The 118,290-nt window shown below is 40.6% G+C and overlaps 5 protein-coding genes, 1 long non-coding RNA gene and 1 pseudogene across 15 annotated transcripts; 3 read left to right on the forward strand and 4 right to left on the reverse strand.

Annotated features, from left to right (window-relative positions):
* The first annotated feature begins 1,437 nt into the window (after positions 1 to 1,437).
* PNMA1 (PNMA family member 1) lies at positions 1,438 to 5,484 on the forward strand. Of its 2 annotated transcripts, none has more exons than XM_086319797.1 (2): positions 1,438 to 3,626; positions 5,396 to 5,484. In XM_086319797.1, the coding sequence occupies exon 1, from the start codon at positions 2,253 to 2,255 to the stop codon at positions 3,312 to 3,314; it is 1,062 nt and encodes a 353-aa protein (XP_086175923.1). In that variant the 5' UTR covers positions 1,438 to 2,252; the 3' UTR covers positions 3,315 to 3,626; positions 5,396 to 5,484. The 2 variants fall into 2 exon arrangements, with proteins under 2 accessions (XP_086175923.1, XP_086175924.1); XM_086319798.1 differs by having other exon boundaries at positions 1,438 to 3,385.
* A 520-nt stretch (positions 5,485 to 6,004) lies between these two features.
* DNAL1 (dynein axonemal light chain 1) lies at positions 6,005 to 46,969 on the reverse strand. 4 transcript variants are annotated; one of them, XM_086319799.1, is made up of 8 exons: positions 46,652 to 46,969; positions 39,261 to 39,299; positions 34,351 to 34,460; positions 31,374 to 31,429; positions 22,885 to 22,940; positions 15,461 to 15,587; positions 14,482 to 14,622; positions 6,005 to 11,427 (listed from the first exon to the last, which is right to left on the reverse strand). In XM_086319799.1, exons 1-8 carry the CDS (start codon positions 46,652 to 46,654, stop codon positions 11,387 to 11,389), a joined length of 573 nt encoding a protein of 190 aa, XP_086175925.1. In that variant the 5' UTR covers positions 46,655 to 46,969; the 3' UTR covers positions 6,005 to 11,386. The 4 variants fall into 4 exon arrangements, with proteins under 4 accessions (XP_086175925.1, XP_086175927.1, XP_086175926.1 ...); XM_086319801.1 differs by having other exon boundaries at positions 46,470 to 46,657; XM_086319800.1 differs by lacking the exon at positions 46,652 to 46,969 and adding an exon at positions 39,758 to 39,925.
* A 3,233-nt stretch (positions 46,970 to 50,202) lies between these two features.
* On the forward strand, positions 50,203 to 52,663 carry LOC147364038 (large ribosomal subunit protein eL20 pseudogene; annotated as a pseudogene). Its single transcript, XR_015134022.1, has one exon. The product of XR_015134022.1 is annotated as a large ribosomal subunit protein eL20 pseudogene (transcript).
* A 1,466-nt stretch (positions 52,664 to 54,129) lies between these two features.
* On the forward strand, positions 54,130 to 79,406 carry LOC147364039 (uncharacterized). 2 transcript variants are annotated; one of them, XR_015134024.1, is made up of 3 exons: positions 54,130 to 54,380; positions 77,549 to 77,810; positions 78,762 to 79,406. It is a non-coding gene; the product is annotated as an uncharacterized LOC147364039 (long non-coding RNA). The 2 variants fall into 2 exon arrangements; XR_015134023.1 differs by lacking the exon at positions 54,130 to 54,380 and adding an exon at positions 70,913 to 71,052.
* On the reverse strand, positions 65,334 to 71,134 carry LOC147364040 (acyl-coenzyme A thioesterase 6-like). 2 transcript variants are annotated; one of them, XM_086319794.1, is made up of 3 exons: positions 70,480 to 71,134; positions 68,343 to 68,545; positions 65,334 to 66,267 (listed from the first exon to the last, which is right to left on the reverse strand). In XM_086319794.1, exons 1-3 carry the CDS (start codon positions 70,934 to 70,936, stop codon positions 66,220 to 66,222), a joined length of 708 nt encoding a protein of 235 aa, XP_086175920.1. In that variant the 5' UTR covers positions 70,937 to 71,134; the 3' UTR covers positions 65,334 to 66,219. The 2 variants fall into 2 exon arrangements, with proteins under 2 accessions (XP_086175920.1, XP_086175919.1); XM_086319793.1 differs by having other exon boundaries at positions 65,334 to 66,719; positions 70,480 to 71,133.
* An 888-nt stretch (positions 79,407 to 80,294) lies between the features above and the next one.
* LOC147364041 (peroxisomal succinyl-coenzyme A thioesterase-like) lies at positions 80,295 to 84,144 on the reverse strand. 3 transcript variants are annotated; one of them, XR_015134020.1, is made up of 3 exons: positions 83,245 to 84,144; positions 81,325 to 82,141; positions 80,295 to 81,132 (listed from the first exon to the last, which is right to left on the reverse strand). XR_015134020.1 is itself a non-coding variant. In XM_086319795.1 (3 exons), the coding sequence occupies exons 1-3, from the start codon at positions 83,699 to 83,701 to the stop codon at positions 80,542 to 80,544; spliced, it is 1,251 nt and encodes a 416-aa protein (XP_086175921.1). In that variant the 5' UTR covers positions 83,702 to 84,144; the 3' UTR covers positions 80,295 to 80,541. The 3 variants fall into 3 exon arrangements, 2 of the variants coding, with proteins under 2 accessions (XP_086175921.1, XP_086175922.1); XM_086319795.1 differs by having other exon boundaries at positions 81,939 to 82,141; XM_086319796.1 differs by lacking the exon at positions 81,325 to 82,141.
* Positions 84,145 to 91,473: 7,329 nt separating this feature from the next.
* On the reverse strand, positions 91,474 to 106,627 carry LOC147364042 (acyl-coenzyme A thioesterase 1-like). The gene is made up of 3 exons (XM_086319792.1): positions 105,888 to 106,627; positions 95,958 to 96,160; positions 91,474 to 94,490 (listed from the first exon to the last, which is right to left on the reverse strand). The coding sequence occupies exons 1-3, from the start codon at positions 106,342 to 106,344 to the stop codon at positions 93,885 to 93,887; spliced, it is 1,266 nt and encodes a 421-aa protein (XP_086175918.1). The 5' UTR covers positions 106,345 to 106,627; the 3' UTR covers positions 91,474 to 93,884.
* Positions 106,628 to 118,290: the final 11,663 nt, after the last annotated feature.

A 118,290-nucleotide genomic window follows, 5' to 3' on the forward strand; every position in this document is an offset into this window, starting at 1 on the left:
ACTGCCTCAGTGACCTAACCTCTTCTCACATGCCAGATGTTAAGATGAAGGAGGAATACAACGCATATTCAAGCCTCAGCTATTTAAATGTTTTTATTGAGGCTCACTTTTCTTGGATGGTATTTATTACCATACTGGCAAACCTAACTTCTTAGGTTTACAGGAAGTATGCATATTTTTATAAAACAATTGTATGTCCTCCCCATATTTTTGCTGTGTTAATATTTGCCTCTAACAATTTGCAGCTGTTTAACCTTTTCCTCATTTGTCTCTCAGTCGAAGGCCTTGGAGGGGACAGAGCACAGGAACAGCCTTGACAGTCTGTAATTATTGTACAAATATTTTAATAGCATATAAATAAGTATATTCCTTTTATTTTGAAAAAAAAAAAATCAGACACTGCCTTCTGTGTGTTTGCTGCCTGTGGCACCCTTTTTTAAAAAGACTGTTACATATTAAAATAGTGTACATATATATAAATATTACCTCTTTTGCTGTACAGTTGTGATAGACCAGACTGAAGATTTTATTTTTTGTGTGCTTTTTATAAAAAAAAAAAATTAACACACTAAAGAAAATCTTGCTGATGTGATTGTAATGTACCTATGTAACTTATTTACTTTTGAATGTTCTTCTGTATCTTTAAACCTTTTATTAAATAAGGTTTTAAAAATTCATAGTTGAATGCTGTGTCCTTTAGGGGAGATTTTCAACCATCTGGGATTGACGTAAATCGGCCTTGGTTTGCTTGCAAGGGATTACGTGAAATTTTTGAACCATGAGCATTCTGTTTTATCAGTCCATTGTCAATGATGCCAGGACAGGGGAAATAACACACTAGCGTTTGCTTGGCTACAAAGGTTACTTAATAGATCTAGATCTTACAAAATTTTAGAAGAAAAAGGCTCAACTCAGTGTCTGACAGGAAAACACTGCACACTTCCAGCGTTTTAGTCTTATTGGGATGAAGTTCGCGGAGGGTGCACAGTGCGATCGATTGGCTGGTACCGCATCTGTTTTTGAACAGAAAACTCCGGGAGTTGGGAGTGGACAAGGAGACCTGGCGTGCTGCAGTCCATGGGGTCGCAAAGAGTCGGAAATGACTGAGCGACTGAACTGGACTGGTTGAAGGAGCGACGTGAGTTAAGTCTTCCTTGACAGACTCATATCATTTTCAATGCACTCCAGAATTAAACTTTTAAACACAGTGCTTTGTTTAAAAAGGAAAAAAAAAAATCTGGAAAGTGTGAAAAAGGAAATGCGCCATCAGAGAACGCTCCGCGAGTCCCTTGCTAGCACCATGGCAACCGCAGGCAGCCGGAGCGTCAGGGTCTGGAGTCTTCCAGGCCGCCGTTGCCTTGGCTACGCTCGCGCAGGCTTCGGATGCGGGGGCGGGGCGAAAGCCACTCGCCGGCCGGCCCCGCCCCTCGCTGCCGCAGTAACGCCTGGGCTGGCTGCGGGTCAGTCAGGCCGGCAGCCTCTCTACTCCGTTCCGGGTCAGCTCGCCGCAGCCCACGCGCAGCCCCTGCGGCCTGCCTTCGCCGGCGCCGCCTCTAGCCTCGCTTCCGCCTCCTTCCCGCGCCTCGGCTGCTGGTGCTCAGGGTATCCGACTGTCGTCGCCGCCCAGAGGGGTGTACCTGCGCCAGTGAAGAAGCCGCTCTTGGGCTGGCCTCGCGGCGACCTCTGGACAGTCTCCCCCTGCAGGGGCGGCACAGTTCGCAGTCTGCAGAAGAGCGGCTCCTCGCGCGCCTGAAGGCCGAGCTCTGACCGCGGAAGCCGGGTTGATGCCAGGAGGGGCAGCAGCGAGTGGCCGGCGCCTGAGCTGCGGAGAACGGGCGGCCACGCCCCGGGATCACACCCCGGCGGCCTCTTCAGAGCGCGGCGTCTCCTGCCATCTCCGCCTGTCTTCCCTCCGGGCCTCTGCGCGGAGACGCGACACCCTGCCTGCAGGTGCGGGACCGGGCCCGCGGATGCCGATCGGAGACACAAGATGGCGTTGGGCGCGTGACTGAGCATCCCCCAAGTTTCGCTCCGACGACGTAGAGGACGGACGTTGGTGGGGGCAGTGAAAGGACGAGAGCCGGATTCTGGTGTCGTTGGTTAATTGTGATTGCGTGAAGCTTGACTCCTCGGGCAAATTGCAGGGGAGTGTCCGCTGTCGTCCTAAGTCCTTTAGCACAGGGAGCCACAGTTTTGACTCGTATCTAACCCCCTGATAACCCAACTATCAGGGGCCCTTGATAGTTGGGGAAATGGCGATGACACTGTTGGAAGACTGGTGTAGAGGGATGGATGTGAATTCCCAGAGAGCCCTGCTGGTCTGGGGGATCCCGGTGAACTGCGATGAGGCTGAAATCGAAGAGACCCTCCAGGCTGCGATGCCCCAGGTGCACTATCGAGTGCTTGGGAGAATGTTCTGGAGGGAAGAGAATGCCAAAGCAGCCTTGTTAGAGCTCACTGGCACTGTGGATTACGCTGCCATCCCCAGGGAGATGCCGGGTAAAGGAGGGGTCTGGAAAGTAGTCTTTAAGCCTCCGACTTCCGACGCTGAATTTCTAGAAAGGTTGCATCTCTTCCTAGCCCGAGAGGGATGGACTGTGCAAGATGTTGCCCGTGTCCTTGGGTTTGAGAACTCCTCTCCAGCCCCAGGCCCAGATATGCCAGCAGAGATGCTAAACTATATTTTGGATAATGTTATTAAGCCTCTTATAGAGTCCATATGGTACAAGAAGCTGACGTTGTTCTCGGGGAGGGACATCCCGGGGCCTGGGGAGGAGACATTTGAGCCCTGGCTGGAACACGCTAATGAGGTCATTGAGGAGTGGCAGGTGTCTGATATAGAAAAGAGGCGGCGGTTGATGGAGAGTCTTCGAGGCCCTGCCGCTGATGTCATCCGCATCCTCAAGACCAACAACCCAGATATTACCACCGCCGAATGCCTGAAGGCACTTGAGCAGGTGTTTGGAAGCGTGGAGAGCTCCAGGGATGTGCAGGTCAGATTTCTGAACACTTACCAGAACCCGGGAGAAAAATTATCTGCTTATGTCATTCGTCTGGAGCCCCTGCTGCAGAAGGTGGTGGAGAAGGGAGCCATAGATAAAGAGAACGTGAACCAAGCCCGCCTGGAACAAGTCATTGCGGGGGCCAACCACAGCGGGGCCATCCGAAGGCAGCTATGGCTGACCGGGGCTGCGGAAGGGCCGGCCCCTAACCTCTTCCAGTTGCTTGTGCAGATCCGTGAGGAGGAGGCCAAGGAAGAGGAGGCGGCAGCTGAAGCCGCCCTCTTGCAGTTAGGCCTGGAGGGGCACTTCTGAGTCCCGAGAAAACGGACTTTAGTGCAGACCTAGATCACAGCTGCTTTTCGTGTTTCTGTGCTGTCCTGCAGGTATGTCACCTAGTGGTAAAGACTTAGTGTGATTTTCCTGGGGTAAGTCAGGCCTGCATATTCACGTTAACATTGGTAAAACCTTGCAAGCGAGCACCAGAGCTGCTGCAGTACAAGTGAGTCATGTCAGCCACAATGCCAGGGAAAGGCTTGGACAGTGCAAGTTGTCAGTGCTGCAAGCTGTCATCATGGCATCATCATCAGTTGTGAAAACCATGGGAACTCGTGACACTTCCCAGAGGTAACTGAATGTGAAATTGCGTGTTCAGAAGTTTAGTGCATGGCCTGGCTCACACAGGAAGTGTTGAGTAAAAATGTGAACTGTTGTTATTACTACTCTTGTGAGTAGTTTTTGTGTTTACTGTAAATTGTTCCTGATTTATATTAACGGAAAGAAGTGTGAATTAGATATTCAACTTTCCAGTGCAAATTTCTCATTTTTCATCTTTAAACATCTAGATCAGTTTAACTGAGACGTGTTCTGAGGCTGTAAAAGGAGGTGTTAGAAATACTGCACTTACAGAGTTGTGTATCAAGTCTTCACTGAACAAGATAGGAATAGAACAGGGAGGTTAATATGAACCAGCTCAGTATCTATTCCCCCATTTCAAATCTTTATCATTGAAGAGTAGTTTACCTTGTTCATGCTGGTTCTCAGTTTGAAGTTATCAAATACATGTTTATTAATAAAAATATTTTTTAAATTCTGTCTTGTTTTTCTGACATGTATGAAAAATTTCAGTGTAATTAAGCTCTATGATCTTCTTAGGAAGACTTCGCCATGTCACTGAAAAAAACCCCAAACCTCAGTTCTTTTAAGTTTTATATCATACTATGTAATTTGAAGTTGCAGTACCTTTCAATATATTCAATCTTTGCATGTTTTCTACCAGAGAAGTGTTTGAAGGCAAAATCAACTAAATATTTATTTAGTTGATAACTAAATATTAACTTACTATAAAATGTTAGAAAATCCTGAAATGGAGTTTAGGAGGTTATCTAGCAATGCTTCCCCCGCACCCCCCATGCCCCCCAACCCCCTGCCGCCCTTGTAAATCTTTTTTCAGCTAAAACTGTTTCACTGCAGGAATAATAACTCATCATACTTGTATAAAATTGATGGTTCAGTATCACAGCAGTCACTTATATCAAGAGGATATAAAAAGAGAAATACAACTTAAAACATGTTTATTTGGTTCCAGAGATTCAGTGACTGAAGTTGTCCATCTTTTGAAATTCTAGTAAATCCAGAAGTGATTAAATGAACATAAGAGTTCAGTGGAGTTTTCCCATAGTAACAAGGCTAGCTGGTCTGTGTAATGATCACAAGGTAAACTTATTTATAAAGGCTGATAATTGGTATATGGTATATTTTTGTATGGGTATATTTTTCTGTACACTCATTCATGTCCTCACTTACCATGTCTGTTCCTCCATCTTCCTTTCTTCTCTCAACACACACATCACATCTTTGACCCCCACAACACATTTGCAGACCTTAACTCACCTCCACAAGCATGTCTGCATTCCCCCTCTTCCCCACTCATAACTTCCTCCTCCACTCCCACAGGCTTGGCACTGGTACACACTCTCCTCACCTCTCACAATCCTGTCTTCACACACTCACTCCCACCTTCTCACCAACATGCCATCATAAACATACACCCTCTTCCCACCATACACATATACACATATTACACTCATAACAAAAAGAAGTAATAGGTTCTTCATGTTTTTTACCCAATATGGACATACTTTATCCATATATAGGGATACACCGTATCTTTTTATGGCTGCAGAATTGATTGCATTTTAGGAGGGAAAGTCATCACTTAGGATTCTCTCACTATAATTGCATATATCTACATATACATACACACATACTAATGCAATACATATATATGGCAGAAAACAATGTCAGAATTCTAGATGTTCACCCTTTATTCTAGAAAACAATGAACTGAAAATAACGTGCTATTTATGATCTGAATTAAGGTTTTCTCTTTATAGGCTCAAAATCTGCTTTATAAAGGAGGACAACAGCAAGAAACATATCCTCATAATCAAAGAACTGTGGAATAAAGAAGCAGAAACTGCAATACAGTCCCATTCTGTGACCAGAGTTACATTTGACAGCATAGAATATGTGCTGGGAAAATGTGTAGTATCATTGCTATTGCTGGGTTCTTCCTGTTTCTTGTGTATCAGAAAAGAGCTAGCCAACACCAGGCCATTTCAGGCAACAAATCAAGGGCCTATCTGCCAAGCTTAACCTTGTACACTTCTGGAGATGAGGAGAGGACTAGCAATGGCCAAGTGCGGTAGTAACTTGCTGTCTCTGGAAGTGCTTCTTCCAGGATCTTAAGTCATTTGAAATGGTGCCCAGAGAACTGGGTAAGACTTACAAACCTGAGAGAGGAGTAAACTACTGAAAAATAATTTTAGCACAAAGAAATGAGTCAATCCCCCCTTCTTTTTCTCCCTCTCACTCACACACAAGCTGTGTGGAATGTCATCCAAAGACTGAATTTCTTTGGAACTGAATATCATTGAGAGTTCACATAATTGCTCTATATTAGTTAAAACTAATGGACAGTAATCAAAAAAGATACAAATAGATTTTCTATAAAATAACACAATTTATTACTGTTTTAAAACAAGTCTCACAAAATAACATTCGGAAACAACATTTCTAAATAATTTAACACAATAAGTTTAGTCATAAAGTCATGCTACAAAATTCCTGCATATAAAAGATTATTACTAAAGTATTAATACATGTTAAAATGTTCTTCAGAATGGAGTTGGTTCTAGAAGCCAAAGATTCTGGAATGATGCTCATGACCATGACTGACACCCTGGGAGAAGGAGCTGCCTGTATGCATATTCTCTACAGCTACCAACTCACTGGTCTTTTGATATTGATCCCTCTAGGCAATAGCACCTCAGAGGCAGGTACCCTGCTGATCAAAAAAGCAAAGAACATCCCAACGTTGTAACATTAGCCACAACTTAATCTAGCCAACATCTAAATTAACTTTTTAAATCTAGATATAGGAAAGATAACTCACAAAGTTTCCATTCTGAGTAGCAGAATTCTACTTAATAAATCCCCCAGAGGGATGACTTCATGTAGCAGACATGGAAGATGACACCAACTAGGGAAATAAGGAAATCCTGACTCTGATTATGATGACACAGAACTACTGCTCCGGTGGGCTCAGAACAAGCAAGGATGAACTTTAATTCTCTAATATACACATGCAGGCTGGGTATTTACCCATCTGCCCTTTGAGAGTACTTTTCACCAACATCCAGTTCATTTTAAAGTGCAAATCGACTGTAAAATAGCTTCCTCTCCCTCACCTCCTTGTTAAATTTGCTAGATCATAATTTGGTTGGCTGGTTCCTTCTAACCAGCCCAATATGGGAAATTAACTAGAATCCAGTTATGACTCCTCCAAATGTCAAGTGAAAATTTATCTTAGGTTAGAAAAAGGTAAGACTCAGTCTACTTGTTCATTTTCTTTCTTTGTAGTCGCTGGTTGATAATAAGGCAGGAATGGAGATATAAATGAGGGATTTCTAAAAGTTCAGTGATTTTTTAAAAAAACATACCCTTAATTTTTTTTTTTTTATTGCACTTATAGTTAAAAACACTCATGCTAAAGTGAAGATAAAGGAATATGGTCAAGTTAGCTGTGTCAGAAGCACCAGCTCTGCTGCACTGAATTTGTTTTATATTCAGTTATTTACAGACATATTAAGCAGGCCAAATAAATAAAATGCATGCCAAAGGAACTGATTTCTGCTAAAGGATAACTTCCAATTTAACAGTTATTTTTCTCCCTTTGCCAATATTTACAACGTAAGGTCTCTGTGAACAGACAATCAGATTGCAGTTTAGACAATCAGACTACTCATAATCAATGCTTTGACACTTCCCCCCAGTTCTTTTTTTTTTAAGTTAGTCACTTAATCCAACCTTTCCAGGCCCTACGCATTTTCCATTTTGTCCTAAGAAAAATCCAGCTGGAAGATTCTGGGTCACATAGACAACTACCTTCAACTCAACTTACACATCACCAACTCTGAGGATAAGTTAACTGTTAAGATTCATTTCTTACTCCTCCTTATTCTACTTGAGGCCAACTGGTAAGAGGTATCAGAAGCGTCTATTCAAGTCAAATTTTCTCTTTACACAGGAACCACATTAACATGTCTTATACCACCTCTATTTGTGGAATAGATCCAGTAACCATACCAAGTTACTGGGCAATTATGACCAGACATTCTTCTGATCACATGCAAAGTTAGTGTCTATGCCAGCTACTTTCATATATAATTACCAAATTTTATACAATATTTTTCTGTATTTAATGACTGCTACAGTCTACAAAATTTGTGCATTATTGGACAATGAATAAAGAATGAACACCTAAAGAATGATGATCTGTTTTCTATACTCAAAATGTTAAACTTCAGAGACAAAGCAAAATCTATCATAAAATTGGATTCTGTTGATAGTAAGGAGAGGTAGGTTAACACTTATTGTCCTAAGTAAGAATGCTAAACAATAAAAGTAGAGACCCTGCTGAAAAACATAAGTTGAGCCTTCCAGCCCTGAGTTTCTAATGTTACATGAAAATTATTAAAAACAGCATTACAAGGAAAACACCAGTGACCATTTCCTTCTATCCATGATTATCAAATATATCACCTCTGAAACAACTCCGGTAGCATATGACTGCTGCTGCTGCTAAATCGCTTCAGTCATGTCCGACTCTGTGCGACCACATAAACAGCAGCCCACCAGGCTCCCCCGTCCCTGGGATTCTCCAGGCAAGAACACTGGAGTGGGTTGCCATTTCCTTCTCCAATGCATGAAAATGAAAAGTGAAAGTGAAGTCTCTCAGTTGTGTCAGACTCTTAACGACTCCATGGACTGCAGCCTCCCAGGCTCCTCCATCCATGGGATTTTCCAGGCGAGAGTACTGGAGTGGGGTGCCATTGCCTTCTCCGAGCATATGATTACAGAATGAAAATAAATGGACCTTGGAAAAAGGAATGTTTCTACAAAGCACTGGTTCTTAACCAGGGGCAAATCTGTTCCCACCCTTGTGCCCCACAGGGCAGATGGCGATGTCTACAGACACTTTTGGTTGTCACAACATGGGAGAGTGTTCTACTGGCATCTAGTGTGTAAAAGCCAGAGATGCTGCTAAACATCCCCTACTACAAGGAACAGCCAGCCATACCCTGCAACACTATCCAGCGTAAAATATTAATAGTGCCAGGTTGAGAAACTCTGGTTTAAAGGAACACACTCCTATTTACAAAGAACACAAAAATCTTTCAAAACCTGACTAGGTAATACAATATAAGCTTAGAGTTAGGGAGCATAGGAAAGCTGAATTCCTCAGTAGGCTATAATAAAATTTCCTGTGAAAAATTAAAATACTGTACTGATTCCCTGGTAGCTCAGCTGGTAAAGAATCTGCCTGCAATGCAGGAGACCCTGGTTCAATCCCTGGGTCAGGAAGATTCCCTGGAGAAGGGAACAGCTACCCACTCCAGTATTCTGGCCTGGAGAATTCCAGGGACAGAGGAGCCTGGCAGGCTACAGTCCACAGGATCACAAAGAGTCAGACACAACCGTGACCTTCACTTTTCACTTTCACTGATTCCATCACTACAGGAATAGAAGAAATTGAATGATCCACTAAAATGGCATTATGTCTTAAGCAAGGAACACAGAATCCATTTCAAGTAGGTCAAATATCTAATCCTAGAAGCATAAACCAAAGGCATTTACTATCAGCTAAATTTGCAGCAGTAAAGGATGACATAAAGAATTAGTTGAAAGAATATTCTGAACTTCTTCATATACCTTATCTTTCATTTTCTAATGACATGAATTCTCGCTCTAATTCTAAGAAAAGGATGCACAGAAGTCATTCAAATATTTGCTGAGTGAAACTGAACTATAAATTGTGTGTGAAATTAACACAGAAAAGCACCTTACACTTCTCTGAGAACTACCAGTGATTAAAAGACATTAAGAAACAAGGAGATAAAGCAATTATCCTCCAATTAAAACTTTTTTAAAAAAAAGGAGAAAAAGAAAATTAGTTTCTATACTACAGAATTCAAAAAAGTCAATCATCAACAGTGTAAGCCATTTTATAAATAAATTCAATATGAAGTCATTCATTCATTCCCTATTATATTCACTTCCAGCATAACTTTTGAAAATACATCCATGCATAGCAATATGGCTTCAAACTTACTTACTAGATGAAGTGCAAAGTACAAGAAAAGATCGTCTTCCCTCTTAGTTTATGGGCCTTAAATATCACCAAGGGTAATTCTCATTGCCTATGGTTCAGAAAAAAATACTCAAAGGCTCTGAATGTATAAGCCAGTCAGAGCAAAGATTTCTTCCTATCAAACTAAGGAAGAGCATAAAGAAGCTAAAAAAGCACTAGACTTATTTAGAATTGATTGTCAAAGCAGTGGGTCCCTTTTGATCAGAGTGATTCAGAGAAATCATGTAGTTCCTACTAAAATAGCTGCCAACTTCTGAAAGCCAGGACTACTTTTGTTTCTTTGACTGGTTTTACATAAGTAAATGGGGAAATATTAATAGCAACCATTAATAATCTCTGGTTGAGGGACTTTAGGCACAATTTGGCAGAGGGCCTCGACTTCTTTTTTGCAGTCTATCAGTGACCCAGTCACAGACTACTATGGACTTCATCTGGATTACTGACTACCATATCTTGCATTTTCCAAAAACAAATTTTTCTTATATGATAAATTCTAAACTCTGCATCCAGCTATTGCTTTGCAGTTTTGAGGTTAAATCACCTAGTATCCTTCACAGAAGAGGCAATCCTTAAAAATATTGCCATTTGCCTGGGATTCCATAATGAAACATCTTTTCCTTCCACAACCATTTACATAATTTATTTTTAGAGCTGTTTAACTTAAACATTTCTAAAAATATACTTTGAAATACTAAATTTGACTTATTGAAAGATACCAAATCCAGTCTTTTAAGTTCTTTACCTTCACAACAATTACTTCTTTCAACGTGACAGTCAACAGACCGAAGTTATTAGGGCAAATTTTAAAAAATATGAATGGCCAACATTTAAGCTAGGAATTCAAATATAACTACTGCTTATATACATTTCCTTATTTAACAAATAAGGAACTATAAACCAAAAAAGTGTGCCTAAGATTAGGTCCACATGTGTAATAAGGCCAAAGTACAAGTCAAAGGAGTGATCATGACAGTCATTTTAACCACTGACCTGGATCACAGAACAATTGGCTGATTGTGTACAGGACTTGAGTGGACATGCAGGTCAACACAACGTAAATTCCAGTTGACAATGCGCACACTTGTGGAACAAAAGATAAGTAAATACAACATGGGCTTATAAGGCCTCCAAGGTACTCATTTTTCCTTTTTTCACTCTAACTTTTCCAATTCGACTTTGGTGTCTTGATTCTAGGGCTGCTGCTGTAATTCTAAGAGGAACTCTTCCCGAACCAAAGGCATGGCATATTTGTGCTTCTGAGTCATAAAGAGATGGACCTTCAGGAAAGATGGCCTACAGATTCAATAGTTAAGTATATATATTTAAATGTCTGGCCTAAAACAAATCTAAACAAACTGAATAAAGCAACACATTTCTTTTGTTATTAAAAATGACTGGTCTATGAAGGTTTCAGTAGATGGGGCCACACAGTATGTAACTGGGACTGAAGACAAAACCTGAAAATGTGTAGTTTCTAAAAAGAGAACTAGAATATATAAGGTTGGTGTTGTTGTGGGGGAGAGATACTGAATAGGTTTAAGAGAATAAAAGATAGGAATGAGAGGTCTAAGAACCATTTGCCCCACACAGAATCTTTAAAATAAACAACTATACAAAACTTATCTATTCTTATGACATTTAAATAAGTTAACACAAAGTGGAAAATGTAGTGTTAGTTATCTTCTTCCTCATCTTCTTTAATTACTGGGGTACCTAAAAATGAAAAAGAAAATTATTTCTGGTCATTCTCAAGAGATTGTGAAATTCTACATGAAAATATTTTTTTGTAAACCTGAGGATGCTGTGAAGTGTGCTATAATAAAATGATACCACAAAATAATCTTTTATATTTCAAGTTATCTAAAAAACCTCTAAGAAGAATTTCCAAGCTGATTAGGTAATTATAAATATTCAGCTCCCCAAATGAAGAGCTGCAAATAAAAACACCTACAGGTACCAGGCAGAAAAATAAGGCCCTATAACACAAGAAAAAGTCTGTACATTAAACACAAAGAAATACTCATTTTTCACAATAAGATATGCAATCCCAGTATTGCCAGAATCTGAATTTCCATGTTACTCCCCCAGATATTAAACATTGAGGATAAATTGGAAAAAAATAAAAAGAACCAAGGGACAAAAAACAAAATACATCCTCAGCTCTCACTGGGCAAACCCATTTCTGAGCTCTGGCATTTGAAGCATGCCCATATGGCACCCCACTCCAGTACTCTTGCCTGGAAAATCCCATGGACGGAGGAGCCTGGTGGGCTGTAGTCCATGGGGTCGCTAGAGTTGGACATGACTGAGCGACTTCACCTTCACTTTTCACTTTCATGCATTGGAAAAGGAAATGGCAACCCACTCCAGTGTTCTTGCCTGGAGAATCCCAGGGATGGGGAAACCTGGTGGGCTGCCGTCTATGGGGTCGCAAAGAGTCGGACACGACTGAAGCGACGTAGCAGCAGCAGCATAATTTGACCTTAGTCAACTATTCTGTCTTACCTCTTCAATCAGTCACCCTCCACTCCGGATAAACTGATCAACTCAACTGCTTCCCAAACTTATCTTGCAAACCACTACACCTCTGGATTCTTGGTTAACAAAGTTCCTCCATTTTGGAATGGCCTTCCCAACACACCTCCCATCTAAGCCCTAGCTTTAATTAAGAACCAACTCCAGTGCCTCTTCCTGTGTGATTCTTCTTTATGGCATTGAGCAGAGTTTTACCTCTCTGTACTTCCCACAGCATCTGTTTATGGGGGCTAGTGAATGTCTTGTTGAAATACAAAGTACACAAACTGTAAGTATGCAGATTGATAACCGTACCCAAAATGGACATATCTGGTAACCAGCACCCAGATTAGGAAGAGAACATTATCAGAATCCCCTAAACTTCCTCAAGCCCCCTTCTTGTCATTGTCCCCCAACAAAAGGTATATTCTATCCTAATGTCTAACACCATAGATTATGTTGCCTGATTTTGAAATTGGTATGAATAGAACGATATTGCATATACTCTGTGTTTGGCTTCTTTTGCTCAACAATATGTTTGTATCATTCATGTACATTGTGTGAAATTATAGTTCATTCATTCTCATTGTTGTTTAATGTTCCATTGTACGAATATGTCGTAATTTATTTATTGTTGGTGGGCATTTGGGTTGTTTCCAATGTACAGTTATTAAAATAGTGGTGCTATAAGCATTGTCATACTGCCTTTTGGTAAACATCCATACTCTTTTCTTTTGGGTATGTAACTAGGAGAAAATCTGCTGGGTCATAAGGGGTGTGTATGTAGTGCTTTTGTAGATAATGCTAGTTTTCCAAAGTTATGCCAAGTTATGTTGCCGTCCAGCAGGTTATGAGAGTTCTAGTTGCTCCATTTTCTACTAACATTTGGTATAGTCTGTCTTTTTCATTTTAGCTCTTTAACATCTCTCACTTTTTCTTACAAGCAACTGAAGAGGAGCAAAAATAGGCTTGTTAGTAGCCATGGCCATGTATGTTCTATCTCACTGGTTTAAGGTAGACCAAGGTCATTCTTCCAGGGGCTCCTCATACCGGCCTGAAGGCAATACTTGGTCCAAAAGGCTAAATATGGCATGGTCTATTCAGGGTCTACATAAGAGATTCTTTTCTATTCTTAATGGAAGAGATTCACTTTTTGTGCACATTCAGAAAGGAAGACAAATGATTTCAAATAGTTTTGGAGTCTAACCAAAGTCGAACATAAAAAGGCTAAAGTCCAAGACTCTAATATACCCTCTCTTTTCTGCTATTTTATTTTAAATTATGAACATTCTTTCATATAGGTACAATATAAATAATTTAAAGAATAACAGAACCAATTTTTATATATCCATCATCCAATTTAAGAAATAGAACATCACCAGTATCTAAGAAACCTGTTTGCCTCTTCGTGTTTATTCCTATACCTCCCACAAGAGGCAGTCTACAGTTTTTGTTATTTTACCCTTTGATAAGTGACCAGAGGGAAAAAAGGGAACATACTGCATGAATGGCTTCCTGATAGCACCACTGGGAGGAGGAGTGACCCAGAGAGGTCTGTGACTTTTATCATTTCTAGTTTTTAGATGACAAAAGAAGAAAGTTTGGTAAGGTGAATTATTAATCAGTAAAATGACAAAAAAAGCTATTAAGTGGTAGAACTGGGACTTGAACCCATGACAAAAAAGCTAATAAGTGGTGGAACTGGGACTTGAATCCAATCAGTCAAGGATTTTTCTTGACATTGTCACCTATCTTAGGTATTGAGTGCATGTGCTCAGTCACTCAGTTGTGTCCAACTCTTTGTGACCCCATAGACTGTAGCCCGCCAGGCTCCTTTGTCCATGGAAATTTCCAGGCATGAATACTGGAGTGAGTTGCCATTTCCTTCTCCAGTTTTAGGTATTGGGAAACTAAAATTAGGGAGGAGAAGGAGAGAAAACATTACAATTTTGATCCAATTGTGAAAAAGCAACTGTTTACTATTTATGTCTAATTATTTTGCAATATAATATCTTTGGGACTTGAGAATAAACCCAGATTTCTCATAAGCTTTTGGTTTAGGGATGATCCTAGAAGTTTTTCATCTCATTCTGGCCCAAACTGGGACCATAAAATTTCCTATGGACAGAAATGGTCTTGGAGAAGAGAGATAACCTATCATTTGCTTTAGTTTTGCTGCTTTTCATGATTCCATGATACAAATTCAATTCTTATACCCAAAAAATATTTCTAAGCTGGCCCACAGTCACTCACCATCTAGCTTTTTCAGTTTGGGCACTCTCTTGGTTGCCTCTTCAACCCAGTTCCCCTCAGCAGAATGTTTCTCTTCCAAGGGATTGCCTACAAACACCAGGTCTTCTAGGCATGGCAGTTCTGCCAGCTTCACAAATTCAGCTACAAGTGCAAAGAATACATTACATATTAAAATGGCAAGTTTTACCGTTATGATTTTAGGGGCTGAATTCCAATACCACTAGCTCTTAGTTTGTGACTATTCAGAACAACTTGTTAGGTTTTGAAGGAAGTAGGGGAAATTATACCATAGGAAGCCATTCTCTGAAGACATTATAGAAAGGGTGACATACCTCTTCTACCTTTGTGTTAGCCTAAGGATGGGATACAAAGAAGAAATGAGGTTCAGAATCAACAAATCAACCTCCAGTGGTAGGTCTTCTCTATACTGTATGCATCAGTATCAGCTAAATTAAACTGCCTTTGTCTCTGCCCATCCCTTCATCTCTGAATACTTCAAGTCTCTACTGTAGAACGTATCACACAGTTTTCAAATTATTAACTCATAAACTAATCTTGCCCACTAAGCTGTGAACTCCTTGAGGGCAGGGATAGTGTTCTATTCAATTATGTATCTCAAGAGCTTGGCATGGTTCAAGGCACACAGCAGGGCTTTAAAAATGCTAAATGGATGGTGTACAACAAAAAAGAAAAGCAATTACATGTTAAATAAGTCTTCCATCTAAGAATTATTAAACTGATTCCTTTTAGCCTTTGGACAATAATTGAAATTTTTTTCCATGATTAATAGGACTAGGACCTTACAATCATTTCTAAGTAACCATTTAAATGTAAATGTCAAGTGTTTAGATGAAATATAGGAACTCATATAGCTATTTCCCTCTGTGCTGAGAAAGAAATGTCCTCAATTGTATCTTGTTCCCTACTGGGTTATTTTCTATAAACATGAGGTAGAAGATTAGCAAAGAGCCAGCCTCACCCCAGTCTTTCACCAGGTTATTAGACATGTAGAGAATCTTCAGTTTCTTCATTACATGGATCCCTTTCAACTTCTCAATAAAATTGTAGGAGATCCACAGTTCTTCTAGTGTGTCCCCTACTGCTTCCTGAAATAGAAAGCAATTTGATTTACATGCGTTTTTAAAATATAAAAATATAAAGACAATGGCCTTCAGAGAGAACTGAGACCCTCCTGTCCACTGGCAGGAGAGCTGAAGGCTGTATGGGAGTTTTTTCTCATTAAGAAAGCCATGTAGAACATTTTCTTCCTTTCTTCAAACTAATCTGAACTAAGAATAGCTACTGAAATCATCAAGAGGGGAAATAATAGTACTATTTAATTGAACAGTATACTTTTCAAATTACTTCCCTATACATGGTATTATTTGATCCTTATTTAAAATAGGAAAATCATGTTATTTAATTTCTAACATAGATTAAGGGCTTTTTCTCAGATCACAATGCTATTTTGTTTTTGACCACATCACGCAGCTTGTGGGATCTTGGTTCTCCAACCAGGGATGGAACTTGGGCCCACAGCAGTGAAAGCTCAGAGTCCTCACCACTGGGCCGCCAGGAAATTCCCAACAATGCTATTAGATAGTAGACCTAGGAGAGTTCCCTGGTGGTCCAGCGGTTACGACTCTGTGCTTTACGGCAGAGGGTGCAGCATATGAGACTAAGATCTCACATGTCACAGGGTGCAGCAGAAAAAGAAAAAAAGTAGACCCAGGTCTAAATTTCAGGGTGTTTTTTTCCCCCAATATTTGTTATGAAAACTTTCAAACATAAAAAAGTTGAAAGAATATTATCGTAAATATCCGTATATCCACTACAGGTTCTACTGTAACATTTTACTATCTTTTCCTATCGCGTATCTGTCCATCTATCCATCCTGCTACCTCTCCATCAATTCACCTCTTTCTTTTTCTTTTTTTTGATGTATAAAACTCAAAATCGATTGTTACAATATAAAGATTATATCATACTGACTCTTAAATGCTAGATATAACTGATGGTAGCACAAAACCTTTTCTTTCATATACAAAAGACAAAATGTAATGATTATTTGTTCCTTAAAAAACAAAAATTACTAAGCAGAATCAATTCAATGTTCAAGGTCCTCTTTTTTTTTTTTTTCCCTTTTGGCTGAGCATGCAAGATCTTAGTTTCCTAACCAGGGATTGAACCTGTGCACTCTGCAGTGACAGAGTGGAGTCTTAACCATTGGACTGCCAGGGTACTCCCTCAATCCCCTCTTAACCCAAAAGAATTTACCTACATCTGCATGCTAATGTCTAGAATGTAGGACGCAGGTCTATGTTCTGGTACTTGTCAATTCAAAGACTATAGGAGAATAAATGTACTCTGGATAAAGATCATTAATGCATTTTCCATACAGATGGAACCAAGGGGAAAAGCTGAGAATGGAGTGGCCTGAGTTAGTTCTGTGTGTTATCCCAAGGCCCACAGTTTATCTTAATTTCAACTTTCTAAGTAGAAGAAACAACAGTTTCAAAGTAAAACTTTTAAATCAGTCCATTCCAGCACTTTATTAGAACTCAATGGCACCCCACTCCAGTACTCTTGCCTGGAAAATCCCATGGACGGAGGAGCCTGGTAGGCTGTAGTCCATGGGGTCGCCAAGAGTCGGACACCACTGAGTGACTTCACTTTCACTTTTCACTTTCATGCATTGGAGAAGGAAATGGCAACCTACTCCAGTGTTCTTGCCTGGAGAATCCCAGGGACGGGGAAACCTGGTGGGCTGCTGTCTATGGGGTCACACAGAGTCGGACACGACTGAAGCGACTTAGCAGTTTATATTAAAACTTTGTGATTTAACCAGCCTCTCTCAGGTAAATTCTGATACCTTCTCTCAAAGGATCTAATTAGTATACCATATATAGCATCAGTCTTCAGATAATTTAAACTTTGTTACATACATTTTCATTGCACTGCGTCCCCATCCATCTCCTATCTCCAGTTTAGAACGTGTGAGGCAGCAGAAAAAAACAGTGATTAAATACTAATTAGAAAATTTAGGCTCAATTCTAGGGTTCTTCCACTTATTTAGTGTCATTTTACATGTGCAGGTGAGGACTCCTGGTCAGTTTTCACATCGCCAACTTGATCAATTCTCCAAATAGCCAATTTGCTGAATTTACTCTTTTACTGATATAGAATAGTTGGGACAAAGTAAATACACATTGAAGACCGCGATAACTATTTACAGACTACTTATCTCGGCAACAGGGTTTAATAGTGTCTGCTCACTATACTTGGACACTTTACATAACTATCTGAGCCTCAGTTTCTTATCTGAAAATGAAGATTGAGGATTCTTTATCTTAAAATGAGGATATTATCTACTTATGAGTTTCAAGTGAGATAATGCATGTAAAGAGTCTGCTATATAATTATCAATACTGGATAATTATTAGGAATATTGGGGAGTGCCTAGAATTTAAGAAGAAAAAGATAAAGCAGAAACTGGGTAAAAAATATGTTAGGTCAATTTCCAAAAGAAGAAACATAGCTAACAAATAAATATATAAAAAGATGTTCAAAATCATACAGATTAAAACAACATATTGTTTCTAACATATTGACAGATATTAAAAATATGGATAATACTCATGGATATTGAGGGTGGAGGGGGTAACCCTCATTTTTATGCCACTGATGCCAGTGGAGACTGGCATAAGCCCCATGGGAGCAATGTGAGGTACTTGTCGAAATTTAAATGCACAAAAATAACCTCAGCTTTTCTATTTTTAGGAATCTAGCCTACGTAAATATTCAAACAATTGCTAAAGGATATATGTAAAAAGGTGTTCACTACAGTATGATATGTAATAGCAAAAAAAAAAAGAAAGAGAGAGAGAGAAAGACCCCCTCCCTTAATAAAATATATGGAAATACTCTACATGCTCAGCTGCATTGGAATAGTTAAACACATTGCCGTATATACTGATAAAGTAGAAAACAACGGCTATGGAAAAGAATGTATTAAATCTGCCTGTTTTTACATGGAAGGATATTCCTGATTAAAAAAAAAACAGGAAAAATATGCACAATATATCAGTACAAATATAACATACATACACTCACACTTGCATGCACATACACATACGCAGATGTCTGTTTCTACACAGAAAAAAATTTAAAGTATACAAATATTATTTCTGTTATTCATGGAGCTAATGTAGAAAGAGGAAAGACTTTCACAGTGTATTTCATTTATTTATGAGTTGCTTGATTCGTTTTTTACAATTACATGTATTACTCTTAGAATTAAAAATTTAACCTAATAGTTTTTATAAGTAGCAATAAAATATTTGGAGTCACAATAAATATTTACAGAGTGCCTACTACATGTATCAAGCACCAGTGTAGATGCTGATGGACAAAACTGATACACTTATCAGGATTTGTGTGTGACACAGAGAGAAACAGTGGGAGAGATAGAGGGAAAGAGAATAAACAAATAAGAAAAATGGGAAAAATTAAGAGTGGTAAGAGTTATTGACTAGAGTTCTGTTTTAGGTTAGGATAGTTGGGTCTCTTCTGAGGAAGTGACATCTGAACTGAAGTGTGAAAGTTAAGGAGCCAGTAATGTGGAAATCCAGAGAAGGCAATGGCACCCCACTCCAGTACTCCTGCCTGGAAAACCCCATGGACAGAGGAGCCTGATAGGCTGCAGTCCATGGGGTCATGAAAAGTCGGACACAACTGAGCGACTTCACTTTCACTTTTCACTTTCATGCATTGGAGAAGGAAATGGCAACCCACTCCAGTGTTCTTGCCTGGAGAATCCCAGGGATGGGGGAGCCTGGTGGGCTGCCGTCTATGGGGTCGCACAGAGTCGGACAGGACTGAAGCGACTTAGCAGCAGCAGCAGCAATGTGGAAATCCAACAACAACAAATAGTTCTCCTAAGTAGTTTTATATAGACTCCCTTCCTTCAATTTAACATTCCATGTCTCATATATTAGTTATTTGTAAGTTACTGAGGCAGCTATTCAAATCATGCTATGAGGCTAATGTGTCTAGATGAATAAATCAGTTAGTATGTGAAACTGTCTGAAGTCCAGCATCTGTATCCATATGCAGACTTATTTTTCTTCAGTTTGTGCATAAGTATAAAGCTTTTAGATGGATTAAATGTTGTTTTTGGTATATGTACACACACATACACACACACACACAAACTGAGGTGGGGGAAAGCAACACAAAAAACTTAGCGGTTACTGATAGCAGTTTATAGAAAGTAAGAGATCTAAGTGATGGTTCAGCTAGATAATATCTCCATTCATGCCTTTAATCCTATATTTACCATTTCTTATTGGTTTCTAGGTATATATTACATTTCACGGGAGAACTTATACACCATATCAATATTTAAGAATCTAGTTAGTGTTCAGTAAATCCCTGGGGGGACATCCAGCATCTGTCATATTTGTCCTAAAAATTTGGGGGTATATTTATTTGCAAATTCTTCCTTTATAGAAAATTCAAAGTAATGTTTAGCCTGAAGTATAATAAATTCTGAAATTTTGTACTACAATTTAATACTTTGCCCATTATGAATAATGTCCCCCTATATATGATATTTTACCATCTAAAGCTCATAGAATGAAGAGAAGGCAAAATGTCTTTAAATTTACCAATCATTTAGAATATAAAAATAATTTATATATCATTAGGATTTTATTCAGAGAAAGCAATGGCACCCCACTCCGGTACTCTTTTGCCTGGAAAATCCCATGGATGGAGGAACCTGGCAGGCTTCAGTCCATCAGGTCTTGAAGAGTCAGACACGACTGAGCAATTTCACTTTCACTTTCATGCATTGGAGAAGGAAATGAAAACCCACTCCAGTGTTCTTGCCTGGAGAATCCCAGGGATGGCGGAGCCTGGAGGGCTGCCGTCTATGGGGTCGCAGAGTCGGACATGACTGAAGCAATTTAGCAGCAGCAGCAGCAGGATTTTATTAATTATATCTAGCTAGAAAGCAAACAATTCATCTACTGGCTATTGTGTTGGGGAAAAAACTTCCTTTTATTAACTTCAGAATGTAATCTCTAAGAATTTCTAACATTTTATGAATTTATGTGGGTAAGCAGACATGCAGATGTGGGGATATTACCAGATAATTCAAGATAATTCCAAAATTGCTCCTCTGAACACTGATTCCTATTCAGGTGTTTTGGCTGTTTCTGCAAAGGGGTGGAATGGTGGTGGCCATTGTAGCCTGTCTGGTCATGGGCAGTTACTATTCTGTAGTATACCAGTTTCAGAAGCAAAACAGTTTCAAATGACTTCAATGACTCTGATGAAGCACAAGCTAGACTTACTGAGGTGAGGTGGGGGAACAGGAGACCAGAGTTACAAAATATTTCAGAGTTTTTATGAAGTATTTAACAATACGCACTTTTTAAAAATTATTGTCTTTGGGGAACATACACAAGAAAAAGAAATTAACTTCATCTTTTCTGAATTTGCCTAGTTTTACAATATTCTTTCATTTCAACCTCTTTGCAAGGAAATTGAGATGGCCAATAAATATGCAAATAAAATACACTGTCAAAAATTTTAACAAATCCATGTTTGGTAAGGGGAAATAGGAACCCTCTTACATTACTGGTGGTGGTATAAATTCGTACAACCTTTCCAAAGTGTAACTTGATAATATGTCACAAAAACCTTAAAAGAAATTCATACCTTTTGACCCTGCAATTCCATTTCAAGGAGTTTATCCAAGGAATTATTCATAGATGTATGCAATAATATAACTAAAAGGAGACTCATAATAGCATTGATTATGAATAATGAGTAACTTATTTAAATAAATTATGGTATATCAATAAAATAGAATATTATGCTGTCATTAAAAAAGAATATGGTTGCAAATTATTTTAAAAACTTAATATCCTCTGATCAAAAACCTCCAATGGCTTTGCAAGCCACTTGGGAAAAAAATCTAAAATTGTTTCATGTCCTATGAGGGCAGGTTCTTGGCTGCATCAGCCTCAATGAGGGCAGTTCCTCATTCAACATTTTTGCTCTCACTCAAGTAATCAAGCAGCTTCAGTTTCAGGACATTTGCACTTGCTCTCCCTCTCCAGTCCGGAGTGCTGGTCCCTTGGTCAGCTCTATAAGCCTACAGAGAGGACTTCCCATCAATCCACGTTCTCTTATATGCCTTGTTTTTCTTCATTGAATTCACCACTTGATATATTATTATACAATTATTTTCTAGTCTGTCTCCCTCCACTACAATATAAGTTCAATGAGAACAAGGACTTTATTTTATATTCTGCTGTATCTCTAGTGCCTAGAACACTGCCTGGCTAAAAGGCATTCAGGAAATATACTGTATGGATTTGCTGAATGAATGGATGACATGGAAACATTATCTTTGTATACTAAGTAAAAAAAAAAAGAGATGGAAAACAAAATGTATAGTATGATTCCATTTTCTATATTCTCACCAAAGCAAAGGAAAAAAGGCAAGAAAGATGTCAATCAAAATGTTAACAGTGGTTTATGGGTACTTTTTTTTTTTAAACCAGCCCACAGGATTTCTGTTTTACTGTCAATAACCTCAGTGCTTGCAAATGGGAGCAGTTTCAAAGCCGGTCTTTGGAAGTTAGCTTGCTGGGTAATGCTTCCTTTTAAAGACTGAATAGATGAAGTTTGTTGTTTGCTGAAAGTGAACAGCACAGAACCCTTCGATTCACCTCTGAATACCCCTGTTTACAAAGAGTAATTTTTCTTTTTTTTTTTTAATTTTTACAATGTTCTGTTGGTTTCTGCCACAAAGCAATGCAAATCAGCCATAATTATACACATATCCCCTCCCTGTTGAGCCTCCCTCCCCTTCCCCCATCTCACCCCTTGAGGTCATCAAAGCGCCAGGCTGGGCTCCCTGTGTTATACAGCAACTTCTTACCAGCTATCCATTTTACACATGCCAGTGTAAATACGCTGATGCTACTTTCTCCACTCATCCCACTCTCTCTCTCAGTGTGTCTACAAGTCCATGCTCTACTTCTGCATCTCCATTCCTTCCCTGCAAATAGGTTCATTAATACCATTTTTCTAGATTCCATATATATATTAATATTCTAAATTTGGTTTTCTCTGACTTACTTCACTCTGTATAACAGGCTCTAGGCTCATCCATCTCACTAGAACTGACTCAAATTTGTTCTTTTTTAAAGCTGAATATTATTTCATTGCATATATGTGCCACATCTTCTTTATATAGGTATTTTTTTATATAGGTTCTTTTTATATTTGCTTTTCTATTTTAAAAAGTTTCTGGAACAGACAAGTAATACTTATATACTCAAGAAAAAGAGTGTATGCTTTTTTAAGTAGTAAATAACAACCTACCAGTCCATTTAAGTTCTTTATGTTGTTTCTTCCTAAAGACAATATTCTCAAATTTTCTGTAGAGGAAAGAAAGCAATTTTGTTTTATTAGAATCATATCACACAATTGTTATAAATCTAATATAATAAAGCTTTAATACATTTATATAATAAATATCCTTATATAATAAGAAAGGCTGTACTAATAAAAAGTGGTAATCACGTAGGAAATAACACTGACCTATCACTAAGGTAAACTCTACAACTGCACATCACATCAATATTAAATTTTAAATGTTTAGCTATTTGAAATGCATGGTTTTAAATTACTGGCTAGTAAGAAATATTACACAGATAAAATAAGAGTAAAGAAGATTTGAACTTTAAATTTGGAAGCATATACATTTCAAACCTCTTGTAGTATGAGGGCTTATACTAGAAAATAGAAACATTCTCATGTATAGTCCCCACCTAACTCCACAAAAGAAGCGAAATCAAGTAAATTAGCATTTTAAAAATCTTTTGTCGTATTTTTTAGGATAATTAGATTGTAATTTGGTTTCAAAAGAAGTCTATTTGTGTTTTTTAAAAGGATGTTTCTTTTGTCTATAAGGTTATTTCTGGAAGAAAAAAAGTAGAAACAGTGGTTGGTTTGGGGGAGGAACTGAGAGTCAGTATACAGGCAGAGGAAGATATTTTTAATTTAGCTTCTTCTGAACTTATTTGCATAACACCATGTACACATATTATTTTTCAAAATTAAAAGATTTCTAGTAAAACATGCAATCTCACTTCTGTCCTAAAAATCTACTGTGATTACTTATGCATAAGTTATATATTTACTTTTCACAACTTAAACTTTTATAACTCTGCTATCCAATATGGTAGTTACTAACCACATTGTTATTTAGTCGCTAAGTCGAGTCCGACTCTGCAACCCCATGAACTGCAGCACTCCAGGCTTCCCTGTCCTTCACATCCTCCCTGAGTTTGCTCAAACTCATGTCCACTGAGTCAGTGATGCCATCCAACCATCTCATCCTGTGTCGCTCTCTTCTGGGAAATTGATTGCCCTCAATCTTTCCCAGCATCAGGGTCTTTTCCAATGAGTCGGCTCTTTGCATCAGGTAGTCAAAGTATTGGAGCTTCAGCCTCAGCATTAGTCCTTCCAATGAATATTCAGGGTTGATTTCCTTTGGGATTGACTGGTTTGATCTCCTTGCTGTCCAAGGGACTGTCAAAATCTTCTCCAGCACCACAGTTCAAAAGCATCAATCCTTTGGTGCTCAGCCTTCTTTATGGTCCAACTCTCACATCCATACACGACTACTGTAAAAACCATAGCTTTGACTATATGGATCTTTGTCAGCGAAGTGATGTCTCTGCTTTTTGATACACTGTCTAGGTTTGTCATAACTTTTCTTCCCAGGAGCACGTGTCTTTTAATTTCATGACTGCATCCACCATCTGCATTGACTTTGGAGCCCAAGAAAATGAAACCTGACACTGTATCCACTTTTTACCCATCTATTTGCCATAAAGTGATAGGACCATATTAATTTAATTAAAATTATACATAAATTAAGTTTCTCAGTCACATTAACTACATTTCAAGAGCTTAATAGCTATAAATGGCTAGTGGCAACTATATTGGAACAATACAGATAATTCTATTGGATAACACTGTTCTATAACATCCATAATTCAATGGTTAAGAACAAAATCCAATCCAAGCTCTCCAAGGAAGTAACCAAACCTCTCAGAATCTCAGTTTTCTTTTATGTAAAATGAGGAAGTATAGGCTCTATCTTATAGGAATATAAGGACTAAATGAGATAATTGTCTAAAATATTCAGCATAATGCCTAATCCACAGTAAGTCCACAATAAATGATGTATGTGTGTATAGGTATCAGGCATTTATAGTTATGTAAGCTTTGGTTTCGGAGAAGGCAATGGCAACCCACTCCAGTACTCTTGCCTGGAAAATCCCATGGATGGAGGAGCCTGGTAGGCTGCAGTCCATGGGGTCGATAAGAGTCGGACACGACTGAGCAACTTCACTTTCACTTTTCACTTTCATCCACTGGGGAAGGAAATGGCAACCCACTCCAGTGTTCTTACCTGGAGAATCCCAGGGACGGCAGAGCCTGGTGGGCTGCCGTCTATGAGGTCGCACAGAGTTGGACACGACTGAAGCGACTTAGGAGCAGCAGCAGCAGCAAGCTTTGGTTTTATTTAATAAAATTTTCAAATTATCTTATGAGAAACATTTAGTTTTCAGAACAAGGTATTAATATTTTAAAAGCAATCTAATTCTTGCAAAATAGTTGAAATAAAACCCCATGTTATAGGCTGAATTGTCCCCCACAAATCCATATGTTGAGGTCCTAACCCCCAGTAACTCAGAATGTGACTCTATTTGTTGACAGAACCTTTAAAGAGGCAATTAAAGTAAGATGACATTTTAGGTAAAATCCAATATGACTGGTGCCCTTATAAGAGAGGAGATTAGGACACAGACAGAAACAAAGACAAAGAGAAAAGATGGCTATACACAAGCCAAGGAGAGAGGCTTCAGAAGAAACCAATTGTACCTACACCTTGATTTTGGACTTCTAACCTGTACAACTACGAGAAAGTAAATTTCTGTTTTGTAAGTCATCCAGTCTGTGGGATTTGTTATGGCAGCCCTAGCAAACTAATATACTTTATATATAACTATAAATATGTAGAAATTAAATATATAAGAAAATCACATAATCAATTATTCTTTAAAGCTTCTTAATATGGAAAAACACTACCTTTTTCTATTTAATGCAGAATAAAAACCTTATTCAAAAAGTTATTCATTCAATACATAATTTTTGAGCATCTATTATGTGCCAGGCATACCTATAAGCACTTGCAATATAACAGTGAATAACACAGATGTAAATTCTTGCTGTCATGGAGCTAATTTCTGGCAGACAGTAAGCAAAACAATTAAGGGTATTAGACAGTGACAAGTGTAAAGCATAAAGAAAAGCAGGCAAAAAGAATGAAACAGCAGGGGGTAGAAGCATCCAACATGTTAGATAGAAGGTGACTTCGAAGTACAGATTCAAAGGAAGTGAAGCAGCTAGACATGAGGCTATCTGGAGGAAAAACATGCGGAGGGAACTTCAGCAGCAAAGGCTTCAAAGCAGGGCCATAGCAGAAGTATTCACAAAACACAGCCTAGCTGAGAAAATGAGAAGAGAGCAACAGGAGATGAAATTAGAAAAAAAACAAACAAACAGGCCTTATAGGGGATATGACAGAGGAGTCAAGAAATTACCAAGGAATTTGGCCTGAGCAGCTAGAAGAAAGCAGTTGTCACTGCCTGATACAGACACACAAGAAGCTGGGTTAACAAAGGCTGGGGAAGGATAGCAGGACTCAGTTTTGAACTTGTTAAGTATGAAATGTCCAGTAGACATTCAATGGAAACGTCAGGCAACTGAATGTGTAAGTCGAGTTCAGAGGAGAAGTATGGACTTGAGCTATAAATGTGGGAACCATCAGCATACAGATGGTAAAGCCGTGAACTGGATGAGAATGTGGAGTAGGTAAAGACAGAAAAAAGATCCAAGAACTGAGGCCAGGGATACCCCAACAGTAAAAAATTTGAGGACATGAGGCTGGGAGGAAGCCGCCAGAAAGGCAGGAGGAAATCAAAGGGGTACAGTATCCTAGAAACCCAACAAAGAAACTGCTGCAAGAAAAAGAAATCATCATGTCAAAATGCACTTAGGTCAACTAAGATAAGAACTGAGAAATGACCTCAGATCAGAGATAACAGATATATGCAGATCTTTCAAAGATAATATCTACAACTCTTTTTTAAAAATGTACATGAAATGGCAATGAGAGGGCTACAAGGATATTATTTATTGCTGTTCAGGGAGGTAAGTTATGATATCAAAGTTAATAGATTAACTGTTCTTACATTACACAATTACATATTTTCCATATTTTAATATGCTGCATAAGTAGAACACCACTATATGGAAAACACTTTTTAGGTCTTGAGGAAAATCAAAACATTATCGTAAAGTTATATTTATTTATTTAGTAAACTGAAGGAGTATACTGTTTTAACAACAATATTTACTTTCTAATCTTTAAATGAGAGTATTATTTATATTGTACAGCTTTTTAGCCACAGTTTGAAGATACTCATGTCATACTGTTCTCTCGTCACAGCTGTTAGGGTTAATCTGCCTGAAAACCCCCGTTAAATAGCAATACTTGTTTATTTCAGATCTTCTCATATTAGCATAGTAGGTAAGACATAGTGCTCATGAAAGGAAAGGTGTAGGAGGCAAGCTAGAGTCATATATTCAGTATTTTATATGGATCAGTTGGCTTCATTTTGCTTCACAGTCACAGACAAAGTGTATTCTCTGTAGACTGCAGAAATACCATTTGTTACAAGCAGAACTAAAATGAGATGTGTCTAGTATAGCAAATACATGATACAAAGGCCTATCCTCTCTTTCCATGTCTATATTAGACACCAATAATTGATCAAGGTACTCTTTTCCACTGAATTTCTGGAACTTTTTTTAACGTGATTTTCCTGAGAGTCACTACCAAGTGATCAAAGAGAATACGAGTTACCAGCCCTTTATAGAAGTTTACCCAATTTCATGTCATCAGTTCAGTTCAGTCGCTCAGTCGTGTCTGACCCTTTGCGAGCCCATGAATCGCAGCACGCCAGGCCTCCCTGTCCATCACCAACTCCCGGAGTTCACTCAGACTCACGTCCATCGAGTCAGTGTAGTCATGTTTTTATGAAAGAAAAGCATGTTGTTCATACTGATAAATGTTATGAATTTAGCCTCATGTAAGCAAGTTATTTCAATTACAAAGAAACCAAAAGAGAAGAAAATGAAATATCTCAAATTGTTTAAAGAGTCAGTGAAAATTGGAATAGACTGAATCATTTTAAATACAAGTCTAATAGTAAACACTTCCTCTCCAGCACTATATAAACACTGAATGCAACTTTGAGTAAGGCACTAGACAAGGGCAGGGGGAAATGGAGATTAGGAATAGAAGATTAAAAGATTAATAAAACATGGTGCTTGCTCTAAGGGGCTCATTATCTAAAGAGACAGAACATATTCCTAACTATAGTAACAGCTACTATTTCTTGAGCATTTATATGCACCAGGCACTATTCTAAGCACTTTATACACACTGGCTCATTTAATATTCAAAATAAATATGTGAAGCTGTTGTTCAGTTGCTAAGTCGTGTCTGACTCTTTGAGACCCATGAACTGCAGCATGCAAGGCTTCCCTGTCCTTCACTATCTCCCTGAGTCTGCTCTCGTCCATTGAATTGTGATAGCATCCAACCATCTCGTCCTCTGTCGACCCCTTCTCCTCCTGTCCTCAATCTTTCCTAGCATCAGGGTCTTTTCCAATGAGTCCGTTCTATGCATTAGGTAGCCAAAGTACTGGAGCTTCAGCTTCAGCACCAGTCCTTCCAATGAATATTCAGGGTTGATTTCCTTTAGGACTGACTGGTTTGATCTCCTTGCAGTCCAAGGGACTGTCAAGAGTCTTCTCCAACACCACAGTTAAAAAGCATCAATTCTTTGGCGCTCAGTCTCCTTTATGGTCCAACTCTCATATCCATACATGACTCCTGCAAAACTATGGATCTTTGTCGGCAAAGTGATGTGTCTGCTTTTAATACACTGTCTAGGTTTGTCATAGCTTCTTTTCAAGGAGCAAGTGTCTTTTAATTTCATGGCTGCAGTCTCTGTCCACATTGATATTGGAGCCCAAGAAAATAAAATCTGACACTGTTTCCACATTTACCCCATCTGTTTGACATGAAGTGATGGGACCAGATGCCACGATCTTTGTTTTTTGAATGTTGAGTTTCAAGCCAGCTTTTTCACTCTCCTCTTTCACCTTCATCAAGAGACTCTTTTTTTTTTTTTGAGCTTTCTTTTTTTTTTTAATTTTAATTAATTAATTTTTTTTAAACTTTACAATATTGTATTGGTTTTGCCATACATCAACATGAATTGCCACGGGTGTACATGTGTTCCCAATCCTGAACCCCCCTCCCACCTCCCTCCCCATACCATCCCTCTGGGTCATTCCAGTGCACCAGCCCCAAGCTTCCTGTATCCTGCATCAAACCTGGACTGGCGATTCATTTCTTATATGATATCATACATGTTTTAATGCCATTCTCCCAAATCATTCCCCCACTACCTCTCCCACAGAGTCCAGTTTCTCTTCACTTTCTGGATTATAATCCAAGGTAGACTGTTATAAGGGTTTCCTTGGTGGCTCAGATAGTAGAGTCTGCCTACAGTGCGGGAGACCTGGGTTCAATCCCTGGGTCGGGAAATGTTTCCAAGAAAGAGTAATTATGATGACGGAAATCAGAGAAGTCTTTAGAGCTCTTCCTCTAAATAACATTTAAACTCTGCATTCTTAATGTTAATTTTTTTTCTTGTAGGGTTTTCCTGTTACAGGATGGGGCTGTTCTCAATGAAAAGCACTGCATTAACAAGTGTACAAAGTCATAAAAAAGAATGAAATGTTTGGATATAAAGAGGATGTTACAAGCTTTTAAATGACTCTGAATGCAACCTTAAGGCATTTGGTCTTTACTAGGCAAAGGGGAGTCATTGAAGGTCTCTGGCTTGGAGGAATGATAAATAGAACAATATTTTCATAAAGAAAACTCTGGTGTCAGTGCTGAAGGTCAACTGAAGAGCAGAAAGATAGGAGATAAGGAGATCAATTGGGTGGCTATCACGTAAGTTGTAAGGCAGTGTTTTTTCAAATTGTGGATCATGTGAAATCAACTTAATGGGTTGTCAGCAAGGACCTACTATATATTAATAACAGGAAAATCTACTCAATATCCTGTGATAAGCTACATGAGAAAAGAATCTAAAAAAGAATGAATATATGCACGTGTATAACTGAATCACTTTGCTGTACACCTGAAAGTAACCTAACACTGTGAATCAACTACACTCCAATAAAACAAACAGAAAAAACCTTAGTGGATTGTGACAAACATTTAAAAAACCAGGAAATCACACTAAAAACTTTTAAAAATGGAACCAATGCTATAAGGGTAAATACGGTTTTACAAATTTTAATCCGGTTCATATGAGTATGTGTATATTTGATATGTATATTCATGTGTGTGTGTGCACAGTCACTAAGTCGTGTCTGACTCTTTGCTGCTCCATGGACTGTAGCCTGCCAGGCTCCTCTGTCCATGGGATTTTCCAAGCAATACTGGAGGTGGTTGCCATTTTCTCCTTCAGTGGATCTTCTCAACCCAGGGATTAAAGTCACATCTCCTGCATTGGCAGATGGATTCTTTACCACTGAGCCACCTGGGAAGCCCTATGAACGTATGTACTGAGTTATTAATTCAACTGTATTTCTTACTGTGGGAAGTGGTAAAAAAACGTTTGAAAAAGATGACCTAAGGGGGAAATGATGAGGGTCTAAATTAAAGCTGTAGCTCCTGGAAATGGAAACGCAACAAATTATTTGAGCTCTTTCAAAGAATAAATTTAACAGGACTCAGAGATAAACCTGGATGTAGGGCTTGAGGGAAATAAAGGGGAAGTATTATAAGATAAATGATGGCTCACCAAAAGATACCTACATCCTAATCCCTGGATGTGAATATTATCATATATGGGAAAAAATATTTTGCAGATAAGAGTAAGTTAGGAATCTTAAGATGGGGAAAATATCCTTGATTATCCAAGTGTTTCCTAAATGCAATCATGTATGTCCTTATAAGAGGGTGACAGAAAAAGATATGGCAGAGACAAAACAGTAGAAGGAAATATGATCACAGAGGCAGATACTAGAGCGACACAGTCACAAGCCAAGGAATGTGGCAGTCATTCGAACCCAGAAAAGGCAAGGAAAAGATTCTCCCCTAAAGCCTCCGGAGAAACCATGGCCCTCTTAAAACACTGATATTGGCCCAGTGAAACTGATTGCAGACTTCTGGCCTCTAGAATTGTGAGGGAATACATTTCTGAAGCTTTAAGCCACCAAGTGTTTGCAGCCCAGAGGCAACTTGCATAAGGAACCTTGACAACTGGGAAGGGGTTAATGCCATTAAAAAAGATAAGGCGCATAGGAAAAACAAGGATGTGAGGAACAAAATTTTAAATACAACAAGTATGAAATACAAGAGAAATCTGGACAAAAACAGATTTAAAAAAACTTGATTTTCAGTTCATATATTTCAATTCTAACTCTACAAGCTTTAAAATGTCCTTAAACTATTCAGGTTTAATGTTATCTCTAATTTTCTTTGGATAGTCAAACAAGACACATAGTTTATATATTCTATCATCTGACAATTACTGTGGTTGAAACAGGTGCCAGCTTCTAGGATTATGCAGTGTCTCTGGAATGTTTCTTCCCAATAACTAAAAAAATTCTGGAACCATCTGTTACTGTGGATCACTTACTTAAGCCATTCAGGTTTGCAATTTTTTCAATGCAGTTTGTAGACAGTGAAAGCTTCCTAAAGGAGAAAAAAAAAGAATACTAGAATTAATAAGAAAAAAAGTTAATAGTATAATAGAAATTATTCCTCAAGTTCTCTCAGACGTTTCCTTTTCACACTGAATCCTTTTTTCCCCTCTCAGACATGGCACATGTTCTTTCATTTTGAAATCGTCATACTGTTTCCCATACTGTTATTAACAAAAGTTAATAAACATTCACTGTATAAAATTAAAAAAACCTTTTTGTGGACATTTTGGTGTTGTCTATTAAAATTTTTAAATGCATATTTTCTTTAACCCAGTAATTCATTTATAGGAACATATCCTATGGAAATAGTAATGCCAAATATATATGAATTAAACTATTACTGTATTATTATAATAGCAAAAAAATGGGGGAAAATTTATAAATACACATCAGCTGAGGAATACAGATAACAAAATACTATGCAGCCACTAAAACAAACAAGATCGGGCCATACATACCAACTTTGGAAAATGTCCATGATACATACATTATAAAAAGTCAACGTAGTCCTAATCACCCCAGACATTTCCCCAGAAATAAATACTTTCACCAGTTTATATATATATTTTCTATATTTTTTTCCCTATATATACTTTAATCGTATAAAAACAAAATTTTAAAGGGAGCATAGTTATATACTCCAGTACTTTGGCCACCTCATGCGAAGAGTTGACTCACTGGAAAAGACTCTGATGCTGGGAAGGATTGGGGGCAGGAGGAAAAGGGGACAACAGAGGATGAGATGGCTGGATGGCATCACCGACTCAATGAACGTGAGTTTGAGTGAACTCTGGGAGTTGGTGATGGACAGGGAGGCCTGGCGTGATGTGATTTATGGGGTCGCAAAGAGTCAGATGCGACTGAACTGAACTGAACGGAACTGAATTATACACTATTAATCTTCTCTTGACAAAAGTGTTTAATATCTTAGCAAACTTCATACAAAGAATATAATAAAAGCTAATTTTATTGAATGCTTCATATGTGCCTAGTATTCTTCTAAATACTTTACATGTATTAACTATTTTAACCATCAGAATGATCCTATGAGCTACATATTAGTAACCATATTTTATAAATGAGGAAACTGAGACACAAAGATGTTAAGCAATTTGCCTACTATTACACAGCCAGAAAGTAGCAAATCCAAATTTAAAACCCCCCAAAACTGACCCCAGAACATGTGATCTTATCCTTCAGATTTGATTTGAAGAGGAATTATTCTTTTTTTTTTTTTGCTTAAAACAGTAAAAGCAATTACTGTACACTGTAAATTATTGGTCATATGTGTGTATTTTCTAGTCATTCTCCACTCCCAAGAATTACCAATAAAGTGAAAAATGGAGTGGAAAAGCAGGACTACAGTTGGGGAATAATTCTGTAATTGTTGTATAGGCAACCTGCCCAAAGATTGTCAGCAAAAATATGAACAGGATGACTCTTAAGCAGTTTCTAGGGTACTTTGGTATGAGGTATAGAACCTTCTCAAGGTTTGATAAAAAGACATTTGACCACTTTAAAATAATGTTCTTTGAAATCATGATTTTGAAGCCAAAAACACATTTAAGGTAGATTTTTATGTACTACACTGTGTTCTCATCACAAAGGACAAGCTGCATACAATAACTAAATTATGTTTGTTTTTCCCTTTAATTCCAAAGATAGATATTAGTCTAATGCATGCATTCACAAATATGTGCTTAAGAGTCATTCAGATTGCTTATTGTAAACACAGATACCTAGTTTCATCAGTAGATTCTTTTTCTATAAATTTGAAGTTGGGCTTATCTGCTGCACAAGGAGGTTCTTATGTAGGTAGTCAGGGAACTACACTTAGGAAAATATAGGATTTTCCAATATTCTATAACAAGTGATTCTATAACATTCTATAGCCCTGACAAGACATTGCAGCTTAAGAACATGGTTACAAGGTGTCATGGTATAATTGCCTCAAATTCGTCACAGAACCCTGCTAAAAAGCATGCAGAATATTCAGGAAATCAGTTAATATAATAAACATATATCTGATACTTAAAGTCTTGGGAAAACAGGATTGCAAGTAAGTGTAACTTAGTGCTAATGAGAAAAAAATAAATAAAAAGGCTCTACGTGAGAATGCTAGGACTTCCCCAGTGGTCCAGTAGTTGACTTCATGCTCCCATTGCATGGGTTCAATCCCTGGTCAGGGAACTAAGATCTTACATGCTGTGTGGAGCAACCAACAATAATAATAAAAAAATGAAATTTAAAAAAATGCTAACCCTGGTACTCAAAAACTGGTGCAATTTTGGTTGATATTTCCTTTTCTTTGTGTTTTTAATATTTTCTAGATGTTTTACAATGTATTTTAATAATTTGAGAAATTTTTCAAAAGTGGTTACTTCTATGCTTCTGAGTAAGTATAGTATTGACTTTGATGGATAATTTCACAAGAGAAACTACTAGATTTTACGACAGAGAAATAGTTTTATTGTGTTATTTAGCTTCTCCTAAGAGAAAAGGAAGTTTGTGTAAAGAATCCACCTTCTAATGCAGGGACACAGGTGCGATCCCTGGTCGGGGAACTAAGAACCACGTGGCAACTAAGCCCGGGCACCAAAACTAGAGAAGCCTCTGCTGCAACCAAGGGCCCGTGCACGGCAACAAAGGCCCGGCACAATCAAAACAAAAAATCACACTGTAAAAAAATGTGATACAGGATAGTTTAGAATTACTCGATTAACGACCCTATAAACCAATAATCGTTTATGTTTGGCCTTGCCAAAGGGAGAATCACAGGAAGGAAGGAAGGGAGGGAGGAAGGGAAATGAAAACCAAGAAAATAAATACATTTTTTTAGTCTGTGTATTTAGAAAAGGAAGGGAAACTTAACAGCAATACTAGAAAGGATGAAAAAAGACAAGCACTTACTCGCAATTAGAAAGCGTGGACAAGGATGCATCCATCTTCTCTATAGGGGGAATCTGGGCATACAGCTTTATCTCTCTGGCTTCAGATGGCTTCTGGCTGGTTTTCTCTTCCTATAAGGAAAATTAATGTGGAAGAAAATAATCCCAGATTATAATGTGGAACTAAAAAGGTCAGATTTTCTCAAGGCTTTTCAATATTTATTTCAAAATAGCTATTAAAATTCATTAATTCTGTACATTCTTGACAGAACACTTATTGACAACACTTACTTACTGAACCTGATAACTAGCTTATACATCGCTGGTTCAGATAATTCCCTGTCAGGTCTCAGCCAAATGGAAAAGAGGAAAGAAAATAACTTTTATTTCTGTAGTTTTTAAAATCTTTTAAGAGTCTATCAATTAATAAACAAAAATAAAACACAACAACAAAAACATTTTTCTGGGAAGGATTCCTTGTCCCTAAACAAACTTAAGTATCAGATTTAGATCTATAAGACGAGCTGTTTTTGTCATCTCATCTTTCTGTTCCTATGTACAATTTAGTCTGAGCTACAACCACCAAATACTAAGAATTTGAGAAGGTATTCTCTTTATGACAAACATTACTTTGCCAACAAAGGTCCGTCTAGTCAAGGCTATGGTTTTTCCAGTGGTCATGTATGGATGTGAGAGTTGGACTGTAAAGAAAGCTGAGCTCCGAAGAATTGATGCTTTTGAACTGTGGTGTTGAAGAAGACTCTTGAGAGTCCCTTGGACTGCAAGGAGATCCAACCAGTCCATCCTAAAGGAGATCAGTCCTGGGTGTTCTTTGGAAGGACTGATGCTAAAGCTGAAACTCCAGTACTTTGGCCACCTCATGCGAAGAGCTGACTCACTGGAAAAGACTGATGCTAGGAGGGATTGGGGGCAGGAGGAGAAGGGGATGACAGAGGATGAGATGGCTGGATGGAATCACCAACACGATGGACATGAGTCTGTGTGAACTCCGGGAGATGGTGATGGACAGGGAGGCCTGGCGTGCTGCGATTCATGGGGTCGCAAAGAGTCGGACGTGATTGAGCAACTGAACTGAACTGAACTGAAGGTCAAATTTATTTGTTCTACAATAATTTACTACTACATTCTATGTTACAGTTTAATTTCAGTACCTAATACAATTTAAATTTTAATTACCAGGATATGCTGCCTAATAATGCTGCCTAATAATGCTGCCTAATAACTGAGGTACTTAGTTCCATCTCTCCAACAAAACAAGAAGATACTGCAGCTTGGGAACCTTTTTTTTTTGCTTTCCTGTTTTCTATTGTTGTTGTTTGGTCGCTAAGTTATATCTAACCCTTTGTGACCCCATGGACTGCAGCACTCCAGGCTTCCCTGTTCTTCACTATCTCCTGGGGCATGCTCAAACTCATGTTTTCTATAGCTAGTGTGATATAAGACACAAAAGAGGCTTGTTTTTTTTTTTTTTTAAATCAAATCATAACACATCAATAATAGAAAATATATAATCAGTTGAAAGACAACTAATACACATCCACTTGGTATTTTTTTGTGTGCCATAGGTTAGGAGATGGGAGACTGACATCTTTAATAAATGTGTTAATGAGAGTAAGAATGAGCATTATATCCTCAAATAATCTTAAAGTTAAAGACTTACAGCCATCATATAATCTAGAAATAAAATGTACAAACCAAATCAAATAGCCAACCACTTATTATTATAATAATAATAGTGGTTGGCTATTTATTATTATAAACTAAGTGTTATTAACCACTTGTTAATATAAATATTATTATATTATCCTAAAATCTGCTTCAAGGCAACTGTATTGAATACTAAGCCTACTCCATACTTTTTTTTATTAAAACAGATTTTTCAGTAGCTAAACAGAAAGGAATTTTTAAATTCCAATTAGGGTATACAGAAACTTACAAGCACTAAAAACAAGAATTCAAATATTTCATTATCCTAGCTACTCTGTCTATTTTCCATAGACACCAAGTTTCTTGAAAGACTTTTTATTTAAAGCCCAGCTACAAAAGCAAAGATACATTATTATACAAAAAACTGATAACACAGTCAAATAAGCTATCACTGGGGATAGAAATTGAGAAGCCATCTCTATTCTCTCTGGAAATTCTATCCATAGTGCTGAAATACAACCATTCAAACTTTATAGAATTTTATATTCAAAATATTTGTTTAAATTTAATGCACATTTTTTACAATGCCATTTCCTAACATTACTATGTGCTTTTAAAAAATGTATCTTGTGTATTTCCAGATATAATTGATATACAGCACTGAATAAGTTTAAGACATACAACATACTGATTTGACTTACATAATCATGAAATGATGACCACAGTAAGTTTAGTGAACATCCATCATCTCAAGCAGATACAAAATAAAAGAAATAAAATTTTTTTCCTTGTGATAAAAACTCTTGGGACTTACTCTCTTAACTTTCGTATATAACATACAGCAGTGTTGTTCTTCAGTTGCTAAGTTCTGTCCGACTCTTTGCCACCCCATGGACTACAGCTTGCCAGGCTTCCCTGTCCTTCAACATCTCCTGGAGTTTGCTCAAATTCATGTCCATTGAGTCAGTGATGCCATCCAATGATCTCATCCTGTGTTGCCCTCTTTTCCTCTTGCCCTCAATCTTTCCCAGCATCAGGGGCTTTTCCAGTGAGTCAGCTCTTCACATCAGGTGGCCAAAGTTTTGGAGCTTCAGCTTCTGCATCAGTCCTTCCAATGAACAGGAAGGTTGATTTCCTGTAGGACTGACTGATTTGATCTCTTTGCGGTCCAAGGGATTCTCAAGCATCTTTAGCACCACAATTCAAAAGCATCAATTCTCTGGTATTCAGCCTTCTTTATGGTCCAACTCTCACATCCATACATGACTACTGTAAAAACCATAGCTTTGACTATATGGACCTTTGTTGGCAAAGTGATGTCTCCACTTTTTACTACGCTGTCTGGGTTTGTCATAGCTTTTCTTCCAAGGAGCAAGCGTCTTTTAATTTCAAGGTTACAATCACCGTCTGAAGTGATTTTGGAGCCCAAGAAAATAAAATCTGTCACTGTTTCCACTTTCCCACATCTATTTGCCATGACGTGATGGGACTGACGTTAATTATATTAATCATTTTGTACAATGCATCCCTAGTACTTACTTATCTTGTAACTGGAAGCTTGTACCTATTGACTATCTTCATCCAATTTCCCCTACCCCTACCCCTTGCCTCTGGTTACCACAAATCTAGTGTCTTTTTCTACGAATTTGTCTGTTTGTTGAAACATAATTGACTTACAGTGCTATGTTAGTTTCTGGTGTACAACACAGTGATTCAATACTTTTATACAGCACAAAATTATCACTACTTTTTACAGATTTATTGAGATATAATTGACATATAACGTTATTTATGTTTAAGGTATGCAATGTGATACTTTGAAATATGTACATATTGCAAGATGATTACCAGCATAAAGTTAACACATCCAGCACCTCATACAATAAATTTTTTGTGTGTTGAGAACATTTAAGATTACTCTCTTAGCAACTTTCGAGTGTATAATACAGTATTATTAACTATGCTATACACAGATTCCCAGAACTTATTGATCTTATAACTGGAAGCTTCTACCCTTTGACCAACTTTTCCCCATTTCCTCCATTCCTCAACTTTGGTAACCACCATTATAATCTGTTTCTATGAGTTGGCTTTTTTAAACTTCACATATAAGTGAGATCACAAATGAAAAAACCTTGAATTGTCTTGTCCTATCTGACTACATCATTTAGCATAATGTTGTCACAAATGGCAGGACTTTCTTCTTTTTATGGCTGAGTAATATTCCATTGTATACAAATACACATTTTCTTTATCCATTCATCCACTGATAGCCATTTAGGTTGTTTTCATGTCTTGGCTATTCTGAATAATGCTGCAATGAACCTGGGGATAATCTCTTTGAGATGGCGATTTCATTTCCTTCAGATATACATCCAGAAGTGGAACTCCTGGATTATATGGTAGTTCTACTTTTAATTTTTGAGGAATCTCCACAGTGTTTATATTAACCACTCCACCATAACACTATACCAACTTACATTCCCACCAAAGTGCAAAAAGCGTTCCCTTTTTTCCATATCCTCACCAACACTTTTCTCTCATATTTTTAATGACAGCCATTTTAACAGGTGTAAGGTGATATCTCTTTGGGGTTTTGATTTGCATTTCCCTGACGATCAGTCATGTTGAATATCATTTTAGAATTTTTATTCGAGGTTTTTTCATTTGTCTATGCATGATTTTCATTTGTTCACATTGACTGTCTCTGTTCTAACCTCCAAGAGATTAAAACCATCATTTATCTAAAACCTAGATCACCCATAGCACATATCACTCTATCACCTAAAAATGATATGTGGTTTAATAATGATAAAGTTGAAAAGGAACATGGAGATTCCAGCTATCACAGTAACAGACAAATTAGCCTTTCCAGATTTAAATTTTCCAATGGTCAGACTTTTTAACTGAAATTTTTATTGAGATATTTGAAGAGTCATGTGCAGTTATAAGAAATAATACAGAGAGAGCCTTTATACACTTTGCCCTAATGGTAACATTTTTCAAAATTATAGTATCACAACCAAGATATTGATATTGATACAATCCACTAACTTTAATCAGATTTTCCCAATTTTACTTATACTTATTTGTACATGTGAGTGTGAATGTGTCTGCATGTGTGTATTAAGGTCTATATAATTTTATCACCTGTGTAGGCTCATGTATCCACTAACAGATTTCTTGTATCGAATGATCAGATTTAAATAACTGTCCAAAACTTATCCTAATATGGTTTCTAGAAGTAAGAACTCATAAACTCACCCATCTGGCTAGGGCTTCTTTGATTGTTGTTGCTTTCGCCTTAAAAAGAGAAGAAAAAACAAGTTTATCTTTATTGGTGTGATTTGTTGACTCAATTTTCATGCAACAATTATTAGCCCTGGCATCTACCATTAAAAAGATTTATTTTTTTGAGACTTCATATGAAAAGAGAATGTTTTAATTTCTTAAAATCAGAAATACTTAAATACCTCTCAGAGAAATTAAGGAAATCATGATGTATCATGTCATATGCTTTACTCTCACGTGGTTTACAAAAAACAGAGCTGTCAACACTGATATTAAAATATATCTTATTTCAAAAAAATAAAATAAAATATATCTTATTTCATTATTCTAAGATTTATATCTTCCTTTACATTTTAATATCTTTGAAGTCTGGATACATCTTACAACCAGGAAAATTTTATAATTGCTGCAGCCAGGTAGCACTGATGAAGGTTTAGAAAAATATTAACCATCTTATTTAATATACATACCATATATATTCATTTTTATGTTTATCAAAGGATGCTGCTGCTGCTGCTGCTAAGTTGCTTCAGTCATGTCCGACTCTGTGCGACCCCATGGAAGGCAGCCCACCAGGCTCCCCCGTCCCTGGGACTCTCCAGGCAAGAACACTGGAGTGGGTTGCCATTTCCTTCTCCAATGCATGAAAGTGAAAAGTGAAAGTGAAGTTGCTCAGGCGTGTCCGACTCTTAGCGACCCCATGAATTGCAGCCTACCAGGCTCCTCCGACCGTGGGATTTTCCAGGCAAGAGTACTGGAGTGGGGTGCCACTGCCTTCTCCATTATCAAAGGATAACACATGATAAAAATCTATATGCCTAAATACATTTAAAATAACTCTGTCAATAAATACAAAATAAAATTTCTAAGTGATAGGAAATTCTGTCACAGTTTAATTCCAACTTCTTATTTTTCTTATTTTTTAACTGGAAGATAATTGCTTTACAAGGTTGTGTTGGTTCCTGATGTACAACAACACGAATCATTACTTTTCTTTCTTAGAAGAAGATAAAATAATGTTGTACCTTATAATCAATAGTATCTTAGATTCAATTTAATATGATATTAAAAACTTTAAAGGTAAGAAAAAGAAGACATCCTTTGAATCTTTGCTGGAGCTTATTTTATAAAAGAGAGAACCCTAAAGAATAACAAAAGGAATTAAGTCTCTGAAGTAAAGATGCACTAATAAATAACACAAGTTAAAAATAAAACTATTAATTTAAGTAAAATAATAAAATTAAAGACAAAGAAAGTAAAAATTGGAGGAATATAACACTTAAAAGGAAACTTATGCTTAAAATACATTAATTTAAAAATAAGAGAACAGGGAACTATACTCAATATTCTGTGATAAACCATAATGGAAAATAATATGAAAAGGATTATATATATATGTATAACTGAATCACTTTGCTGTTTAGGAGGAGTAAACACAACATTGCAAATCAACTAATGAATAAAATAAATTTTAAAAAATAAGAGAAAGCAAGAGATAGAAAACAAATTAGGCATTCAAAATATTTGGAAAAGTACATCATGAATGCAGAAGGAAACAGGAAGGAAGAAATCAATGAAAAACAGACTGAGAGGAAAAAAGACAAACAAAACTAGAAGCTGGTTCTTAAGTTTCTGGCAAGCCTGACTGAGCAAAACAGAGAGATATACAAATTAAAAATATAGAATAAAGAGAGATGACACAGATACCACAGAGATTTTTAAAATAAAATATTATAATTTTGAAAACCTAAAGTATACATTTCTAGGGAAAAAAAAAAGCCAAAACTCACAAGAAGAATCAGAAAATATGAATAGACCAATAACTATTTGAAAATTAAAAAGATAATCCAAGAAATTTACTCACACCCTCCTCCCCTAAAGCCCCAAATCTAGATAAATTGCAAATAAGTTCTACTAACTTTTCAAGGAGCAGATATTCCTTGTTATGCAAGTTGTTTCAGAAACCAGAAAGAAAAGAGGGAAAGCTGCCAACTTATTTTATGAGACTAGAATAATCTTGATGCCATAACTAGATAAGGGGCCCTTTTTACTTCTCAAAACAGATTTGAAAAATCTTAGATGCACAATATTAGATTTCCAAAGCCAATGGTGTATAATGATCATGATCAAAAATGGCTTATGCCAGGGGCATAAAGATTGTTTAACAACAGAAAAATCTACTACAAATGTAAATCTTTTATTAATGGATTAAAAGGGGGAAATTACATTTATTTCAGTAAGTGCAGAAAGAGCATTTGATAAAGTTCTACCTCTGATATTAAAAGCTTTTAACTAAGGGTTAAAGCAAAATTCCTTATTTGATAAAAGCTATATATCAAAATGGAGAAGGAAATGGCAACCCACTCCAGTATTTTTGCCTGGAGAATCCCATGGACAGAGGAGCCTAGCAGGCTACAGTCCTAGATCGTAGAGAGTCGGACACGACTGAAGCAACTTAGCACGCACACATGCATATATCAAAAAGCTCTAACCAATACCAGCTTAATGAATAAATTCATTCATTTGAACAAATATTCACTGATTACTTCCTATATACCAAACATTCTTCCACTTGCTTCAGATATATCAATGAACAGAACAAAGATTCCTGCCTTACGGGAATCTACATCTATCGCTGGGAGACCGATGTAACTGATATAATAAATAAATAGATAAGTCATATAGTATATTAGAAGGTGATAATTACTAAGGAAAAAGAAAAAGCTGAGCTCAGTAAAGAGTATCAGGATGTGTGTATATGTCTATGGTGGATATTTACTTTAAATAAGGTGGTCAAGGGTGGGCCAAATTGGGAAGGTAACATTAAAGTATCCTCAAACTCCTAGAAGACAACATAGGCAAAACAGGTAATAGAAATAAAAACAAAAATAAACAAATGGGACCTAATGAAACTCAAAAGTTTTGCACAGCAAAATCACCATAAAAAAACAACCTGTGGGCTGGAAGAAAATATTTGTAAATGATGTGACTGATGAAGGGCTTAATTTCCAAAATATACAAACAGCTCATATAAGTCAGTAACAAAAAAAAAAAAATTCAGGGACTTCCCTGGTGGTCCAGCGGTTAGGACTCCTGCTTCCACTACAGGGGGCAGAGGTTCAATCCCTGGTTGGGAAACAGGATCCCACATGCTGCATGGTATGGTAAAAAAACAAACACACAACCCACTGAAAAAATGAGCAGAAAACCTAAACAGACATTTCTTCAAAGAAGACATACAGATGGACAATAGGCACATGAAAGATTTTCAGCATCACTAATTATTAGAGAAATGCAAATCAAAACTACAAAGAGGTATCACCTCACACGGGTCAGAACAGCCATCATTAAAAAGTCTAAAAAAATAAAAAATAAAAAAAAATAAAAATAAAAAGTCTATACTGATTCACTTTGCTGTCACCTGATGCTAACACAACACTGTAAATCAGCTATGTTGTTGCTGCTGTTGTCATTGTTACTCAGCTGCTAAGTTGTGTCTGACTCTTTGTGACCCCAGACTGCAGCATGCTTGGCTCCTCGGTCATCCACTATCTCTTGGAGTTTGTTTTGCCTTCAATCTTTCCCAGCATCAGGGTCTTTTCCAATGAGTTGGCTCTTCATATCAGGTGGCCAGAGTATTGGAGCTTCAGCAACAGTCCTTCCAGTGAATATTCAGGGTTGATTTCCTTTAGGATTGACTGGTTTGATGTCCTCGAAGTGCAAGGGACTCTTAAGAGTCTTCTCCAGCACCGTAATTTCAAAACCATCAACTACACTTCAACAAAAAATAACTTTTAATTTAACTCCACAAATAATAAATGTTGGCAAGGGTGTGCAGAAAAGAGAACACTCCTGCCCTTTTGGTGGGACTGTAAATTGGAACAGCCAGTACAGAAAATGGAATGGAAGTTCCTTAAAAAAACTAGAAAGTGAACTAGTATATGATCCAGCAGCCCTATTCCTGGGCATAGATCTGGAGAAAACCATAATTTGAAAAGATATATGCTTTCCAGTGTTCACTGAAGCACTATTTTACAATCGCCAAGACATGGCTAAATGTCCATTGACAGATGAATGGATAAAGAAGATGTGTTATATATATATATATATGTACAATAGAATACTACTCAGCCATAAAAGAATGAAATAATGCCATTTGCAGCAATATGGATGGACCTAGAGATTATCATACTAAGTGAAGTAAGCCAGAGAAAGACATATCATAAAGATATCATAAAGTGATATCATATGATATCACTTATATGTGGAATCTTAAAAAAAAAGTTACAAATTAACTTATTTACAAAACAGAGGTAGACTCATGACAGAAAACAAACTTATGGTTACCAAAGGGAAAAAATGGAGGAGAGACTAATTAGGAATTTAGGAGCAACATATACACACTATTATTTATAAAATAGATAAACAACAAAGTCTCTGTTTAGCACAGGGAACTATATTCAATGTCTTGAAATAAACTATAATGAAAAAGAATACACATATATATCAACATGTGTAACTGAATCACTTTGCTATATACCAGAAAACAACACAACATTGTAAATCAACTATACTTCAATAGAAAAGAAAAAAGTATTCTCTTTAAGATTCCAGACACATCAAGGATGCCTATCTCCTATCATTGCTACTGTTTAACATGGTACAAAAGATCTTTATCAATATTACAATAAAAAATAAAACTATGTGTAGATGATCATCTGTGTAGAAAATGCAATAGAATAAACTAATAAATACTAGAATACAGCAAATGCAGGACACTGTTGACAAGTTAGAAAAATTGAGAGATATTTTCAAAATAAAACCAACAAAGGACTAATATCTAGAATATACAAGGAACTCCTGAAATTAAAAAACAAATTAAAAAAAGGGAAAAGTTGGCAAAAAATATATACAGAAAATTTACAGAAACTGAAATACAGATGATGACTAACAATGAGATATTTGAACTCACTGAAAATCAGAGAAATGAAGTAAAACAATGGGATACTAAAATACATCCTCATATAGGCAAAAGTCAGAAAATTGATGAGAATGTAGAGAAATAGAAACTTTCATCCATCACTGAAGGAAGTAAGAAATAGTATAGCTGTTCTGGAATCCAATCTGACAGTGCCTAGGGAAATTAGGTATGCAGAAACCCTATGATCCCACAATCTCACTTCCGGGTATATTTTCCAGGGAAATCCTTGTTGTTGTTGCTTTAGTCATTAAGTCATGTCCGACTCTTTACAACCTCATGGACTCCAGGCTCCTCTGTCTCTGTGATTTTCCAGGCAAGAATACTGGACTGGATTGCCATTTCCTTCTCCAGGGGGATCTTCCCAACCCAGGGATTGAACCCAGGTCTCCCACATTGCAGACAGATGCTTTAACCTCTGAGCCACCAGGGAAGCCCATAGAGAAATCCATGGATGGATCCAAAAAAAAGACACTTATAGGAACACTTTCAAGTTGGAAGCAATCAAGTTATCCATAAACTGGTCTATAAAGTGACTAGTTCCCCTATAGGTAGCAGGAGTTAAAACCTGAAATGTCTAAATAACCAGTGGACATCATTAATGGGTAAAGCTGGCCATGTAAAGAGGATAACCACTATTTGGTTCTAGAAAACCACTGGCAGGTGGGACTTGGGACCAGAGTTACCCTAATATCACATTTCTTCAAATATGAAAACTCTTGTTAATTGAAAGTAACACCCTTACTTTATATACCATCAGCAAAGAAAATATGCTGCCAATTATATCACAGCATCATATTTCAGTAATACAAAAATATGAAAAAAGATGTGTCTTGATAGTAAAATATGGTATTTCGGATTCTTCAGAGAAGCCAGAAATCTGCATTTTGGTGTAAAGTATGATCATTTTAAGACATTAGAAGCTAATTTTCTTAAATAAAAAACTATGTGGGACAGTATTTCTAGAGTGCCCCAAAACTACAAGCTTGCAGCTTCAGTGAGCTTCACTTAACTACTAGTTCTGAGTCTCTATTTGAAGATTTTCAATAATTCTTACAGTTCCTACTTTCAGAATTATTTAGGGCCAATTATTTCTTCACCTAAATACAAATCTATGTTCCAGAATTTTTAAACTTTCCTTTTTTTTTTTTCAGCTAAATGCCTGTGGAATATAGTAAGAAATGTAGAAGGGAAACTACTTTTAAGAGTAGAATTTAACCTGGTGGCTGAGGGCAGGCATATTTTCCTCATCACTTGAATTTCCAGGGTTCAATTTCTGCTCACTTCTATAGCAGAAAACTAATTAAACTTATTCTTTATAAATATTTCACATTGGAAAAGACCCTGATGCTGGGAAAGACTAAAGACAAAAGGAGAAGGAGATGACAAAAGGAGAGGATAAGACAGCATCACGGACTCAATGGACATGAGTCTGAGCAAATTCTGGAGATAGTGAAGGACAGGGAAGTCTGGCCTGCTGCAATCCATAGGATTGCAAAAAGTAGGAGACGATTTAGCAACTGAACAACAATATATATTTCCATTAGGCAGGACAATCACATACTTTGCTAAACAGCTTTGGTTGGGTCTTTAGCCAAACAACAACTTAAACTACTAGTTGGATCTACCAAGTGTGTAAGCAAGACAGTGCTCACTTTAAGTAGGAAATGAGCATCACTAGATAAAATCATTACTTCATAAAGAGATTTGATTGGATAGATCACCGTCAGATTTCAAGCCTAAGAGAGCAATATTTCTCAAAGTGTCAGGGGGAGCTCTCTAGTTTTAGAGTCACTTGAAATGCACATTTCTGAAAACCCCTACTTATGTTAAAAATTCATAATCAGCACTCCAGTTTAGTCCAAAATCATACTTATGCATACTTAAATTTGAGAAACACTATCCTAGTATGTTCTATCAGAGAGGGTTTTACAGTGTTTACTAACAACTGAACTGAGAGTCGTTCAGAGTGGAACATGGGCACATCACAGGTTTATAAACATTGCAGCAACCAGTGGTACACACAATCTCTCCTAACCAACCCCACCCTCCATCTCGCTTGGGGGTGGGAGGGTAAATTACTTATATTAAAATGATATCCTTATTCACACTCTCCCTTCCATCACTTGTCCCACTCTAATCCGCTCTTTTTCGAGAAATTTCTGCTCTTTGCCCTGCCTTTTCTCTGCCCGGGCCGCCCTCACCTCCAGACAACCCAATGCCAGGGCTTCTCTTTCGCCCCAGGCCTCTGAATCCACCAAGCAAGCGTCCGCTACTCGCTCCCTTCCGGTGTTCGACGATGTCCCCCACCCTCAACCCTCCACAGTTACCCTTTTCACTTCCAATCTACTTGCAGCTTTGGCTGCGAGGCCTAGAAGGTACTTACCATTCCGGCGGTTGCTACTGTCACTGCTCTGGTTGCTAGGGTCCGCCGGGGTCAGTGCGCACGCGCACTTCTCGGAGCTCGTCTCGGATTCCCTACACGGGCAGTCGTCTTTTCTCTCCGCCCTCACGGTGGCGCGAGCGGGGCATTGTGGGACCGTGCGAGCGTTCTCCCGGGTCGTCTGGCTCTGCGGCGCTCGCTTCCCAGGGACTGCAGCGCAGCTGAGAGTGATTTAGGGAGCTTGGGAGCTTAACCTCGTAGAGAGGTGGGGGAGATATCTTTTTCTCTTGTGAAAGTAGTTTCAGGCTAATCTGGAGTGACGTAGGTGCTTAGAGTTTAAAGCTTTTAAACCTCCCTGTAACAGTTCCTCCCCCTCCCCAGCCCATCCCCACCCCACCCCACCCCTCTCAGGGTTGTCCCAGAGGAGAGGCTTTAGGTGCCCTGCTTTGTGCATTGAACTTTCACTGGCCGTCCCCTTTCCGTATTGTAATGTACATATTTCAATGCTGTTGTCTCAAATCATCCCACCCTTGCCTTCTCCCGCTGAATCCAAAAGCCTGTTCTTTACATCTGTGTCTCCTTTGCTGCCTTGCATGTAGGATTGCCAGTACCGTCTAAGTTCCATATATATATATATATTAATATACAGTATTTGTTTTTCTGACTTCACTTTATATAATAGGTTCTAGTTTCATCCACCTCATTAGAACTGACTCAAATGCATTCCTTTTTATAGCTGAGTAATACTTTGGAAGGAATGATGCTAAAGCTGAAACTCCAGTACTTTGGCCACCTCATGCAAAGAGTTGACTCATTGGAAAAGACTCTAATGCTGGGAGGGATTGGGGGCAGGAGGAGAAGGGGACGACAGAGGATGAGATGGCTGGATGGCATCACTGACTCGATGGACGTGAGTCTGAGTGAACTCTGGGAGTTGGTGATGGACAGGGAGGCCTGGCGTGCTGCGATACATGGGGTCGCAAAGAGTCGGACACGACTGAGCGACTGAGCTGAACTGAACTGAATATTCCATTGTGTACATGTAACACAGCTTCTTTATCCATTCATCTGCTGATGGACATCTAGGTTGCTTCCATATCGCTATTGTAAATAGTGGTGAAATGAACATTAAGGGCACATGTATTTCTCTTATTCTGGGGGATTGCTGGGTCATATGGAAATTCTATTCCCAGATTTTTAAGGAATCTCCACACTGTTCGCCACAGTGGCTGTACCAGTTTGCATTCCCAGCAACAGTATTGGAGAAGGAAATGGCAACCCACTCCAGTATTCTTGTCTGGAGAATCCCATGGACGGAGAAGACTGGTAGGCTACAGTCCACATGGTTGCAAAGAGTCGGACACGACTGAGCGACTTCACTTCACTCACTTCACGTACTGACTGGAGTGAGATGATACCTCATTGTGGTTTTGATTTGCATTTCTCTAATAATGAGTGATGTTGAGCATCTTTCCATATGTTTATTAGCCATCTGTATGTCTTTGGAGAAATGTCTGTTTAGGTCTTTTGCTATTTTTGATAGAGCTATTCATTTTTCTGGTATTTGAGCTGCTTATACATTTTGGAGCTTAATTCTTTGTCAGTTGTTTCATTTACTATTACTTTCTCCCATTCTGAGGGCTGTTTTCACCTTGCTTATAGTTTCCTTCATTGTGCAAAAGCTTTTAAGTTTAATTAGGTCCCATTTGTTTATTTTTGTTTTTATTTCCATTACTCTAGGAGGTGGGTCAACAAAGCAGAAATAGATGTTTTTCTGGAACTCTTGCTTTTTTGATGATCCAGCGGATGTCGGCAATTTGATCTCTGGTTCCTCTGCCTTTCCTAAAACCAGCTTGAACATCTGCAAGTTCATGTTTCACGTATTGCTGAAGCCTGGCTTGGAGAATTTTGAGCATTACTTTACTAGCATGTGAGATGAGTGCAGTTGTGCGGTAGTTTGAGCATTCTTTGGCATTGCCTTTCTTTGGGATTAGAATGAAAACTGACCTTTTCCAGTCTTGTGGCCACTGCTGAGTGTTCCAAATTTGCTGGCATATTGAGTGCAGCACTTTCACAGCATCATCTTTCAGGATTTGAAATAGCTCAACTGGAATTCCATCACCTCCACTAGCTTTGTTTATAGTGATGCTTTCTAAGGCCCACTTGACTTCACATTCCATGATGTCTGATCCTAGGTGAGTCATCATACCATCGTGATTATCTTGGTCGTGAAGATCTTTTTTGTACAGTTCTTCTATGTATTCTTGCCACCTCTTCTTAATATCTTCTGCTTCTGAAAAGTTATGACCAACCTAGATAGCATATTCAAAAGCAGAGATTTCTTTGCCAACAAAGGTCCATCTAGTCAAGGCTATGGTTTTTCCAGTGGTCATGTATGGAAGTGAGAGTTGGACTGTGAAAAAGCTGAGTGCCGAAGAATTGATGCTTTTGAACTGTGCTGTTGGAGAAGACTCTTGAGAGTCCCTTGGACTGCAAGGAGGTCCAACCAGTCCATTCTAAAGGAGATCAACCCTGGGTGTTCTTTGGAAGGAATGATGCTAAAGCTGAAACTCCAGTACTTTGGCCACCTCATGCGAAGAGTTGACTCATTGGAAAAGACTCTGATGCTGGGAGGGATTGGGGGCAGGAGGAGAAGGAGACGACAGAGGATGAGATGGCTGGATGGCATCACCGACTCGATGGACCTGAGTTTGAGTGAACTCCGGGAGATGGTGATGGACAGGGAGGCCTGGCGTGCTGCAATTCATGGGGTCGCAAAGAGTCAAACGCGACTGAGCCACTGAACTGAACTGAACTGAGGTTGGTCATAGAGGGGTTTGCTGTGATTTATGTCAGAGAGTTTTCTGCCAGACAACAGGCTACTTTAAAGCTGCATATATACAAATGGTTTTATATTCCAACCCCCTCCTCCATCCGTGAGGAAATCACTGCTGCTGCTGCTGCTAAGTCGCTTCAGTTGTGTCCAACTCTGTGCGACCCCATAGGTGGCAGCCCACCAGGCTGCCCTGTCCCTGGGATTCTCCAGGCAAGAACACTGGAGTGGGTTGCCATTTCCTTCTCCAATGCATGAAAGTGAAAAGTCAAAGTAAAGTCGCTCAGTCGTGTCCGACTCTTATCGACCTCATGGACTGCAGCCTACCAGGCTCCTACATCCATGGGATTTTCCAGGAAAGACTACTGGAGTGGGGTGCCATTGCCTTCTCCGGAGTAAATCACTAGGAAATGGGAAAAAATTATGAAAACTAGCACCAAAGAAATGGAAATGATTTGTGCCGGGGACCAGCCCCGGCTGATCCAGGGTATTCGAAGCCGGGACGGCGTCGGCGAGGATCAGGAAACAACTGCTTAATTAAACGTTAATTAAGGATATAAAGAGTAATAGAATGAGGATAGCTCAGTGAAGAAATTCAGTGGAGAAAAGAGGCTGAAATAAGGATAGCTCAGTGAGGAAATTCAGTGGAGAAAAGAGGCTGAATAATTCAGCCAGAAGGTAAGAGAAAGAACGACATGGTGAGACCAAGTTTCGGTGAACAAGGCCCGCACTTTATTTTCCAAAGTAGTTTTTATACCTTAAGTTATGCATAGAGGATAATGGGGGAAGGGGTAGAGTCATGCAGTAAGCCAGGCTTTCTTCCTGCAAACTTATCATATGCAAAAGTTTAGGTGATTTTCATCATCTTCTGGCCCAGAGGCCTTTTTCTCTAAAGGTGATTATTCTAAAGTCAGGCGCCAGCCTCCAAAAAGCATTAGATAAAGTTGCATTCCTACAGAGCAAAGGTGTGGTGGGCTATAACAAGAAAAAGAATTAACTCAAGGGTCCCAGGTTACAAACATTAAAGCTACTATTTACACCAACTATATTAATCAATACACTGCCAGGGACACAGCAGGTAAGGGATATGGAAACTTAGCAGCAAACATTGGCCCAACAAGTGAAAATCCCTTCACCAATACAATTTCTAATCAATCTTTTAACTGCTCAAAGGAATCTGTATTTAGACAGTTTAGAACATCTCCTGCCTCTCACAGTTGGGAGGCTCTGAACAATCACATGTGGCCGGAAAAACCTATTCAGGCAGGCTAGAGGATTTCCAAAGGAGTTTGTAGGTTAAACACTGTCACACCCAGGAATTATTAACTGGAGCTGTAAGCTAACTCTTTTTTCAGAGAGGTAGTGGGGGACAGCCCCCCATAAAGTCAGAGGTGTAGGTGAAAGCACAAAGCAGAAAGTAGGCAGACTCTGGTTTTGGGGGTAGATTGCTCGAGAATTTCCAGGGAGACTCCTGAGGCTTGATCCCGCCTTTGCGTATGTCAAGCCTCCTTCCTCATGACCTTTGCCATGGGCGGAGCTCACTCCCCACAGATTTGATTTGAAGTCTTAAGTCCTGGTAAATCTTAAAAACGTTTCTGCAGGTTTCGAGTTATAAAAGTATAATATTTCATTAAAAAAATAAGACATTAAGCTTTAAAAGGCCCTTTGACTTCTCAATAAACTTAAGATTCAGTCAAAATTACTGACCAAAATCCGTAATTAAACAAGGTTTAAATTACTTTAAAGGTCTAATGAAGGTGTAATATAAAGTGAACAATATGGGTGGAAAGGTAGTAAAATATCAAATTAATATCCTCCTAATGTTGGCCTGCTATTTCTCTTTCAACACCCCTACTGGAGATTATGTTATTCAATCACCACTTTTAAGAGAACTTCCCAGCCAATTGCCTCCTACTATTTTTCTGATATATACTTCTGTGTTATTCCAATTAAAAGTGCCAAATAAATCCATATAAGTACAGAAGAAGAAACAACATTAGGATACAAACCAAACTAAAAGGCCTAAAAATTCCAGTGCCAGAGACCATTGCTAAATTCTCAAATCTAGAAACAAGTTGTAGAGTATACATATTAAGGTAGTGCTTTTACAAGGAGGTTTTCTCAACATTCAGATATCTCAGCATATCTTGATCTGCTCTGTTTAAAATCAGATAAATCTCAAGCACTTCTAGATTCAAGATTAGGTCCAGAAAGACTAAAGCAAACCATGAAAAAGACATAACTACAGACCCTCAAATCATTCTGGCAATGGAATTTTCCAGCCACAGCCTTCAAAATTCTAATGTGATTATCACATTAAATAAAACTGAGAATTTTATTTCAATTCATTAATTCCCATTATGGAAATCTGTGAGAACTTTATAGTCTATTTCCAAAAAATCCTACCCTCTCCCTTTCCGAGGGTGGCGGCGGTCGTGGGTAGAGCGCCATGAAGGCCTCAGGGACGCTTCGAGAGTATAAGGTGGTGGGGCGCTGCCTGCCGACCCCCAAATGCCGCATGCTGCCCCTCTATTGCATGAGAATTTTTGCGCCTAATCATGTTGTTGCCAAGTCCCGCTTCTGGTACTTTGTGTCTCAGTTGAAGAAGATGAAGAAATCCTCGGGGGAAATTGTCTACTGTGGACAGGTGTTCGAGAAATACCCCCTGCGAGTGAAGAACTTTGGCATCTGGCTGCGCTATGACTCCCGCAGCAGCACCCACAACATGGACCAGGAGTACCGGGATCTGACCACCGCCGGCGCCGTCACCCAGTGCTACCGAGACATGGGCGCCTGGCACCGAGCCCGGGCCCACTCAATCCAGATCATGAAGGTGGAGGAGATCACAGCCAGCAAGTTCCATGACTCCAAGATCAAGTTCCCACTGCCCCACCGGGTCCTCCGTCGCCAGCACAAGCCACGCTTCACCACCAAGAGGCCCAATACCTTCTTTTAGGTTCAGGCCCTCTGTCCCCAGGGCTGCACAAATAAAACTTAGTGGGAAAACTGAAAAAAAAAAAAAAAAATCCTACCCTCTCTCATCCCCTAGCTGTGAAAATGTTAAATCTCTCATTTAAATGATTCTTAGTTGTTCCTAAGGATCCTGAGGGTGAGAGGAGGGGATATGCCATACTGGGCTCTTAAAAACCCAATTATTACACTCACTGATTCACTCACCCAGCCTGTGTTTATAAAGGTCAGAGTTAGAGCTCAAAGAATTTGACTGTACCCTGATTTTAACATCAGCTAACTGTCTGATTTGATTAATTTGATTTAATTAAAACACTTTAGGCCTTGCTTCCTCATTTATGCTGTTCTTTGACCTATGAAATGAATAACAAAACAGTTTTCTCATCCTGGTGAAGGTCTCCACGATATTAGAGTATGTCAGAAACAACAAAAAGGTCATCTTTACCTTAACGTGAAGGCAGTATGAAAGTGTGAACGATATACTGTGACCTCAGTCACTTTGGGTCTTGAACAGATACCACCGACAGACAATATTTGTATCCACTACTCTCACCATTTAACAAGAAATGATAAGGAAAAAAGTTAAATTTACACAAAGGTCCGCCTAGCAGAGATAGGCAGACAAGCATTTAATGCTAGAAACTAAAGCAATTTTAGATTTGGTAAGAACAAAGTGAAAGAGGAGAGTGAAAAAGTTGGCTTAAAGCTCAACATTCAGAAAACTAAGATCATGGCATCCAGTCCCATCACTTCATGGCAAATAGATGGGGAAACAGTGGAAACAGTGTCAGACTTTATTTTGGGGGGCTCCAAAATCACTGCAAATGGTGATTGCAGCCATGAAATTAAAAGACGCTTACTCCTTGGAAGGAAAGTTATGACCAACCTAGATAGCATATTCAAAAGCAGAGACATTACTTTGCCAACAAAGGTCCGTCTAGTCAAGGCTATGGTTTTTCCAGTGGTCATGTATGAATGTGAGAGTTGGACTGTGAAGAAATCTGAGTGCCAAACAATTGATGCTTTTGAACTGTGGTGTTGGAGAAGACTCTTGAGAGTCCCTTGGACTGCAAGGAGGTCCAACCAGTCCATCCTAAAGGAGATCAGTCCTGGGTGTTCATTGGAAAGACTGATGCTAAAACTGAAACTCCAATACTTTGGCCACCTTACGTGAAGAGTTGACTCACTGGAAAAGACCCTGATGCTGGGAGGGATTGGGGGCAGGAGAAGAAGGGGATGACAGACGATGAGATGGCTGGATGGCATCACCAACTTGATGGACGTGAGTTTGAGTGAACTCCGGGAGTTGATGGACAGGGAGGCCTGGCGTGCTGCAGTTCATGGGGTCGCAAAGAGTCGGACACGACTGAGCGACTGAACTGAACTGAAGAACAAACCTGCAAGATGTATGCTCACAAGGAATAACTTCTGCTTCACTAGAAATTAGGAAGATGGGCACCTGGCAGAAATATCCAAGCAGATTAAATTTAAATCCCGACCACGGTTTAGAGGAATGAACGTCCCACCTGATATCTAGGCGGCAAAACAAAGGAATTAAGGCACTCGGGTTATTTTCAGACGACAAATTAAGTAGCAAAGCAAGCTAGTTTCCAAGTCCAGTCCTTAAATCCACTCCAAGGCCCTGTGCGTAAAAAGCCGTACACACCAGGGGGCAGCAGGAAGCCGCATAGGTGGCGGGCACCCCATCCCCACCCCCGAGGGCCACGCGGCTGCGGCTGGAGAGCCGGTGCTGCTTGCTGGAAGAGGCGAGCGCCAGGGCCAGCTGCATTGCCAGCCACCACGGCGCGGGGTGGACTGTCGCCTCCACAGGGAGGAGAGTTTTCATTCACCGCTCTCGGCATCCTTGGGAAGGCAGGGATCCTTCAAGCCGGTTGGCGTGAGGCTCCACAGAAGCCCCCTGGCCTGCAGGTCTGTGAAGTCGCCGCCCAGAGCTTGCAGCTTGGTCCCTATCCGAGCCCAACACACACCCGCTCCCTCGGCCGTCTGCTTTATAGTGGGCAGGCGAGAGGACGAGGCCGCCTCGGTCACTGACTCCAGCCCCCGCCCCCGCCCCCACCCCCTACAAAGTGCCCCCTTCCTGGAGCCTAAGCCTTCCACTTTAATATCCAGAAACTCATTGTTTAGCCCAGTCTTAGGCGTCGCGGCCTTTGGAAAGGAAGGGGATGACGTGGACATAGACCTCCGAAGCTGGACGGGGTCTCGGGGGTTCGAAGTGCAGCCAGCCACGGGGTGCCCAGATCTTCCGGCCTTTGACCGCAGCGAAACATAAGTGGCTTGGTGCCAGGGGACCCGGGTCCAGTAGGCGGGACGGGGATGGGAGAGGGCGTGGCCAGCTGGCGTACAGCTGGTAGGGACGGGGCCCGGATAGGGGGCGGGGCCCGGAGGGGCAGGGGTTCCGCTCGGCGGGCAGGGCCCGGAGGGGCCGAAGCCGGCAGGTGGGTCAGAGGACCTGGCTTGGCTCCTGGGGCGCCGTTCAGCAAAGGGCCATAGGAAGGGGTGACTTAGGAGGGCCCGGGGTTAGTTGAGCTTTTGGAGATCCCAAAGTGGATCCCTACCCTTCGAAGTATCGAGAATGGGAAGTTAATGATTTCTGACAGAAAATGCCGCCTCTAAAAATCCCTCTCTGGCAATAGGGGACACTGTTTCCTAAACCTAGTTGAAGGAGGCTACGCGTACTAGTGGAGAAGGAAATGGCAATCCACTCCAGTATTCTTGCCTGGAGAATCCCATGGACAGAAGAGCCTTGGCAGGCTACAGTCCATGGGGTCCCAAGAGTCGGACACAATTTAGCGGCTAAACCACCACATGTACTAGGCTCCCGCCAAATTCCTTGTCTTGCTTGAAATTATTTTTCCAAGATTAAGCAAGACTTAAAAGAAGGAAAGAAAAAAAGACTCCTGAAATTAGATTTAAACGTTTCAGATGAGGTAGAGTACATAGGTATACACTGTGGAAATCATCTGTACTGTCCTGTGGCCTGGTGTAATTATTTAAACGTATATTTTTATATGCAGGGGGGAAAACTTACATTATATGACATTTATGGTGTTTTTTTTTTTTTTTAAGAAAAAGGCATTGAACCCATAAAATAAAACCATATTTTTTCATTCATACAAATATTTGTATATATATCTATATAACATGGTTCTGGAAGGCTACACTTCAAGTTAGTAACAGTAAGTACCTCTGGGAGAAGACTAAGACTGATTAATGAGTGGAGGTTTTTAAAATTTTATCTGTATTACTTGAATCTTAAACAGTAAGAATGTATTGACATATGTAATTTACAATTTGTTTTCCACCATAGAATTCTACCTTAAAATGCACCTATAAAATGAGGTTAATTAACCCAAGCTCAATTCAGTTCAGTTGCTCAGTCGTGTCGGACTCTTTGCAACTCCATGAACTGCAGCATGACAGGCCTCCCTGTCCATCACCAACTCTCGGAGTTTACCCAAATTCATATCCATTGATTCAGTGATGCTATCCAACCATCTCATCCTCTGTCGTCCCCTTCTCCTCCTGCCCTCAATCTTTCCCAGCTTTTCAAATGAGTCAGCTCTTCGCATCAGGTGGACAAAGTATTGGAGTTTCAGCTTCAACATTAGTCCTTTCAATGAACACCCAGGACTGATCTCCTTTAGGATGAACTGGTTGGATCTCTTTGCAGCCCAAGGGACTCTCAAGAGTCTTCTCCAACACCACAGTTCAAAAGCATCAATTCTTCGGCGCTCAGCTTTCCGTATAGTCCAACTCTCACATCCATACATGACTACTGGAAAAACCATAGCCTTGACTAGCCAGACCTTTGTTGACAAAGTAATGTCTCTGCTTTTTCCTATGCTGTCTAGGTTGGTCATAACCTTCCTTCCAAGGAGTGAGCGTCTTTTAATTTCATGACTGCAATCACGATTTGCAGTGATTTTGGAGCCCAGAAAAATAAAGTTTGCCACTGTTTCCACTATTTCCCCATCTATTTGCCATGAAGTGATGGGACCAGATGCCATGACCTTAGTTTTCTGAATGTTGAGCTTTAAGCCAACTTTTTCACTCTCCTCTTTCACTTTCATCAATAAGCTCTTTAGTTCTTCTTCACTTTCTGCCATAAGGGTGGTGTCATCTGCATATATGAGGTTATTGATATTTCTCCCGGCAATCTTGATTCCAGCTTGTACTTTTTCTAGCCTAGCATTTCTCATGACGTACTCTGCATATAAGTTAAATAAGCAGGGTGACAATATACAGCCTTGACATACTCCTTTTCCTATTTGGAACCAGTCTGTTGTTCCATGTCCAGTTCTAACTGTTGCTTCCTGACCTGCATACAGGTTTCTCAAGAGGCAGGTCAGGTGGTCTGGTATTCTCATCTCTTGAAGAATTTTCCACAGTTTGTGATCCACACAGTCAAAGGTTTTGGCATAGTCAATAAAGCAGAAATAGATGTTTTTCTGGAACTCTCTTGCTTTTTCCATGATCCAGCAGATGTTGGCAATTTGATCTCTAGTTTCTCTGCCTTTTCTAAAACCAGCTTGAACTGGTTCACATATTGCTGAAGCCTGGCTTGGAGAATTTTGAGTGTTACTTTACTAGTGTGTGAGATGAGTGCAGTTGTGCAGTAGTCTGAGCATTGTTTGGCATTGCCTTTCTTTGGGATTGGAATGAAAACTGACCTTTTCCTGTCCTGTGGCCACTGCTGAGTGTTCCAAATTGGCTGGCATATTGAGTGCAGCACTTTCACAGCATCATCTTTCAGGATTTGAAATAGCTCAACTGGAATTCCATCACCTCCACTAGCTTTGTTTATAGTGATGCTTCCTAAGGCCCACTTGACTTCACATTCCATGATGTCTGGCTCTAGGTGAGTGATCACACCATGGTGATTATCTTGGTCACGAAGATCTTTTTTATACAGTTCTTCTGTGTATTCTTGCCACCTCTTCTTAATATCTTCTGCTTCTGTTAGGTCCTTACCATTTCTGTCCTTTATCGAGCCAATCTTTGCATGAAATATTCCCTTGGTATCTCTAATTTTCTTGAAGAGATCTCTAGTCTTTCCCATTCTATTGTTTTCCTCTATTTCTTTGCATTGATCACTGAGGAAGGCTTTCTTATCTCTCCTTGCTATTCTTTGGAACTCTGCATTCAAATGGGTATATTTTTCCTTTTCTCCTTTGCTTTTCGCTTCTTTTCTTTTCACAGCTATTTGTAAGGCCTCCTCAGACAGCCATTTTGCTTTTTTGCATTTCTTTTTCTTGGGGATGGTCTTGATCCCTATCTCCTGTACAATGTCACGAACCTCTGTCCATAGTTCATCAGGCACTCTGTCTATCAGATCTAGTCCCTTAAATTAACCCAAGTAAAAACATTCTATTAAATTGCTGTGTCATGAAAGATGTGTGGATGTGTAATCTTGAATTCTTTTTGAAACAACCTCATTTTCAAATATGAATCTTATCCCACTTATTCCATAAATAAGATAGTAATTATCATGTATTCTGATTCATGGATGGAAAATATTTGCCACTGAAAGCACATAGTTACTGGACCAACAATCCTGTCTTTTTGAAAAGTACTTTGTTTAAAGTCTGTCTTTGGACAACATATAGCTGACTCCCAGTTTTAGAAAACAACTCAAGTAATTTTGACTTCTGCTCCCCACATTCATCATTAAAGTACATGAATGGTGGATTTTATACGCCTCAGCATGTACCACCTGAAAGAAGAGAATCCCTTTGACAAGCTTTTACCTTCCCAGTGTTCAAAGACCATTTAAAATGAATGTACACAATAGCTTAATCATGATACACCAAAGGAATTGAGATGTGTTTGTGGCTTTCACTTGGCTGATATTTGTAACAGGTTTATACAGTTTTTTTTTTTAAATGATCAGTGGTTGACAAAAACATATATTTGCTTTCAAAATGGTTCACTGGTCTGTCTCACCCTGATGGAAGTACATCCAAGGGCAATAGATATACAAAGGAAAGCAGAACAATGGGCTAAATTTGGCTATATTTTCTGATTTGTTTTTTGTTTTTATTACTTTTTGTGTGTGTTTCTAATTAAGCTTTTCTTTTTGACGTCAATTTTTTTGAGCCACTAAGCATAAGGGAAAATTATTGGCAGTCATTAAAAAATAAAAATCAGTATGTTATAAATGGTTCCTTATTTCTTATCATTTTAAATCTTAACTGTCCAGTTTGGTTTATAGAGCCTCCAATATGTGACCCTAATAGACCTTTAACTTCCCAGTAATCCTCATCAGTCAAATCTACACTATTTGAGCTTATCTCATCCAGCTGGAAAGCTGTGTGAAGGCTTGGGCTTTGGAGTTGGGCTGACCCTGTTCTCCTATCAACTGAATATATTTCTTAATCCTCCCAAGTCTCAAATTTCCTCATCTGAAATAATAAGAGCTAACATTTGAGAGTTTAAATATCACTCAGTCGTATCCGTCTCTTTGTGACCCCATGGACTGTAGCCCATCAGGCTCCTCTGTCCATGGAATTCTCCAGGCTAGAATACTGGAGTGGATTGCCATGCCCTCCTCCAAGGGATCTTCCCGACCCAGGGACTGAACCTGAGTCTCCTGCATTGCACATTACAGACAGATTCTTCACCGTCTGAGCCATCAGGGAAACCCTAATATTTGAGTTTAAATATGTTCCATGCTTTACTTAGACAATTTAATTTAATCATAATAGCCCAGTGAAGTAGTTTCCATTATTATCATTATAATTATCCCCACTTTATATATAAGGACATGGAGGCTTAGAGAAGTTAATAACTTACCCATGGTCACACAGAAAGTGGTAGAGCCTGGGATTTATATCTACTGTTAGAGGCAATCTTGAGGGTACTACCTTTTAATCATTTAATGTTTCTTAGTAAGAAAGCCTTTGGGAGGAATTGATTTCTAAGCTCTACTTTTATTTTATGAGTGCTGTAAATTTTGTGTAACTGGTTGTTTCCTTCTTTGCATAGACAATTAGCAAACAAACAGCTGAATGAGTGGCCCAATCAAAGCAGGTATGTAGAACTTCATAATAAGCATTATTGTATGGGCCTCATTTCTGGCTCCATTTTATGCATACCTTTTCCCTTTCTCCCTTTTAATTAACATTTGCCATATTTTAGGTAACTTTTTAACACCAAGAAAACTTTTTGAAATCTTGAAATCTTAGAGCTTGTTGTTCAGTCGCTCAGTTGTGTCCTATTCTTTGCGACCCAGTGGACTACAGCATGACAGGCTTCCCTTTCCTTCCTTATCTCCTGGAGTTGCTCAAACTCAAGTCCATTGAGTCAGTGATGCCATCCAACCATCTCATCCTCTGTCATCCCCTTCTCCTCCTGCCTTCAATCTTTTCCAGCATCAGGGTCTTTTCCAATGAGTCAGTTCTTCACATCAGGTGGCCAAAGTATTGGAGCTTCAGCTTCAGCATGAGTCTTTCCAATGAATATTCAGGGTTGATTTCCTTTAGGATTGACTGGTTTGATTTCCTTGCAGTCCAAGGGACTCTCAAGAGTCTTCTCCAGCACCATGGTTTGAAGACATCAATTCTTCAGCACTCAGTCTTTTTTATTGTCCAGCTCTGACATCCATACATGACTACTGGAAAAACCATAGCTTTGACTAGATAGACCTTTGTTGGCAAAGTAATGTCTCTGCTTTTTAATATGCTGTCTAGGTTTATCATTGCTTTTCTTCCAAGGAGCAGACATCTTTTAATTTCATGGCTGAAGTCACTGTCCGAAGTGATTTTGGAGCCCAAGAAAATAAAGTCTTTCACTGTTTCCATCGTGTTCCCACCCATTTGTCATGAAGTAATGCGACTGAATCCATGATCTTTGTTTTTTGAATGTTGAGTTTTGAGCCAGCTTTTTCACTCTCTAGGGCTTCCCTGGGGGCTCAGACGGTAAAGACTCTGTCTGCAATGCAGGAAACCTAGGTTCTATCCCTGGGTCAGAAAGATCCCCTGGAGAAAGAAATGGCAATGCACTCCAGTATTCTTGCCCGGAAAAATCCCACGGACAAAGGAGCTTGGCAGGCTACAGTCCACAGGGTCACAAAGAGTTGGACATGGCTGAGCGACTAACACTTTCACTTTTCCCCTTCATCAAGAGTATCTTTGATTCCTCTTTGCTTTCTATCATAAAGGTAGTGTCATCTGCATATTTGAGGTTATTGATATTTCTCCCAAAATCTTGATTCCAGCTTGTGCTCCATCCATCCTGGCATTTTGCATGATGTGCTCCGCATATAAGTTAAATAAGCAGGGTGACAATATACAGCCTTGATGTACTCCTTTCCCAGTTTGGAACCAGTCCATTGTTCCATGTCTGGTTCTAACTGTTGCTTCTTGACCTGCATACCAGTTTCACAGGAGGCAGGTAAGGTGGTCGAGTATTCTCATCTCTTCTAAGAATTTTCCACACTTTGTTGTGATCCACACAGTCAAAGGCTTTGGCGTAGTCATTGAAGCAGAAGTAGATATTCTTCTGGAATTCTCTTGCTTCTTCTATGATCCAGTGGATGTTGACAATTTGATCTCTGGTTCTTCTGCCTTTTCTAAATCCACCTTGTACATCTGGAATTTCTCGGTTCTCATACTGTTGATGCCTAACTTGAAGAATTTTGAGGATTACTTTGCTACCATGTGAATGAAATGAATGCAATTGTGCAGTAATTTGAACATTTTATTGCATTGCCCTTCTTTGGGATTGGAATGAAAACTGATCTCTTCCAGTCCTGTGGCCACTGCTGAGTTTTCCAAATTTGCTGGCATATCGAGTGCAGCACTTTCACAGCATCATCTTTTAGGATTTGAAATAGCTCAGCTGGAATTCCATCACCTCCATTAGCTTTGTTTGTAGTGATGCTTCCACTAGCTTTGTTTGTAGTGATGCTTCCTAAGGCCCACTTGACTTTGGACTCCAGGATGTCTGGCTCCAGGTGAGTGATCATACCATCATGATTATCTGGGCCATGAATATCCTTTTTGTATAGTTCTTCTGTGTATTCTTGCCACCTCTTCTTACTATCTTCTGCCTCTATTAGGTCCATACCATTTCTGTCCTTTATCGAGCCCATCTTTGCATGAAATGTTCCCTTGGTATCACTAATTTTCTTGAAGAGATCTCTAGTCTTTTCCATTCTATTGTTTTCCTCTATTTCTCTGCATTGATCACTGAGGAAGGCTTTCTTAGCTCTCCTTGCTATTCTCTGGAACTCTGCTTTCAGATGGGTATATTTTTCCTTTTCTCCTTTGCCTTTAGCTTCTCTTCTTTTCTCAGCTATTTGTAAGGCCTCCTCAAACAACCATTTTGCCCTCTTGCATTTCTTGGGGATGGTTTTGATCACCGCCTCATGTACAATGTTACGAACCTCTGTCCATAGTTCTTCAGGCACTCTATCAGATCTAATCCTTTGAATCTATTTGTCACTTCTGTCGGGACCAGCCCAATGAACTGACCTGAGAGAGCAGTGCTGCAGAAGAATAAGGAAAAATAAGACTCAGATCCTAATCCTTGCCTGCCTTTTATTGTTAATGTCTACTTCCTTAATTGTGCTCTAGAGATATCTGTTCTTTACAATCTCAGATTGGGGATAAAGATATATGATGCACAGTCCTCAGTGTCAAACCTTCAGACCTTTCATGACTTTGTTTAGCCCTTTCTCAGCAACTCCCTCAAGGCTCTGGTTACGGGAACAGTCACTAATGGTTTTCCATCAGTCACATCAGGACTTCAACATCTTGTTTTCAAGATATCTTTCCTCAAAAATAATGGAATTGAAAATCAATTTAATTTAAATTTGTCTTATTTTTAAGCTTTTTATCATAATATATTTACCATCAATAATAAAACTTCTACCTCATCTTCAAAAAAAAAAAAAAGATATCTTTCCAGGATGTACTTTTTACTACTCCCAGCCCTTTGCCTGGGGGTGATGAGAAAGTCATTTTTATTTTTCAAAGAGGCCCTGTTAATTATAGTACAGGCCTGTGCATAGCATATTCCCTACAACTTCCACTGTATAATCATAAGAGATTGATTTAGGTCATACCTGAATGGCCTAGTGGTTTTCCCTACTTTCTTCAATTTAAGTCTGAATTTTGCAATAAGGAGTTCATGATCTGAGCCACAGTCAGCTCCTAGTCTTATTTTTGCTGATGGTAGAGAGCTTCTCCATCTTTGGCTACAAGGAATATAATCAATCTGTTGACCATCTGGTGATGTCCATGTGTAGAGTCGTCTCTTGTGTTATTGGAAGAGGATGTTTGCTATGACTAATGCATTCTCTTGGCAAAACTCTCTTAACCTTTGCCTTGCTTCATTTTGTACTCCAAGGCCAAACTTGCCTGTTACTCCAGGTATCTCTTGACTTTCTAATTTGCATTCCAGTCCCTATGATGGAAAGGCAGAGAAGGCAATGGCAACCCACTCCAGTACTCTTGCCTGGCAAGTCCCATGAACAGAGGATCGACTTAGCAGCAGCAGCAGAATGATGGAAAGGATATCTTTTTTTTTTTTTTTTTTAGTGTTAGTTCTAGGTCTTGTAGGTCTTCATAGATCCATTCAACTTCAGCTTCTTTGGCATTAGTGGTTGGGGCATAGATTTGGATTACTGTGATAGTGAAAGTTTGCCTTGGAAGTGACCCAAGATCATTCTGTTGTTTTTGAGACTGCACCCAAGTACTGCACTTTAGACTTTTTTGTTGACTATGAGGGCTACAGCATTTCTTCTAAGGGGTTCTTGCCCACAGTAGTAAATATAATGGTCATCTGAATTAAATTTGCCCATTCCTGTCCATTTTAGTTCACTGATTTCTAAAATGCCAATGTTCACTCTTGCCATCTTCTGTTTGACCACTTCCAATTTACGTTGATTCATGGACCTAACATTCCAGGTTCCTATGCAGTATTGTTCTTTACAGCATTGGACTTTACTTTTCACTACCAGACACATCCACAACTGGGCATTGTTTCTGCTTTGGCTTAGCCTCTTCATGCCTTCCAGAGATATTTCTCCACTCTTCTCTAGTAGCATACTGGACACCTACCAACCTAGGGGGTTCGTCTTTCAACATCATATCTTTTTGCCTTTTCATATTCTTAAAGCTAACTGGTCACATATAATCAACTTTCAGGGGAAAGTCACCAAATATCTTTAGTCAGTGTAGGGCATTTCAAGGCTACTTTATCAGTAAGAAATAAACGGAGGTGGAGGGCTGTCCCTACACCTAATTCCTTTGGTATGCAGAGATGTTAAGTCATCATCCTCATATTTAGCTTCTGGTGTTACCTTGGCCCTTACCCTCCCCCCCACCTTCTTTATAACTTCTTTCTATGGTGTCCCATCCCAAAGGCATCTCTAGGGTAGTAGAACCACCCAGGAGTGAGTTAAAGCAGAGGCTTCAACAATTCAAATTACAGAAAATTATACTACACAATAAATAAATACACTCAACACATTTTTAAACAACTGGTCAAAAACTAGGTAACTTCTAAGAAACCCTTCTTTTCATTGTTGTTGTTTAGTTGCTAAGTCGTGTCTGACTCTTTGCGACTCCACGAACTGCAGCACGCTGGGCTTCTTTTCATTAGTTAAGGTCTAATGGGCATTTGCTTGAATAGACTCAAATTGGTGAAAGACTTAGTGTGCACTCAGCAAACCAAGTGATGTGTCTCAGAAAATTTTTCTTGCACTCACAGAAGACCCGTTGCTTTGGTCTCATAACTCTAGATAGTGCCCAATACAAGGCAATGGATTGAGAGAGACTGATCCCAGTCCTTCCCAGTAGGAAGTTAATAGGAACCGATGGTGCAGAGAGGAAATCTGATTTGTCAGGTATAATCTGACATCCAAAGATTAAGTCCCCAAAATCTGCTGGTGTCAAGGCATTCCTCTAGGTAGCCAAGTTCCAAGATTGAAAATTCAGACAATAAATAAAGAGTAAGTATTAATATATCAACAGCATATATCAGTAAACTGTTTCACTTACAACAAATGCTTTTTTGATAAAGGATTCAATTTTATTTTGTAAAGTATCCTTTGAATTTTAAATTCAAAATTTGTAAAGGATACTTTCTCAGTAAGGAAGAGATTGAAGTCTACGTTCTCTGTCATAAAAGCAAAGCTCTGCATTCATAAAATAAAAGCAAAGCTTAAGATATTAAGTATGTCGATGCTCCCAAACTTCAGAGTGGGGTTCAGAGACAAGAATGAAGCACAGTCCATTCCTTAAAAGACTTCAGTGGGCAGGTTCCCAAGCTTCAGATACGGTCAAAAAGTGTTAAGTCGCTCAGTCGTGTCCAACTCTTTGTGACCCCATGCACTGTAGCCCACTAGGCTCCTCTGTCCATGGACTGTCCAGGCAAGAATACTGGAGTGGGTTGCCCTTTCCTTCTCCAGGGGATATATCTGATCCAGGGATTGCACCTGGGTCTCTCACATTGCAGGCAGACTCTTTACTGTCTGAATCACCGGGGAGCCAGATATGGTCAGTTAGGGCCCAAAGAGTGTATGGGACTCTCAGTGGAACAAAAGCTCAGTCTTCAGAAGCAGAACTCAAGGCCAAATCTAGGCCAGCAGTTGAGACTTGGGCAGGCACTTCTTATATTTTTCCTGCTTAAGGTTAAGATTGGTCCTACAGATAAGATCAGGGTTTAGCCTAAATACACTGGGAAAAGTTCAGGGGAGAAAGGGACGGACCCACCAATGAACAAAGTAGGGTTGCTAGGGCTGATAGGACCTGACAAGGAGTCAGAGATGGTTGTTTTGTTACAAAATGTTTGCTGGGTGCTCTAGAAAACCCACCACATGTTGTATGGATAGGATTTAAAAAAAAATACAGTTGGTTTTATTTATTTTTTATTTATATTCTTATTTTTGGCTGTGCTGGGTCTTCATTGCTGCACACAGGCTTTCTCTAGTTGTGGCAAGTGGGGGCTACTGTCAGGTTGGGGTGCACAGGCTTCTCATTTATGGTACTTTCTCTTGTTGCAGAGCATGGGCTCTAGAGTGTTTGGGCTTCAGGAGTTGTGGCACGTGGGCTTAGCTGTACTGTATGTAGCATGTGGAATCTTCCTAGACCAGAGATTGAAACCATGTGCCCTGCAGAGTCTTAACCATGGACTACCAGAGAAGTCCAGGATTTTTATTAATATATGGTCTATGATTACAGTGGTTTTTCCTGTGGTCATGTATGGATGTGAGAGTTGGACTGTGAAGAAGGCTGAGTGCCGAAGAATTGATGCTTTTGAACTGTGGTGTTGGAGAAGAGTCTTGAGAGTCCCTTGGACTGCAAGGAGATCCAACCAGTCCATTCTGAAGGAGATCAGCCCTGGGATTTCCTTGGAAGGAATGATGCTAAAGCTGAAACTCCAGTACTTTGGCCACCTCATGCGAAGAGTTGACTCATTGGAAAAGACTCTGATGCTGGGAGGGATTAGGAGCAGGAGGAGAAGGGGATGACAGAGGATGAGATGGCTGGATGGCATCACTGACTCGATGGATGTGAGTCTGAGTGAACTCCGGGAGTTGGTGATGGACAGGGAGGCCTGGCGTGCTGCGATTCACGGGGTAGCAAAGAGTCGGACACGACTGAGCGACTGATCTGATCTGATCTGATTACAGTGTTACAATTTGCTGGGCCTGACAGATTTTTTACCATTGAGATGTTTATGGAAGAAAGTTTGAATTTGCTGCCAGGCATCTGCTTGTGCATTTGAGTGAGCCTTTGGCTCACCTCCATGGAATACTGGTTGGCCCAAAACTGCATGCACAGAGGCTCTACAAAGAGGAAAATAAGGTGGGTCAATACAATGGCCAGTTCCTGGATAGTAGATTATCTGGGGTCTGTCTTTCCCATGGGCTTGTAACCGCTCAGAGGCTATACGAGCATAGACTTCACTCTTCCAGTTATGATCATCCATGCTAACAATAAACAGGAAGGGCCCCTGCGCCTTTTCCAATGGAATAAGACTTTGGTGGTTGGTTTTCTCTAGTGGGTTGCCCCAAATATCCACAAAATTTAAAAAGCCTGACTCAGTGATTGTATATTTTTCTAGGTCATAGCTGAGCTCAGGAATAATCATATCTTTGTAACGCAGAGGAGCTAGTGTGTTGGCCACACAGGCATTAATAACTATAGTGGCTGTGATGCCCTTCAAGAAAGAGGCCATTGAGAGACACAGGTCACCTCCTTTGGAAAAGCCAAGAAGCCCTACACCAGGGCCTTTCACCTGATGAAAAGAGAGAGCGAGAACAAGTTTAGAATTCATAAGTGGAGAATTTAACTGTGATTTTACATTCTCTAGGCAGCTTTCTGAAATGTCATTTGCTTTTCATCCTTACGCAACAGTCCACAAAGTTCAAATATATTTTCTAATGGGCAAATCAATTAATTTCCTAGTACACAGGGCCTCCACTAACATTTATGGCAACTGGGTCAAGAGTACACACAGAGGCCCATATACTCTATACCTAAATACTTTAAAAAGTTACAAATATTTAAAAGTTAAATAAAATATATTTTTCCTGTAACCTTGATAAATACACCTCCATAACAACTTATAAGGTCAGGTTCAAATTTTATATCTTGGAACTCCTTGGAGTTCTGTACTGGAACATGGCATGGGGGGAGCACCAGCCCCTGCCCCAGTCTCTGGTTTTTAGCCAACTCTCCTTCTCTTCCCATCCCTGGCTCCACATTGTACCTTAAGAGCCCCCTTACACATGGACACCCCAGCCTATATGTGTAAGGCCTAGGTATATTCCCATGAATGGACCCAGAGAAGCAGAATAGGGCCTGGAAGCAAGATCAGAGCTGGTTGGCAGATAATTCTGGGGTTCCAGGTCTAAAGGGCATGGTGGGAGGGGCACATGGTTTCCAGGTAGACATATTCCCTTGGTCCCTCAAACTCCACACCCTGTGGGCAGGAATGCAGCCAAAGGAAGGCCAGAGAGTGGTCATCTAAAACAAAAGGCTCCCAGCCTGATAATATATATTAGTCTCTTCTTGTTCCTGGGGCCTTATAACCCATAAGTAAATCATCAGTTCAAGATCATCTAGGTTTAGCAGCTTTGTTGAGACTAGTCCCTGAATTCTAACAGAATTAGACTTTGCAGTACATCTTACTCCTTAACATTAGAATGTTTGGGTTTCTTTAAGTCTAGATAGTAGCAAAGAGTATGTATTCCATTCCATTTATAATAATTCCAAAATGTTTTAATTAACTTTTTCAGTCTCAGATAAGAACTTTATCTACAAAACCATAATGCAGTTAATACACTTAACAAAATGATTCCTTCACAGCATCAAATACAAATGCCTTATTCAAATGTCACCTGTTCCTTCAAAAATCTCTTTATAGGCAAACTTTTCTCCTCTACACATTTACATTAATTTGGGGCGGGGTGGGGGGGTTGGTGCACACACAGGATCTTAGTTCCCTGACCAGAGATCACGCCTCTGCCCCTGCGGTGTAGGTGCAAGTGGGCCACTACTGGACCACCAGGGAAGAACCTACATTAATCTTATAAATGAGAAAAACTGAATCCCAGAGAGGCACCTCCTTTATTCAGGACTATAAGGCCACTTGGTAGTAGACCCAGAACCAGAACTCAACGTTAGTGACTTTTAAGTCCAACTCTTTGAATTCTGATCAAGAACTAAATGGAATTGAGTCACAGGGGATTGAAGAGAGATAGGCAGAAATGAAAACAATAATCCTAACAACTTTTGAATAAGCCTTTGTATCTCATGCCATATTTCCAGCCCTGGGTGTCCTGGTAGAGCTTTTGGATCCAGCCCTGTGTTGGCTTCACCCGCTCTGCTCTGCATTCAGGCAAGCGCCAGAACCCACCTTTGGATGCTGTAGCATGAAGTTCACGGCTTCTTCAAAATACTCCAGGCACACATCATTCAGATGTTCAGGGAGGTCTTCAAATCTGAAATAAGCCAGGGCAAGCACAGCAAAACCATGTCCGGCCAGAAGGCTGGCCCTGTATTCACAAAGGCCACCACTACTTCCAAACAGGTCGAGGATTCCAGGGAAGGGTTTGCTGCCTGGAGAGCACCACAAATAATAAGGGTTTTAAGCGCTAAGAAGACATTCTTGAGATTCAGAATTTGGTCAGCAAAAAGGAGTTTTTAAAGCAAGGAAGATTGGGGATGAAGTGGGGGTGTTAAGGTGGAGGAGGACTCTTTTTACTTTTTTTTTAAAATAAACTTTGGGGAGAAGGGAGGGGGAACAAAATGCCTTATTTTCTCCAGAAATTTTCACATATTTGCAAAAAACAATAATGATAATATGAACCAAGTTAGAAATAACAGCATGAAATATACATTTCTACCAAATTTTCCTAAAAAAAAAAAACACCTGAGAATGCTTTGACAGCTGTAAAACACTCTACAAATACAGGGGATTATTAGAATATATTCCCTAACTCCTTACGCTCTCTGCTCCAGCCTTAAAGAATGCCATCCCTAAATGTGCCCTGTTCTCATTGGCCCCTGAAAATGGTGTACACTATTCTCCTCCCCTCGCCACCTTTTTTGACCTGGTTGATTCATCAGTCTTCAAATTTAAGTTTAGATCTCCATTCCTGGTAGCTTTCCCAACCTCCCCCACCAACCCCCTCAGGCTGAGTTGAATTAGGTAGTATTTCATTTGTTCCCACCAGCACCCTGGGCCTACAATTCCCATATCATATCACTTACCATTCATCGATCCAAGTATAGTTGCCTACATACTCTAATAGGCGGGAGGTACAATGAAGCCCACGTCTGACTTTGCTAGCTACTGTAAGTAGCATAATCCTTGATTTAATATGTATTTGTTAAATGATTGAACTTTTCTACATTGTTTACATAAAGTCTTTGAGTCAGAACACAATAAATTTTAAGTGGGCCACAGTAGTACTGAAATAGTTAACAGTTGACTTAATTGAAATACGGTTGGGCAGTGAAAAAAAATTTTTTTAAACTGAAAGTCTTTAGGAGATTCTTATTGAGTCAGCAAGATTTATTGAGCTCCTATTATATCCCTGTGTAAGTCTCTAGGAATATAGAGATATGGAGATATGTAAGTCACAATTCCAGCCCCAGGAGTTCATAGTTGAGTGGGCAGCGACCAGTTAAGGTTGTAAATTGCTAAAGAACTGTAAGAATAAAGTAGGGCTTCCTGTTTTGGAGAAAGTCACAGGATTCAGTTTAGGGATTCTGTGAACAGTGGCAGCTCCAGCATTTGTATATAGTAGGGGTTTCAGTCAGGAGTTTGGTTGGAAGGGGTGGGTCACCTGTCCGGTTTGCAGACCACTTTTACCTAGCAAGCATCTTGTTTTTACTTAGACTAGCGTTTCTAACCTTAGCACTATAGATAACTTTGAGCAAGATAATTCTTTTTGTGGGGTTGTCCTGTGCACTGTGGGTTTTTTGCACCGTCTCTGGCCTCTACCCACTACCCACTAGGTGCCAATAGCACTCCCTCCCCCAGTTGTGATAAGCAAAAATGTCTCCAGATATTGCCAAATACCCTTGGAGAAGGGAAAATCATCCAGGTTGAGAACCACTGACAGACGGTTTATGACAGGAGGAGGGGACCTGCAAGCAGTTTGTTTGTTTTTCAGTAAGTTTGATGTGAAAGAAGGCAAAAATCATTCTTGCACATCAGCAGAAGTCATTGCCTAATATTAGCATTAATATCTGAGATACAGCTGCGTGGCTGGCACATAAGCAGCATAAATGTCCTTTCTGAGTCGGCTGAAAGCACTTTTAGCATACAGCTAAGGGAGTGGCAGTACCTCCAGGCAGTACCTCCAGGCAGTGCACTGAAATTTAGAGGAGAAACTGCCACCCAAAATTCATGGTAGACTCTGGAGCTTGGGGGCTAGTTTGGAGAAGTTCCACAACCACAGGGTTCCGTAAGCAGACAAGGGGCCGCCCAGGGTCTCGGGACTATACCCAGCTTTCCACAACAGCCTGGGAAGGGAGCGGCTCACCTGGAGGCAGGAAGAGCGTGGCGCGCACCCGGCCCGCGCGCACCGACTCGCGCCGCACTCCGGGCGCCAGGAAGTCGCGCTTGTGCACCGCCCGGCCCAGGAGCCGCTGGGCCTCGGGCTCGTGACCGTCGAGCACCTCCAGCTCCACGACGAAGGGCGTCTGTACGTCCCGCTTCACCAGCCGCGTTAAGGGCTCCTCAGGCTCCAGCGCCCAGAACAGCCCCATGGGCTCGAGCCCTGCGAAGCTCCCGCCCAGCGCGGGCGCGCGCTCCAGGTCCAGCAGGCCGGCGGCGTCGGCGCAGTAGCGCGCGTGGGCCCTGAAGAGCGCGCCCTTCTCGTCGCGCAGGGACGCGCGCAGCGTGACCGGCTGCCCCGGCGCCAGGCCGCGGACAGCGATGCGCACGGGCTCGTCCCAGCGGCAGCGGCCCGCGGGCTCCAGCGTCACTGTCACTGCCATCCAGATCCCGACGGAAAAGGCGTGGCCCGTCAGAGTCAAGAGCAGGGCTTGGCGTCTCTCCACCTCCCTAAAAGGCCGTCGCAGTTGGAACCTTAGAGCTACTGCTGTGGGTTGTGGTAGGGACACTCGCTAAACTGCTTTGTGAGGTCTCCTGGAGTATGTGCAGTCCGCTATTGCTTGAGTGGAAGAAAGTGTCTGCTAAAGCAAAAGTTACCGTTAATTATTAATCCTGCAGTCCAGGGTTCAGTTCAGTTCAGTTGCTCAGTCGTGTCCGACTCTTTGTGACCCCATGAACCGCCCCAGGCCAGGCCTCCCTGTCCATCACCAACTCCTGGCATACACCCAAACCCATGTCCATTGAGTCGATGATACCATCCAACCATCTCATCCTCTGTAGTCCCCTTCTCTTCCTGCCCTCAATCTTTCCCAGCATCAGGGTCTTTTCCAATGAGTCAGTTCTTTGCATCAGGTGGACAAAGTATTAGAGTTTCAGCTTCAACATCAGTCCTTCCAATGAACACCCAGGACTGATCTCCTTTAGGATGGACTGGTTGAATCTCCTTGCAGTCCAAGGGACTCTCAAGAGTCTTCTCCAACACCACAGTTCAAAAGCATCAATTCTTCGGCGCTCAGCCTTCTTCACAGTCCAACTCTCACATCCATACATGACCACTGGAAAAACCATAGCCTTGACTAGACGGACCTTTGTTGGCAAAGTAATGTCTCTGCTTTTGAACATGCTATCTAGGTTGGTCATAACTTTCCTTCCAAGGAGTAAGCGTCTTTTAATTTCATGGCTGCAGTCACAATCTGCAGTGATTTTGGAGCCCAGAAAAACAAGGTCAGCCACTGTTTCCATGTTTCCCTATCCATTTGCCATGAAGTGATGGGACCAGATGCCATGATCTTAGTTTTCTGAATGTTGAGCTTTAAGCCAGTTTTTCACTCTCCTCTTTCACTTTCATCAAGAGGCTCTTTAGTTCACCTTCTGCCATAAGGGTGGTGTCATCTGCATATCTGAGGTTACTGATATTTCTCCCGGCAATCTTGATTCCAGCTGTGCTTCTTCCAGCCCAGCGTTTCTCATGATGTACTCTGCATAGAAGTTAAATAAGCAGGGTGACAATATACAGCCTTGACATACTCCTTTTCCTATTTGGAACCAGTCTGTTGTTCCATGTCCAGTTCCAACTGTTGCTTCCTGACCTGCATACAGGTTTCTCAAGAGGCAGGTCAGGTGGTCTGGTATTCCCATCTCTTTCAAAATTTTCCACAGTTTATTGTGATCCACACAGTCAAAGGTTTTGGCATAGTCAATAAACCAGAAATAGATGTTTTTCTGGAACTCTCTTGCTTTTTCATTGATCCAGCGGATGTTGGCAATTTGATCTCTGGTTCCTCTGCCTTTTCTAAATCCAGCTTGAACATCTGGAAGTTCACGGTTGACATATTGCTGAAGCCTGGCTTGGAGAATTTTGAGCGTTACTTTACTAGTGTGTGAGATGAGTGCAGTTGTGCAGTAGTTTGAGCATTTTTTGGCATTGCCTTTCTTTGGGATTGGAAAGAAAACTGAACTTTTCCAGTCCTGTGGCCACCACTGAGTTTTCCAGATTTGCTGACATATTAAGTGCAGTGCTTTCACAGCTATCTTTCAGCATTTGAAATAGCTCAACTGGAATTCCGTCACCTCCACTAGCTTTGTTCGTAGTGATGCTTCCTAAGGCCCACTTGACTTCACATTCCAGGATGTCTGGTTCTAGGTGAGTGATCACACCATCATGATTATCTGGGTCGTGAAGATCTTTTTTGTGTAGTTCTTTTGTGTATTCTTGCCACCTCTTAATATCTTCTGCTTCTGTTAGGTCCCTACCATTTCTGTCCTTTATTGAGCCCATCTTTGCATAAATGTTCCTTTGGTATCTCTACTTTTCTTGAAGCAGTCCAGGGTGGTGAGTGCCAAAACAGAAGAAGAAAGACTGCCAAGAGTTAAGGGACTGGGAAAGATACTGGCAGTTCCAAGAAGCATTTAAGGATTAAAAAGCGTCCCAGGTGATTGTAACTTAGGGGATCTGTTGGAAACATAGTCCTAATCCTACCTTTGTCCCTCAGTCCTGTTACCAAGAACCCACAGCGGCTTCCAGAGCAGGTAGGTGTTTATGGAGTGCAACCTTCCTGGATTCCAGTCTGATTGACTCCTTAATAGTGATCCTTATCGAAGTACATAATTAAGCCTCTGAATCCAGTTTCCTTATCTGTAAAGGATTTATTGTGATGGTTAAATAGGGGACGACTATTTAACCTATTTATTTAAATAGGATGAGATGGCTGGATGGCATCACCAACTCAATGGACATGAGTTTGAGTGAACTCCGGCAGTTGGTGATGGACAGGGAGGCCTGGCGTGCTGCGGTTCATGGAGTCACAAAGAGTCAGACACAACTGAGCGACTGAACTGAACTGAGATAGGCAAACACAGGCTTGACACTGCACTGATACTATAGTAGATCCTCAGTGCGAGTTTTGTTCTTTGATTTGGTGCCAAAATCTCGGCGCCTTGTGCACCCATACCAAACACATATAGAGACAGAGATTTGGAGGAAAGAGAAGTGAACGTGAAAGTTGCTCAGTTGTGTCTAACTCTTTGGGACCCCATGGACTATACACAGGCCAAGGAATTCTCCAGGCCAAATACTGGAGTCTGTAACCTTTCCCTTCTCCAGTGGCTCCTCCGAACTGCAGTGGGTAGCCTTTCCCTTCTCCAGGGGATCTTTCCAACCCACGGATTGAACCCAGGTCTCCTGCGTTGTGGACAGACTCTTTACCAGCTGAGCCACAAGGAAAGCTCAAGAATTCTGGCTGGAGTGGGTAGCCTATTCTTTCTTCAACAGATGTTCCTGACCCAGGAATCAAACCGGGGTCTCCTGCATTGCAGGCAGATTCTTTACCAACTAAGCTATTAGGGAAGCCCTGGAGGGAAGAGATGACTTTATTCCTTTGCAAGGCAAAGGTGGAAAACACAACAGTCTTAACACTTTAAGAACTGTGACCCCAGCCCCTCCCAACCCAGGGAAACTGCGAGAGGTTATATAGACTCCCTGGGCTCCTGGTCTAGGGTAGGTGTTAAGGCTCAAAGTAATCAAAGTCTTGCATTGTTCTTTCTCTTTATTTCAAAACAGTCACAGCTAGTGTCAGATAATTGGGCTCAGTTGTCTCTGGGTTATGGAGATTCAGTAGATGCTCTCAGGAAAGAAGCTGGTTGCATTGCTCTGCTTATCTTACCGTCCTTATTCAGTTGCTGATCTGAGACTTTTTCTTTCTTATCAGGACAAATGCTTTTAGAAGTAATTTTATCCAGGATCATTAGTTGTTTACAGTGGGAAAATTAATTCAGATCCCTCACATGGAAAAAAAAAAGCCCACACATTTTAATATATCAGTATTTAATGTAGTCTGTTACGTCAAAATTCATGGTGGATTTTAATGTAAAGTCAGCATTTATTCTCTTACGTCCCAGTTTTTTGTTATCACTCATCTTTCAGTTTCCTGATTGTCAATTCTCACATTTATATTTCCAGCTCTCATGTCTCCTCTGAGATTCAAGCTTGTTGGTCTAATTTCGTATTTGGCATCTTCAGTTGGATGTCCAATAGGAAAAGATAACAGAAATAGAAATCTTGGCTTTTTTCTCCAGACTGTTCTTTCCTTAGGGTTCTGTTTCAGTAAATGGCATCAGTGTTCATCCATTGGCTTCCCAGATGGCTCAGTGGTAAAGGATCTGCCTGCAATGCAGGAGATATGGGTTCGACCCCTGGGTTGGAAAGATCTTCTGGAGAAGGGAGTAATCCCACTCCAGTTTTCTTGCCTGGGAAACAGAAGAGCCTGGAGGGCTACAGTCCATGGGGTTGCAAAAGACTCAGACAGGATTTAGCAACTCAATAACAAACAAACAACAATTCATCCATTAGTTTAAGGAATCCAAAAAAAAAAAAAGACAGCTTGGAGTCATTCTTGTGTTCTCTTTTTCCATCCCATCATCAAACTCTGCTGCTGTACTTTGGAATGTATCCTGCATCTGACCACTTTTCATCACCTGCATTGTTAGCACCCTACTCTGAGGTGATATCTCACTGTGGTTTTGATTTGCATTGATGAGCAGTGTTGAGCATCTTTTCATATGCCTGTTAGCCATCTATACACCATCTTCGGAAAAATACCTATTCAGGTCTTCTGCCCATTTTTTAATTGTTCTGTTCTTTTTGATATTTAGTTGTATGAGTTGTTATTTTGGATATAATCCCCTTGTTGGTCATATCATTTGCAAATATTTTACCCAGTTTAGTAGGTTGTCTTTTTGTTTTGTTGATGGTTTCCTTTGTGCAAAATCTGTTAAGTTTACTTAGGTGCCATTTGCTTTTTTTTTGCTCATATTTCTTTTGCCTTATGGGACTGATAAAAAAAATGTTGCTATGATTCATGTCAAAGAGTGTTTTGCCTATATTTTCTTGTAGGAGTTTTATGGCTTTAAGTCCTACATTTAGGTCTTTAATCTATCTTTGGTTTATTTTTGTATATGGTATAAGAAAATATTCTAATTCCATTGTTTTACATGTAGCTATCCAGTTTTTCCAGCACAGCTTGTTGAAGAGACTATGATTTTGCCATTGCATATTCTTTGTCATAGGTTAACTGACCAAAGGTGTATGGATTTATTTCTGGGCTCCCTATTCAGTTCCGTTGACCTATGTACTTGTTTTTGTGCCAGTACCATGCTGCTTTGATGACTATAACTTGGTAATATAGTCTGAAGATAGAGTACATAATTCCTCCAACTTTGTTCTCTCTCTCTTTTTTTTTTTTTCTCAAGATTGTTTTGGCAGTTTAGGACCTGTTGTATTTCCATATAAATTTTAGGATTTATTTTACTTCTGTGAAAAATGTCATGGGTATTTTAATAGGGATTGCAGTACATCTCTAGATTGCTTTGGGTTCTATGGCCATTTTAACTATTAATTCTTTCAATCCAAGAACTCAAGGTATCTTTCCTTTTTTTTGTAGTCTTCAGTTTTCTTCATCAATGTTTTTATAGTTTTTAGAGTACAGGTGCTTCATTTCCTTGGTTAAATGTTAAAGGATCCTCTCTAAGTGGAAAAGAAGATTCATTAGGAAAGGGAAAATTGCACTAAGAAAGGAAAATGTGTAGTAAGGGTTGAGGATTAACCACTTAAAGAAGCTAGTAAGAAGATTCAAAGACAAAAAAGCAACTATAACAACAATAAACAGTTAAGGGTAAACATGAAAATGTAAAATCTGACATCGAAAACACAAAATGTAGGTGAGGGGAATAAAAAATGCAGATCTTTTAGAATGTGTTTGAACTTAAATGACTAAATGATTACTAGTTCAAAACAAGTAGATATAGATATAGGTCATCATATATGAAACCTGTGGTAACCAGAAATAAAAAACCTACAATAGACACACAAAAACTAAAAGCAACACAGGCACACTACTAAAGAACATCATCAGCTATGCTTCTTCTTGCTAACTATGACAAAATGGAAGAGGAAGAGGTGAGCTAAAGAACGAACTGCTAAATAGGAAGCAACCAGGGCTTGCCAGATATAACAGTAATACTGTTTCTTCTTACAACTTCTCCAGATGGTAAATTACTCCATAATTAAGACAGGAATTCAGAACAAACTCAAACCCAGGGTGGATCTGTGTGAGAGACTTTGTGAAGAAAAGATTCAAGGTAGTGCTTCATAAAACATTTCAGAATGGCAAAAGGTCCTCTAAAGATTTTAAGGTGTACCTAGCATATCCTGTCTATTAAATAATAGAATTTATGGGAACCTTAAGGATGCTTGCCTGCAGCATCATTCCAAGGACCCCCAGATAGAGAAGTTACTATCTCAAACAGATTTGCAGTGGTGTATTATCTAAGAAAGTGAAACCCACTAATAATTTTCAGAAAACCTGCATAATTCTTAAGAGAATTGTTCTGGTGGAAGCAGAGTCTGAACTAAAAAAGAGAGTATATGACGTATACTAAAAGAGAGAATATAAGAAGAGCCGAATCATTGGAAGAGACCCTGAGTAGGGAAAGATTGAGGGCAGGAGGAGAAGGGGGCAACAGAGGATGAGATGGTTGGATGGCATCACCAACTCAATGGACATGAATTTGAGCACACTCTGGGAGACGGTGAAGGACAGGGAAACCTGGTGTGCTGCAGTCCATGGCTTCACCAAAAGTCAGACATGACTTAGCAACTGAACAAAAGACAGAGCGAAATAAAAAGAGACGGATGTCTCATCCATTTTGTCCAGGAAACAGATCCAGGAGGGTTTTTTCGCTCATTTAGGAGCTACAGAGAACAATTCAGAGTATAAACTGAGCAGCAGTGGAAGAATCGGCAACATGTTCTCAGCTGGATTTCAGGGCTGCCGTCTCTGGGGTCGCACAGTCAGACATGACTGAAGCGACTTAGCAGCAGCAGCAGGGGCTGTTATGTGCCTCCCACATTCCCCATTTTTGAACAGGAATGTCTAAGAATTATACTACCACCACCATATCCTGATGTATGTGTATGTACAGTTAACTTCCTTATTTAGTTCACAGGTCTTAAGATTGAGAAGATGCTTAAGGAGCTATACCCAAGGAACTATACCTGAGGAGCTTCATCTGTACCTGAACCTGATATAATTGATGCAGTCTTGAACTTTGAGCCTGAGCATGGTGCTATTCTAGAATGAAACTCTGGTGGGGAGAAAGAAAGTGAAAGAAAGAAAGTGAAGTCGATCAGTCGTGCCCGACTCTTTGCGACCGCATGGATTGTAGCCTGCACCAAGCTCCTCCGTCCATGGGATTTTCAAGGCAAGAGTACTGGAGTGGGTTGCCATTTCCTTCTCCAGGGAATCTTCCCAACCCAGGGATCGAACCCAGGTCTCTCACATTGTAGACAGACACTTTACCATCTGAGCCACCAGGGAAGTCCAGGCTGGCTTGTCAGGAGTGGGGAGGAGGGGCCTCAAAGGAGGGATGGGTGTATTTTACATGTGGGAGGAATGTGAATAGTGTGGCTTAGAAGGCAGATTTTAAAAGGTGATTGCAGTGTTTCCCATTCCACATGCTTTTCTAGAGACTCTGCACTGTCCTTTTGAGAGGTAGACTACTATGTTCTCCTTAAAGTTTGTGGGTCTTTGTGATTGTCTTGATCAGTGAAAGTGTTAGTCACTCAGTCGTGTCTGACTCTTTGTGACCCCATGGACAGTAGCCCACCAGGCTCCTCTGTCCATAGAATTCTCCAGGCAAGAATACTGAAGTGGGTAGCCATTCCCTTCTCCAGGGGATCTTCCCAACCCAGAGATTGAACCTGGGTCTACTCCATTGCAGGCAGATACTTTACCATCTGAGCCACCAGGGAAGCCCAGCTTGACCAATAGTATATGGCAGGAGTGATACACTATGTAGCTTCCAAGACTATGTCAAAGATAAGGCCATGCAATTCAGCCTTGATATGCTGGGATGCTCACTCTTGGAAGCCAGCCAAATTAGCCACTGTAAAGGCCCACATGGAGAGAACTGAGACCCTGTGAACCCACAGCCCTGCCTGAGATCTTAGCTGATAGCCAATACCAACTTCCCTGCTTGGTGAGTGACAAAAATAGAATGGTCAATGTTTTAAGCTACTATGTTTTAGGGTAGTTTGTTACATAGCAATAGATAACTGAAATACACCCCAAATATAGTCACATAAAACAATATTTTGTTCATAGATCCACAGTTTGGACAGTGCTTGACTGGGACAACTCTTTTCTGTTTCAGGATATCTAAGACCTTCACTGGGAAGATTCAATGGCTAGGGCTAGGATCATCTAGAGGTTTGTTCACTCATGTATCTAGTACCTGAGCTGAGATGACTCACAGGCTGAGTTCATTTGGGACAATCACAGGAAGTGCTTACAGTTGGCTTCTCCGTGTATTTGGGGCTTCCTCACAGCATCACAGCCTCAAGTTTGTCAAGCCTCATCAGGTGGCTCAGCCCTCCAAGAGCAAGTGTTCCCAGCAAACAAGGCAGAATCATCATGGCCTTTATGACCAAAGTCACAAAGCATCAGTTCAGCCCTCCTGTACTAACTGAAGCAGTCAGAAACCCATCCATATTGAGGGGAGAGGGCGTAGACCTCGTGCCTCTTGGTGCCAGAAGTATTAATGTTACGAACAATTTTTCTGGGACTTCCCTGGTGATCCAGTCCTTAAGAGTATACCTTCCAGTGCAGGGAATGCAGGTTTGATCCCTGGTCAGGGAACTAGGATCCCATACACCATGGGGCCTCTAAGCCCATGTACTGCAACTTACTGAGCCTACACGCCACAACTAGAGAGAAGCCCACATGGTACAAGAAAGAGCCTGCACGCTGCAACTAAGACCCAACATAGCCAAATAAATAAATGTTTTTTAAGAACCAACTTTTCTCTGATATGTTAAATATGATTTTCTTTGTTTTATCTGACTTGAAGTTTATGGGTGTTATGTCCCCTCAAAACTCAAATGTTGACATCTGAAACCTCAGTGTAATGGTATTTGCAGGTAGGGCTTTTAGGAGTTTGTCAGGTTCAAATGAGGCCCCCATGAAGGGATTAGTGTCCTTATGAACCCAGGAAGAGAAACCAGAGGTGGTTTCTCCTCTCCCTGCCAGGTGAGGAGACAGGGAGAAGGCAGCTGTCTCTAGGCCAGAAAATGCCCCCACCAGGAACTGAATCTGCCAGAACCTTGATCTTGGACTTCTCTGACTCCACAACTGTGAGAAATGTGTGTTGTTTAAGCCACTCTATCTATGGTATTTTGTTAGAGAAGCCTGAGCTAAGACATAGTCCTTCTGGACTATGTGGTTGATGTCTTTGTCAGTTTTCTTCAAATATACCTACATAATGCTTTGTAGCTTTGTTGTTAGGGAAAAAGATGATGCCTCTAGGAATGTCCCAATATGAGTTTCCAAAGTTTGTTCTTAGAACCAGGAAGCAAGAAGGAAAATAGGTCATAGTCACGCTCCTTTGTATCAGAGTTTTGACTAAACTGTTCTAGAGCCAGACGCTCCCCTTCTTACCATCACTCCTCCTCCCAGGGGATTCTTCTCTAATCTCTAAGAGAAAAAGGTCAGTCTGGCTATCCTTCTATCAACACCTCTGTATATTTTAGCCAATGAGAATTCTTCTGTCAGTAGTAGTTGAACCAGGAGCAAATGCTGAATGGTCATTCTCTCCCAATGATGGAAAAAGTAACCTAGTATTTGTTCAGCTTTAAATTTCATCTGTGCCTCCAAGTCTTAAGTAAAAACACCTAGATGAAAACACAAATTTTAACAGTGGCGATACTTTTTACTATTTTGTATTGTATACTTTTAATCCAATCTTCTACAAGAGGTATGTGTTACATTAGAAAAATTCATTACAAAATAAAACTCCAAAAAGTTTCCTACAATAAATCATTAATAACAATGACATGAATTTAATGTTACCCAGGGTACAAATGATTCACATAAGATTATTAAACACTAAAATCCAACCTTGAATCTCTCTCTCCTGTCAGTAGCAGAGCAGTGCATTACAATTTGGGGGAAGGTCCAAGGTGTTTGGTGAAGAAGGTTAGAATTTTCTTCCACGCATCTACCTGGGCCTTAGAATGAGCCCTGGGCTCCCCACCCCACATCACGGGTTTGTCCAATAATTTGTGCAAAGAAGCTGGGCACATGGGAAAATAAGGGGGCTCAATGTAGTGCCCGGTCCCAGGATAAGAGATGATCTGGGGTTTTTCCTTTCCATGGGCCTGTAACCGTTCAGAGGCTATCTGGGCACAAAACTCACTCCTCCAGTTATGGTCATCCTGACCAACAATGAAGAGGATGGGCCCCTGGGCCTTCTCTATTGGAATCATGCAGGGGTTCTCACATCCCCCTACAATGTCATTCCTTATATCCACAATGTCTACGAGGCCAGAGAAAGCTACCTTCACTCGCCTCAGGTCATGGCCCAGTGGTGGAATGCAGTTCTCTTTGTAGTACATAGCTTTGTTTCCATTGAATCCAGATCCATTGATGGTCACTGTGGCTGATACATTCTTCAAAAATGAGGCCATGGAGAGACAAATATCAGCCCCTAAAGAAATGCCCAGAAGGCCAATGCCTGGGCCTTTTATCTGCAAGAAAAGAAGAGACAAAAGTCAAAAACCTACTCCAGAGAAAAACATTTTTCTAAATGCAACTAGAGATGCTGCTAGCTTTGACTTGTGAACTGCTCACAAGACATTCAACCTCAGCTGACAGAGGAGATTCTTTCCTTGTAAAGATTATCTTCCTGGACACGTGGCAAACAAATCTTAAAAACTCACCTCACTGGTAAATTTGGGAACTGGTTGCAAACTTCCAGAGAGTCATGCACTAGAGAATGCTGAGCCATGGTGCCTGTTGAGTTCAGAGCCTCACTCAGGTGGAATTATAGCATCAATGTTCTTGGGTATCTAACTTGTGAAAGGAAAGTCTGTCCCAAGAAGTGAATCATTATCAGACCACATCTAAATATATACTGAAAAATGCTTAGCTTTATAGAAACAAAGTAAGACTTCAGAGTCCAATTAAGTAGTTCTTAGCTTCTGAAATGGGTGGACAAGTTTCGATCAAGTCTGAGAACATATTCTGCTACAGAAATATAAAGATTAAAAAGCATGCAAAGCTAAAAAAATTAAAAAACTCCACTTGAAGAAATTTTAATATTACTACATAATTCCCTGAAATAAAATCTCACATGAATTTTACAATGAAGTCGGCAATTTTAACCCATCTGACAGAGAAAGTATACCTAAAGGTACCTAAAACCAAGGAAGTCTTCAAAAGAAATGTCTGTGAAAGAAGAGTAGAGCAGCATCAGTGCACTTGGCGTAGGTGAGTGCAAAGTGACACACTCTCTGCAGGTTCTACAGAGAATGATAAAGGACATTAGGAGAACCTGGGTGTGTTGAAGCATGTAGCACAGGGCTTCTTCAAAGTAGTCCAGGTCTATGGTATCGAATTTCTTGGGGAGATCTTCAAAGCTATAATAAGCTAGAGCCAATGTGGCAAAGCCATGGCCAGCCAGAAGGCTGGCCCGATATTCCAACAGGCCTCCTCCAATACCGTAGATGTCAATGATCCCTGGGAAAGGTCCAGATCCTAAAGAAGGCAATATTATAAACAGAATGTATTATATAATTTATTAAAGAATTTTATTTCCTTTTAGAAATCTTTCTAAAGTATTTAGTGGGTGCCTGTGAATCAGAGGAAAGAAAAGAGCTCTCTGAGTCATTATTGAACAAGGGATACAAATTCCAAATTATTTCCAAGGTATACTTGGAGAATCTTTAGTTGTGAAGGAGTCTAATACTATATCATGGAAGGAGGATTTTAGACAGTTGATTTGCAGTGTTCTTTTATAGGATTGGGCACAGAATTGAGAATCAAAACGAAGCTTTCAAAAGCAAATCAAAATCCTTGGTGATACCTTTGGTTCAGATGTCTGCTTAGAGGGAAAAAAAGAGAAATCCTGTGAGGCTTTAGGTGAGGAAGGCCGTGAAGTCTGAAAAGTGATCTGTGGTAGAGAGGAGCATGAAAAAGTAGGTAAGGGGCCCAGTGTACACAGGACACTCGAGAAGAGTGACGAGGCACTAGATTCCTCTGCTGTCATCATATTGTGTAAGGCCATCATACTGTGTCGCAATGGCACCCCACTCCAGTACTCTTGCCTGGAAAATCCCATGGATGGAGGAGCCTGGTAGGCTGCAGTCCATGGGGTCGCTAAGAGTCAGAAACGACAGAGCGACTTCACTTTCACTTTTCACTTTCATGCATTGGAGAAGGAAATGGCAACCCACTCCAGTGTTCTTGCCTGGAGAATCCCAGGGACGGGGGAGCCTGGTGGGCTGCCGTCTAATCAGACACGACTGAAGCGACTTAGCAGCATCATACTGTGTCAGAGCTGAAGTTATTCATAGCAAAGTGAACCTACGGACCCATCCAGTCCTTTTTTTTTTTTTTTAAATATTCATAATAACAGTATCCACCTCTTTGGGATACAGAGGTTAAATGAGATAATGCAAGCAAACCGCGTAACAGAGTGCAGAACAAATCAAAAGCCTCCATTGTGGCTGTGAGGTCACTGATTTAGTCAACATTCTCTTCTCTGACCCTGATCCCAAGCCACCCTTCCCGGGAAGCGGTATCACAAACCGAGACGGCCTAGAGAACACGATCGCCAGGCCCCAGCACCCCAGGCCCACCTGGCGGCAGGAAGAGCGTGGCGCGCACCCGGCCCGCGCGCACCGGCTCGCGCCGCACCCCGGGCGCCAGGAAGTCGCGCTCGTGCACCGCCCGGCCCAGAAGCCGCTGGGTCTCGGGCTCGTGACCGTCGAGCACCTCCAGCTCCACGGCGAAGGGCGTCTGTACATCCCGCTTCAGAAATCGCCAGAAAGGCTTCTCGGGCTCCAGAGCCCAAAAGAGCCCCATGGGCTCGAGCCCCGCGAAGCTGCCGCCCAGCGCGGGCGCGCGCTCCAGGTCCAGCAGGCCGGCAGCGTCGGCGCAGTAGCGCGCGTGGGCCCTGAAGAGCGCGCCCTTCTCGTCGCGCAGGGACGCGCGCAGCGTGACCGGCTGCCCCGGGGCCAGGCCGCGCACAGCGATGCGCACGGGCTCGTCCCAGCGGCAGCGGCCCGCGGGCTCCAGCGTCACTGTCGCCACCATCCCGGGCCCACAGCCGCAGTCTGGACCCTGAGCGTGAAAGCGCGGGCGGCTACTGGAGTTTTCGCCTCAGGCCGGGTGGAGGGCGCTCGGACGTCCGACGGTGTCAGGCGTCGCCTGGAGCCGAGAGAGATCTGTAGCTGAGCCGCCTCTGGAGGCGTCCCTTTAGGTCTCGGACCCCTGCTCGTTGGAGGTTAAAGCACCGGGTCTTTCTCCTGGCCCAGGGTGGGGCGCACAGGGATTTTCTGCTGTCTATAATATGGAGCGGAACCCGCCCCGCCCACGCCTCTTTTCTGCCTCAAACATCCCTCGCTTGTTGGGAGTGAAGCGTGTTGGATATGGATTCGTGGTGAAACCTGAGCTGAATGCCTTTAGGCAGAATTCCAAGAATTCTAGCCTCTCTCAACTTTTTTTTCTAAAACTTTTAATGAGTTATAGACAAATACGCACACACACACAAGTTCAGTCGCTCAGTCGTGTCCGACTCTTCGTAACTCCATGAATCGCAGCACGCCAGGCCTCCCTGTCCATCACCAACTCCCGGAGTTCACTCAGACTCAACGTCCATCCAGTCGGTGTTGCTATCCGGCCATCTCATCCTCTGTCGTCCCCTTCTCCTGCCCCCAGTCCCTCCCAGCATGAGTCTTTTCCAATGAGTCAGCTCTTCGCATGAGGTGGCCAAAGTACTCTGGAGTTTCAGCTTTAGCATCATTCCTTCCAAAGAAATCCCAGGGCTGATCTTCAGAATGGACTAGTTGGATCTCCTTGCAGTCCAAGGGACTCTCAAGAGTCTTCTCCAACACCACACACAACACACACAAAACCCTGCCCTAAGTGTGTATTTCGTAACCCGAACGTACTTGGGCATCCGAGCTCCAGGGTCTAGAAACATCATTGCCAGCACCCCAGTAGCACATTCCCTTGCCCAACGTACTCTATCCTGAGTCCAACAAAACGGGTTCAGTTCAGTTCAGTCGCTCAGTCGTGTCCGACTTTTTGCGACCCCATGGACTGCAGCAAGCCAGGCCTCCCTGTCCATCACCGACTCCCGGAGTTTACCCAAACTCATGTCCATTGAGTCGATGATGCCATCCAGCCATCTCATCCTCTGTCGTCCCCTTCTCCTCCTCCCCCCAATCCCTCCCAGCATCAGGGTCTTTTCCAGTGAATCAACTCTTCTCATGAGGTGGCCAAAGTATTGGAGTTTCAGCTTTAGCATCAGTCCTTCCAATGAACAAAACAGGTTAGCTCTTCCCAACTCTGTATTTTACAGTGATGAATCCTCCAATGTGCCGTTTTTATTGTCTACTTTGGCTCAACATTACATTTGTGAGCCTCATTGCTGTTTTTTAGTGTAGTTGTAGATTGTTCTTTATCTCTGCCAAATAGTATTTTATTCTGTGATCATTAAAGTATTGGTCGAATATTACTGACTATAGGCTTTTGTTAGTTCCAAGTTTGGGACTCCTAGGTATAGTGCTCTGAATATTCAAGACTATATCTTTTGACTGACATATATGTGCCTTTCAGTGAAGTGAATACCTGGGAGTGGAATTGCTGTATCATAGAGAATGAGACTTCCCTGGTGGCTCAGACGGTAAAGCGTCTGTCTACAATGCAGGAGACCCGGGTTCGATCCCTGGGTCGGGAAGATCCACTGGAGAAGGAAATGGCAATCCACTCCAGTACTATTGCCTGGAAAATCCCATGGACAGAGGAACCTGGCAGGCTACAGTCCATGGGGCTGCAAAGAGTTGGACACGACTGAGCGACTTCACTTCACCTAGAGAATGAGAATGTTCAGCCTTTGTAGATACTAAATGTCAGCCTTTTGAATGTGATCCTAGAAGCAATGTAGGTTAATGTTTAAGGATACCCAGCATTTTGCATATAGTATAGTAATAGCTACTCTTTAGCGATGTCCCATCTATTATACATACACAATTTAACAAGTCCATAAAACACTGGGAATAATTTTCAAATATTGGAAAGGAGAAACGTGAGGCTTGGCAAATGTAAAACTGCTAAGGATTAGCCTCTAATAACTGTCAGAGCCTTGACCAGCTCCAATGTGGGACTCAACAGTGAGCCGCAGCATTGCAGTGAAATGTAATTAAAGTTCTAGCTCTGGCTCCATCACTGACTAGTTCTGTAGGCTCAAATAAGTTTATATCTTTTGAGGTTTAAGAGTTCTTGTATGTAGCATGATGGAAGTCTGCTATAAGGGGATCCAAGGTGACAGTGTGTGTGAAACTCTTAGAAGACTAGGAAGCAAAATTCATGCTTCATTTTGTAATAGAGATTGAGCCTATGTGTTTTTTTTTTTTTTTCTCATGGTCTCCAGATATTTGCTATAGGTTTGCATACTGCTTTTCAAATTCTTCTTAAAGGAAAAAAATTTTTTTTTCCAAAGCATACATAAGCAAGGGCTTCCCCAGTGGCTCAGCTGGTAAAGAATCTGCCTGCAATGCAGGAGACCCCGATTGGATTCCTGGGTCAGGAAGTAACCCTGGAGAAGGGATAGACTACTCACTCCAGTATTCTTCAGCTTCCCTGCTGGCTCAGACCGTAAAGAATCCACCAGCAATGCAGGAGACATGGGTTAGATCTCTGGTTTGGGTAGCTTCCCTGGAGGAAGGCATGACAACCCACTCCAGTATTCTTGCCTGGAGAATCCCCATGGACAGAGAAGCCTGGCGGGCTACAGTCCATGGGGTTGCAAAGAGTTGGACATGAGTCAGTGACTAAGCACATACATAAGCAATAATGACAAGTTTACAGTGGTAAATTATGAGTCTCTTCTCTGTCCTTTTGCCACTTTCTCTCAAAGATGAATACATCCGTCTAGATTTTGATTAATATGTAAAGTAGTAAACACACTATGGTACTAGTCTTTTTTGTTCTTTGGTTTTTAAAATTAAAAACATGTTACATATTTTTTGTATTATTTTCTCTCTTCAACCACTTTGTTTAATATAAATTTTAATTTTTAAAATATTTGTAGGCTTTATTTTTAAATATATTTGATACATTTATTTTTGCTTCAGTTTTCTTTTATTTTCTATTTGTATGGCATGCCTTTTTCATCTCCTCACTTTCAGTCTGTGTGTCTCTTTAGATCTGAGGTTGACCTCTTGTCGGCAACCTCTAGATGGGTCTTGTTTATTGACCCATTCAGCTACTCTGTGTCTTCTGATTGAAGTATTTAATCTGCTTACATTTAAAGTAATTATTGAGGGAATTCCCTGGCAGTGCTGTGGTTAGGATTTGGGGCTTTTTAACCCGTGTGGCCCCGGGTTTGATCCGTGATAAGGAAAGTAAGGTCCTGCAAATCTCATAGTGCTGCCAGGAAAACAAAAGTGAAGTAATGTTGATAGGTGTGTACTTATTGCCATTTTTTGGGCCATATTCTGGTTGTCTTTGTAGTTCTTTTCTGTTTCTTCTTTGTTTCTTTCTTCCCTTGTGACTTGATGACTATATTTAGTCTAATATTTAGATTCCTTTCTTTCCTGTTTGTCTGTTATGTAATTCTGTTTGTGCTGGCCAGCAGGTTTATTTATGGATATATATTTGATTATTTTAAGTTTCTGATCTCTTAATGTCAGACACATTTTAACCACCCTGCATTTCTACCCTCACCACCCCACCCCACCATTTACTGTTTGTGGTGTTTTACATACATACATCCTTTTATGTATATCTTAACCTATTTATTGTGGATATAGATGATTTGATTACTTTGTCTTTTAACCTTGCTTTGTAAATGGTTGAACTATACTACCTTTTTTGTGCCTTTAACCAATGAGATTTTTTTTTCATACTTTTAATATTTCTAGTTGTGGCCTATTCTTTTCTACTTAAGAGAATTTTTTAAAGCGTTTCTTCTCAGGTAGTTTAGTGATACTGAACTTTTTTCAGTTTTTGCTTATCTTTAAAATTCTTTATTTGTCCTTCAAATCTGAGTGATAGCCTTCCTGAGTACAGTGTTGTTGGTTGTAGATTTTTTCCTTTCATCATTTAAAATATATCATGCTGTTCCCCTCTTATCTGCTGTGCTTAGTCATTCAGTCCTGTTGGCTCTTTGCAACTTTGTAGCCCACCAGGCTCCTCTGCCCATGGGATTTCCCAGATAATAATACTGGAATGCCTTGTTGCCATTCCCTTCTCCAGGAGATCTTCACAACCCAGGGATCAAACCCACATCTACCTGGGTTTCCTGCATTTCGGGTGGATTCTTTACTGTCTGAGCTACCAGGTAAGCCATTTCTGCTGCAAGTCAGCTGGCAGTTAAAAAAAAATAATTTTTGTATCTTTATTTTTGTCTGCTCCGGATCTTCTGTTGCTGCTTGTGTGGGCTTTTTCAGTTGTGGTGTGCAGGCTTCTTATTGTGGTGGCTTCTCTTGTTGGGGAGCACAGGTTCTAGGGAACATAGGCTTCAGTAGCTGTGGCTCAGGGGCTTAATTACCCCTTGGCATGTGACATCTTCCTGAACCAGGGATCCAAGTCATGTCCCCTGCATCGGTAGGTGGATTCTTTACCACTGGACCACCAGGGACGTTCCTCAGCTGAAATTTTTAGGGAATTCTTATGTATGTTTCTAGTTGCTTTTCTCTTGCTGCTTTTTACCATTGAATTGAAAGAGTTCTTTATATGTTCTTGGCCCAAGTCTCTAACATATATGTGATTCGGAAATATTTCTTACCACTGTGTGAGATGTCTTTACAGTTTTTTAATGGTATTGTCAGGGGAGTATGTCATTTCCTCGGTGCTGTCTCGTCACAACAAAAATTTGAAGTGACGGACGTTAAAGCCCTCGGACAGAACATATCTCAGCTCTCGGACAGACTGTGTCACAGCTCTCAGACAGATCAGTGTTACAGTTCTGTGTTACAGGTCAGTTTTATTTAGAAAATAAAAGGAAAATACATCCTCGAGGCGTGAGGGCATGCCGACCCAAAAGACGTGAAGAGAGAGAGAGAGTGCGTGCACGCGGGAGAGAGAGCCCCGGCACTTTGGCTCCTCTTTTTATGTGTTTTTTCCTCCCCCTGGCCTGCCCTATGTAAATTGGGCTAGCCAGGAGTGCTGTTTGTTCTACCTGAGGTCCTCACTCTGGTCCTCTCCTCGGACCTTCCTTTATTTAATTTTCGCGGGCTTTTCCCTTCCTTGTCTTTTAGCCACCATCATTCTGGACTCCTTTTTCATATTCTCACTACCTAACAGTATCCTTTGGTGCATAAATTTGATGTCCAATTCATTTATTTTTTCTCTTTTTGCTTATGCTTTGATGTCAAACCATTATCTAATCCAGAGTTACAAAGATTTGCGTCTGTATCTCTTACATTTACACTTGTAATCAATTTTGAGTTCATTCTTGTGTTTGCTGTGAGGTAGGATTGAAATTCATTCTTTTCATATGGATATTCTATTGTGTCAACACAATTTGTTGAAAAGACCATTCTTTCTCCCTTGAATTTTCTTGTCAAAAATCAATTGACTCTAAGTGTGGTAAATGTCAGGATTTATTTCTGGAATCTCATTTCTATTCCATTGATCTTTTTGTCTATTCTTTTGCATGTACTGCATTGTTTTAATTAGTGTTGCTTTCTAGCAAGTTTTAAAATTGGTCATTGTGAGTTTTCCAGTTTTATTATTGTCAAGATTATGGGTTTCTTGAGTTTCCATAGGAATTTTAAGATCAACATACCAGTCTCTGCAAAGAAACTTGCTGGAATTTTGATGGAGGTTAGATTGAATCTGTAGATCAATTTGCAGTATGTTAGTTTGCCAGGGCTGCTCAGTCGTGCCTGACTCTTTGCGACCCCATGGACTCTAACCTGCCAGGATCCTCTGTCCCTGGGTTTTCCCAGCAAGAACACTGGAGTGAGTTGCTATGCCCTCCTCCAGGAGATCTTCCTGATCCACTATTGAACCGGAGTCTCCTACATTGATGGGCAGATTCTTTACCATTGAGCCACCGGGAAGCCTTCTGGTGGCCAAGAGTAAAAGCCAGGCTCTTGTTTGTTAGTATTAATTCTTCAGTACACCGTTGGAAATTTTTAACGACTTTCTATTCACTTCTGTATAGAGCCTTTTAATCTGAAGCCAAAAGTTGTCTACACAATATTCAGCCTCATCTTGTGTGAGCACCTGCTTCCTGAGAGCATGATGACTTTATACTGTGGTTGTGTTTTCTCTTGTCCTGAATTTTTAAATCTAAGTAAACTTGGTGCTTGGTGAAGCCTATTCTGTTATTTGTTAATTCAAAACCAAGACCATTGCTGCTAGTAGAACAGATTGTGGTTTATAGTCTTCTATGCCTTAATTTTTTTCTCATACATATCCTACCTCTTATTTCTGGAAATTATGAGAGATTTCTTAAGTCTTCTTATGAATCCTAATTTGACTGCTAGCCATGTCTATTTTGTTTCTGAGCTCATCAACTGAATTGTGTATCTCAGCAATCATTTCCACTTCCTAAAATGTCTTGTGTATATTAGGGAAAACCTACTGTTCTCCTCCTGTGTCTCTTTTCTGTGTGACTCCTTTACTACTCAGAACACTGCATTTCTGACACTTCCGGTCACCATATGTGTGGTGTAAATCTTTGAGACAACCATCTGATGTCCTAGAATTTAATTCAGTTCTAACACTGTCTACCTGGAGTGGTGGCAGTTCCCTGAGGTTAAGGTCTCAGTCCCACATCACTGCTCTCACCCCACCCCAGGTGCCAATTGCAAGTAGTAGGTCCTCAGGGTACCCACAATCTCTGTGTAATTAGGCTATAAATCCGAGGTTTCTACAACCCCTTCTTCAGGTTCTACTGATTTGCCAGAGCAGCTTGCCAAACTCAGGGAAACCCGTACATCAACTACCTTATTGAAGAATATGATAAAGGATACAGAGGAACAGCCAGATGAAGAGTTCCATTGGGCAAGGTCTGAGAGAGTCCCAGTGCAGGAGCTTTTGTCCCTGTGGAGCTGAGGTATGTCTCCCTAGCAGTGTGGATGTGTTCACCAAACTGAAAGCTCTCCAAACCCTGTACTATTGGGATTTTTGTGGAGGCTTCCTCACATATGCTTAGTTGCTAAATCATGTCCAACTCTTTGCGACCCCATGGACTGTGGCTTGCCAGGCCCCTCTGTCCATGGAGATTCTTCAGGCAAGAATACTGAACTGGGTTGCCATGCCCTTTTCCAGGGGATCTTCCCAAACCAGGGATCTCACTCAGGTCTCCTACATTGGGGTCAGATTATTTATTGTCTGAGCCACCTTGGAAATCCAAGAATACTGGAGTGGGTAGCCTATCCCTTCTCCAGGAGCACTTCTCGACCCAGGAATCAAACCAGGGTCTCCTGCATTGCAGGAGGATTCTTTACTAGCTGAGCTACCAGGGAAGCCCTTTCCTCACATAGGCATGCTCAATTATTAACTCAGTTTCTGGCCCCTTGTCTCTCTGGAAAATTGGGAGAGACAGCTGAAAATTCCAAGCTTCTAATCATGGATTGGTCTTTCTGGTTACTAGTGCCCATGCAGTGCCCCTCCAGGAGCCCACTTAGAGTCACCTCAATAGAACAGAAGATGCGACTAGTGCTGCTATCACTTAGGTATTTATAAGAGTTTTAGGAACTCTGTGCTGGAAGTTGGGAGAAAGGTGCAGGCAGGTACATATTTCTTATCATTTCCACCTTCCATCATCAACTCATCTTGCAAAATTTAACACATACATATATTAACACACGTACACATAGTTTAAATGGCAGCTAACAAGATGATGTATGTGGTCAACATATATGAGAATCATTTACTTCTGTAATACATAATCAAATGCTGCTGTAGGTCATAAAGAAATAGGAGAACATTCTGAAGGAATGGGAAATGTAGTTTAAAAGGAATACAGATATTTTCCCAGGGGGAGATATTCAACTTTACTAACAGCAACAACAAAAAAAGTACAGTAATACGAGATTATCTTTTCAAACCATAAAATTAATAAAGTTATAAAGGATTAGACACAAAGGCACACATACACACATGTTGCACCAATGTTGGCAACACGGCTGTTTCATACAGTGTCCTTGATGGTGTGGTTGGTCATTTCTGGTATGCATAATAATTTCCTTTCAAAGAATCTCTCTTAAAGAAATACTCAGTGACACACAAAGACTTATACATGTGTATGTCCCTTCACCTCAGAACAGACTTTATAAAGAAAAACTATCAACAATGTCAAGGGCTAACAACAGAGGATTGATTAAATGAAGGGTAGTAGCACCAATCAGTAGAATACACATCACTGTTTTTAAAAAATCATGTGTTTGAAGAATATAATACTAACATGGTAAAATAATCACCATATGATATTAAAGTAAAAAGGATGCACACTTGAGTAAAAACTCAATACATACAACAAAAAGCCTAGAGGAAAATGGAAATATTCTGACATGTTAAGTATGTTAGTTTCTAGCGAATGGATTATATGCAATTCCTTTTCTGCTAAATAATTTTCTCTATTTTCCAAGTTTTCTATGAATTTTTATTACCTTAGATTTAGAAAAAGAGAGATCCTATCTGTTAAGACCCATATCAAAGGCCACTATCTGAATTCTTTTCTAATCTTCACATCATAGTATTTCACATCTCCCTCCAGAACATAAGCCTATGGCATCTCTAGTCCCCTTTTGTTAGATTCTCCTACTAACAAGAATTTAAAGAGGAAATCATCTTTGTGTCTTTTGAAACATATGGTTTGCATTTTCACTTGGTCATTTATTGGCCCCCAAATTTCTGCTGCTGCTGCCTTTTATCCCTCAAGATCAGCCCCAGAATCTCTAGAGAAGCCTGACTCTCCAGCTTGATTAATGGGAGATTCCTTCAACTATTTACAGAAAGTGGTGGAAAGAGGAAGGGAGGAGGGCAAATCACATACACATTGTTAATAATCAAGGGAAGGGGGTGTAGGCATTTTAAGTTGCCTGGCAGCTCCAGCAAAACCATACTACTAGGTAAAGGCAAGGATTTAAACAAGGTTCCAGAACTATACTTTTAACATTAGTGCCCTGAAACCACCCCTACCCTCACACTGCAAGTTCAGGAAATCCACTGAAAACTTAGGTAGAAGAAGAGCCACTTCCTTTCCCTGTGGCTGGGGCTGTTACCCTGCAGAGAGCATGGATGAGCTTAACAAAGAGAGAAGAAACTGGATGTGGGGAGACTGAGCCCCTGCTCTACAGGTACCATGCAAAAATTTTTCTGAGTCTTGGTTTCTTCATCTGTAAAATGGAGATGACACCTGCCTCACAGTGGGACCGAAGAAAAATCTGACTAAGCAAAAGGAGCACTGTTTTTGAGTTTCAAGAGAAAACATCTGTCAGAAGATGCTTTATGGAGAAAGAAAGTTGAGAAACCAAAATACCATGATCATAAATTAAAGTATCTTTTATTTTAAACACATTCAGCTTTAGAAAAGTTTAGTAAGTTTAATGTGTATTTATATCAAGTAATACAAAACTAAATCATTCATTTGTATGCTAATCAATATTAAAGTCACTTATGAAATTCATCTAAATGATGTTATACCAGCTTTCAAAACAACTAAATCACAAAGTCCATATGTGAAAATGAAAAAAGTAATTAAAATACATTTGCACTAGGAGACTTCTTCCTCATTCAAGAAGATTCAAGAACTAAAAACATATTTGCTTTGAAAATTTTTAGTAGTTTTCATCTAAGTAGTTATCTAACTAGTATACTAATTTACGGCTATGATGTTCACTTCCATTCTTAAATTAGAAACTCAAATCTGATAACGTTTTTGATATTTGTATTCTTTTTTCCACAATAGGTAATCATTTATTAATTAAAAACTAAATTATAATAATAAATAATTCAAATAATTATGGAGCACTAATTGTGTACTAGGTACTATTAACTGGGTATTATACCTTTTCCTTTCAGAGTTAAAGCCTTGTCAATTATGTTTTTTTGGCCATTTGTTTCATTTTCTGTAGAATCACTCTCCACTCAAACAACTGAAAATGTATGTAATTTATAAAAATCTAAAAAGCTTCTTGGTAACTTCACTTTAACACTGAAGAGGAAAAACTCTAGTAATCATTGAACAGAAGAAACCTACACTGGTATACACTAACTGTGGCAGCTGTTCCTAGCTGTTCTGTCCTTCCCTTGATCACAGCTTGGCTGGAATTGTCCCCTTTTCCCCACGCAGGTGTTTATGGAAGAAAGTCTGGAGCTGCTGCCACGCATCTACCTGGGCCCTGGCATGAGCCCTGGGCTCCCCTCCCCAGATGACAGGAGCGCCCACAAAGGTGTGCAGGGAAGCCGGGCACAGGGGGAAGTAAGGAGGCTCAATGTAGTGCCCCGTGCCTGGGTAACAGATGACCTGGGGTTTTGCCTTCCCATGGGCCTGCAAGCGTTTAGAGGCCTCGTTAGCATAGAACTCACTCTTCCAGTTGCGGTCATCCTGACCCACAAGAAACAGGAAGGGGCATTCAGCCCTTTCCACAGGAATGAAGCTCTTCTGGTCAGGTCCTTCCAAAGGGCTGTTCAGGACTTCCACAATGTCTACAAAGCCATCTTTGGTCATCTTGATTCGATTTTGGTTGAAACCCACAGGCGGCAGAGTCTCACCTTTGTAGTGCAAGGTTCCCCAGACATTGTGCACAGAGCCGTTGATTATGACGGCCGCAGAGATGCCCTTCAGGAAGGAAGCCATGGAGAGGCAGAGCTCGCCTCCTTTTGAAATCCCAAGCAGCCCAACTCCTGGACCCTTCACCTGAGAAAAGGTCAAAGGGAAAAGGAGAATGAGTCCATGAACAGTGCAGTGTGGCCAGTAGTGTCTGGACTTGAGAGTCGGGGAACTGTGCCTGAATCTGGGCTCTCCCAGTTATCAAGGTCTGCAGCCTTGGGATATTGACTTAACCTTTCATTGTACCTTGCTTTCCACAATTTCTCCATCACCATTCCTAGTGTCTTCAACAGCCAAGTGGAGGACACGAAATACTCTAGCCTTGAAGTTCCTTGACCACCAAACCTCCAATGGTCTTTTCCTCTCTCCCTGTCCATGGGACTCTCCAGCCAAGAATACTGGAGTGGGTTGCCATGTCCTCCTCCAGGGGATCTTCCCGACCCAGGAACTGAGCCCCCCCACCCCACCCCCGCCCCGTCTCATATCTCCTGCATTGGCAGGCAGGTTCTTTACCAAAAGCACCACCTGGGAAGCCCTTAATAACAATCCCTTGACCTCAAATCCACTCTGCCCTAGTTTGTACTCCTTTTCACAGCAAAACTTGTGGGAAATTTTGTCTGTAGTTATTCACTTTCTTGTCTTAATTCTCTGCTCAGTCCCCTCCAGTGTAGTTTGAGTTTGCCCTATTCCAGAAAGATTGTTCTCATCAATTACCAAATTCTTCTGCTATAAATGGCCTTTTGATTGACCTATCAACAGCTATTTTTTTTGGATCATGGTTTCTACAATAGCACTTTTGACTGATTTCAACTATTTATTCCTTATAAAGGTACTAGGAATGGGATATTATAGTGATCCCAATTTTTGAGAGTATGATACAGAAGCCCCAAGGTCAAGAAGCTAGCAACTGGCAAAATCAAACCTCAAATTTAACTTTTCTCTATCAAATACACTATTATACTGGTTCCACTACACCCCATCACCTTCTCTAGGAGCTCCAAGGCTTTCATCTACCTTGAGCTCTGATTGAATTATAAAATAAACAATCCTATTAATCCTCTAATATCCTGAGCAAGGTATATGTTCTAATCCTCTGATATACTGAACCCTCAAACATTTCTTACTACCCAGGTCCTTTACCACTAGGTGATTTGTTAAAAGTGAGTACTCTGCTCTCAGATGGTCACATGGAAGAGAGGATTGTAAAACACAAACATTTAAACAAGACAGCCTTCTGGAGAGAGTGATCACTTCCCCTTCCCTTCTTACTTCCTGGGTCAAACCGAGGGTTCTCAATGTGTTGAGCTCTTAATGAAATATGATAAAATACTGGAGTTTAAAATTCCATAATTTCAACTAGGACACTTTTACCAGCAGGAAATCTAACAATAACATCTAATTGCATGGAAACTGTCTGGGAGAAGTGACTATGAAAGGTAGTGTGTGTTGGGGGCAAATAGTGGCTGTCATGAATTTGTCAAGTTCTGTGAAAACCAAGAGCCTTTCAGAGAAGGAGAACTGATATGTAGAACATGAAACTAGAGAAGTTCCAACCTGAGGGTGATTAAGCAGGTAGTTCACAGCTTCTTCAAAGTACTCCAGGTGGACATGTCGTAGGCTTTTGGGGAGGTCTTCATAGTTATAATAAGCCAGCGCCAACACAGCAAAACCCTTCCCAGCCAGCAGACTAGCTCGATATTCCAGAAAGCCACCTCCAGCTGCAGAAATGTCCACAATCCCAGGAAAGGGCGCAGGTTCTTAGGAAGAAAAAAGAGTTAAACTATACTTGAAACTCTTTGCTGTGGTGTCAAAAGCCATTTTTGCCTCTTTGGTGATGTCACAGTTTTCTGTTGATGATCAGAAATGCTAAACAACTCTGGTCTTCAAAGGTCCAGACTGTGGCATAGTTTAAACCCACATTCCCCTCTACACCCAGGGCCTCAAAGCCCCACAGATTTTTGCAAAGAACATGTACTACTTTTATGAGTACCACTCCACATCAATTATAGGAAGAACTTTCAATTACAAATCACAACAGAAGAATCAATAGGAAAGAATCATCAATCACAGGCCTCAACAACAACAACAAAAAGGATGTACATTGCATCCCTTCCAAGAAATTGACTACCCCAGGAATTCAGCCAATGAGAAACCATCATCGCCCTAAACTGTCACTTACCTCCTATAGACTTCTACTGGAAGCAACCCCTCCCACCTTCCTCCTTTTTCTCTATAAAGTAACATTCCCTTCTTTGATTTGTTGAACTTGCCTATGGTTTTTGCCATGGCTTGCTTGTCCTGAATTGCACTTTTCTGGTGTTCTAGAAATAACCCATTTTTGCTGGTGAAACAACTGTTTTAAGGTCAACATTACTTGGTGCTCGGAAGTGGGATCCTAAGAGATCTCCCCCAAACTCCCAGGTTGGTGAGGACACAGGTGCTCATCCCCACAGAGTCCATGTGCTCACTGCCTTCTAGCCAAGCCTGGAGTTTGAGGGTAAGTCTGTCCTGGATTTCAAGCTCCACTGTCTGCATTTTGAGTTCTCCAATCTTTATTTGCGATCTATTTAAAGGCTTTGTCCTTTCTGAGAGTATTCCTTTGGTCTTTGGTCTGATTTCTTTAGGTACTGGGCTGTGCCTGTTGGAACTCTGCTGTCTAGGAATTTTTCTTTTTGCTCTAGAGAAAAATCTTTAAGAAATGGGATTCCTGTCATCAAAATGCTTTGACAATGCCCCCTTCCTTTCTGGGACCCCGGCTGGTTTTAGGTCTAAAAACTTTGGTCCCTCCTCATGTGAATTTCTTTCTTTTTTTTTTTCTCATGTGCATTTCTAATTAAATGGACTGAAAAATATTTGAGAACACCAGTCAACATTACGAGGAACATTTGAGCTCCCCAAACTTACTTTTCTTAAAATTGAATGAGACATCTGTTTAATTGGCATTCTGAGGCTTCCAGTCATTACTGGCAATCTGGAATTACTTCTCTGCAAATTACAATTTCAAAATTAACTGAGGTAAACGAACAACTGAAGGAGTCAAAATGCTTCTGAGGCCTCTCTTTCCCGCTCCCTTCAGCCACTTGCTGTACTCGGGCACCCCCTCCAGTGCCACCGCCTCCTCCCTTGCTGCACGGCCTCCGTCTCCTCTATACCCTCAGTTTCCCCAGTCCAATGCTCTCACTGACTTTCTGTTTCTCTTGGCACTTCTCTCCACTCCCTCCTCCTCTGAACTTGTCAGAACCTGCCTTTCTAAAATTATGTCTTCTGAGCACCCAGATAAACCTTTTCTTTCTTATGTTCCCTAGACTAAGGCTGAATTGGGAGTCATAGTTGAAGAGTTTCCTAAAGTACCCAAGAACCCTCACAGGTTTGCTGAAGAGTCTAACACATTTTATTCAAACTTCCCAGCCTGGTTGCTTAGATTTTTATCAGTTAGCCCACCTGCTTATTGGTGAGGGTCAACCCAAATATGTGATTAAGGCTGTCTGATGGGAACAGCCCAAACAGAATTTAGAAAAACCCCTAACTTTTGGCCAAATGCTAGAATATTTTCTGGAAACCTCTACTGAGCAGTTACAGTAGCTTTTCCTAAAACTACTGATTGAAACAAAATTCAAACTTGTACACAAAAATCTGATGAACCTGTTCATGACAATTAGAATTGTTCTCGGAATGTTTGCAAAGCAGACAAATTCTCATTTGTTTGCAAAGGAAATTCCTGTTTTCCCTCAGGTGGTGAATCCACTCAGGTAACCTTTAACTCTGTTTTTGTGCTGAGCCAGGAGGTTCCTCTTTATTTGAAATAAGAAGGGTGGAATGAGAAAACTGTGTCCACTCCAGATTTAATTTGGCACATCAGTTCACTTGCAAGGTAGATGAGTCAACTGATAAGAAAGATCACTAGATTTCTTAATTTTCAATTCTGGCAAATGAAGGTATAGAGCCCCAAACCCTCTAGTTGCTCCTATTATTGGGAAGACACAGGACACTGAAGAATTTTAGCACTCAAGGTGCCTTCAGCCTTCTAGCCAGCCTTTCCAATGTCCTCTTAGTTTCGAATGATGGAGCTTCAAGGAACTACAGGGGCTCTTCCCAATCCTCCATCTTGATCCACCTGCGGAAACATTTCTCCAGATTAAGGATGAAGCTCTTTCTATCCTTAATGACACCAGAGCCACACTCCTAGTACTCAACCCCACTTCTGTAAAGCAGCCCCTGCTTTGGAGTTCTAAAATAGTTCAATTAGTTGGAATCTCTAATGAATCTCAAGAAGTTCCTGTCTCTGAACCTATTTCCTTTTGTTTCCTTGACAGAACACACCCTTTTCTCCTGAGTTCCTCTGCCCCTATTCATTTATTAGACTGAGACTTAGAAAAATATCATGCTGGAATTTCTCTCTCCCCAAACAGAGAGATAATTCTGGAATCTGACAGTAGCAATCAGAATAGCCAACCAAGTAAATTAAGTGACCCTTTGACATCTTTTATTGACTCCATTTCTGATGGTTTTCCTGGTGGCTCTGACAGTAAAGAATCTGCCTGCAATGCGGGTTTGACCCCTGGGTTGGGAAGATCCCCTAGAGAAGGGAATGGCAACCCACTCCAGTATTCTTGCCTGAAGAATTCCATGGACAGAGGAGCCTGGTGAGCTATAGTCCATGAAGTCACAAAGAGTTGGACATGACTGAGCAACTAATAGTTTCACTTTGACATATTTTATTAGCTCCATTTTTGATGGCACTGTAGCTGAATCTGGAGAACACTGATAATTGTTCCTGTTTGATAGCTACCATCATCCTCTTTACAGGTAAAATCTGCAGCTGATATTAGAGGAATCCACAATGCAACTTCTATCAACATTCAAACAGATGTTGAATGTTGAATTCAAACAACGTTCAAACTTCTCCCTGAGTCAATCAGTATCCTAGAAATAAAGAATTCCTGCAAGGCATCAAACCTATAATAGAGGATTAAAATTCTCAGGGCCTCATTATCCCCTGTACTAGTCCCTGGAACACTGCTGTTTAGATTGTGTGTGCTCAGTTGCTTCTGACTCTTTGCAGCCTCATGGACTGCAGCCTGCCAGGCTCCTCTGTCCATGGGATTTCCCAGGCAAGAACACTGGAGTGGGTTGCCATCTCCTTCTCCAGGGGATCTACCTGACCCAGGGATTGAACTCAGGTCTCCTGCATTGGCAGGCAGGTTCCTTACCACTGTGCCACCTGAGAAGCCCATTTACGCTATAAGAAAACCCAATACATCGGGCGAGAAGTTGGTCCAAGAGTTATGAGCAAAAAAACATGGTTATCACTTGTCGCCTTGTTGTTCCTAAGCCCCAAACACTACTGATATCTAGTCCCAATGAAAGCAACTTTTTCACCATAACTGATTTATACAGTGTGTTCTTTAGTGTTTTAATTGATGAGGTGAGTGAATGCATGTTTGCTTTCATGTAGGAAAAAAGGCAATTCACCTGGACAGCAATGTCCCAGGCTTTCACAGACAGTTCCTCTTACTTTTTACAAGTCTTAAAAGCTGATTTGGGTGATATAAACCTTTCTGCAGGCTTTACTTTGTCACAGTAGATGAATGATTTGCTTCTCTGGTCTCTGTAAAACTCTTCATGGCAACAGAGCATCCACCTTTTTCAGTCTTCAAAGGACAGAAAGTCTCTAAAAAAAACTACAGGTTCCTCTAATGCAAGTTGGATATTTAGGGCACCTGATTATGGAAAACAGATTCCTTTTGGTTCTAGGTAGATCTGGGGCATCCTGTACATCTGGAAATCTACAATTAAGTGCCAATTATGAGGTTTTCTTGAGCTAGCTGCCCACTGTCAAAAATGGATTCCAAATACTTCTCTTATGGCCCAGTCCCTACATACTTTACTTTAAAAAAAGCCAACAATCTGGTCTTACCAGAAATTCAAAAATTCCCACTACTTACCTCTGTGCACACATTAAACCATTAGTCTACTGACAAAATGATAGCATTCACAAGCAAATATCAGTGGGGAAAAATAAGGCCACAAAAAGTGCCTGCACCTCACTTGTCCAACCTGTTCAAGCTAGAATCCAGGAAAACCTGTTTGCACAACTCCTGGCCACTGAATTGTCTGATGGAACATGGGAGTTTTGCAAATGGATTTCATTCAGCTTCCTCTGTCTCACAAAACTAAATATGTTTTAGTCATGGTTTGTATTTTTCTCACTGGAGTGAAACCTTCCCCTGTAGACAGGTCACTGCTTGTTCTATAGCTAAAATTCTGTTCAGTTCAGTCATTCAGTCATGTCCAACTGTTTGCGACCCCATGGACTGCAGCACGCCAGGCTTCCCTACCCATCACCAACTCCCAGAATTTGCTCAAACTCATGTCCATCGAGTCAGTGATGCCATCCAACCATCTCATCCTCTGTTTTCCCTTCTCCTGCCTTCAATCTTTCCCAGCATCAAGGTCTTTTCTAATGAGTCAGTTCTTCCCATCAGGTGGCCAAAGTATTGGAGTTTCAGCTTTAGCATCAGTCCTTCTAATGAATATTCCAGATTGGTTTCCTTTAGAATTGACTGGTTTGATGTCCTTGCAGCCCAAGGGACTCTCAAGACTCTTCTCCAACACCACGGTTCAAAGGCATCAATTCTTCGGTGCTCAGCTTTCTTTATAGTCCAACTCTCACATCCATACATGACTACTGGAAAAACCATAGCTTTGACTAGATGGACCTTTGTTGGAAAATTCCTAAAATTCTGTTAGTAAAAGATTATCCCTTCCTGAGGAAGCCCTCTTGAACTGCCTAGAGATCAGGGCAACCAGTTAACCTGTTTAACCAGTTAACCTGTTTAACTGGTCAAGTACTTCAATAAGTCTGTGCTGTTTGGCTGGTTTCACAACACTTTCACTGTGCTTATTCTCAATCCTCAGGGTAAGTCAAACAAACTAAGGGCACTTTAAGACTCACTTGGCAAAATTTGTAAAACCCTCCAAATACCTTGGCCAAAAGCATTGCTGTTGGTCCTTCTAAATCTCAGTTCCATCCCCTTTGGAACTCAAAAACTCTCACCCTTTGAGAAAGTCACAAGACATCCAATATACCTGACCCCTGCATCTTTTGATTCACAGCTGATAAAAAAAGTATACATCGTAGTGTAAAGGCCTAGTTGCTTCCATTAAAAATAAACATGCTTTGATAGAGCAGTCTTGTCACAGAACCCTCCCAGGAGATGAAGACCTTAAGCATCATATCTTGTACTTTAGAGATTTCATTTGCTGGAAAAGATACCTCCAAAAAGTCTCATTTAATCTCACTGGAAAGGCCACTTTCAGGTTCTGCTAACCAACTCTTGTGCTGCCAAACTCCGGGGAACAGGCTCTTCATTTCACATGACACGTCTCAAGAGGGCACCAAACCCTGACTGAACCTCACACCAGAGGATGACCTGAAAGCAAAGACTTCCCAGAACCGAAGCAGATACCATCTGACCAGACATCTTTGCCAAAATGTCAGGGACAAGACTATTAGAAAGTTCAAGATTCACGTCTTTTTTTTTATTTGGACTGATAACTGACTGGATTCTTATCCGAATTCAGGATAACTGAACTTGCAACCTTACATACCATGCTACTTACTGATAACATATTTGTTTCCAAAGAGTTCTTTTGAGATTACACTACTGTTTTTAAAATATCTTTGAAGTTTTGCTGTCTTCATGAAGAGTTCATTAGCTATTGCTTTGTGTTTATACCTGCAGTATATCTTCCCAAATGCACTGGGTTAATTCTTTTCGATTTTGTGTGCTCTTATTGTATTCACTATTCTATTTTGCTCTCATGGCTGTTTTAAATGGGGACTTCCAGGAGACATCTGTGATTCTAGGTTTAAATGGGGACTTCCAGGAGACATCTGTGATTCTAGGTTCACTTCCATAGGGAGAACTTTACGCCTCGAAATCAGAATAAGTGCCTGGGGCTTCCCTAGCGGCTCAGTGGTAAAGAACCCACTTGCGAATCAATGCAAGAGACCCGGGTGTGATCCCTGGGTTGGGAAGATTCCCCTGGAGAAAGAAATGGCAACTGACTCCAGTACTCTTGCCTGAGAAATCCCATAAATGGAGGAGCCTAGCAGGCTATAGTTCATGGGGTTGCAAAAGAGTCAGACATGATTTAGTAACTGAACAAAGACAAGTATTTGTTTAGCTGGCTACCTTCAGCCTACAGTTTGGAATTGTCCTGTTATTTTTGATTCTGTACTTGTTGCCCACTAGACCTTTGTAAAAACAATGTACCCCAAATGGTGTATGTACCCTATTACTTAGGGTCTTGATAAATATGGACTATAGATGCAAAGTGCTGGAAAGTTCTCCCTCCTACCCCTCCTTGTTACTCAAATGTGACCTCAGTAAGTTTCTAATTTGTGCAGTTTCTAACAAGGGACATGACAGCTAGGAAAGGTTCTTCCAGACATTGAAGGACAAAAGACCACTGACTCTTGATTGGTGGTGTTTTTGGAGAAAAATCTTAATTAAAAGGGAGAAATGTGAAAATTAATAAAAGGAAACCTCACCAAAATGGAGTCAGGAGGACAGAACTGGAGAACTGCCATGCAGTACCACTCCACATCAATTGTAGGAATAATTGTCCCTTATAGATCACAACAGAAGGATCATCAACAGGAAAGAATCATCAATTACAGGCCCCAACAGAAAAAGATGTATATTGCCTCCCCTCCAAGAAATTGACTACCCCAGCAATTCAGCAATGAAAAATTGTCGACACCCCAAACTCTTTTCTTTGATGGATTTTTGTTCAAAACAACAGCTCCCGACTTCCTTCTTTTTCTCTGTAAAATAGCATTCCTCTCCTTGTTCTGTTGGACTTGCCTACAGTTTTTGCCATAGCATGCTTCTGCCAAATTACAATTCTCTGTTATTCCCAAGTTAACCCAGTTTTTGCTAGTCCAGTAACTAACTTTTATTTTTAAGGGCAACAGTGAGGATGCAAAATGAAACAATCACCCTGGAAAACAACTGACCAAGTTCTTATAAATTTAAACATACACTTAGGTTATGACCCAGTATAACCTCACTTCCAGGTATTTACCCCAAAAAATGAAAGCTTATGTTCACACAGAAACATGGATTCAAGTGTTTGCAGTGACTTTATTCATAATCTCCAAAGACTCAAAACTCAAACGTCCTGCACCTGGCTAATGAATTAACAAACTGTGGCACATCCATATAATGGAAACGTGTAAGATACAAGAAGGAACTAGCAAACGCATGGAGCAACACAAATGAATCTCAAGTGTGTTATGCTAGACTCAAAAAGCTACCTACTGTGTATGCTTCTAGTTATTCACATTTTAATTATTTACATAAAAGTTTGTATGTAATGTGCAATTTTTAAGGAATAATTATAAAGCAAGTAGTTTATACCCAGAACTTTAAGAAATAATTCAGTTCTAACCATCAAAGCCCTGTGAGTTCCCGTTTCTCTTCCCTCACTTTCCACTATTCTAAATTTATCAGTCTCTTGATTTTTTTACATTCTTACCACTTGGAAGCACATTTTAAGTGGCAGTTTGTTTGGTTTGCCCTTTTAAAAAATGTTATCTGAATGTAATGCTACTGAATGTGTTCTTCAGAAACTTGACGTTTCATTCAGCACTGTTTTTGAGGTTCATCCTGTTGGTTCCTGTGACTCTAGTTCAGTCACTTTTGTGCTGTAAATATATCTCAATTTATGCATCAGTTTTATTATTGTTAGACATTTGGGCTGTTTCTGTTGAATTTGCTCTTAGAAACATAAATCCCTACTGGTGTACCAAGAGTAGAATGACATAGTCAACTTACTAAGTAAAAGCAATTTTTTTCCAGAGTAGATGAGTAACTGTATTTCTCTTACCACTACATGGAAGTTCCTTTTCCTCCACATACTGGTCAAATATTGGCAATGTTAGACTTCTAAATTATGAGGGTGTGAAATGTAGTGTGTAGTTCTGAGGAAGGAGACAGAGGGTCTCTGGACTGGACACCTGGTGTTTGTCAAGTGGAGTAAAATTCGAGCTTTGTTCTCACCAGACACTCCACAGACAAAGCAAGTGGCAGAAGCTGAGCTCTACTAAAGCGAAGAGACAATTGACCAAAGCGAAACAACAAACAGGAAGGACTGTCTTACATAAGTGATTTACATCAGCTCTATCCTATGCTCCTCACTCAGGATGCCCATACCCTTTTTTCTTTGGGTGTACATCTCCACCTGAATTCTAACTTACTGTGCTTCTCCTTACTCAGGACGTCTACATTCCTCTCCTGGTGTGTATCTCTGCTGAGCTTCTGACTTCTGACTCACTGCGCGCTTCCTCTTTAGAGAGGACGCCTATACGGATTCCCTCCAGGTGTACATTTCTGCCTAGTTTTTGACTTAGTGTGCACCTCACTCAGGATGCCCACACTCCTCTTCGAGTGTGCATTTCTGCCTTGATTCTGTCTTAAATAAACAATCTGTTTCTCCCTATGCTCTCCCATACTTTGGGCTGTGTCTCTAATAACCTTTATACCCGTTTTTACAGTTTTTGTCTCCTTGAAACATTCTTGCTTTCAAACAGTGGCAAGAGCCAGGGAGGGCCACTTTGCCTCTAGGCCCTGGTGGTCTAGTGGTTAGGACTCTTGGTTTTCATCCAAGTTACCCAGGTTCAGCTCCTGGACAGGGAACTAAGATCTCTCTTCAGGAAAGCTCACTGCCCTCCCATTGAGATCAGTTTTATTTTGCATTTGCCTGATTCTTAATGAAGATAACCATCTTTTAACAGTTTCACTGGTTGTTTTTATGTAATGGTCAAATTAAACAATATCAAAAGATCTCCAGTGGATAACAAGAGGCTTTCCTCCTTCATGCTAATTTTCTTAAAAATTTTTTTTTTTTTTTGGACTGTGCTGGGTCCTTGTTGCTGGGTGGGTTTTTCTTTAGTTGTGGTGAGTGGGGTCTAATCTCTCTAGTACGCTGGCCCCTCATTGCGGTAGCCTCTCTTGTGAAACACAGGCTCAATAGATGTAGTACACAGAACCAGCTGCTCTGGAGGCATATGGAATCTTCCCCCATCAGGGATCGAACTTGTGGCCCCAGGTGGATTCTTTACCACTGAGCCACCAGGAAAGGCCCCTAATTTTCTTAAATCTTTTAATATATGGTGGGAGTTAAGAAGCAAAGTTGTAAAATTGAGAGATTTGGAAAGAAAACTTTAAAAACTGGGAATTACGTATAAAAAAAAATTTTTTTTTCATCACAACTATCTTTTCTCCCTTTCCTTGTGATCTCTTTCCTGACCTCTGTTCTGGAACAGCGTAATCACCTCCACAGCGAACGAACGGTCCAGTCCTGTCTCCTGCAAAGTTTCAGGCCCCACGTACTTTTGGAATGCTGGGAGCTACCTACTTATTGCCTTCCTCTCGCACAGGGACAGATCAACAGTTAGGGATACTGACGGCTCACCTGGCGGCAGGAAGAGCGTGGCGCGCACCCGGCCCGCGCGCACCGGCTCGCGCCGCACGCCGGGGGCCAGGAAGTCGCGCTCGTGCACCGCCCGGCCCAGGAGTCGCTGGGCCCCGGGCTCGTGGCCGTCGACCACCTCCAGCTCCACGACGAAGGGCGTCTGCACGTCCCGCTTCACCAGGCGCAGCAAGGGCTTCTCGGGCTCCAGAGCCCAGAAGAGCCCCATGGGCTCGAGCCCCGCGAAGCTGCCGCCCAGCGCGGGCGCGCGCTCCAGGTCCAGCAGGCCGGCGGCGTCGGCGCAGTAGCGCGCGTGGGCCCTGAAGAGCGCGCCCTTCTCGTCGCGCAGGGACGAGCGCAGCGTGACCGGCTGCCGCGGCGCCAGGCCGCTCACGGTGATATGCACGCGCTCGTCCCAGCGGCAGCGGCCGGCCGGCTCCAGCATCACGGTCACTGTCATTCCAGACGCACAGCCTCCGTCCGTACTCTAAATGAGGAAGCGCGGACGGCTGCTGGAGTTTTGTCTCAGGGCGACTGGGGCGCGCCCGGAGACACGACGAGATTAGGCGTGGTCTGGAGCCAAGATAAGTTTCCTGACTGAGCCGCCTTTGGAACGTCCCACCTGAAGTCTGTGGACCTTGTGCGCCCAAGTCGTCTGAGGTTAAAAGCACCAGATTGTTCACCCGGGCCAGGACAGGACGCACAGGAATGTCTTGCTGTCCAGAACACGAATCTGCCCGCCCACCGACGCCTCTTCTCTGCCTTAAACTGGTTCGTTTGTGAAATCAGGGATTAGTGGATTTAGGCAAAATTCCAACAAAAGGGAAAGGACAGCTTTAAAAAACAATCAGTCATTGAATTAAATTGAAGAAAGTAGGGAAAACCACTAGACCATTCAGGTATGACCTAAATCAAATCTTTTACAAATAGATTCCAGGGATTAGAGCTGACTTTAGTTCATAGTTCTGCCTAAAGAACTATGGATGGAGGTTCCTGACATTGTACAGGAGGCAGTGATCAAGACCATCCCCAAGAAAAGAAATGCAAAAAGGCAAAATAGTTGTCTGAGAAGGCCTTACAAATAGCTGAGAAAAGAAGATAAGCTAAAGGCAAAAGAGAAAAGGAAAAATATACCCATTTGAACACAGAGTTCCAAAGAATAGCAAGAAGAGCTAAGAAAGCCTTCCTCAGTGATCAATGCAAAGAAATAGAAGAAAACAATAGGATGGGAAAGACTAGAGATCTCTTCAAGAAAATTAGAGATACCAAGGGAACATTTCATGCAAAGATGGGCACAATAAAGGACAGAAATGGTATGGACCTAATAGAAGCAGAAGATATTAAGAAGAGGTGGCAAGAATACAGAGAAGAACTGTACAAAAAAGATCTTCATGACCCAGATAATCACGATGCTGTGATCACTCACCTAAAGCCAGACATCCTGGAATGGAAAGTCAAGTGGGCCTTAGGAAGCATCACTACGAACAAAGCTAGTGGAGGTGATGGAATTCCAGTTGAGCTATTTTAAATCCTAAAAGATGATGCTGTTAAGGTGCTGTACTCAATATGCCAGCAAATTTGGAAAACTCAGCAGTGGCCACAGGACTGAAAAAGGTCAGTTTTCATTCTAATCCCAAAGAAAGGCAATGCCAAAGAATGCTCAAACTACCGCACAATTGCACTCATCTCACACACTAGCAAAGTAATGCTCAAAATTCTCCTAGCCAGACTTCAGTAGTACAAGAACTGTGAAATTCCAGATGTTCAAGTTGGATTTAGAAAAGCCAGTGCAACCAGAGATCAAATTGCCAACATCTGTTGGATCATCAAAAAAGCAAGAGAGTTCCAGAAAAACATCTACTTCTGCTTTATTGACTACGCCAAAGTCTTTGACTATGTTCAGTTCAGTCTCTCAGTCCGTGTCTGACTCTTTGCGACCCCATGAATCGCGGCACACCAGGCCTCCCTGTCCATCACCAACTCCCGGAGTTTACCCAGACTTATGTCCATTGAGTCGGTGATGCCATCCAGCCATCTCATCCTCTGCCATCCCCTTCTCCTCCTGCCCCCAATCCCTCCCAGCATCAGGGTCTTTTCCAATGAGTCAACTCTTCACATGAGGTGGCCAAAGTATTAGAGTTTCGGCTTCAGCATCAGTCCTTCCATTGAACACCCAGGACTGATCTCCTTTAGGATGGACTGGTTGGATCTTCTTGCAGTCCAAGGGACTCTCAAGTCTTCTCCAACACCACAGTTCAAAAGCATCAATTCTTCGGCGCTCAGCTTTCTTCACAGTCCAACTCTCACATCCATACATGACCACTGGAAAAACCATAGCCTTGACTAGACGGATCTTTGTTGGCAAAGTAACGTCTCTACTTTTGAATATGCTATCTAGGTTGGTCATAACTTTCCTTCCAAGGAGTAAGTGTCTTTTAATTTCATAGCTGCAATCCCCATCTGCAGTGATTTTTGAGCCCCCAAAAATAAAGTCTGACATTGTTTCCACTGTTTCCCCATCTATTTCCCATGAAGTGATGGGACGAGATGCCATGATCTTCGTTTTCTGAATGTTGAACTTTAAGCCCACTTTTTCACTCTCCTCTTTCACTTTCATCAAGAGGTTTTTAGTTCCTCTTCACTTTCTGCCATAAGGGTGGTGTCATCTGTATATCTGAGGTTATTGATATTTCTCCCGGCAATCTTGATTCCAGCTTGTGCTTCTTCCAGCCCAGCGTTTCTCATGATATACTCTGCATATAAGTTAAATAAACTGGATCACAACAAACTGTGGAAAATTCTTCAAGAGATGGGAATACCAGACCACCTCACCTGCTTCCTGAGAAATCTGTATTCAGGTCAGGAAGCAACAGCTAGAACTGGACATGAAACAACAGACTGGTTCCAAATCAGAAAAGGAGTATATCAAGGGTGTATATTGTTACCCTGCTTATTTAACTTCTATGAAGAGTAAGTCATGAGAAACACTGGGCTGGATGAAGCACAAACTGGAATCAAGATTGCCAGGAGAAATATCAATAACCTCAGATATGCAGGTGACACCACCCTTATGGGAGAAAGTGAAGAACTAAAGAGCCTTTGAATGAAAGTGAAAGAGGAGAGTGAAAAAGTTGGCTTAAAGTTCCAACATTCAGAAAACTAAGATAATGGCATCCGGTCCCATCACTTCATGACAAATAGATAGGGAAACATTGGAAACAGTGAGAGACTTTATTTTTGGGGAGCTTCAAAATCACTGCAGATGGTAACTGCAGCCATGGAATTAAAAGACATTTGCTCCTTGGAAAAAAAGCTATGACCAACCTAGATGGCATATTAAAAAGAAGAGATATTACTTTGCCAACAAAGGCCCATCTAGTCAAAGCTGCAATCTCCATCTGCAGTGATTTTGGTTTTTCCAGTAGTCATGTATGGATTTTAGAGTTGGACCAATCCAAAGCTGAGTGCCGAAGAATGATGCTTTTGAACTGTGGTGGTGGAGTAGACTCTTGAAAGTCCCTTGGACAGCAAGGAGATCCAACCAGTCCATCCTAAAGGAAATCAGTCCTGAATATTCATTGGAAGGACTGATGCTGAAGCTGAAACTCCAATACTTTGACCACCTGATGCAAAGAACTGACTCATTGGAAAAGACCCTGATGCTGAAAGATTGAAGGTGGGAGGAGAAGGGGATGACAGAGGGATAAGATGGTTGGCATCACTGACTCATTGGACATGAGTTTGAGTAAGCTCCAGAAGTCGGTGATGGACAGGGAGCCTGGCATGCTGCAGTCCATGGGGTCACCAAGAGTCAGACATGACTGAGCAATTGAGCTGAACTGAATGTGTATACAAAAAAGTGGCTTCTCTGGTGGTCCAATATTAAGACTTTACCTTCTAATGAGGGGGGTGCAGGTTTGATCCCTTATTGGGAGAGGTAAGATCCCATATGCCTTGGGGCCAAAAAAACCAAAAACATAAAAAGAGAAACTATATTGTAATGGATTCAATAAAGACTTTAAAAATGGTCCACACTAAAAAAAATCTGCTTAAAATATTGCATACATCTTATGTATATATAGTTTGATGAATTTCACAGCCAGAACATACAGGTTGGAAATTCATCTAAGTATACACTTGAGCAGAGGAATGCAGAAACATCATTACTAGCATTCTGGAAGCCGTGCTCATTCCAGTTCCAAATGAATGAAGTGAAGCAGTGGCCCAATAGTATTAACAGAATGTGATGGCTAGCAGGAGTTCTTGAGTTTATCTCATAGAGCAACAGTTTGGGGAACAGCTTGTTAAAACCAGTGTACTTGTAAACTGCCTTCACTAATTAAGCTGCTCTAGTTGTTTTTTCTTTTTTCTGCCACTCTAATTGCATATCTTCCCAGGTCTAGTTGTTCCATAGGAACTTGAAGGCAGCTTTTGTCCAGTGGGGGATGGCTCAGGCTGGTTGGGACCATCACCCCTAAAACTGAGCCTGCACAGGTGTCTGATGAATGGATGTTTGAGGTCAGTTCAGTTCAGTTCAGTCACTCATATCGACTCTTTGGGAACCCATGGACTGCAGCAGGCCAGCCTCCCTATCCATCACCAATTCCCGGAGTTTACACAAGCTCATGTCCATTGAGTCAGTGATGCCATCCAACCATCTCTTCCTCTGTTGTCCCCTTCTCCTCCCGCCTTCAATCTTTTCCAGCATCAGGGTTTTTTCAAATGAATCAGTTCTTCATATCAGGTCGTCAAAGTATTGGAGTTTCAACTTCAACATCAGTCCTTCCAATAAATATTCAGGACTGATTTCCTTTAGGATGGACTGCTTGGATCCTTGCTGTCCAAGCGACTCTCAAGAGTCTTCTCCAACACCACAGTTTAAAAGCATCAATTGTTTGGCGCTCAGCTTTGGATTGGTCCAACTCTCACATCCATACATGACTACTGGAAAAACCATAGCCTTGACTAGACGGACCTTTGTCGGCAAAGTAACGTCTCTGCTTTTGAATCTGCTATCTAGGTTGGTCATAACTTTCCTTCCAAGGAGTAATCGTCTTTTAATTTCATGGCTGCAATCACCATCTGCAGTGATTTTGGAGCCCCCCAAAATAAAATCTGACACTGTTTCCACTGTTTCTCCATCTATTTGCCATGAAGTGATGGAACCAGATGCCATGATCTTAGCTTTCTGAATGTTGAGCTTTAAGCCAACTTTTTCACTCTCCTCTTTCACTTTCATCAAGAGGCTGTGTAGTTCTTTGCTTTCTAGCATAAGAATGGTGTCATCTGCATATCTGAGGTTATTGATATTTCTCCTGGCAATCTTGATTCCAGCTTGTGCTTCTTCCAGCCCAGCGTTTCTCATGATTTACCCTGCATATAAGTTAAATAAGCAGGGTGACAATATGCAGCCTTGACGTACTCCTTTTCCTATTTGGAAGCAGTCTGTTGTTCCATGTCCAGTTCTAACTGTTGCTTCCTGACCTGCATATAGGTTTCTCAAGAGGCAGGTCAGGTGGTCTGGTATTCCCATCTCTTTCAGAATTTTCCACAGTTTGTGGTGATCCACACAGTCAAAGGATTTGGCATAATCAATACAGCAGAAATACATGTTTTTCTGGAAGTCTCTTGCTTTTTCGATGATCCAACAGATGTTGACAATTTGATGTCTGGTTCCTCTGCCTTTTCTAAAACTAGCTCGAACATCTGGAAGTTCACGGTTCATGTACTGTTGAAGCCTGGCTTGGAGAATTTTAAGCATTACTTTGCTAGCATGTGAAATGAGTGCAATTGTGCGGTAGTTTGAGCATTTTTTGGCATTGCCTTTCTTTGGGATTGGAATGAAAACTGACCTTTTCCAGTCCTTTTTGATGTCAGAGGGCCAGGAAAATCCAAACTCAGCTTATCCTAAGGGCCTCCACTTTTGAATATGCAGAAGCATGTAATCCAGGTATGGTTGCAGAGAGCATCCATTACCTCACCTTTTTCCTGTCTCCAATCACCTTGCACCACTGCTATCCCAATGCCCTCATCTATGGGAAGACCGATCTGAGACTTGCTCTCCAGTCTCCTCATTGGTTGCTTTGTTAATGAACAATTTCTCAGCCGCAAACCTAGGTCTCTCAGTGATTGGGTGGCTGCCCATAGGGCAAACAACCTTTGTTTGGTTTCACAGGCACTTTTCCCTTCCTTAAGATACTCCATTCTTATTCCATTAAAATGAGTTAGTTTTTCCCAACTCTGCATTTTATGGTGATGAATCATCGCTGTGCCTTCTAAAGAAGGCAAACTAAAGTGTCTGTTTGATTTTTCTCATTGCTATTGTTGGGAGTAGTTGTAGAGTTCTCATTATCACTGCCAAATAATATTCCATTTTGTGATCATAGAAGTATTTGTCAAATTTTACTGAGTCTGGGCATTTTGTAGTTCCCAGTTTGGGACTCTTAGGTTTAGTGCTCTGAAAATTCAATAAACTAATGTCCATTTTGATGGATATATATGTGTGTTTCGGTGGAGTGAATGCCTGGGAGTGGAATTGCTGTGTCATAAGGAATCGGTAAAGAATCTGCCTGCAATGCAGGAGACCCAGGTTCCATCCCTGGGTTGAGAAGAAGGGACCTCTCATCCCTGGAGAAGGGAATGGCAACACACTCCGGTATTCTTGCCTGGAGAATTCCGTGGACAGAGCAGCCTGGCGGGTTACACAGTTCATAGGGTCGCAAAGAGTTGGACACGACTGAGCAATTAACCCTTTCACCTCACTTTCAGGAAATGAGAATGTTCAGCCTTAGTAGATACTAAATGTCAACCTTTTGAATGTGATCCTGAGAGCAATGTTAATGTATAATGTCAGGGATGTCTAGCATTTTATTAGATATATAGTATAGTAACAGCTACTGTTTAGCAATGTCCCATCTGTGTTACATACACTATTTAACAAGTTCATAAAACACTGGCAATATTTTTCAAATATTGAAAAGGAGAATCCTGAGATGTTGTAAATGGTAAGCTGCTGAAGATCAACCCCTACCTGTCAGAACCCTGACTAACTCCAAATGTGGAATTCAACCGTGAGCAGGCACACTGTGGTGAACCATAATTAGAGTTCTAGTTTTGGCCTCAGCGCTAAGTAGTTCTATAGCCTTAAGAAAGTTAATTCCCTGGCTATAAACAGTTCTTGTGCATAACATGACAGAAGACCCCCATATAGGGATCAAATATGATAGTGTATCTGGAAGTCTTAGAAAAATACTGGAAAGCAAAATGTAATGATTGATTTCATAATAGAGAGTGAGCTGATATGTTTTGTTTCTCATGGTCTCCAGGTATGCATATTGCTTTTTAGATTTCTTTATAAGGAAAAATCATAGGTTCCTTAAAGGAAAAATAGGTATTTTCCAAAAACAGATGTAAGCAATACTTAAAAGTTTACGATGTGATGTGATAGAATTTATATTCCCTCCAGTGACCACTTTCCCCCAAGGATGGGAGCATCCAACTAAATTTTTCTTTTGAATGTTTACAGTAGGTAAGTATATACCAGTATGAACGAGCTATACTGCTAATCTTTGATTTTCTTAAGTTTAAAAACATGTCATATGTTTTTGTACTGTTTTCAGTTTCAACCACTTAAAACTTTTTAACTTTTTTAAATGAATTTTTAAGATCCATCTGTGTTCTCACAAGTGGCAATATTTCACTTTTTTTATATATGAGTAACACTCCATTGTAGGGCTTCCCTCATAGCTCAGTTGGTAAGGACTCTGCCTGCAATTCAGGAGACCTGAATTCAATCCCTGGGCCAGGAAGATCTCCTGGAGAAGGAAATGGCAACCCACTCCAATATTCTTACCTGGAGAATCCCATGGACAGAGGAGGCTGGCAGGCTACAGTTCATGGGGTCGCGAGAGTCGGACATGACTGAGTGACTAAGCACACAATACTCTACTGTACATATGTAACACATCTTCTTTAGCCATTCACTTATTAATGGACATTTAGGTTGCTTCCATATTTTGGCTGTTGTAAATAATGCTGCTATGAATGTTGGGGTGCATATATCTTTTTGAATTAGTGTTTTTGTTTTCTTTGGAAAAGTACCCAGAAGTAGAATTACTGGATCATATGAGTGTTCTATATTTAAGTTTTTGAAAAACCTCCGTATGGTTTTCCAAGAGTGGCTACACCAATTTACATTCACACCAGCAGTACAAGAGGGTTTCCTTTTCTCCACATTTTCCCAAACACTTGTTATTTGTTGTCTTTTTGATAATAGCCATTCTGACAAATGTGAGATGCTATTTCATTGTGGCTTCGACTTTTGTTTCCCTAATGATTAGTAATGTTAAGCATCTTTTCATGTGCCGGTTGGCCATCTATTATGTCTTCTTTGGGAAAATATCTATTCAGTTCCTCTGCCTAATTTTTATTCTGTTGTTTATTTATTTTTTTGATGTTGAGTTTTATGTTATTCAGTCAACAAGTCCTGTCCAACTCTATCTGACCCCATGGACAGCAGCATGCCAGGCTCCTCTGTCCTCCACTATCTCCTGGAACTTGCTCAAATTCATGTGCATTGAGTTGGTGATGTCATCCAACCATCTCATCCTCTATTGCACCCTTCTCCTTTTGCCTTCAATCTTTCCCAGCATCAGGGTCTTTTCTAATGAGTCCGCTCTTTACCTCAGGTGGCCAAAGTATTGGAGCTTCAGCTTCAGTCCTTCCAATGAATATTCAGGGTTGATCCATTAGGATTGATGGGCTTGATCTACTTGCAGTCCATGGGACTCTCAGGAGCCTTTTCCAACACCACAGTTTGAAGGCATCAATTCTTCAGCACTCAGCCTTCTTTATGATCCAACTCTCACATCCATATATGACTACTGGAAAAATTGTAGCTTTGAGTAGACAGACCTTTGTTGGCAAAGTGATGTTTCTGCTTTTTAATACACTGTTTAGGTTTGTCATAGCTTTCCTTCCAAGGAGCAAGCATCTTTTAATTTCATGGCTGCAGTCACCATTTGCAGTGATTTGGGAGGCCAAGAAAATAAAATCTGTCACTGCTTCCACTTTTCCCCCTTCTGTTCACCATGAAGTGATGGGACTGGATGCCATGATCTTAGTTTTTTGAATGTTGAGTTTTAAGCCAGCTATTTCACTCTTCTCTTTCACCCTCATCTAGAGGCTCTTTAGGTCCTCTTCACTTTCTGCCATTCAGTTCAGTTCAGTCGCTCAGTCGTGTCTGACTCTTTGAGACCCCATGAATCACAGCACGCCAGGCCTCCCTGTCCATCACCAACTCCCGGAGTTCACTCAGACTCACGTCCATCGAGTCAGTGATGCCATCCAGCCATCTCATCCTCTGTCGTCCCCTTCTCCTCCTGCCCCCAATCCCTCCCAGCATCAGAGTCTTTTCCAATGAGTCAACTCTTCGTGTGAGGTGGCCAAAATACTGGAGTTTCAGCTTTAGCATCATTCCTTCCAAAGAAACCCCAGGGCAGATCTCCTTCAGAATGGACTGGTTGGATCTCCTTGCAGTCCAAGGGACTCTCAAGAGTCTTCTCCAACACCACAGTTCAAAAGCATCAATTCTTTGGTGCTCAGCCTTCTTCACAGTCCAACTCTCACATCCATACATGACCACAGGAAAAACCATAGCCTTGACTAGACGGACCTTTGTTGGCAAAGTGATGTCTCTGCTTTTGAATATGCTATCTAGGTTGGTCATAACTTTCCTTCCAAGGAGTAAGCATCTTTTAATTTCATGGCTGCACTCACCATCTGCAGTGATTCTGGAGCTCCCAAAAATAAAGTCTGACACTGTTTCCACTGTTTCCCCATCTATTTCCCATGAAGTGATGGGACCGGATGCCATGATCTTCGTTTTCTGAATGTTGAGCTTTAAGCCAACTTTTTCACTCTCCACTTTCACTTTCATCAAGAGGCTTTTTAGTTCCTCTTCACTTTCTGCCATAAGGGTGGTGTCATCTGCATATCTGAGGTTATTGATGTTTCTCCCAGAAATCTTGATTCCAGCTTGTGTTTCTTCCAGTCCAGCGTTTCTCATGATGTACTTTGCATATACGTTGAATAAGCAGGGTGATGCATATCTGAAGTTTGATATTTTTCCTGACAGTCTTGATTCCAGCTTGTGATTCATCCAGTCTAGCATTTCACATGATATACTTTGCATGTACGCTAAATAAGCAGGGTGATAATATACAGCCTTGACATATCCCTTTCCCAATTTTGAACCAGTTGTTCCATGTCTGGTTCTAAGCGTTGCTTCTTGACTCAAATACAGGTTTCTCAGGAGACAGGTAAGGTGGTCTGGTACTCCTATCTCTTTAAGAGTTTTCCACAGTTTGTTGTGATACACACAGTCAAAGGCTTTAGCATAGTCAGTGAAGTAAATGTTTTATTCTGGAATTTCCTTGCTTTCTCTATGATTCAACAAATGTTGGCAATTTGATCTCTGGTTCCTCTACCTTTTCTAAGCCCACCTTGTACGTCTGAAGTCTCCATTCATATACCACTGAAGTCTAGCCTGAAGGACTTTGAACATAACCTTACTAGCATGTGAAATGAGTGCAATTGTATGGTAGTTTGAACATTCTTGGGCATTGCCCTTCTTTGGGACTGGAATGAAAACTGACCTTTTCTAGTCCTATGGCCACTGCTGAGTTTTCCAGAATGGCTGACCTTGCACTTTAACAGCATCATCTTTTAGGATTTAACAGCATCATCTTTTAGGATTTGAAATAGCTCAGCTGGCATTTCATCACCTCTTCTGGCTTTGTTCGTAGTAATGCTTCCTAAGGCCCACTTGACTTCATACTCCAGGATGTCTGGCTCTAAGTGAGTGACCACGCCATCATTGTTATCTGGGTCATAAGACCTTTTTTGTATAGTTCTTCTGTGTATTCTTGCTACCTCTTCTAAGTCTCTCTTGCTCTATTAGGTCCTTACCATTTATATCCTTTATTTCTATCCTTTATTCTATCTTGTGCTTATCCTTGCATGAAATGTTCTCTGGTATCTCCAGTTTTCTTGAAGAGATCTCTAGTCTTTCCCATTCTATTGTTTTCCTCTATTTCTTTGCATTGTTCATTTAAGAAGACCTTGTTATCTCTCCTTGCTATTCTGTGGAACTCTGTATTGAGTTGGGTATATCTTACTCTTTCTCCCTTGTCTTCTTTTCTTCTTTCCTCAGGTATTTGTAAAGTCTCATTAGACAACCACTTTATACCTCCTTGCGTTTCTTTTTCTTGAGGATGGTTTTGGCCACTGCCTCCTGTACAATGTTACAAACTTCCATCCAGAGTTCTTCAGGTACTCTGTCTACCAGATCTAATCCCTTGAATCTATTTGTCACCTCCACTGTATAATCATAAGGGAGTTTTGAGTTCTTTGTATATATTGGATGTTAACCACTATCAGACATATGGATTGCAGATATCTTCTCCATTCAATAGGCTGCCTTTTCATTTTGTCGATAGTTTCCTTTATCATTAATAAGCTTTTTAGTTTGATGTACTTAGACTTTTTTCTTTTTGGTTTTGTTTTCCCTTGCCTGATGAGTCATATCCAAAAATACATTGCTCAGACCATGTCAAAGAGCATACTATCTAGGTTTTCTTCCAGGAGTTTTATGGTTTCAGGTCTTTTAGTTAAGTCTTTACTCCATTTTGAGTTTATTTTTGTATATGGTGTGAGAAAGTAACCCATTTTGATTCTTTTGCATGTTGCTGACCAGTTTTCTCAACACCATTTATTGAGGAGACTATCTTTTCCTCCTTGCATATTTTTGCATCTTTTATCATAAATCAGTAGACCACATAAGCATGGGATTATTCCTGGACTGTATGTTATGTTCCATTGATCTATATATCTGTTTTTATACTAGTACCATACTGTTTTAATGACTGCAGCTTTATAGTATAGTTTGAAATCAGGGAGCGTGATACCTCCAGTTTTGTTCTACTTGTTCAGGAATGCTATGGATATATAAGGTCCTTTGGGCTTCCATATAAACTTCAGGATTATTTATTCTAGTTATGTGAACATGCCATTGGATTTTGACAGGGATTGTACCAAATCAGTAGATTTCCTTTGGTTGTACATTCATTTTAATAATATTAAATATTCTAACCCATGAGCATGGCATATCGTTTCATTTGTTTTTTTGTCTTTAGTTTCTTTCACCAATGGTTTATAGTTTTCAGAGTGCAGATATTGACCTCCTTAGTTATATTTATTCCTAGATATTTTATTCTATTTGATGCATTGTAAATGGAATTGTTTTCTTCATTTCTCTTTCTGATAGTTTGTATGTAGAGAAGAAGCAGATTTCTCTGTATTACCTTTGTATCCTGAAACTTTACTGAATTCATTTATTAGTTCTAAT

This window comes from Bos grunniens, chromosome 10, assembly GCF_055505025.1.
Source record: "Bos grunniens cultivar Pamir isolate PY7600 chromosome 10, Bosgru_T2T1.0, whole genome shotgun sequence".
Classification (NCBI taxonomy): domain Eukaryota; kingdom Metazoa; phylum Chordata; class Mammalia; order Artiodactyla; family Bovidae; genus Bos; species Bos grunniens.

What these genes read in the sequence shown, in the direction of transcription:
- LOC147364042 (XM_086319792.1), bottom strand. Translation starts at nt 106,344, where the DNA reads ATGACAGTGACCGTGATGCTGGAGCCGGCCGGCCGCTGCCGCTGGGAC. An exon ending in CACGCTCTTCCTGCCGCCAG is followed by an intron (nt 96,161 to 105,887) that starts GTGAGCCGTCAG and finishes TTTCTTCCTAAG; the next exon opens with AACCTGCGCCCTTTCCTGGG. An exon ending in ACCTGCTTAATCACCCTCAG is followed by an intron (nt 94,491 to 95,957) that starts GTTGGAACTTCT and finishes ACCTTTTCTCAG; the next exon opens with GTGAAGGGTCCAGGAGTTGG.
- PNMA1 (XM_086319797.1), top strand. Translation starts at nt 2,253, where the DNA reads ATGGCGATGACACTGTTGGAAGACTGGTGTAGAGGGATGGATGTGAAT.
- LOC147364041 (XM_086319795.1), bottom strand. Translation starts at nt 83,701, where the DNA reads ATGGTGGCGACAGTGACGCTGGAGCCCGCGGGCCGCTGCCGCTGGGAC. An exon ending in CACGCTCTTCCTGCCGCCAG is followed by an intron (nt 82,142 to 83,244) that starts GTGGGCCTGGGG and finishes TGCCTTCTTTAG; the next exon opens with GATCTGGACCTTTCCCAGGG. An exon ending in ACATGCTTCAACACACCCAG is followed by an intron (nt 81,133 to 81,938) that starts GTTCTCCTAATG and finishes CTTTTCTTGCAG; the next exon opens with ATAAAAGGCCCAGGCATTGG.
- LOC147364040 (XM_086319793.1), bottom strand. Translation starts at nt 70,936, where the DNA reads ATGGCAGTGACAGTGACGCTGGAGCCCGCGGGCCGCTGCCGCTGGGAC. An exon ending in CACGCTCTTCCTGCCTCCAG is followed by an intron (nt 68,546 to 70,479) that starts GTGAGCCGCTCC and finishes GGTGCTCTCCAG; the next exon opens with GCAGCAAACCCTTCCCTGGA. An exon ending in TCATGCTACAGCATCCAAAG is followed by an intron (nt 66,720 to 68,342) that starts GTGGGTTCTGGC and finishes TCTTTTCATCAG; the next exon opens with GTGAAAGGCCCTGGTGTAGG.
- DNAL1 (XM_086319799.1), bottom strand. An exon ending in TGCAAACCTGAATGGCTTAA is followed by an intron (nt 22,941 to 31,373) that starts GTAAGTGATCCA and finishes TTTCCTCTACAG; the next exon opens with AAAATTTGAGAATATTGTCT. An exon ending in TAACCTGGTGAAAGACTGGG is followed by an intron (nt 14,623 to 15,460) that starts GTGAGGCTGGCT and finishes TTGCACTTGTAG; the next exon opens with CTGAATTTGTGAAGCTGGCA.